This window comes from Tachypleus tridentatus, chromosome 6 (genome assembly GCF_004210375.1).
Source record: "Tachypleus tridentatus isolate NWPU-2018 chromosome 6, ASM421037v1, whole genome shotgun sequence".
Lineage (NCBI taxonomy): Eukaryota > Metazoa > Arthropoda > Merostomata > Xiphosura > Limulidae > Tachypleus > Tachypleus tridentatus.
In genome coordinates, this window is record NC_134830.1 from 89728854 (window position 1) to 89873032 (window position 144179).

At 32.9% G+C, this 144179-nt stretch overlaps 1 protein-coding gene across 1 annotated transcript; it reads right to left on the minus strand.

Annotated features, from left to right (window-relative positions):
• Positions 1 to 66719: 66719 nt before the first annotated feature.
• On the minus strand, positions 66720 to 119397 carry LOC143253009 (uncharacterized). The gene is made up of 3 exons (XM_076506045.1): positions 119207 to 119397; positions 87045 to 87513; positions 66720 to 67143 (listed from the first exon to the last, which is right to left on the minus strand). The coding sequence occupies exons 2-3, from the start codon at positions 87505 to 87507 to the stop codon at positions 67088 to 67090; spliced, it is 519 nt and encodes a 172-aa protein (XP_076362160.1). The 5' UTR covers positions 87508 to 87513; positions 119207 to 119397; the 3' UTR covers positions 66720 to 67087.
• Positions 119398 to 144179: the final 24782 nt, after the last annotated feature.

Genomic DNA, 144179 nt, shown 5'->3' on the forward strand with positions numbered 1-144179 from the left:
GTGTTTTATTAAAAACAGAAGGCTGTAACAAAGTAGCTACGCCCTAAAAGTGGAAGGTTAAAGGAACTTAATCTGTGATTACTTTGCTTGATTGATTGAATTCTGTTTTAGTTCAGTTTCTGATTATAGATTAAGACATACAACATTGGAACTTGTTTTAACACAAAGTCTGCGTTTTGTTTGCTGTGTTATTGACAGATATTGCATGACATTAAAGAAAATTATACATATTATTAATTGATAAAGAGAGAACTTAAGAAATGTACGGACAATTTCAGTGTTATAAAACTTATTCATAATTTTCTTCAATGAAAACTTAAAACTCATCTTCATCGTTAGTTTTAGCTTATGCCTCTATGAGTATCAGTTAGAATAAAGGTAGATAATATTTGTGTATAATCAAAACGGCTCATTTTTCCTTGACTGTATTTTCAATGAATTATTTTTACCATTATATGGCCCTTTATAGTCGAGTTGCAAGACTGGAAAAAGGTTCCTGTTCATTTGATACTTTGTCTTGATGTCCCCCACCTCCGTTGTAGTTTTATGGGTTCTTTTGATTTTTTATAACCTATAAAGTGGTAAGTGTGGAGGCGTTCGAAAAAAGTTTTAAATTGTTCAGTCACTTTAGTCAAGTTAGCTAGTGCCTATGGCTTTAACATAGATATTTTGGGAGTTTTAGTACTATTATTTTTCTTTTTTCTTTGCATAAACAAAAGTCTGAGTCATAAATATTTTTGAAGAAGGTGTAAACATAGTCTGGTCTACGATGAGTGATCCCGAATGAAATTAGTATTTGTTATAAAAGTATATAGATATTAAAAGTTCCAGGAAAAAAAAAACAATCTTTAGATAAGCGATAAAAACTGAAATTTTATGAAGGGTATAAGATTTATATGACATCCATTTCAACCAACCGAAAAAGATAAATAACCAGAATGTTGAAACTACATATGCTAAAGTATCGATTTAAAGATTACGCTATTTTTCTTTCTTTTTTTATGTGTTCATTCCTTAAAAGATTTTATTGTAACAAGAGGTAACCCTAAAATGATTTAGATTATACTGCTTTGGAATTCCGTCATTCATTTGTTGTTTTTAAAGTCATAAAACTTTTAGTGATCATTTGAGAATTTCATTTATGTTCAGAAGTGCTGCCTATAAAAACTCACTTTCAGGTTTCTTTACCCAAATATTTAATAAGAACAATAGAAATAAATACATTGAGAGTTACCGCAGACTTATAGGAGAATTAAAATTGTCGTATTTTCATTATTTTATTTTTTATTTTTTTATTTTTGCGACACAACTGTAGTTGAAGTAACTTCTATTAAGTGGTAAATGAGAACTATATTTTTCCGCCGTTTTCGACGTCCCTATATTCCCCCACCTTTCTCTAGTTTTAAGTATAGAACCAAAATCCATATTTATCTCATTTTATAAATTACTTTGACTTTAATAATTCATATACCTTCATTATTTGAATCCCAGATAGGACGCTAGGTAAATATATTGTAGTTGACGCATTATGATATTTTAACCATTATATTTGATTTCATTTCTCAGTTAAACAGCCTTTGGCAGAGGACGACAGCAATAACAAAGGAATAAAGAGTACTAAGAACCAGGAATGGTCTGGTGGCTACTGGTCCATAAATTCAATGTTTAATGGCTCATGCTCTATTGCCCCTAAACGCTCTCCTCATTTTGTGACAGAGGGTGAGCTGTAAAAGTGATGGTAAAAATCTCACTATTTCGTCAAACAAAAGTTGATTTTGAGTTCTGTTAACTAGCTGCTTTATCTCTAATCTATTAGCCCAAAATTATGAAGAGCTAAGCGCAAATAGCCCATATGTTGCATCTCACGAAGTTCTGGAACAAACACATATACACTTTTAGGAATTGTACTCATAAAACAGATTATCATTTTCGTTCAATATTTGATTCAAACTAAGATTAAACAACTCTTTTGTTTCAAAAGAAAAGTAACCCAGTCGGTCAGTGGTAAATTTATTAATTTACCACGCTAAAATCCGGAGTTTGATTCCCTGTGATTAACAGAACTTAGATAGTGTATTGCGTAGTTTTGCGCTGTAGCAAAAAATAGAGTAAAGGTTTGTTTGTTTTGAATTTCGCGCAAAACAACACGAGGACTATCTACGCTAGCCGTCCCTAATTTAGCAGTGTAAGAAGGCAGCTAGTCATTACCACCCACTGCCAGCTCTTGGGCTACTCTTTTACGAACAAATAGTGGGATTGAGCGTAACATTATAACGCCCCATGGATGAAAGGGCGAGCATGTTTGTTGCGACGGGGATTCGAACATGCGACCCTCAGATTACGAGTCAAATGCCTCAACCCACTTGGTTATTCCTAGCCGAGAAGTGTGTGTGTGTGTGTGTGTTTTTTTTTATAGAAAAGCCACATCAGATTATCTATTTAGTCCATACAGGGGAATCGTTTTAGCGTTGTAAATCCGTAGAGAAAAGGAGAAGCATAACAATATAAACTTAAATCATTCAAGATGAAAAACTATTAAGTCAAGTGTGTGATTGTGTCAATGTAAAGACAGGCACAGCCAGGTGGCTAAAGCACTCGACGCTTAATCTGAGGATCGCGGGTTCGAATCCCTGTCACACCGAACATGATCGCTCTTGGAGGCGTTATAATGTGACGGTCAATCCCACTATTCGTTGGTAAAAAAGTAACTCAAGAGTTGGGTGGTGATGAATAGTTGCCTTCCCTCTAGTCTTACAGTGCTAAATTAGGAACGGCTAACTCAGATAGCCCTCGAAATTCAAAAAAACAAAAACACTTTCAATGTAGCTCCATGCATCGAATTGCTTGTATAATAAATCGAAAAACGTAATTTACAAACACAAACAGCATTAATTTAGAAAACGAATTATTTATTCAACATTCATATAATATTGTTTGTTATGAAGGTTTGATTACTGTTTACAAAAGCATTTGAAAAACGTAACAAACCAACTATTTAATATATTTACATTATCTGCTTGGCTTATTTGGAATAAAGCTGTATCTCTGCCCACCACAAGTATCGAAACCCGGTTTCTAGAGCTGTGAGTTCGCAGACATACCGGTTTGTCACTACGGGCACTAGCTGTTTGGACATCATTTACTGCACATACAACGACGTTTTATTGGCTACATTCAAAATTTTATTAAGATACTTTCTGTTTATGCTATACCAATTACTGTAGCAAAAAATCGTAGTTAATAATTCATAATTTGAGAGTATATAAGCTCTAAGTTTCTAATTTTACAAAATAATGTTTTTAAATAAGTTGAATTTATCTTAGTGTGAAGAAAGTGACTCACTTTCTATAACCATCCCATATTCTATATTTTATTCGTCACCCCTCTAGTAAGTACGAAATTTAACGTCATTATTTGTTTTTATAGTTTGTTTTTGTTTGGTCACAAAGTCATCAAATGAAAAATCAGACCCCTTTTATCATATCCCCTTGTCACATTCTTCTTTACGTTTAGTTGTGTATTATATATAACGAACAGAAAATATCTGTTAAAAGACCTATTATACAGGGTGTTCGGAAAGTCACAGTGCAGTTTTGTAATCATATTTTATTCAGTCTATTTCAAACCAAGAACTGATAACGGTATTTAGAAACAAAATAAAAAGGATCCAGGCCTGTATTGTGCCAACGCGGGTCACTTTCAACATTGTTTATAATTGTCATTCATATTTACCTCCTGTATTCTATATTGAAACATGTCTGTTAATAAATATATAAGTGCACAGTGACTTTCCGAACACCCTGTATTACGTTGTGTTCTGATAATAGAATTGTCTGTTTTCTTTTCGTACAAGCTTCGTTCCCAAGGGAGAGATAATGATTAGCTTAGATAATTTGTATCGGCTCTTGTCGCACAGTTAGAAAGGCAAACAAATTGTGACAGGTAGAGAAAATTGTCTACATTTTGTGTGTTATAACTCAGTTTTGTTTGTTCGGCTATTTAATTAAATAAAAATAATTATTTACATTACTACGATTAGTATAACGAAGTCTCCCGCTAGTACAGCGGTATGTCTCCGGATTTACAACGCTAAAATCAGGAGTTCGATTCCCTTCGGTGGGCTGAGCAGATAGCCCTTTGTGGTTTTGCTATACGAAAAAACACACACACAGTATAATGAAGTAAGATAAAGTGTCATTAACTAAATATGTACTTAATTCCTTGTTTATTTTTTATTCATTATTATAAAAGTAACTAAAATGTAAACACGTGAATCTCTTTAGTTTACTTAAAGTTAGAGTAAAATAAACATTAATAATATAATAAAAATGTTTCACGAGACACTTACGTAAGAGCTTGTGGGTAACGTAATTCGATAGCGTAATGTGAGTTGCACGTTCTCCAATTGTTTTATAACTTAGAAAGGCAGGCACGAATAGTAGTTAAATGCGGTTCGAAGAGTAATCAAAGAGAAATAAAACAAATAATTATAAATAGATGTATACTGTTACGAACTTAAAGCTACTTAGGATAAACGAATGTAATCTTATGTTACAATTCGAAGACTTTCTAAAAAGAAAAAAGAGGTAATTTAAAGTTATTTCGATTTTCTTGTTTTTGGTGACTACGAGATCGGTCAGATTAACCAAAGTTGTTAAGGCACAGAAAATAACAGATAAAATATATAGTTTCACTCAAAACAAACGTTTGGAATGAGCATGTGAGCAGTGATATTAACGCAGCCTCAAAATATAGTTCACTGGTATCTCAAGAGTGGGACAGTAACATAAAATAAAACACAATACTTGTGTTTAACGGTTCTGAAACTTACTATCTCAAGATTGTATTTCTGCGGTCTCTGAAGCACTTTCGTTTCTTTTCATCTATTCTGGTTAAATTTAACAACATTATTATTTAGAATATTAATAAGAGTAATGGAAAAAAACTGAAACAACAAAGTCACATTCAATGATCTTTGAAAAATAATTAAAGAGTGTTCAGCAGTTTGAACAGTTTTGTTTTATTTTTTCTGTACTTTACTTTTTCTCTATAGTTCTAAAATAGAAACTTGGTTAAAACGTTGAAAACATCCGTGAATCTCAATCATTAAGCTAAAAGAAAGACTGTTTCCCAGAACGATTAATTTTTAATAAAAACTTTTATAACGAACTTTCTATAGAATAAATTGCAGATAAAAATTACAGTCTATTTCCAAATTATCTTATTTGAAAATAAACAACACGTAAAACGAAAATAGTTAAAGATTAAGAACCATAGGAAGCAGTAAGGTTTTTTTTTCTCTATTTAACTAATTGTAAATCTTTAGCAATAGTTTAATATCTAAAAGCTTGGAATCCTATACATAAAAACATTATTAAATGGTACTGGCAACCTAAACAGATAATAGACAACATTTTTATCTTTTATATTCATATATTAACAATTAATATTAAACACTTAAAATTTTAAAACTCGTAAATAAAAAATATTCTGGGATCTCAAAGTAACAAGTAACAAGTTTCTCAATATTCATTTATAAACTACGATTTCTTTTGTACGATCATCATACTGTGTTATAATAAGGGCAAAGACCAAATAATATAAATTTATCGGAAATAAATCATAAAATAACAATACTGTTATGTTGAAATACTTTAACGAATAGTTGAGGAAACATAGGTGAAAAGGGATTTGAATATGGGATCTTTATGTAACAAAATAGTGTTCTAACTACTGAGCCATCCTCTGTTTGTTTCATTAGGTGATGTATAGCGATAACTTATAAGATTTAATGTGAACTTCGTCTAGTTGACAACTACAATTTCTTTCATTGATTTTATCACGTTCATTCAACTTGAATGCGATATGAATCATTAAAGACAATAATTAAATGAGCTCGAAGTTCATGCAATTAAACATTTTCGTGATTATCAATAATATGGTTAATTGTCTTCCCATTACAAAAAATTCAGAAACTTAGGAATACTAAACGTTATCACTTGCTTTCAAAAAGTAAGTCTCTCTCTTTCCTACTTTGTTTTCCAATAAAATAACTGACCGTTTAAGTTTTCTTTAGCTTGGTAGAATCATTAAAGTAATTATTATAAAAATAATTTTGATATGGTGATTGTTTATATGCTATTAAGTACAAAGCCACACAATAAACTATTTATAAAGTACTCATCAAGGGTATCAAAACCCAGCTTTTAGCGTTATAAGTCTTCAGACGTACTGCTTAGCCAATAGGGGCCACTTCAATATTAGGTTTTGTTACTTGAAACCTAACAGTAATGCATAAGCACCACTACATAGTACGGTGTTGTGTGTAGCAAAACAAGTTTTGGTTTGGTTGTTATGTAAAAGCAGTCTATGAATAACATAACATAGAAAATTAAAACGTGTTTTCAATATTTTCCAAGATGCGTGGAAGCCATTTCGGGTTTCAAAATGGCTGTTAGTTTCCTGTGTAACTTCAGTTTAACAATGCTTATAAACGGCATTTAGGTGTTTATTCTTTCATTTTTGGTGTAAAGAAACTAAGGCACGACACGCTCGATGTACTGGAACACTTCGAAATAAATATATTTGTTATTATACTATATTTCACAGTTCATATAATATGTAACACTGAAAGAGTTTAGAAAATATTTTAACTTTGGGATGGAAGGATGGACAATATTGATATATTAATTTTTCATTTAAGTGCAACTTTGTAACCCTTGAAGCGTATTGAGAACTTTTGGAATTTTGAAGGTTTCGGTATAGAAATTCAAGTGAAATAACATTACCAGTTACATGAAACAACAGCGAAGACAATGTTAATCAATGTATAGAAAATGAAGAAAGGCACATTGTATCATGAAGGACATTCTTTCACTCATGAAAGCTCTGGCATGATAACATATATTCTAGTAAAGTTTCGGAAGAAGACTTGAGCGTGGTATACTTACTAGAAACGTTAGAGCAGAAGAAATTCAACATATGTTTAACTAAGTGTTGGTTCTTATGTCTTCAATATCTATATGTGACTCAAAGAATAAACCGAAGCCGAAGATGTTAACTTTCCAGACAACTAAACTAAGTTCATATTTGGCACCCACATTGCTTATTGATGAGTTCTTGTTGTTTGTTATTAAACACAAAGCTATATAAATGGATCTCTGTGCTCTGCTCACCACGGGTATTGAATCCTTGTTTCTAGTAGTATAAGTCAGTAGACATACCACTGTGCCACTTGGAGGCTTATATATATATATTGATTAGAAGAAAAATCACTGTTCATATTATTTCAAATATTATAAGCCAGAGACAAATGGTGAATATGAATTCACTGCGGTACCACGATAGCTTTTCACACAATATTGATTGTTTTACATTTTCATTGATAAGTTTGAGATAATGGATCGAGCTGAAGCGATTTCTGCTCCAGATGCGTCTAAATCAACAAAACCTAATTTCGTAAGTCATAAAGTAGCAATCATATAGGTCGCGGTTTTAGTCCGGAACACAAAGAAAAATGCCACTGTAAAGAATTGTGACATGGAGAGAAATAGAATCGTTTCCATTATTGAGGAAAATGTAGGAACTGTTAATGAAGGGTGAGTTTTGTTGGACTGCTATATTTAAACATGTATAAGAAGGTGAAAGGTCTTTTAAATTTTGTACACAACAATAGGCGGATTTCCAGAAAATCGACTTGAGAACACTTACACTCTCACATTGACACCAAACATCAACTGTTCATTTGATTTAAAGATAAACAAGGGAAACATCTAAATTAGGGGATAAAATGTTTTGGCGCCGGTAACGAAACCACACGAAATAAACCAAATTTGAAACATGATCACAAAGAAGCAGATACTCTCATAGCAAAGCAATGTTTAGATGCAAAAATAGCTATATCTCAACACACATTTATTTCAATTCATTTAACTTATACATAGTTACTTTAGTCGACATATTTAAAGAACGTGAAACTTCAAAGTTTATTATGCATGCTGGCAGAATAAAGTCTTAATACTGCAGAACGTTATCAAGTATTAGGTTTGACAAAGTTCAAAATTCTTCTATATTTGGTCAGGTGTTTGAGTAAAATAAGTTATCAGGGATTGGAAAAATGACATGGATTAAACTACTCTTGTTGCTATGTGGTAGGGATAAGGTAATGAAAGTCTATCGCACACTTGTAAAATCATCTTCGAGAGAAAGTTTAATGAACACTATCTCTGAAAGAGCATAGGTGGGAATTTTACTGTAAATAGAAACAGGGGAGAATTTACTCATACAAAATCAACTAATTTCTCATAAACTATGAGTGAATTATGTCTTCTCCATTTGAAGATCATGCAAGATACCAATGCAGAAATAACTAAATCATCTAGATTATGGTTGGAGGAAATATGATGGCAAATTAATGCCTATAAGATGCTTAAGGAAGCTATCTCCAGATGAGATATTAGTTCTTATAAACTATGAATACAAGAAAGGTTATTCCAAAACGAAAAATTATGTCAGCCTACGAAACAAACTGTAGTCCTAGATTGGGTTAGAGAACAGATATAGCTGTAACACTTCAGGCGACGGTGATGATATGGAAATCCAATTTAATAATTAAGTTCAAATGTTAATTGTGTATAATAATTCATAGACGGTATCTGTGGATATTAGCTAATGAAAAAATTGTTTTTTTTTTGGCGCTATATATGGATTAGAATACATTCTGATTGCCACCATATTGGAATCCAAGGCAGCGGAAGTAATGAAATTATCAAATTTGAAATTTTTTACACTAAAAAGTGTGGTATTGACTCTAGAATCATGTTTATAAATGTATTAAAACATGAGGTACGTAACATTATAAATTACAAATACTAGTCGTTTTGACATCCAAAATGACCGCCTTAAGGGCCAAAGAAAAAAGTAAAAAACAGTTTAATGGAATTTTCCTTGTTTTAAACTGTAACGGATTTAATACTATATGTTTATTTTAATATCTATGTTTCTTGTAGTTCTACGAGTATATATATTTAAAAATGCATGTGACGTATATTGTTTAATGTGTATTACGAAAGTCACGCCTTTTCTCTAAATTTGTAGAAGATTCTCGAGCTTAAGAATCAACAACTAATAATGTGCGTAAGATAAAATACCAGTATTGTTGTCTTAGCTAAAACTCTAGAAAATTTTCTCTCAAGATAACCAATGCATCATGCGAAAAAACAGTTTAATAATATTGTTAGTTTACTGCAGTCAGTATATTGTAAACTTCGAAAGCTAAAGTTGTGATAAACGCTTTTTAGTCAGAAAAGTACAAATATTTGACCAGGAATGTTTATACATTTCGAACATTATAAACCGTTTCATTTCGGAGAATTAGCTTCGGACGTTAGTATTTCTACGAGGACATTAGATATCTTCTCCAGTAAAAAAAAAAAAAGGGAACTGGCCCGGCATGGCCAAGCGTGTTAAGGCGTGCGATTCGTAATCTTGTTTTATTTAGTTTTACGTAACTTGGTTTATTGAAAAAATGTGATTTTTACTTCTATTTAATGCATTACAAGCTGTTTGTCGCTGAATTTTCAGAAACAACACGTGTAAGCCTTATAAAAGTTTTATTCTTATATTGTTAGTATTTTAATGAAATTCAAAAACAAACTTGTTTTTTTTATGAAGTGAGCATGTCTAATGTATTATTTCCAAACAACATGAATTGTGCGATGACTTAATTCAAAAAGAAACATCACTGATTTACCAAATACATTGATGTAACGACTTTTTTCGAAACTCTAACAACTTATTTTGGGATTCACCAAACAATATAGTGTGAAGAGCTTCTTTGGAAAACAAGCTATTGTTGTTTAAGCGCTAAACTACAGAATGGGTTTTCTGTCCACTGTGAGATTCAAACCTTGAATATAGCAAGGACTCAAAAAACTAGCAACATGATGTTTGCTAAAAAAATTGGCTAATGGCTCTTATAAATGTGTTAGATTATTTGTTTTAGAGCAAAGCCTTATTATGTTATGTGTTGTGGCTATCGCAGAGAATCGAACCCCTGATTTTAGCGTGTTTAATCCGTAAACTTACTGCTGTCTCATCTAGGAACAAAATAAGTCCCGAGGCCGTTTAGCACAGTTGGAGCATCTCAGGTAGATTTATCTAGTGGCACTCATCTTCTCTTCATATAGACTAGAGAAAAAAACAACAAATCAACACAGCCTACCGCTAACTTTTGAGCCATTTTATTACCAATGAATAGTGGGATTGGTTGTAACATTATAACGCTCCCACGGTTAAAAGGGCAGAATTTTTCGCGACAGGGTTTTAAATTCGCATCCTGGGAATCATACGCTCTAAGCACCAGGCCGTAATCTAACCGAATTATTTAGAAAAAAAAGACATAAAACATAATGAAACAAACAAATATATTTTCACATGTCTAACATTCGATAATTTTACACCAAAAATGATTATTTAAATAGAGCAAGGTGCCATTATTATTCAGTTTATGTTAAAGCTAACTTATTATTTGACTACCCATAATAATTATTTTGAACGTAAAGTATGTAGACCTTAAAATGTAAAACTGAAAACTTAAATTATAGAATTTACCGGATTAAGTTGGCATATTCTTGTTACACCTATCAGTAAAGAATTTATATACATACACACATATCACCACAAGAACAGCATCTTACCGACAGTTGACATCTTTGTGCTTAATAACAAACCCCAAGAGTTGGCGGTGGGTGGTGATGACTAGCTGCCTTCCCTCTAGTCTTACACTGCTAAATTAGGGACGGCTAGCACAGATAGCCCTCGAGTAGCTTTGTGCGAAATTCCCAAACAATTAATAACAAACAACAACTCATCTATGATTTATAATAAGTTGTCGTTATAAATCGCCTCAATTTTAACCTTGAGCTAAAAACAATTGAAACAAACAGGTCTGTCCAAAAATAAAGATAAAAACTAAGTCGCTCTAGTGATGATTCTAGTAATCAAAACTTCTAACGACATAACTTTATGGTCTTACTTACTTTCTTTCTTATTCTAAGCTAGTTAAAGACTTTAACTACCAGTGTGATATCCAATGCATTCTGACTCGATTATTTTATAATTTATAAGTTTTATTACATATTATAATTTATTTCGAATGAGTCTCTAATTTATTGTGTTACTTGTGTTACGTATTACGATTTCAAATAACAGGAAATTTTAATCTGAACTTAGAAGTTTACTAAATGTCGATACACCAGATTTATGATATTTGCCAACAAGGTTGATACACATAATTTTCTTTCTCACACAAAAATATTTTAATATACACACAACAATACAATTTATAATAACGGTTATTACAAATAATGATTTAAATACAACAGTTTTACAAACTTATGAACAATACTGAGTCTTACATCTGATGTGAAACTGGATCTTTTATCGATGGTTCACAGAAAGCGAAGTAATTCTACGTTGGTACACAGATACACTTTTTTAAAGGGAAAGCTAGTTAGCTCTATTCTTGGCTGGCCTCATGCGGCTTATAAGTTCCCTTTTTGTTTGTTTGTTTGTTTTTAAATTTCGCACAAAGCTACTCGAGGGCTATCTGTGATAGCCGTCCCTAATTTAGTAGTGTAAGACTAGAGGGAAGACAGCTAGTCATCACCACCCACCGCCCACTCTTGGGCTACTCTTTTACAAACGAATAATGGGATTGACCGTCACATAATAACGCTACCACGGCTGAAAGGGCAAGCATGTTTGGCATGACGGGGATGCAAACCCGCGACACTCAGATTACGAGTCGAACGCCTTAACACGCTTGGCCATGCTGGGCCGCATCAGGAAATGAGCCCTAGTAGATAATTAATTGTTTGTTTTGGAATTTCGCACAAAGCTACTCGAGGGCTATCTGTGCTAGCCGTCCCTAATTTAGCAGTGTAAGACTAGAGGGAAGGCAGCTAGTCATCACCACCCACCGCCAACGCTTGGGCTACTCTTTTACCAACGAATAGTGGGATTGACCGTCACATTATAACGCCCCCACGGCTGGGAGGGCGAGCATGTTTGGCGCGACTCGGGTGCGAACCCACGACCCTCAGATTACGAAGCGCACGCCTTAACGCGCTAGGCCATGCCAGGCCTAGTAGATAATTAAATTTAACATTATGATCAGTCATCTTGGCAGTAGATTATTTAAAATAAAATTGATAACAAAAATAAAACTTTATTTGAATACATATTGAGGATTGCTCCTCTCACACATATACACAGGCACAGCGGTAAGTCTATGGATGAATAACACTAGAACCCTGGTTTCGATACCTCTTAGCTACAAACAAGCAAAAATTGTCTCAAGGACTCATCTCTAGCCCTACTGATACATATATAATTTGACTCTATTTTGTTTCTTTTTGCTTATCGGTGGCACAGCTATAAGTCCTCGGACTTGCAATGATAAAATTAACAGTTCAATTCCACTCGCTAGACACAGCAAGTAGCCCAATGTGGCTTTGCTATAAGAAACACACACACCCTGTTCTGTGTGCTTTTGTACATTGTTTTAATTTGATTTGATGATTTGTGATTCCGCTTAACGAACAAATCTTTAAACAGCTGGAAAGTTTATGGATTGATTAAACATTATATTTTAGTGTGTTAAATCAGTTTCTTTTGTATGTTGTATTTTTTATACTTTTTAAACAATTATTGTCACATATAGGCCTAAAATTTATAACAACACTCACATAATCTTCGAACAACTTTTCACACTTTTATTTTATTTTTCCACTCCTGATTCAAAATCGGAAGTGCATAGATATATATTTGTATCCCACAATTCGCTGCTCAAAACGCCTTTTTGTTGAATACCAGAATTCGTCAGTTTTGCTAGATGATAAGAGAATAGATCTCTTGAAACAATATATATATGCGTATAATACTTTAACAGTTATCTTTAAGTCTCATGGAAACTCTAAACTTGCTTGACAGTAATGTCGCATGTGTCACATATTTATAATTCAATACGTACGCTGCCAAAAATAACCGTATTTGTAATTGTTGTTACTCGCAAATTGCTTGAAGACGGCTCGCTTTTTTTGAACTCCAACGTCACAGTTTTAGATAACTATAACGACACACGTGCTGTGAAAATTATCATGATATTAAATCTGAGTTATTTAATTTTTTGCACTAGAATTATAAACCATGTGAATTATTTGATTTCAACTCTCATCTTATCAGACTAATTGTAATATAGTTAATAAAAAAATCTTTGCATTAAAACAATATTTAAAATGTTAAAAATATTACAACGCTTCGAGCAAACAATTTTGGGCAGCTGTTTACTGTTTTAAAACGTACAATTTTTACGAATAGATTGAATAATTAAATAGCCTGCAATAACGGTCTCAATATCACACATACTGGCTCATAATTATGATACATATATAATTCCATTTTATTCTTTTCGTCTGTTGGTGGGACAGCGTTTAGTTTACGGACATACAACGCCAAAATCCAGGGCTCGATTCTCCGTATCAGGTAGCCCAATGTAGCTTTTCTCTGAAACAAAATAAGTATCATAATTATAAATGATATAATGTAAACAATTGATGTAGATAGTGTTTTAGCTAAGGTTTTACGTGTTGCATTTCCAGCAGGCCTAATCTACAATGGCATGAAATTTACAATCAGAAAATCTCTTATAAGTAAAGGGTTTGTTGGAAACGTTGTAAAAATTGTTATATTACATGGAGTATTTAACACAACGTTTTAAACTCCAAATTGTTATTATTATCTCCTGATTTCACCAAGTATTCTTTAATATGTTTTTCTTTGACTATTTGAAATATTTGCCTAAGCGATAATAAATAAATATGAAACACCTTGTTTCGAATGTTTTTGTTTTTTTTTGTCAAGTGAAAGGAGAATACGAAAATTAAATGTAAATTAAACGAGGCCTAAGATACTACATTTTAAACTACTAACCGTAGATTCTATAGATTAATTATGTGGTAAGACATTTAAAGTTATTATTGAAAATAAATCAATTTCAGTATTTCTCTAGACACTTTTACTTAGTCGTATTTTATAACTACTTAAAATGTAAATATCAAATTTTTCATGTATAGTTTGTGCAACTGTTCCTTTAGTAGAGCAACGTAGAAAAGTTGAAAATTGTATGTAACACAAATTTTCTTCCTTAATTGTATGTGTTATTTCATAATTGTTTATGCTATGAAAGTACAGAAAATGTCCATTACTCCCTTCAAAGTTTGCTTTTGTGACCTGGATAATAACATTTAGAAATTAACCTATTTTCTATGTAAAAACGGGCAAATTTGCACATTTTCATTTACGTAGCGTCTGAATTAAACAACATATGAATCAAGATTCACATTATCTATACTAAAGTTATACAAAAATGAGCAAAAATGTTTAGAAGTAAGTAGGTTTTTGAGATTTGCGACTGTAATGTAAATCACTTTCAAGTATCAGCCCCCAAATATAGTTTCCTAGGTCACAAAAGCAAAATTTGAAGAGACAAATAGGTCTTTTCCATTTACTTTAGGCATAATCAATTGGGAAATAACACTTGCTGCCCAGGAACAAGAAAAAGTAAAAATTTTGTTACATAGTGTTATATAAATGTATACGTAAACACATATTTGTACAAATATAAACTTATGTAAACAATTAGAAACGTATATTTTTATTTATAGGATGAAACCTTCGACTTATTTACTCATTGTTTTGTTTTAGTGATATCAACTAGGTGGACAAATAGACTAAAATCTAGTAATTAAAGAACTGAAAGATAAAGTCTTTTTTTTCTTATTTATATGATGAAATTAACGGAGAAGTTGTTTTATGTATAGAAAATCAAATGACCAAGCTAACAGTGGCGGTCATTTTCCTTCCTATGTGGCCATGTTGTTATAGCATGTGCGCAGTCTGAGGATCGTGGGTTCAAATACCCCTCACACCAAACATGCTCGCTCTTTGATCCATGGGGACGTTATAACGTGAAGGTCAATCCCACTATTTGTTGATAAAAGCGTAGCCCAAGAGCTGGTGGTGGGCGGTAATAACTAGTTACCTTCCCTGTAGTCTTACACTGCTAAATTATGGATGACCACTGCAGATGGCCCTCGTGTAGCTTTGCGCTAAATTCAAGACAAATCTTAATAACCACATACTTTTATTCTCAAAAATTATGCAGATGATTAAAATGTATAGGAAGATTTATAAAACCTGCTTAAGTAACAAAATACAGATATTAACTACATATTTCTAAGACAAATGATAATGAACTATAGTTATTCGCCTATAAACGTGATACTTGGCCACTGTGACACATAAGCTTGCAAATCGTTTTCTAGGAACTTCGGGAAAACAAATATGACGTACCAGCCCTGCAGTTCTACATCAACGGTAATTTCATTTGCTACCAAGTAAAAAGTCACAATTACTGTTAATATGAGACGTCATTTTACACGTATGAAAACTTTATCTTGTCAGAGAAAAAAAATGTATTCAATTATTCCCTCTTTGTTTCAATACTGCAACATACAACGTTAATTTAATATTTTATTCCATTTCAGCTTTATTAAAGTGTTACATAAAAAGTATGCTACGCAGTACGTATTAAGTACAAAAGCTTGTTATCTATTAAACTTTCTTAACCACTGTCTTCAAAATCTTCCAAATGTCGCTCACAAGAACATATATATGGCATGTTTGTGATTAAACTAAAGCTTTTAGTTCTAATAAAACTTTTAGTTTTTGTTGTAGTTTTTGACGATAACACTCACACTGAAGATCAACAAACGAGAATTTTTTTATAAATAATGTTTTGTACCATATTCTTAATATTATTAAAACTGTAATGATTTTCAAAAGTATTCACTCCCATGCAAAGTTTCTACACTTTGCTATCGTCTGAGTTCACCATAATACACTTTCGAATAGGACTTTAAAATCTATATAATCTACTCCAAGCTGAGAAAGCTAAAGAAAACGCTGATATTATATATGTACGTTAGATTTTCAAATATAATTAGAATATTCTCAATTGCATCAGCTGTCAATCTCTTTGCAATGGGGTTGCTATGCCAATTCAGATTACTTTGAAAGGTCACAAAATTAGTGCAATAGTCTTTATCTGTGTGTAATCAAGCTGGTTAAAATGCATCTGTTCAAGCCACAACTTACATGGTGACAGGATAAATCAACCACGAAGACCAAAAAGCTTTCCAAAGAAGCCAGGAATAAAGTGAAGATAGCAGGAGAAGGTTACAAAGCCCCCAGTTATCCCTTAGAGTACGGTGAAGTAAATCGTTAAGGAGTGGAATGTACTTCATTCCACCCAGTCACTAACCAGATCAGACATCCCATCCAAACTTTGCAGCCGGCCAAGAAGAAAACTAGTTAGGGATTCCAATGTGAAGACAAAAGTGACTTTAAAATATTTGCAACGTTCCGTGTCTGAGATGGTAGTCAGTGTTCATACAATATCCTGGTTCATAAACAAGTTGGTTGGTTGATTCAGTGTTTTATGGCACAAAGCAGCTAGGCTATCTTCGTCAAACATCCGGTAAAAAGTTAAAAGTAAATTTAACAAAATTGGCCTGTAGAGGCAAGTGTCAAGAAAGAAGCCCTTACTGAGAAAGAATCATTTTAAATCTCGTGTGATGTTTGCGACAAAGATTATAAATGATACTACAGACGTGTGGTAGAGGGTTTGATGGTTAGCAAAAAAAATTGAGCTTTTTGCTCTAACTTTAAAGTGTTACGCTGGCGCAAGCTCAACATAGGACATCACTCAGTTAACACTGTGGTGATAGCATCATGGCATGGGGACGCTTCTCGTTAGTAGAAACTGGAAAGCTTGTCAAGATTAAGAGAATGACAAATGGTATAAAGTACAGACGAATCCTAGAGGAAAACCTGCTTAAGTCAGTGAGAAATCTAAATCTTGGTCGAACATTCACAATTTAGAAGCACAAGACCCGAAGCATAACGCCCGAAGCAGAAAGTCTCACTGGAGTAGTTTGAAAAGAAGAAAGTGAATGTCATCCTGGAGTAGTCCAGTCAAAGTCCTGATTTGAATCCAATAGACAATTTATTGTGAGACTTGAAGACTGCTGATCATCAGCTATCACCAATAAACGTGCCAAAGTTAAAGCAATCTTCCTGGGAAGAATGGGCAAAAATTACAACATCACACTGTACAAAGCTGGTAGAGACCTATCCAGAAAGACTCGAAGCAGTAAGTGTTTTCAAAGGTACTTCCACCAAGTACTGAATGAGGGGGTTGAATACTTACGCAATCAGGAAATTTCAGTTTATATATAACTTTTGTTGGTTTTGCTGACCTTCAACCTCCTTCACACATAATAGTGTTAAGTTTGATCATTAGAGTTTTGAATAATGCCAAGTTCACTATAAAGTTGTTGACATTATTAGGATGAGGTGAATTCATTTGCAAGGTATTGTTTGTAGGCAATCATGATGGGTTTCTCATTTAAATTATTTTATTTTACTGTATTCTATACAACTGGAAAGTGGCTAGCATTAACTTGTTTGGTTTTACTGTTTTCTATAAAACTGGAAAGTAGCTAGTATTAACTTGTTTTGTTTTACTGTGTTCTTTACAACTGGAAAGTAGTTACTATTTTATTGTTTTGTTTTTTATGTTTTTACAATTAGCTAGTATTCACGTGTTTTGTTTTGTGTATTATTTACAACTAGAAATAGCCAAATTCACGTGTGTTGTTCATAAGTAAATAACATCCAGTATTTGCATGTTTTATTGTCGTGTATTGTTCTTAACTAGAAGGTAGCTAGTTTTCGCGTATTTTGTTTTCGTGTATAAATCTGATTAGCAGACATAACTGAAATGTGAATTATACTCCATTTCACAACATGCGTGTTTTTATAAGAATTTGTTCAACATATTTAATCTTCTTTAACGTGTCCAGTATATTTCATGTGATGCTTTGTGTATTTTGGAGTATTTATTCTCTCAAACACTCTTTTTCGATCCCAGTTATATACAAAAATAATTTTGAATAAATAATACGCTTGCTTTGTTTTTCATTGATATTCTAATAAATTATACGTTTATTTCTCAATTTCCTTAAGAAAAAAATTTCACAATGACAATCACAAAAAATCCGATTTAGATATTTGAGAAAAATTCAACTGAATAAAATATAGTTTAAGATTTATATTGCATACATTAAATACAGAAATACAAGATGCTTACCATACGAGTAAAAGAATGTTATTTCCAGAACAGACGTATTTCGCTGTGTGTCTGTGTACATATATTTAATTGCAGTGTTAATGGGTGAATATATGCTATGCGCGTAGAGAGGACATGAAGAGTCTACATTTATTAATTTAAAAAACATAAATGTACTAACCAAAAAACTATCTAATTATAAAATTCTATATGTTTTTGTTAATCTCTGACCCTCAGTTTCTTTACCATTGATGTAAAAAGCCTAGAGTAATGAAAAGTTTTTACGAAAGTACTCAAACTAAATGTACAAGTTTTAAACTATTAGTCCAGTACATATAAGGAAAATACGTTGAAAATTAAAGTGTTTTTTTAAATAGTTTTTAAACCTTTTTTTTCACAACATAGATTAAATGAATGTTTATACGACATTTTATTACAGGTGTTGAATACTAAGAAAATGATATCGAATCATGTCAGATTTTATTTTACAATTTACCAAATTATGCCAGGTTTAAAAGACATTCCGTCATATATTTGTTTTGCTAAAGTAATTTTACATACTTAAAACATGTTCATAAACCTAACAGATACATCCCTTCTAACTCATTTTTCTATCCTGCACGATTAAATCTGTTGACGCATAAAGTTAAAATTCAGGTTTCGATACCCATGGTGGGTACAGAACATTGTATAGCTTTGTGCTTAATTAAAAATAAACCATCGAGACAGAAACAAAACATCTTAACAACCAAACGAGAGGCCGTCATTTTAGAATGAATCAAATGTACCTTATCGGAGGTATACACTGACCCTTCTTTTGGTTTTTTCCAAGTCTCTATTTTGACTTGATGTGTTAGTGATTTTGACATAACAATGTAAAATTTTATAACTTTACAATGACTGAAACTTTGAACGAAGTTCTTCGAGTTAATTGGAATGTTTTTCGCATTTGTATTCTATTTCTGATAAACAAACAAAATGTTAAATTTTGCGCGAATATTTGTTGCAATCTTATGTTGTTCTTGGTAACCAATCCATAAAGTTTCAACTCTAGGTGAATAGCATTGTTTGTTAAAGGTAAATCTCAGTTTCTGCTGAGATGTAAACTTTCAAGGTAGAACGTAGGACGCGAAACATATTTTAAATGTCATCTTTTCCATTGCTCCAGGATTGAAGCATATTAAACTTCCCCCGGGAATATAACTTAACTAGTTCCTTTCATCCTTTAGCCTTGCCTATTATTTATTTAATATGAAAAGATATTTATATTTTCACTAGCAAGTTTTATGTCATTATTTGACTTTTATTATTATTTTTTTCAATACCCTGTTCATAATACGTTAAATACGATAGGACTTTTTTGTTTAAAATAAATGCTGATGTCTCTAAAGGATTGTCAACAAAAAGAAAATTAGCGAACAAGTTCACTTGAAAATAGAATAAATAAATATGTATGTGAAAAGAAACATGCTGTAGTGAAACACCGGTTGAAGAAAATATGAAATCATCTTACCAGATAATCGAGTTATTCGACCAGATAAGAGTAGCCCCAAGTTGGCGATAGTCAGTGTTGCTAACTAGCTGCCTTACTTAAAGTCTCTTGGCTAAAAAATAAATAAAGCAATTTATATTCAAAAACGGCTCGTTTACTCTCGCTCTTAATAAAGTAATTGAAGTAAGTGGAAGAAACAGAAGATGAGTGGAACATACGTTATTCATTTGGATAAAGTTCAAACGCTTTTACTGACGAGACTGATAATTCGCTTAAAAAATAATGTTTAAGTAATGTATGCACAGTAATAATTTTTTTAAGCTATAATTTACTCCGAAGCTAAAAAACAGAGAATTTATAACTGAAGGTAGGTGTCTGTGAACTGGTGGTTCAGTTCAGATGTCACATAGAGTGCTACATATGTTTAAAATTTCCAGGTACCTTACTATTTTGCAAACTATGTGATGACGAGAAACTCACTTGAAGTAAAAATGTACTCTCAAGACGGCTTGTATGGGTATTAGAACTTTAATTAAAATAAAGTACAGAACAACCTTGTTTAAGTCGAAAAGTATCACGATATTTGAAACCCATCAGGTATGGTGTCAACCTAGTTTAAGTTGGAAATTATCACAATGTTTGAAACCCATCAGGTATGGTGTCAACCTAGTTTGAGTCAGAACTTATCACAATGTTTGAAACCCATCAGGTATGGTCTCAACCTAGTTTAAGTCAGAACTTATCACGATGTTTCAAACCCATCAGGTATGGTGTCAACCTAGTTTAATTCGGAAGTTAACAATATTTCTAATTTTAAATTCTCTTGTTGTACGGCAGAATATTAGTAAAAGAATAATTTAAGATATAAAAAAGGTAGTAATATGTCAGAACTTGTTCAAGACAAGCGTTACGAACATAACCGGCAGTTTGTTAATCTTAAACAGGTTCCTACATCTACATATACACGCTCAATTAACAATTACATCACATGATGTAGCAATGCTAAATTTTAAGCTTGCGAACTTCAAATTTTGTATAACATTAATCACTTTAAGAAACGATTGCACAGGTGACTATCCACAACGTTGATCTTTGACCTGTTATTGTGTTCCCAAAGAGATTCTGACAAACATTGAGAGCCTAATCTTTAGCTACTTATACGTATATAAATATACAAACACACACACATATACCCAAATATAAATACGCACACACACACACACATACACAAATATAAACACAGAGACATATATATGCCTATTCAATTAGTTTGGTTTGTGCCCAGGTGGTTAGATCGCTCGACTTGTATATCTGAGGATCGCGAGTTCGAATTCCCGTCACACCAAACGTGCTCGTCATTTCAGCTGTGGAGACGTTATAATGTAATTGGTCAATCTCACTATTCGTTGGTAAAAAGAATACTTCAAGAATTGGCGGTGGGTGGTGATAACTAGCTACCTTCCTTCTAGTCTTATATAACAATATAAGTTAGAGCAGACAGCCCTCGTGTAGATTAGTATGAAATTAAAAAAAAAAAAACTATCTGGGTTGCTATATGTAGCATTCTTCGTCACAGAAAAATAATTATGTTATTGGTCTGACTTATGCACACATCTCATGTAAAAGTAAACAGATTTACAACGCTAAAATCAGGAGTTCAATTCCCCTCAGTAGACTCGGCAGATAGCCCGGTGTGGTTTTGCTATAAGAAAGACACATACACACTTATGCACACAACAAGCTAAAAGGTCAGGTCACATACCACTATAGTTTAAGCATAGCCGTCTCTAATTTTGGGGCAGAGGGAAGACAACTAGCTGCCAGCACTCATCGCCCAAACTGTAATCTTAACCGATTAGTGGATTTTACTCCCTTATAACGCAACCACAGCCGAAAGTGCACGACGTTCTGTACCCGAGATCTTCGGATCCTCTGTCTGATACATTGAAAACTAAACCAAACTTGTTTCTATTGAACTGAACCTTATTTTTGTTTTAAAACCCCGAGTTCCAACTTATAAGTTTAGCCAATTAAGTTTGAATCTTGAACATAACTAAAATGTTTGCTTATAAAAATTTACAAAGTCAGAATCCGGAGAAAATTGAAAAGGCGTTTGGAATTGATAAAAAAAAAGGAGGCACAAACGGATAAAAGTAAAAACAACAGAATTAACATAGAAACAACTTCATATTTTTACCTTTAAATTAACTGAAAGCGACAGTCACTGTAAAGATGTAAGATCTTATGCCAAGTCACTGGTACAAGAAATTTATGTGTCGTATCAGTGACAATGTTAACATATCCTGATAAGTATCACTGCTATTCCTTTAATGTCACTATTTTTGAAGTCAGTATTGGATCAAAATCAGAACAATTTTTTTCTTTTAATTTTACTTTTGATGACAAATGTAGCGTCTGTTTTGTTTGGTTTAAATTTCACGAGGACTACATTCGCTAGCCGTCTCTAATTTAGCATTAACAAATAGATGGAAAACCACTCATTGTCAACTCTTGTGCTATTCTTTTAATAACGAATAGTGGGATTGATCACAACTTTATAACGCCCTCACTGCTGAAAGGGTAAGCATGTGTGATAATCATAATTCCAGACTATACATTAGGGTGTCATGCGAATCTTTTAGATTGACACTTCCAAATTCCAACCTAAAAAAAGAAGCCAAATAGGTTTACCTACTTATATTTTTCATATAATAAACGCGTCCTCCATTAGGACAGCGGTAAGTTTACCGACCTAGGGATTTGATTCCCGCGATGGACACATCAAATAGTTCCATGTGGCTTTACTTTAAAACAAATAATCAAAATTATACGTTATTGAATTTTTGATAGAATTAAATCTTTTTTTAAGTGGTATTACGATAATAAAAGTTTAAAATTTTAATGTACATTTTTTATTCTTGGTTTTGGTTTTCTTCACGGGTTTGTGAGGGCGAAGAAAGAAAGGAAAATCCCGAGAGATTTTAAAGAAGATACGATTATTTTTTCTGTCGGCAGAAATTCCTTTAACATTGACTTTCTGACTGATAACGCTATACATTTCTTCTTTGTTAACCTTAATGGAAACGCTTGAGTTATTGACTCAAATCGTAAAATCAGATATCGCTTTCAATCCAAGTAATCAGCCAGAAAATCACCAATTTTTAGTTTGACTTCTACTGGATCAACCAGCGTGCTTAAAATAAACACTTCATTTAGCTACATGTGCAGGTTTCTTTTTTCACATCTTACGGATCAATACATATAAGATAATTTATCATTTACTCTCTCTGCGAGTTTTTTGTTTCATTGCTATCTTGAAGTACGCTTTCTATAAACTTAGAAAGTTAACGATGAAATATAACCATTTCTTCGTATGTGTATGCGTGTGAGCAATATAGAAAATCTCTAAAGAAAAATAGTGTTATTAACGTTTCTGTTTGTTTCTTTTTTCCTTAGGTTTCCCGTAAAAGACTTTAGAATTCAATCAACACCTAGTGAAACTTTTGTTTACAAAACATTTTGACAAGCAGGTTATTACATATCACTTAATAATTCAAGTTTCTTATCTCTATTATGCATATTCATCCAATTACGATCAAAATTTTCTTCCATTTATTATCATTTGGAAATAATATTAAAATTCAATATTATATATTCATATACACATAATATGCATGTATATCCTTATATGTAATATGCATGTGTATTTTGATTATCGAATCAAGCTTTAACGATCATAACATAAAAGCTGCATATATTTAAAAAGTCACCAGGATACAGGCTGTAATGTGAGATATAAGATATGTCCTAGGTGTTGGAGGGAACTGTGAACGTTGGACATCCATCAGGCTTACTTCTGTTTGCTTTTCTCACATCTTAATTAAAGAAATATAAACATAAATTAAGTAAGCACAATTTTAGCACCATTAACAATAGTCGAGAAGCCATAGTAAAGTTTGTATGTGTATAAACACACGAGTATTGTGTTGTTCTCAAAAATAAATGGAAGACAACTTGTGTTTTAGGACCATTAACATTTGCCTTTGTCAGACTCAACCTTTGATTTTCTGTCTATGTGGACTTGTTATGATATTCGAGTAATCACGAATAACACGTTTTGACAAGAATACAAAAGGAACCGATATTAAAAAAATACCCGTATCTATTTGCTTTTTCTTTTGTCTTGTATATTTGATAAAAGAATGAGTACAGAAAAATCTCCTTCACGAAGCTAGCTCACGTGTGGGGATTTGGTAATCAAGTAAAAAACGTATATTTACACCTTTGACATTTTAATTCTTATTCCGAATTTTAAGGGTGAGATGTAAGAGCTTAAGGTGTCTGAAAGAATTATTCGGTCTTATATATGTCGACTGAGATCGGTCTGATTCTAGTCTCAGTTACTAATTAATTAATTAATTCTCATAGCAATGTTTGGCTGTGATCTTTGATTCTCTGAACCCACTATTGGTGTTTTACTTGTTTGGTAAGCTAATTTTAAACATTTTTATAGTAAAATAAAATACTATTTACTTGAAAAGTATTGAATCTTTGTGAGTTGGAGTAGAAATTTGATATGTCAAAGTTTAGAAAATGGCAAATTCCTTGAAATGTAAGTGTAACATGTTGTTAATTTGAAAAATTCAATATTTAGTTAAACGTAAGTCAAACATGAATTGGCATGAAAATGTCAACATTTAATTGAACGTACATTTATTGCAACGTAACATTGAAATGTCATTTATTCACAAGTTTCAATATTTAGTTAAACATACATATATTTAAACGCAATCTAACATGTAATTGATTAAGAATGTAAATATTTAGTAAAACGAACAAATTTCTGTTGTCATGGGTTAAAAAATAACCTTTTCTAAAATTTCAAAACGATTATAAATATTTCTGTACTTTTCATACAGGTGTATACAGACGTGGTTATGCTTGTAATATTTCAAAACTAAATGTTTATGTAGGAATAATCCAATAAAATACATGTATAGAGATGTTTTAATCTACTTTATTGGCTGTCCCGTGGTTCGTTCAAGGTAACTTTACAGATTTAAAACTCTAAACTCTGGAACTCACTTTCCTTCAACTGACAGAGCACAGATTGCGTTCCAATGATTTTCAATAAATAATCCAAATGTATTGAGACACTTATTTACTTAATGTTAAACAGCACACTTTCAACATATAACCTTGATATTTATGTTCTAGTTGAGGAAGCTATAAATCAAAAGTTGTAAAATTAGGATATGATAGGCAAGCAGGATAATAAACACGGTTTCACTACTATTAATCGAAAATTCCTTATACTATTTTTTTAATGAATCACCCATTAATTTTACTTATCACTACACATAGAACTATTAATGTGGAAGGGTGAATGTACAGACCTCTTTTTGAACTGTCCATGATGAATGGGTTCGTGAGTTTCATAAGTTTAAGAGTTTATGGTCTAGAATAGTTATGGTTCTCTTGTTTCACTGTTTTCACACTGTAAGATATCAAATAAAGCTCAGTTCACTCACTATCAATGGGGCTGTTTCTCTACCTTATTATCGTTATCGTATTATCTGAGAGTCGTGGGTTCGAATCTCCGTCCCACCAAACATTCTTGCCCTTTCAGGTATAGGGATATTATAGAGTGAAGGTCAATTCCACTATTCGTTGGTAAAATAGTATCCCTAAGAGTTGATAGGGTGGTGGTGACTAACTGCTTTCCTTCTAACCTTTCACCGCTAAATTAGAGACGGCTAGCGCAGATGGCCCTTGTGTAGCTTTGTGCGAAATTAAAAAAAAACAAAAACTTTATATCTGTAAGGAAACATTGAATGATTTCTCTAGTACAATGGCGGTTGAATGAGGTCGGAGAATAAGTGGTTGAACTTTGAGATATCTTTAGTACAGGGGAAGAAATAAGCGTAATCTCTGCAGTAACTTTCAAACTCTAAAAAACATAAATCATACTTAGACATGTATATCAAGCTGTATTATGATGATTTCTTTAAAAATTCTTCTAATCTGTAAACTACACAAGTGGTAAACAGGTAAAATGTGCATAAGGCAGTATCAAGGTTTCTACCTTCAGATGTTCTACATTTTGAAAATGAGCAAAACTGTATATTTTACGCGTATCCGAGTGTTTCTAGCAAATGAAACTAGTGTGTTGAAGAGTAGCTAAATTCGGTAAACGTTTCTATTACCCACGGGTAACTGTAAGATAGCAAATCCTATTTTTATTATTATGGTTGTGTTTACCGTTCATTTATTATGCCTGTCTATTGTTTAGTTTAGCTATGAATTATTAATTCTATTAAAACGCTAACTCACCTTCTACATAAACATTTGTATTTTGAGTTAACTTATGTGTGTGTGTGTATATAATGAAACTGACACCAACTTCCCTAGCGGTGACATACAGATATTACTGATGTAGAATAAAAGTATGTAAATTTATGATCACCTGAATTTGTACTCTTGTGACCTACTTAGTGAATAAATATCCTCCCAGAAGCTTTATTAAGGCAGAGAGAGAATCATGAAATAGTTAGTGAGGGGTATAGTCAGAGGTGTAGATCCTGGGGGGATGGGTGGAATACATCCCCCCTTCATTTTAGGTGGGGGTACGGTGCATACTATCATCCCCTACAGTTTGGTCTGTTGAATTGTTTTATTGCATCACAGGCCTACAAATTATGTGTTTGTTCTTGTGATTCTCGTTTTCTTACCAACTGAATCACATAATTAGGCCTAGATGTAGACTTTTTCAATAGCCGAAATGTACATCTTTAATATAGGCGTGCTTCTAAGCTTTTCGATCTAAGCGATAGTTCGTAAGTGTCAGTCAGTAAACCTAAGTATACATGCAAGGCTTGCAAGCACTATCACAGAATCTACCTACGTCCTGTACGTAGTGTAAGATTAAGTAAAATTTTCATCACAACAGATTGAACAAAGCATGAAATTAGAAAATATTACTCCCATGTGTAAACTCCTGTGATCTAGATCTGGCAGGCCATTTGCAGCTTGTAGCTGCATCAATCTTATGTGTATATTGTGCGGTTTTCCTATGCCATTTGTTCTTATGCATGTCTAGCCGGTTTTATTGTCGAACGCCTTACTCTCCTTAGCTGCCGAAGCCGCTGACCATAGTGTATGTTTAGTGTACAGTTAACGACAGATTCGGGCCGCTCGGATCCAGACGCGTCCTACATCACCCCTCCGCTCCCTTTAGTCTGAGCCTCGATTTTACAACAGGGCTCATTAGACCTGTGTTTGTGGCTCTCATTAATCCATGAAATTTCAGATTATCACCGCCCTCTAATAAAGTGCTGGTGCTTCATGGTAAAAGAACAATATATTATCTTATCATAGATAGTAAAAATATTGTATTTTTTGTATAATTAGAACACAAAAGGAGCGATTTCAACGGCTTGAAGCCTCTACTCGAATTGTATTGCTAGTTTTTGTTTAGGTGTTTTTATTTAATAGACGTGCTTATAGACATTATATCACAACGTGTTTGCCTTTTGATAAGCTTTAACAGGAATATAATGTATTTTTGATTGTTTTAGTATTTTTTGAGAAACTTCCAATTACTTATGTTGTAACTAGCACACATTATTGTCCCAGCGATGCCCAGGCGGTCTGTCGGCTCGATAGTCACTGTGGTTCGCGCGTTCGACTTAAATACATTGTACAGTTCAGTCCCACTTCCATTTCGTTCTATCTTCGTTCGTTGTACGTTAGAGTTTTTTTTCAATAAAAACTGTATTTTACCCTGTTGAGTAATCTGGGAAACAGATTCCAATTATGACAAGCAAGCGTCTGAAACTCTCCGATATTAGACAGTTCTGCAAGCCAGTTACTAATTACTACAAGTGACAATGCAGATGCAGTTAATCCAACAACTTCAAGCAAAGGAATAGAAACTTGCCATACAGAGGAAATACCATGTTCATCAGAGGACGAGTCTGAAAATACTTCTGCAACTATTGCACATCATGAACCACCAGATAGTTGTGAAACAAGTTTGTGCAGTAATGAAAAATCTGACACTCCACACATACAGTGTGGAAAGCCATATCATCCAGACGCACAACTAATACAATGACAGAAATCAAAATCTCAAAATATCAACTTCCAGGGCAAGTGGTTTGATAAGTTCCCATGGCTGCACTTCGACAATCAGACTCAAAAAGTTATATGCTTTCATTGTACCAAAGCGGAAAATAGAGGCCTTTTTACAGGCAAATTGGAGAGACCAGTGGAGTATACCTTCATATCCACCGGTTTTTGCAACTGGAAAAGGCAAAACAGAAATTCAACGAACACCAATCCTCCTCTCAGCACAGATTCGCTATATCTCCAGAAGGTTCACTTGATGTAACTTCAGTGACTGTCCAGCTACATGATGGAAAAAAGAAGCAGCAGGAAGAATATAAAAGAAGTCAAGCCAAAATATTCAAAAGTTTACGTTTCTCACTGCGTCAAGGTTTAGCATTACGTGGACATACTGATACAGAAGGGAACTTCCTGCAGTTAATGAAACTCCTGGAAGAGGAAAATCTTGAGTTGACGGCCTACTTGTCAAATAAAACCACATTTACATCACCCCGGGTTCAGAATAAAATAATGGAGATGTTCAACCATCAAATACTTAGGAACATAGCACACGAAGTGCAGCAAAGTAAAATCTTTGCATTAATGGTTGATGGCACTCCAGATGTTACAAGTGCCGAACAGGAAGCAATATGTATACGATACGTAGTTGAGAACCTTGACGTCCACGATACATTTCTTGGTTTGTACAGTGTTTCTAATACAACTAGTGAAACAATATCCTCGACTATACTTGATGTACTGACTAGACTCAATTTACCACTGTCAGGATTAAAAGCACAAACTTATGATGGAGCCGCTAACATGAGTGGTGCGTACAGTGGATGCCAGGCAAAAATAAAAGAGAACCAACCGTCAGCTTTATTTTTTCACTGCAGAGCACACAAGGCTAATTTAATAATGCAACATGCAGTTGAAGTTGTGAATGTGTTCAAGATTCTATCCAGTGGGTACATGAACTTGGTGTCTTGCTTCAGAGATCAGGCAAATACAAGATAATCTTTGAAAATATTGTATCGTCAGACAGCCACAATGGTCCAGTTAAATACATCCGCCCACTGTGTTCAACACATTGGTTGTGCGGCCTATCTGTAATTACATGTGCTAATGATCACTACAGTGACATTGTTGATTCTTTGTCTAAATTAGCAAATGAAAAACCAAAAAATACAAGCTTGGCATGTCACAAATAATACGTATGTCTACCAAAAAGTAAGATGTAGAATAAACCCAGTTTATCATTTTTGAACGGATGTAATACAGGGGCTCAGCAGATAGGTCGATGTGATTTTGGCCTGGCATGGCCAAGCGTGTTAAGGCGTGCGATTCATAATCCGAGGGTGGCGGGTTGGGATTCCCGTCGCACCAAACATGCTCGCACCTTTTTTGGGCCCGGCATGGCCAAGCGTGTTAAGGCGTGCGATTCATAATCCGAGGGTCGCGGGTTGGCATTCCCGTCGCACCAAACATGCTCGCACCTTTTTTGGGCCCGGCATGGCCAAGCGTGTTAAGGCGTGCGATTCATAATCCGAGGGTCGCGGGTTGGCATTCCCGTCGCACCAAACATGCTCGCACCTTTTTTGGGCCCGGCATGGCCAAGCGTGTTAAGGCGTGCGACTCGTAATCTGAGGGTCGCGGGTTCGCATCCCCGTCGCGCCAAACATGCTCGCCCTTTCAGTCGTGGGGGCGTTATAATGTGACGGTCAATCCCACTATTCGTTGGTAAAAGAATAGCCCAAGAGTTGGCGGTGGGTGGTGATGACTAGGTGCCTTCCCTATAGTCTTACACTGCTAAATTAGGGACGGCTAGCACAGATAGCCCTCGAGTAGGTTTGTGCGAAATTCAAAAAAAAAAGTGATACAGAAGGTCCTTCACGCCTTATAAAAATGGCTTGTATATCCCAATGCTGCAATGTTTTGTCGTAGTTGCAAATTATGTTATCATGTACGACACATTTAATAACCACAAGTTTTGTTCGAGTCGAGTTCTTTATCATTTGGCAGTGCCTTCGATAGAGTCTTATGGATAGAGAATAAGGTTACAGCCTCTTCCGATGAAGAATGTTACTAAACAGAGAGATTGTAAACTATGTAGAAGAAAGAGTACAAATACTTGTAAAAGCGAACCATAAATGCTATTAATAGTAATAGAATAGACATCACAATAGAAATTTAGGGTTGCAACCAGCCTCCCATATCAACTAAGACTACAATTCTTTGCTGTACAATAAAAACTGCGAAACAAAGTATGACTTACTGACCCAAAATAAAACCATTGAAGCTGGGGCATCTTCTTGTACAACAAATAATATAATAAACAAATATTTGAAACTGACGGAAACTTACAATCCACAAGTTTTCTTTTTAAAAACCAGACCTAATAGCTGTTTTCATGAAAAATATGGCAAATGAAACTGGAATTATATAAATCCCATGCGATCTTAAATCTCCTGAACTTCCAGAGAACTCCAATGTAGTTTTAATTTTTTGGTTTGCTTGAACAAGGTGTTTGTGGTCGACGTACGTGGATGATTTGTGAAAAGTTTGACAAAATGCGCAGCATAAGGCCAACCCTGTGGTCTTATAGATCCTTCACAGTTTCTTTCTACAAAGTAGATTATTGTGTCGAGGTACAGTGCGTTACCAACGATGAAAGCGTAGTTTCTATATTAGCACGAGACTTGGAACATAATTATTGTTAACCCTCGCCACATCTATGAATATAACAAAGTTAAGTATTTGGTTCTCGGAAAGTAGGACTATATTTTATAAATTCTATAAACCTTATTTAATGCAGTATGAAAATGTATAAAATGTCTCTAATAAACCTCTTAACACTTTAAACACTAGCTTAAAAGTCTTATGATATCGTGTAATGAAAATAAAAAAAGACATCTCATTTTTATTGCTGTGAAAAAATCTGATAAAATTGTTGTAATAACACATTTACACCAAAAAAATTTCTACAGTAAATATTTTATGGGTTTAATTTTTATCAAAAAAGGCAAAGAAATATTTCTGAACATCGAAAAAGATTGAGGTGGTATTTTATGGGTTAATAGATAATTAAAATATCACATTGAAGATACACAGAATATCTTAACCTCTTAAAATTTCGAATCACACAGGTAACGGTTTTGTTTATTTTCAGTTTAGTATAAAGCTACTTGAGTGCTATCTGTGCTATCCGTCCCTAATTTAGCAGTATTGTTTACCACCCACGTTTGGGCTACTCTTTTATCAACGAATAGTGATATTGACTGTTACGTTATAATGCCCCACAGATGACGGGGAGAGAATGTATGGTGCAATGGTGATTCGAAACCATGGCCATTAGATTGTGAACCAATCGCCTTAACCACCTAGCCATAATCCTTGTTGTTATGAACACTTTTAGTAAACAATGTAAAATATTCTTATACCTTTATGATAATAATTCACAACGAGTAGAAGTTTAGGTCGTTATTGACATTTGTTACGTCCAAGGTTGAATACAAATATATTTTCCTTTTTATCACAGGCCCGGAATGGCCAGGTCGTTAAAGCACTCGACTCGTAATCTGAGGGTCGCGGGTTTGAATTCCCGTCACAACAAACATGCTTGCCCTTTCAGGCGTGGGAGCTTTATAATGTGACAGTTAATCCCTCTATTCATTGGTAAGAGAGTAGCCCAAGAGTTGGCAATGGCTGGTGATGACTAGCTGCCTTCCCTATAGTCTTGCACAGCAAAATTAGAGACGGCTAGCGCAGATAGTCCTTGTGTTGCTTTGCGCGAAATTCAGATCAAAACCAAACTTTTTATCACTTATTTTTTGTAGCTGTGGAACTAAAAAGATAGTAGTTACCAAATTATTTCAGAGCAGTAACGAGACCCAAATTTGCACTAACGAGAGGATATATTAAATACTTTACTAGGGTATTTTCATTTTATTTTGAAATAAACTGTATAACTTAATAGAAACGCTTAGGAAAATAAATTTTTCTATTATTATTGTTTTTAATGTTGAAACTTTTAAAGTAACGTATTTATTAAACATTAGAATTGTGTTATTTAAAGTAAACAAGTTACTTTAGACGTTAGAAAGAAGTGTATATCTTTTAACATAACATAAAATGTTCAGGGTAAACAAGGGACGTGGTCCTATTCTTTAACATAACATAATTCTTAGGAAGAACAAGAGATATTTGATCCACCTCCAGTGTCCCATCCCCTACGCCGTAAAGAAAATTAAAGCCAGCCCTCGTTGTTCATGTATCTATCAAGGTTTCTTTTAAACTCACTAAAATTGACTGCTTCCACAACCTCTGAAGGAAACCCATTCCATAAACCAACCACTCTATTTAAAAAACATATCTGTCTTAGCTGAAGACTGCTTCTATCTTTCCTAAATCTATATTTGTGTCCCCTGGTGATTGAGAAACAATAGATTCCTTCATTGTGACGCATTGATCTTCTCTGAAACCTAACGTAAATACTATCTAAAAGGAACTACTAGATAACATACTGAAGTTTATATTTTTAAAGTAATCAAGTAATCATCCTGAAATGACAGCTATAAATATTTGCAGAATATTAATTAACCGAGAATAAGTAACTTCAAATACCATGGGGGAGGATTTACCATATGACACATAAAGGCTTAGAGTCTATTAGAAAACATATATCCAGTGCTATAAATGTATGTTTTGAATAACTGATAATTTTGTATTGTTCTAACAAAGATATTTATGTTTTATTCTGCATTATATGTAAGTATATAAAGTATATAAAGGCACATAAAATTTCTTTACGAATACATTAGAATAATCGTTCTGTATTAAGATTTCAATAATAGTTTCTTTGCAGTGTCGAGTATTCACTTGATTATCTTAAAATGACTTACAATCTTCATAATAACTCTTGTTATTAATTGCTATTATGAAAAGGAAGAGAATAACTTGTGAAAATTGTTTTGTGATTTGTTTTAAAGTCTTTAGAAGAATAGCTACCGATGTGTGGATCGAAAGGCCCGTGGTTCGAGCCGCAATATTTGCTGTATTCGTTTTGCACGTACAACACTAGTCGCTTGGTCCATATATCGTATAAAGTGCCATTCAGGTTGAAGGTACCAAATATCAAATGTAATCAATCAAGAAGGTCATTTCAAAAGATATTTCATCAGTTAGTAATTTACAGGCGAAATAATTTGTGTGTGAATTTTGTTTTAATTTTTACCATATTTAATCCTTTTTAAAGATGGACAATAGCTAATATAAGAAGTTAGAAAATGTTACAAAAATAGAATTGAATTGACTTAAGTTTTATTAAAGTTTATATTTCAGTGTTAAACTACTCTTTGTGTTCAATAGATGAATCTCTGTATATATAGTGTATTCACGAAGTATGAAAGACTTAAATTGGGAAGTAATTAAAGCCAAGTAGACTGTACAATGTGATGAAGCCTCTCAAGTAACATATTTGGCAAACTAGACGAAGCCTTACAAATAATTAAAGCTATTTTTTTTGTGAAAGCAGTTGTTTCCAGACAGTGTCTAAAAATTATTAAAATCAAGCGAATAAAAGTCTGATTTTACTTGTATCACTTGCGAAAATTATTTTAACGTGAGTGGTGGGCTGTGCAATATAACTTTTTGAAAATACTGCATTTAATTAAGAGATAATCTTGAAAGAAATAGATACAGATACTATTGTAACGTCATATAGTAAGGATTGTAAGAATTACCATTTCTCTCTTTTCTTTTTTTGTCAAATCTGGAGCCTTACACTACATTATTGTAGCATGTATTGTTTAAAGGCACTTTTTCATTAGTTATCTATAGCTTTGATTTTGCAGCGTAGTAAGGATTTCATTTAATCTCTAATATTTTTACTCTTAACGGTTATGTGTTCCACACTTTACTTTTCACACTAAAAGAATTATGTATGTCTGCAGACTTATAACGCTAGAAACCGGGTTTTGATACACGTGTTAGGCAGAGCACGGGTAATCCATTGGGTTTCTTTGTGTTTAATGTAAAAACACATTCCATATGTAATAGTAAAAACACATTCCATATGTAATAGTAAAAACACATTCCATATGTAATAGTAAAAACACATTCCATATGTAATAGTAAAAACACATTTCATATGTAATAGTAAAAACACATTCCATATGTAATAGTAAAAACGTATTCCATATGTAATAGTAAAAACACATTCCATATGTAATAGTAAAAACACATTTTATATGTAATAGTAAAAACACATTCCATATGTAATAGTAAAAACACATTCCATATGTAATAGTAAAAACACATATGTAATATGTAATAGTAAAAACACATATGTAATATGTAATAGTAAAAACACATATGTAATATGTAATAGTAAAAACATATTCCTCAAACAAAACTATTCCATTCTTAAAACTACTTACTTGTCAGTCCAAGGTCAATAAAGTATTTTTAACATCAGATATGAGTTACGTAAAATTTCTATAATAAAGTATATGTTAGAAGGCAGTTAACAAACTGTACAGAATATTTATTTACCAAGAAAGAAATACATTCAAAGACCATGGAAAGCACTTTCATTCGTAATATACGAACATCACTTTAATAAACATAATTTTTCACATTGTAAAATAGTGATATACTTTCATATTTAATAATACAAATATATTGATAGTGGAGCCATTGAAATATTTCTCTAAACTGTTTGTATATTGCTAGATACAAAGCTAAACAATGGACTACATGCGTTGTGCCTATCGTGAGGTATTGATATTTGATTTTTAGTGTTATAATCCCACAAACTTAAGATTGATCCACTAAGGGGATTTTACCAAAAGAAATGGTGAATATCATTCATTAACCTCTCAATTTTTTAAAGTTATATAAAATATTTTTTTATTTAAAAAAATTAAAAAACATAATAGTATTTCACTTACGAATTACCATCTACTTGTTTATGGCGTACCACTATTTCAAGTTGTTACCTATTAAAATTTCAGAATGAAAGTTGAAAATGAGTTAAATGGTTATATAAATTTAGAAGTTAAATAATAGTCGATATGTATCCAGTTTATGACATTTGCCGACAAAACTGATACACGTAGTTTCTTCTTGTAATACAATTACACTTTAATATACAAACAACAATACAACTTACAACAATGGTTATTACAAATAATGAATTTTACGAGCAGTATTAAGTCGTATATCTGATCTAGAACTTCCTTCATAACTTATTGAGGGTTTACGATCAGGAAATTAATCTTGAGTTAATGTTGATACAGTGTACTTCTCCGCTGATCATATATCAAAATTTTCACCGTTGAAATTGTATAATGTCTTCGTAAAAATACTAATGTCCGATGTAAATCCGCTGAAGTTAAATGGTTTGTAATTTGAAATTTATAAACACTCCTGGCCAGATATCTGAAGTCTCCGATTACTACGTGTTAGTTACAGTTATAGCTTCTGAGGTTTATAGTATACTACCTATGGCAAACCAATAACATTGACTGCCTCTTGGTGCGTCGCGATAGTTATATTTATAAGTGTGACGAGAGTTTCTAGAAATTTCAGCCTGCGTAAAAATATAAAAAATGCATAGATATTTACGTTAGCTATATTGTCGATTCTTACATTTGAGAATCTTCTACAATTTTATTGAATAGGAAGGAATTTTGCGATATAAATTTAACAGAACAAGTTATGTACATTTTTAAATATAAATTTAACTTAAACATTGATATATGCTAGTATTTTGTTTGTTTTCAGTGTTTGTTTTGAATTTCGAGCAAAGCTACACGAGAGCTATCTGCGCTAGCCGTCCCTAATTTAGCAGTGTGAGACTAAAGGGAAGGCAGTTAGTCATCACTACCCACCGCCAACTCTTGGACTACTCTTTTACCAACGAATAGTGGGATTGCCTATCACATTATAACGCCCCCACGGCTGAAAAGGCGAGCTAGTTTGGTGTGATGGGGATGCGAACCCGCGACCCTCGGATTACGAGTGGCACGTCTTAACCTACCTGGCCATGACGGGCAGATTTTCAGTGAAGCACATAACTACATAAAGGCTGTCTGTGCTCTGCCCCCTGACGTGATCAAAACCTGGTTTATAGCGTTGGAAGTCCCCATACATACCGCTGTGCTACTGGGGGGACTATAATAGCAAATCTGTCAGAAAGTGTATTAATAATTTTTAGAAATAAAGTTAGTTCTTTCACTCAAAGCAAAAAATGTGATGAAGTTAAACAAATTTTGTTTGTTAATAAATCGAAAGTAAGTCATTTTTGTAAATTTTATTGCGAAACTATCTAGATACATTAGAAAGCGCTATAAATTCTAAAAATCATTGGTTTTGGTTTTGTCCAAGCCTCAATACTTTTTTTGCCCCTCCAGTGGCACAGCGGGATGCCTACGGACTCGCACTGCTAGAGACTGAATTTTGATACCTCTGGTGGTCAAAGTACATGCAGCCCGTTGTACAACTTTGTGTTTAATTTTAAATAAACGTTCTCTGTTGTGATACTTATCGGTTACATCTTTTATTAAACGTACAAAAAGTAGCAATACAATTCAAAATGAATAATAGTTTTGGTGATAAACTTTTGTTTAAAGAAAATATTTTTTGCTACATTGTTCTAAATATTTCTCTAAATCGCTTGTTTGTTGTTAAGTGCAATGATACACAATGTACTAGATGTGTGTGATATATTCAAGTTACGCATTTCAAACTTTTATCTTGAGGTGTTAGTTGATTTGATGCTTATTAGTGTCCAATAACGGATAGTAAAAGTCCGAAAAGTAATTGATACTAAAATCTCATTAAATAATCAAATGATTATGCCAGTTAGAAATGTTTTACTACAACTCCAAACAAGAAGTTCTTATTGACATATAGTTATTCAAGAAAGCTTGGATTTATAAATCCTATGCCTAGACAATTTGCTGTGGGTGGGGAGTACCCCAAGAAAACCCATCTTTATTTTCTAACTGAACAGTGTCCAGTGAAGCCAAAGAAATTAATCTTGCTGGTGGGTAAGATTGAAGGAAGAAAAGTAAGGCATAAATGAGTAAATCAGTTTTGTTTACTGAAACCATAGATTCTTCTTTAAAAGGGAATAATTCGATAATTGTTGGTGACTGAAGAACTGTCCGTCATTTGGAGCGCCGTCGTCTTCATCATCAGTGTGGGAAGGACTTCGGAAAAAGAAGAACAGTAACTTCGTGACTTAGAGTCGGATGATCACAGGAACTTCTTAGTGACCATGGTGGTTTAGATTGGTGTACTGTTCCAAGGTGAGTGTCAACCTGGTTTTTTTTTCTTTTATTGCTGTATGGGTCTGGATTTTCTGGTCTGCTATCGTTGGCTGGTCGTAGAGTGTTCGACTTCGAGGGTGACTGTATGCGTCATCTTGTCTCTTGTTTTTGTTTGTTGTATGAGTGTTTTGGTGTTTGCCTGTTTGGGTTACAACTGTAAGCAAGTGGGTCTCTGGCTTAGTGCCAGTGCTGTGTGAGGGTTACAAAGATACTGCGTAGGATGTTTGCTTGGGTGGTCGTTGGAAGCAGTGATTTGCCGAAAGGTTTTTCAACTCAGTAGTAAATAGAGTTTACGAAGCATCTGTGAGAAAGAATGTATTTCGGTATTTGTTTCGAGATGGTAACAATTTGTATTAAGTGTGATGGATTTCTTCACTGATAATGGATTGCCTTACATTTCTCAGGAAAACTATATGTAGATTGACACAACTTTTGGGAGATTAGCATTTCACGGGCGGATTACAGTTCCATGGTTGCCACATATATATTAAGTCCTCGTAAAATTTACGTTGTAAGATTCTTCCTTTTCGTAGTAGTCTAATGCACACTCAAGAATTGCGCGCAACTTCTGGGAGAAAAATCATTAGGTTTTTTGTCGTTTACAACTGGTTGCATAAATATCGTTTTAAGTTTCGGCAATGGTCTAATCTGAGAGTACAGCAGCGGCATCTACCACTTCACTTAACAACAAATAAATAGTTCTTGGACCATAGTACATGTGTTTTGCCATCTATTGAGAATTTGTCAAATTACTTCATGATAACGAGGAACCAACTCAAACTAAAAATGTATTCTCAAAATTGCTGGTATTGGTATTAGCACTTTAATTAAAACATTAAGAAACCAAATAAACACAGCACAAAACTATGCTCACACGATAAAATTAATATGAAATCAACAAAATAAAACAACACTTCATCAACATCATCAAATTTCCTCAAAAACGGTTGAAAAATTTATACGCACACACCTAGATGAACAACACAATCAACATCAAACAAACAATAATAAATCCCAAGATACAACAAACTACGAAGCTTTATACTGCTGCATACCATATATTCAAGACATCAACGAAAAAATAACCAATATTTGTAAAAACGTATAACAAAACACAACATTCCAGTAAACACCATTTTTTTCCAAAAATTAGGTACGAAACTAAAGTCCATACTATGTAAAAACAACTCTGACAAACACAACACCAACATTACTTATAAAATACAATGCAACAGCTGCCACGACTTTTATATTGGAGAAACAAGCAGAAAAATGGAAACTAGATTCAAAGAACACATACAAAAAAACACACCTTCACATGTTTTTGAACACTGCAAATCAAAAAACACGACATAACCATAGAAATCACCCAAATAATAAGTAGGGAAACAAATATAAACAAATGCAAAATCAAAGAAGCCCTACTTATAGAGTAAATAAAACCAAAATTAAACTAATATAAAGAAACACCTTTATACCTATACTAATTAATAATCTAACATCCAACTGCAACGCCCCCTACAATCCCGTATCCATTTACACTCTCGTTCCTAAGAAATATGGCCCACATGGATCAGTTGCAAACTCTCTCTTTGTTAATCTGAAAATTACCTATTAAGAAGGTCGAAACGTTGTTCTGTACTTTATTGTAATTAAAGTGCGAATACCCATACCAGCATATTCATTTGGGGATCAGTTTTAATTTATGATACCTCGTTATCTCCATTTCACATTTATTGTTGTTTAATTGGTAGTTTTCATGATTAATCTGATATTAAGATGCTTCTTCAAACAATTAAATCGTTTTAATACAAATAGTAAACCTTTTATTTTTTGTAAGTAACAGTAGGTGTTGCCGAGATCGTGTTTGACATTTTTATTTGAGTCTTTTATATGTAATACAACAATTTAATTTACTTGTATATCTATGATTGGTATGTTTGTTTTGTTACTATAATATCTATAGATTACTTCGTTCCTAGAAATTTTGAAATATGTGGGATAATGAAATTTCTGCTTTACAGTCATTATTTTGCTTCACATGGAATATACTTTATTTTATTTTACTATTAATTTGCAATAGATGTCAGCACTTGCAAGGATATCAGTTCGGAGTGAATGGTTGGTGGTCCCAATAACACAACTTGAAGTTTTAAACGGTTTTGTATATTTACACAACAGATATCAGGACCTGTAAGGAAACTGTTTAATATGACGGTGTCTCATATTTTGGTCCCAATAATAAATACAGATTGAAGTTTTAAACAGTTTTGTATATTTACCTTTTCACGAATTCAAAGTCTTTTTGCTTGTCTTTGGTACATTATTTATTTCAGGAAATACTATAATATGCTTATGCAAATTTTAATATTAGGTAACGCCTTAAATTGTTTTCTTATCAATGTTAAAAATAGTCAGTAGATATTTTTTTGTTCTGGTCGCTAACTTTTTTATTTCTTTTTAAAAAATAATGAAAAATAGCAAAACATAATTCCCAAGATATAGAATAATATAAATTAAATCTATCACCAGAGGTTAAAAGCAATATTTACTGATTGTAACAAATTAAGTTTTAGTAAATATTATGTACGTATCTGTTAAAGCAAATAAGTAATATTTTCTGAACGTTTGACCTCTACATCTGGGCATAGCATGGCCAGATGGTTAAGGCACTCGACTCGTAATCCTAGGGGCGCGGGTTCGAATCCCCGTCACATCTAACATGCTCGCTCTTTCAGCCGTTATAATGTGACGGTAAATCCCCCCTATGGTTTGGTAAAATAGTAGCCCAAGAGTTAGCGGTGGGTGGTGATGACTAACTGCCTTCACTCTATTCTTACATTACTAAATTAGGGACAGATAGTTCTCGTATAGCTTTTCGAGAAATTCAAAAACTACAAAAAAAAACTCTATATCTGAGCTTATTGAAGAGTTCTATTACGTTTTTCGCATATTTTCTATAATAAAAAAACATCTTTGCAAAATTCATTTATTCAAAAGTTATATCTCAGTTTATTCTTTTTAACTATAATACGACTTGTAGCATGAAAACCTGACCATATTCTGTTATTTTGGGTGCTATATTCACATATAATCGTACATTTGTTTAAAGCAGGTGAAATATAACAAAAGAAAAAATGAATATTTATCTGAGGTGATTAAAGTTCTGAACCACTCTGTAGTTATCTTCTATTACATAAAATAAGGTTGGAAATAATGGAGACGACATTGAAATAGAAACCTGAATGAAAATGTATCTCAACATGGCTAGTATGGGTATTAAAACTTTTATTAAAATAAAGTAGAGAACAACGTTTCGACCTTCTTAGGTCATCTTCAGGTTAAAAGGTCAAAACGATGTTCTCTACTTTATTTTAATAAAAGTTTTGATACCATTGTTTGTTTTGAATTTCGCACAAAGCTACTTACACTAGCATGCACTTCACTTCATTTGGAATGTAGTCTTACATTACACAAACAGTTCCATATACACTGCTGGCCAAAATCTTAAGGCCAATGAACATAAAGAAGAAATGTGCATCTTGCGTTGTTAGACTCAATCACTTATTTGAGTAGAGCTTCGAAAGATGACAATAAGAAAAGATAAAATAAAAATAAAACCTTTTTTAGCATTTAATAGGGAAAATGTGAACACTATGAAATTAGCCTAAATACTATTAGCCAATAAAATATATGGCAGTAATTTTATTTTCACATAAATACCCTCTTAAAATAAAATAAACACTATTTCTAGCCATTGGTTTGCCCTGTAGTAGGTGGCTGTACATTACATAACGAGTTTACTAGATTTAGTGGTGAGAGGTACTTAGGTCTGTGTTTATCAACATGCTTCAGTGTGCTTAAAGAATAATTTTTTCATAGATTTCTTAAAGTAATCTATTGATCTATTAGGGATGTAACTGTGTAGAAATGTTATGTTTCTGGTTCTGAGAACACTATTATTTAGTAATTATTTGGACTGTCTGTAGTTTATTTATGTGTGATTTAGCTACATTTAACCATGCAGAGCAGACATACCCTTCAAATAGATGTATATATATAGATTTTATATATATTCAGTTGTTGCGTCCCTTGTTGTTTCTATTGAGAAATAATTTTGGGTTGCGTACTTATTTTAATTGATTTTCTCAATAATATAGCTTGTACTTTTAGAACATTTATTTTGACTCTCCAAAGATTAAAAAATGTTTTGTATTTGATATAGTCGCGATTGTAGATTTGTTTCAACAATGGTAAAGTATATGAGCTTTACCACATAGCCCCTTCTTCAGCAAAATGGAAACAGAAGCAGAAACCTTGATCTAACAAAAACATCTTACATAAATGATGTATAGTATAGGGCTAACTACCTCTCCTTGCGATATGTACGTTTGAAAGTATGGACACCGTTTTAATTTTGTTGCCATTGGAATTCCGAGGGGTTCAGAAGCACAAAATCAGGGTTCAGCGACTTTGAACGCCGACTTCTAGGCTCCTGTGATGCCAGAGTAACTTTCTGAGCACATTATAGCCCCCTCCCTGTTTATAGGGCCACCCAGAGCCCGCCTGCTACATTTGTTCATTAAGTCCTCATATTGTGAGGAAACAAATAAATTACTAAATATACAAGGTGAATTATAATATTGGAGGTTTTGCTTGCATTGATTAATTATTTCAAGGTACCAATATTCATGAATAACACACCATGAATTTTCCATATATTTATTTACAAGTGGCCACATTAATTGCAGTAAGATACGTATGACTTTATCGCAACCCTAACAAATGAGCATCCGTCTCACTTCAAAAGCCTTTTTTTAACCTTTTAGATGCTATACTATGATATTGGTAATACTATCAGTTAACTTCTTCGTATTAGCGTATCTATTTACAATGTAATGTGTAATTTGTACTTCTAGATATTTTGGAGATGTGGACCACAACCAAGAACTCCTCAAAATCTGATCGCGATGACAGCTAGATAGTAACAAAGGGGAAAATGGAAATGACTGTCAAAATTCTCAAATGGGAAAATTATTAAAATAAGAGGGTTTTAGAACCTCACTGGAGCATACATAAGAACCTTTAAAAGTGTTGTGGTTGTCAAAAGAGGTGAAATTTGAAAGTTGTCGACACTGACAGTTTAGAGAGCTATGTGCGTTAGTTGTCTCTGTCCCTATTTTAATAGTGATAGACAGATAGTCTAGGAAAAAAACTAGTCATTACCACAGATCGCCACTCTTGGACTATTCTTGTGCCAACGAATAGCGTTATTGACCGAAGCATTATAATGTACCTAAGTTAAAAGGGCGAGCATGTTTGGTGAGATGAGGATTCGAATACACGAATTGCAAGTCAAGCGCCCTAACCAGTCGTAAGAGAAGGAAAGGGGATAATGTCACCAAAGATGATGATGCCATAGTTCCCTACGTTGTCACCAGAGAACGTGTCGAAAGTAACTCGTTGCTAGGTCTTCATGACAAGCGGTCATGTTGTTATAGTTCGACAAACTTTTGGAGGGCTGAAATTATATTTCGATATCAGACAGGCGATCATGATGAATGATTAAATCACAAAGTGTAGAACATGTTTTTCGGCTGTCACGACTCATACAATACATGTTTCAACAAGAATATAATTAACTGTCGAGTTAGTGATTAACTAGTGACTTTTCGGAAATATCACTTCGTCAACTTTGATGAAATCACTCCTCTCTTCCTTCCCTTTTCTGAGACAGCCAATAAGCGTGAGGCGGCATCTTTTGGGCGGTAAAGTGCCAACCTAACTACTAGTGTGATTGATCTCAAATAATCTTATCCAGATCGAGAAAAAGCATATCAATAAATTAACTAAAGAGGGGTGAAATTTATTAATTTATTTATTGATGTGCCAGTTCTCGATCTGGATAAGATTATCTAAGATAACCAAATCTGTCGATTTTTAACCTTAATATCAATTTTAAAAATTGGCAGATTTGGTTATCTTCTTCTTCAACCGTAAACAAACACAAGAAAATTGCTTATCTAAATATTCTAAGGTCAAATTTGCAAGTTATTTTTATTAAAAAATAACATATCCATGATATCTAGCAAACTTAAAATGCTTAAATTAATTATTCAACAACTGCTTTCAATAACAGAAATAATGTTTGTTTAAACCAAAGTGAAATCAAAATATTTTGTTATTAAACATTTCTCAGATCTGTTTTAAGAACAGAGAAGCTTTTCCAAAACATAGGGTATAATTAATAAACCTCTTCGTTTTTAAATTATTTATTAATATGTTTGTTTTCAATCTAAACGAGATTACGTGAAACCAACTAAGCGTCTTTTGAAACAGACTATAAAAGAAGATATGAAGTAACGTACTAACAAATCTTCAAGCAACTACAGAGATCTAGACTATGAATATGACGGGATACAAATGAGAACAATCTAAAAAATAATGTCATTCCAACAACGGACAAGATGTGAGAATAAGAAAATCCTTGCTCGCAAGAATTTAGAAGCAAATTTGAATAATAATTATTCAGCAAACACATTTAAAAGTTCCTAGTTGAAATTAAGATTTTACTTTTTCTTTAAAATTGAACTCATTTAAAGTTATAACGTCACTCTTAACGTCTATTCGATATTTATTACTACTTTAAAATTGTGTTAAGTAAGAATAAAGGAGACGTGAAAACTTCGAGAGAAAAGTAAGACCGACTTGATAATCTTAAACTCCGGTAATGAAATACCTAAACAGAGAAGTAAATATGCAAGATGACAAGTTGCAACACAAACGGAAATTTTGATGATTATAATAAAATGAAAAATCGTATTGCACTTCAATGTACATTGTATTGACTTAAAACAATTCACACAACTGAAACTTATATTTGTACAAACACCTTTATAATCGAAGTCGCCTCGTCTGGTCATGCTCTACCCCCTGACGACAGTGCGATTTTACCATACTCCTTTAGCGTAGGTTCATTTGCATAATCCTCCATCGTAAGGCTGTATAATATGACACGCATCCCTCCTCTCTGCTTTCTTTCTATAAACCATCTGGTTCCAAGAACGATACTTTTCTATGACCAGTTTCAACAGTAAGATTACATGAAAGTCAACTAGCGACTCGATTAGTATGTTTGTGCATAAAATACAATGAATGCCAGTTTCATTTTTTTGCTGTCTGACTGAGGGATGCAATAGTTGAAAGAATATATCGTGGAAGTGACACGTGACTAATTATGTTGCTAACTTTTAATAACTCACACGGGTAGCTTTTTAATTTTTCGCTGTACTTTGTGACTGTAAATTCTTATCAGTTAAAAAAAGCTTCAATTTACTTGCCACAGCTGAGATACAGCTTGTTGTAGGTCCCTACTGGTGCCCCTAATTTATTCATATTTCGTTTTTTAATCCAATTAACTACAGATGATGTCCTAGTCTTAGTAATTCCAAATCTCCGATCTGAACAAAACATCATTGTGAAAAGTATATGAGTATATTGAGTCATAAAGAGGTGTTGTAGACTATTTGAAAAGCGATTACATTTCGGAACAGTGCACTGCTTACAAAACGGTAAACAGTGTATTGCATTTCATTGCACTTTCATATCGATTTGGGTTTAGGGTGACTTGCAGACTTGTTCATTAAAAAAATCTTATAACTTTCTGTACAGTAACACTGCATCTTATAACGTAAATGTGTGCCGACACATTTCTTACACATATTTTACTTCAACATCTTTAAAATGTTTCACATTAAAATGCCGTATTTTAGGCTAGATGATACTATATGCGACATAGAGACAACTCCGAATTTCGATAAATTTATTTTCAAATGGAATTTTATAATATATAATTTTATAATATCCTACAAAATAAAACTGGCGAAGAATAAGAAAAGGAAATTAAAAATATTTTCTAACTGTTTATTCTCTGAAATAATTTATTTTTTGTCTCTGACTCTTTCCTCTTTCTCTTCAGCACTACAAACCAAGACTTTCTCTTCAGCATTACAAACCAAGATCTTGTTGCAGCTGTGAAGACTAAATATCTTATTCGTTTATGATGACGAGTATTTTTTAACGTTATTCTTTATTTACTGAGCTGGACGTCAGTGATTAGAGTTAAGAGGGACCGGATTGTGAAACCGAAGATTTATGATTTGCAACGTGTTGCCACAGAAACGTGCTTCGTGTTTCGAGACTGTAGGTGAACAATAATAGTGGTAGTCATATCCAACTATTAAAAACTCAAACATAACACAAAAGTTGGTGGTGGATGCTGTGTGTTAGCCATCTCCTTTATAGTCTATAAATTCAAAATTAGGAAAGGCCAGGCCAAATAACCCTTATTTTATAGATGGCCAATTAGCAGTTCCTCAAGTGGACCCGGTCCGCAAAGATATTTTTTAATCATAATATATTTTGGCAAAACGAAACTGTGACCAAGCAAGCCAGCCCTGTGACGGTTCTAAAACTTTCTTTTAATATTAACTCAACTATTTACTCAAAACCATATAACTAACTGAGGTGCTATATATATACTAACTAGTAGGAATTAAAATGTAATTTAAACAAATATTGTGGGCATATTTGATCTGGTCCTACAGTTTCGACCCCTGCTAGTAAACTGGTCAACGAGCATAAAAAGGTTGACCATCTCTGCCTTATTTACTTCTACGCAAAATTCTGAAACAAACACAAGTTGTTTAGCTGGTATAGTTTGCCTAGCATCATTACCTAAGAGAACATAGTCGTTGTCGTAATTTTTATAAACTTGTCGAGAAGTTTCTCCATATCCACTTTAATGGGAAAGATGACAACTGTTGTTTATTTTCATGCTATGTAGCTTATAACTTATTAATGTAATCGATGGAGACACTGAAATCCCAGTGGAGATATTTTTACTTATATACTTTTTTGAAGCACAAAATAATACACTGGTTATTTTAACACACACACACATGTATTTTAATAAGTGCTTTAATGGTTGATTTGAAATGTTTTTCTACTTTTTAAATATATAGATATAGCATTAATACAAATACTGTTAGAGTACTATACATTTCCTAGCATCTGTTCCCATCTAAGTTTAATTAATTAAATTTAAAGACAGGTAAATATATAAAGTCAGAGGTCGAAGAAAGAGGGATTTTTATAAAAGATACAAAACGGTGAGAGGTTAGAAAAAATTAATCCAAGAGGGAAGTTAAATGTCCAATAAAGTATGATATTTGTATGTAACAGGGCAATGTGAAAAATTAAAATAATGAAGAAGTGAAATGTTACGAGAATGTGCAAATGTGATGAGTGAGTAACCAAAAAGATGTGAAGAAAAGGGAAGTGTTCTGAATCGTGTAGAATGTCCTAGCGGACCTTTATGTGTCCGAGAAATCTCAAACTTAATTAAAAATGATCAAAACTTCTTAATTTAAAAAAACAGTAAAACTATATGATGGTTTTAATATTTAGGTTGAGAACTCTAATGAATACTTCTTTACTCAGCCACGGAATTACTTCACTTATTTCTAATCTAATCGGTTTCGTTGGGTTTCAGTCACATAGTATTTATTATACATAATGACGTTTACTTTGGTGTAACTTTGCGTTGAAGCTCAATCGGAACTCAACAGCTACTCTTCTCACAATACGCTTCACGCACATGTGCAACTTCTCCCCCATCATTTTACAATAAAAGTTCTTAATAATTGGGTTGTTTGTAGCTTGAAGTTAGGGGTTGTTATTTTCCATTTAAACCGCCTGTTTTCATACGTTTGGTTTAGTATCAAGCGAAGCTATAAGTTGGTGATTTTTTCTCTTCATATGAGCAGTTCCAAGCTTGATGTTGATCTATCTTGAGGTTTGTCATATCACACTAATCAAACAGCCTTGAACTCCTTTAACTGCAAAAATTATTCAAAAAATAGAAACTGATAATTAGAAACGTTTGTATTTACCATCCAAAGTATACTTTACAAATTCCAAAGCTATGAATATAAATGTTCGTTTGTTTTGAATTTCGTGCAAAGCTAGTCGAGGGCTATCTGCGCTAGCCGTCCCTAATTTAGCAGTGTAAGACTAGAGGGAAGGCGGCTAGTCATCACCACCCACCGCCAACTCTTGGGCTACTCTTTTACCAACGAATAGTGGAAGTGACCGACAAATTATAACGCCCCCACGGCTGAAAGGGCGAGCATGTTTGGTATGATCGGGATTTGAACCCGCGACCCTCGGATTACGCTTGGTCATGCCGGGCCAATATAAATGTAAACAGATCTTATAAATTCATGAAAGACAAGCATATTTTAAGTCATTATACATATATATGTTTTAACTACGAGAAATCTAATTAAAACGTTCTATCTGCCATTTAAGCATTAACACGTTTCTAAAGTATTTTTAGTTGTAGTTTGTTCTCCAATTTACTCTTATTAATATAGCTCCTTATTACCTAATTAAGTTAAATATTATGAAGGTAGGAAGCATAGTCAACATAACCGAAGTCATGTCAGTAATATACAAGTAGGAAATGACATTACAACATACGAGTATGCTTCAGTATGGAAAGACATGACTGTATGGGCAGATGGAGTGTGAAGAGATGGATGAAAGATGTGACTGTATGGCCTATAGGGTGTGAAGAGATGGACATTTAATGTTTAAATGTTCAGCCGCCAAAACGGGGCGATCTATTAAATTCACAGCAGAATGTGAGACATGCTAAGATGGACTCGTATGGTTGACCAGATATTTGGATATCATGAAAGTATAGATTCTTTAAACCACATTTCATGAATAGATACACGTTATGTCCGAAACCTCAGAGAAACCTAAAGGTAATTTGATATGGAACTATAATCCAGACTACATCATTCAGCCAGATCACCCAACAGATAAGGCACAGTTCCTGAGTGACCTGGTAAAATCCCCAAATGATGTCGCCAAGCATGTAGGCTGAAGCAATAAAAAAAATGGAATAGAAGCCACACTGACGAGCTGAAAAACTGGAAGGAAGAAGGGGGAGTATCAATATGGAGAAAGTGTGAGTTGAATATTATTGGAGGAGGAAGAGCACATGGCACAATCTTCGATCACGTGAATAGTAAATCAAAGAAACAACTATTAAATTAACAGAAAGTCTTCCCTTATACTTCCAGCGAATCATTTCATCAATCTCTTTAATGTAAACAAAATATAAAATTCAACCATTTTTATTTCTTTCTCAAATTAAATAACAAATAACAACGAGATGTTCACTCAAGTAAAATAACAAATAAAACGAGATTTTCACTCAAGTAAAATAACAAATAAAAACGAGATTTTCACTCAAGTAAAATAACAAATAAAAACGAGATTTTCACTCAAGTAAAATAACAAATAAAAACGAGATGTTCACTCAAGTTAAATAACAAATGAAAACAAGATGTTCACTCAAGTAAAATAACAAATAAAAAAGAGATGTTCACTCAAGTTAAATAACAAATAAAAACGAGATGTTCACTCAAGTAAAATAACAAATAAAACGAGGTGTTCACTCAAGTTAAATAACAAATAAAAACGGATGTTCACTCAAGTTAAATAACAAATAAAAACGAGATGTTCACTCAAGTTAAATAACAAATAAAACGAGATGTTCAGTTTATTTCGATTTTGATCCGACTTTTATTTCTAATAAATAGTAAAATTGATAGATATGTTAATTATGAACTTCTACCCGTACTTATTGTATTTGAAAGCTCTATTATTAATCGTATTTACTTTATTAATAACAAGTAATGTTTTTTAGATATTCATGAAAATAATAAAACAAAACATTCATTTTTAATTTCGTTGAAATCGTGAACATTTTAACTGTCAGAAATAAGTCATGAACTTTCCCATTCACCCATTCTACCTCGTTGAAAAAACTCTCGGCTACGTAATACACACTGCGCTATTAGGGAACATTAATGAATCACTGCATGTGTTGTAAGTTTGTATAATATTGCTTTAATTTGGTTAGTGATGAAAAACAAATATATATCTAGTGAACTAAAACTTTGAAAAATTAACTTAGAGAAAGGAAGAAATAACAAAATTTGAATATTTCATTCTTATTTTTCATTTCATTCGATAAAAGTAGAGCTCTAATGTAATATCTTGTGATGTATCCAACTATGTCATTCTCATGATAATCTCTTAGAGTGCTTGTAAGAATGAGACGTCATATAATGAGATATAATGTTGGAGTTATATGGCCATAACTTTGTGTAAATGTGGTGTATTTGTATTAGCCAACATGCCCTGGTGGTTAGAGCACTCAACTCGCAGACTAAAGGTCGTGGGTTCGAATCCATTACATCCTTTCTGCCGTTAGTAAGTTATAAAGATACGTTCAATCCCACTATTTGTTGGTAAAAGAGTAGAGTAAGAATTGGCAAAGGGTGGTGATAACTAGCTGCCTTCCCGCTAGTCTTACGCTGGTAAATTAAAGACGGCTAACGCAGATAGCTTTCCGTGTAGCTTTGTGTGAAATTCAAGGACAAACAAATAAGCTCTTTTATCTTGTTTTTGTGGTGTTATTATTGAGTTGGGAAACATTAAGTTAAAGAGGGACGACTGGAAGAAAGTCTACATTTACCGGTATTTAATTATTAGTTAATTCAATTGAACATTTCAAGAGGACCTTATATACGGCCTATATGTCAACCAGTATTTGGTCGATCGTTATATTCCTATAAACTTGTTTTTATTTTGGGATTTTGCAGACTAATAGTTTCCACCTGTATAATTTTCCCATTGTTCGTCACGAATAATTTTTCATAGAGAACATAACTTTTAGCTCTTACCGTGTTCGATCACACTGACCTGATTGTTGTGTGAACATACTGTATTTTAAATACACTCAGGCATACGAGTTGGAGAATTAATATCTTTCAAGCACTTATTGTCACAGCTTGAGAATAATTGCCAGCAACAACATGTAGTCATCTACTGAAATAGTTCATAAAACTACTTAAATAGGAACTGTTTTGTGATAATTAATAAAGAACTACGACATATTTATTTTAATGTCTGAGTCACAGGCTAGGATAAAAAAGTAAAGTTTGGTAAATATTGGACATATATCTCACTTCAGCGAGCGGACTATAACCTGCGAAATGAGACATTAAGAACCTGTAATTTTAGCACGCCTGCGAGAGGATGCTTTTCACTTGACCAGTATTCAGAGGTCACTCATCACACTCATTACAAATCATGACCTACACAACGAGAGAATTACTCTTTCCATTACTTTATCTAACCAAAGGTCACTTATCATATCTGCTGCATGACACTTGCTGGTATTGATTTTTGTCTTTTCTTATGTTACTTCTATTGATGTATAGATATTGATGTCTAACTTTGATTTGTCTCTACTTATGTTACTACTGTTGATGTATTGCCATTAGTGTCTAACTGATTCGTCTTTACTTATGTTACTTCTAATGACGTATATATATATATATATTAGTGTATAATTTGAATTATCTCTATGTATGTCACCAAAATAGAAGTAATGATTTGATTTCATAACTTGATCGTCCAGAAATTACAGTTGAACATTTCTATCATTTTAACATATTCCTATAAAATATGTACACAATCAAAGTGTTGCCTATTTCTATTAATGAACGTGAGCTTTTCGAGTTTAGTGACGTCACCATAACGTTGTAATTCAGAACTATATTAACGGTCTTTTCTACGTCACGTCTTATCAGCATATTGATTAACGAATAAACGTACTTGCCTGAAAAATGTTGAAAACAAAATATTTATTGGATAATTTATTGGTATAATAACGTTAAATTTTACGAGATAGCATTGTTAAATTAGATAAAAAATATTATGACTACTGTGAAAATAATAACAATAAAATAAGGCCTACATTTGTGGTTGTTATCAACAAAGCGGGTAAACCAAAAATCTTTTTTAAATAGTCATGATTAGATATTACCGGTGGAAAGTTCTTTGTTAAGACATTTTGGTTAATTACTGCACTTCTTTCTAGTGGCTCTAAATCTGATATAACAAAATAATGAATTAAAAAAAAAAACATCACATGATCGATTTCGTGTTAGTGTATAGCTGTGCAGTGAACCGTTTACAATGTGTTCATTGCAGGGTTTGGAAATCAAACTTTATCTATATCAACCCCTAAGTCTCCTTCGGGCCATCGGAATCTTTCAGGCATAATATTTCATATTTCATTAAAGTACTGCTGTTCTACCAATATCGAGGGATGTTTTATGTTTTTACATAGAAGACACAATGTTTGTGTTTTAATTATATGGTTCAGTGTGGAGCATGTTATTTGAGACAGGGCATACCAAACTGTTGAGTACTCAGTTGAAAACATATAAACATTGGGTGGAAGCCTTAGGCAGGGTGCGAAATGTCCTGGGGGCAGGGTGCGAAATGTTCTGGGGGTTGAGGGGTGGTGTGGTAGTTTTGTGCTCAAAGCTACAGAATTGGCTATCTGCGCTCTGTCCCCCGGGGGAATCAAACCTTAATTTTTAACATTAACCTGGAAGCTTACAGCTGATCCACTGTTGGATGGAGGGTGTGGGAAACTCATGACTTTAGATACAGTATTTCTTTGAAGTGTTTCTTAGCATGACTAGAATATCAAAATGAACGATAGGTTTCACTATGTAAGTCTGCAGAAAAGGTACTCACTATTATTAAAGTTCGATCTTGTGTGTTATGTTCGGATATGTCAAGAGTGATTAAACATTATCTAGCAACACTTAAAATTTTTACAGTAACAAAATATTGAACTTCACAGAAAAGAATACATTTACGCGTTACTTCGTGGTGTTAAAGTAAGATTTTGTTTTCCAGAAACAGAGAAAACATTCATTAAATGATTTAACAATAAGCAAGGATAACGTTTTCATCATTAATTAACAAAGATTTTATTAAATATTACAGGATAAACAGAAAACATGAATTTATTGTAACAAGGTGCTAACCCTTTTTTGTCCTACCATTAAATGGCCTGGCATGGCCGAGCGCGTAAGGCGTGCGACTCGTAATCCGAGGGTCGCGCTAAACATGCTCGCCCTCCCAGCCGTGGGGGTGTATAATGTGACGGTCAATCCCACTATTCGTTGGTAAAAGAGTAGCCCAACAGTTGGCGGTGGGTGGTGATGACTAGCTGCCTTCCCTCTAGTCTTACACTGCTAAATTAGGGACAGCTAGCACAGATAGCCCTCGAGTAGCTTTGTGCGAAATTCCAAAACAAACAAACAAACAAACAAACCTACCATTAAGACAGAGGTAATTTCACGGTCTTTTGATGCTAGAAGTCCTGAGTACAATTCTCCGAGGTAGACATGGTAAGTAGCCTAATGTGGCATTGCTCTAAAACGACTAAATCTACTCATTTTATTAATGAAATAATTGATAAAATAATGATCTCTGTAATAGAATAATTCTTGATCAATTTTCCATTTTTAAAGTATTTTCTACATTATAAACTAAAGTAATTATGAATGATTAATAATAATAGAAAGAAAACTTTAATTAAATTTCTTAAAACATCTGCGATTCACAACAAGAGATTACTTCTGTTTTTTAATTAGTCAGAGTACTGTAACTGTAACTACATAATACTTCAGTGGCTTTTAAATTAATCACTTTCAGAACACATGCGCTGTTGTTGTTATTATTATTTAGCTACTATCAGAAGATCTATAAATATAATTACTTCTGTTTTTTAATCAGCCATCTTCAGAACACTTCCAATTATGATTAGAACGTACTTCTCTTTTTAATTAATCGACCACAGAACATCTTCAAGCCTGTAACTAGAGTGCTCATCTAAATCACATTAAAATATCAAAACTATCGTCGTTGTATAATACATAATTATACTTTTTCTGTAAAGACTGATCAACATCTCTTAAAACACTTTAAATATTTCATCGTAGATTCATGTCACTCTCATTAGTGTGAATAATAAACACTGTGCAACTATATAAATAGTGCACCAATTTACGTATTTAAAAAATCACGCCATATACATACTTTCTGACTTCCTAAACCTTCCTTCTTATTAAAGATATTTTTACCGTGTTTCATTATTTCAGTGGTTTCGCAAAAATTCATATTCGCTCAACCGAATAATATGACGACTAGAAATATTCTAATTATAGATCAAGGGAAATAGAAACTCTGATTTTAGTGTTGTAAATCCGTAGACTTACCGCTGTACAAGCGGAGGACTAGAGAAAATGAACGTAATTGAAATGTTACAAACAAGAATAAAAACTCTATACAATAGAACATGTAAATTACACTTGACATGTTATTCAGTTTACAATGAGTCTAACTCAAAACATTTTCGACCTATAATTAGAGTGTTGTTCTGTTTATGTTACATTAAGATAACCCTGAAATTACAGTTCGAATCCCCTTCACATCAAACATGCTTGCCATTTCAGCCATGGGGGCGTTATAATGTAAGAGTCAATCCCACTTTTCATTGGTAAAAGAGTAGCCCAAGAATTGGCGGTGGGTGGTGATGACTAGCTACTTTCCCTTTAGTCTTACACTGCTAAATTAGAGACGGCTAACTCAGATAGACTTCGTGTAGTTTTGCGCGAAATCCAAAACAAACAGACAAACAAACAATTTATTTTATTTAGCCACATTCAAAACATTTACCTGTAACTTGAATTTACTTTTGTACATCAAAAAGATCGTGATTATAAAGAATAAACAGCATTACTTAATTTGGGGATGATAAACAAAATAAATAAATAAATGTAAAATTAACTTTAGAATTATTATGATTACCATGCAAACTTGTAACATGTATTTATTTTTACTTTTCTTTTGTACATTTAGCATTTGGCGACAGCTGTTTACCGAATAAACTATCACAGATCAGTACTGTATGACTGATTTTACAGACTACGAGAGCAAATCGTTCGGTAAAGAATTAATTCATATCAATTTACTATAATTATCGTCTTAAGCCTTTATAGCCATATTAAAAGGTAGTTATTGCAAACGTTTGCATTTTGTTTTATAAGCTCTTAAATATGTGTATCTTTATTAGGGTTCAGTTTTCCGCCGTCTTTTTCACAACTTCTATGGCCTCTGAAATTGTTCTAAGAGACAGATATATTTCTCACTGTAACATTTCAAGAGATTTACGATCTTTAAACTTTCGGCATTATGGCTAGTTTTAAGTGAATCAACAAACTGGAATACCATAACGCTTTGTTAGACACCAGATCTTAGGAGGTTATGGATTTAAATACTGAGGCTTTCTTCACTAGAGAAGTGTTCCTTGTGGACTCATTGGTGAGTAAATGGGCTGCTAAAAGATTGAAAGTATTCTTATCATTTTCTTTAGATTCTCAGCAGGAAACCCCGTCACTTAAAGGATTTCTTGGACGCAAAGGGGATTAAGTTTACATTAGGTTTCTAAAAGTCCAAAGAAACCCAGATCTGCGACACTTGCATTTTAGGATAAGAAAGGAGATTAAATGTTAGAAAGCTTTATTATTAATTTTCCATCCTTTGCTATAATTTATTATTTCAAACATCACTAATGCGCACGTAGTTATTAACGCTTATTGAAAACTATTATTTTCATATGTGTTAAAATTGAGTTCTTAATATTAGTTTCCATATTTCTAAACGACATTTAAGTTTACCACAGTTTAATAACAACAATATAAAACAGCTTATTCATAGAGAAAGGAGTAAAAAAATATTATTCTAAGATGTAAAAACAAACATTTATTCTGCAAACATTTGAAAATAAAATTAATAGAACGAGACATCAACATTGTTTACCTGCACAGTAATTTATTCATAAAGTTTTTAACTTATATTTCTTAAACCTTAATAATAAATTTTTGTGCAAGTAAAAAATGTTGATGTCTCGTTCTATTAATGGTATTTAAAATATAATTCTGTCACCTTACACTTGAATACACTTATGAATGCATTTTGTGTCGTAAAATTAAACGTATAAATTATGAAAATGTATATCTATACCTATCTTTCTTTATATACACACATATAATTATTGTTGGAAACTCATAAAAAACATGTATAAATAGTATTTCAGACATGTGTTAGGCTACCTAACCTACGCTTATAGCTTGAATTTTCAAGTTATCGTTTTTGCAGTTTAACATGGGTTATATAAAGCGGTTCACCAATTTTGGAATTTTTTAACTTCTTTTTTATCTAACATGTTTGTCTAAATTTTAGTAATGATTGAATACATTTTTTTCTTTCAAACACATGACACTTTAAGAAAAAAAAGAAATCTGCGTTTGAAAGAAAAAATGTATTTAATCTTTACTAAAAGTTAGACAAACATGTTACATAAAAAAGGAAGTTAAAATGTCTTTAGTGAAATGTATGTCAATCGACAAGACAGATTTTAAATGATTTAAAGCCGAAACTTGGTGTTTGATAATACGGTGTTTCCAACCTCACCACCACCTCACACAACCCACGGAATAGAGAGTAAGACTAGACAGAGATCCCTAAGGTACAGACATCACTTATTTAGACATGCTGATCAAAGGAAAGAAAACCAGTTGGCAGTATCCATCACCTACACGATCAATCTTAAATTAATAGTAGGGTGGACTATCACAATTATAACTCTCCTAGTGAAAAACGTGGAGCGTATTTTATGTTGTATCGCAACTAGAAACCTTGGATTTTTCTCTAGCCAAATGCCACGTCCAATCTTTAAGTTGAAACGTGAACCAGCATAATGATTCTAAATATATGTGGAATTACATACAATTTTAATTATATAAAATATACTTCAGTTATCACTTCGTTATTTTAAAAAAAACTCTAAGATAAATTCTACATTTAACCCAGCTCAGTGACTTAAGGCAGTTTCAAGAGTAAATTACGTTTATAAAACAGAACAATTTGGTTAAAACCCAAATCTACAGTTCGAGAGAGTTAAAAGTAACATCAATTATGATCAATTTAATTGAAAACTAGCTTTATAAAGGATAAAATTGCATTCATTCAGCAGAATTTTAAAAACTTTCGGAGGTTAAATCTTTAAATATTTATTTGTAATTGCTGAAAAGAGTTTAAGATATTTCTGATGATTAAAACCTTTAAAATTATTATATTAAATTAACCCAGTTTTAGATACTTTCGAGGAATAAATTCCTGAAGATTGAATAGTACTGAATAAGCAGAGATTTAGAAAGTTTTCAGAACTAAATTTCTAGAGATTGTGATGTAACCTAGTTTTAGATACTTTTAATATATAAATATTTTAAGATTGTATTGTATTTACTCACCATAGGTTTAGATACTTTTGATAGCTAAATCTTTAAAGATGGAATTATATTGATTCAACAGAGGTTTAGGTACATTTGAGAACTAAATTTCTATTCTTTGAATTATACTGAATTAGCTTGTTTGTTTTTGAATTTTAAGCAAAGCTACGAAGGCTATCTGCGCTAGCCGTCCCTAATTTAGCAGTGTAAGACTAGAGGGAAGGCAGCTAGTCATCACTACCCACCACCACACTCTTTTAACAACGAACAGGGGGATTGACTGTCACATTATAACGCCCCCATGGTTGAAAGGGCGAACATGTTTGGTGTGATGGGGATTCGAGCCCTCGACCCTTGGATTAGGAGTCGAGCGCCTTAACCACATGGCTATTCCGGTATAACGATTTCAAATTACCCCCGTTTTCAAGTTACCCCCTGGTAATAGAGTACCGGGGGAGTAACATGAAATCGATTTTAAATTACCCCCCTTGATTTCAAATTGCCCCCTCTTCTAACGCTAAAATGACAAACATAATGATTGCTTTTAATATTTGTAGTGCGTGTCGAGTACGTATCTAAGTACATGATAATAGGGAAAAGGCCTATTATTTCTTTTATTAAAATTGATAATTTATATAAGGTAGTTTAAGGGCTCGTCTTCGCCAGACCACAAGGTGTACATACTGTCTTCGTTCAATATATTGTAATTTATACATATTAATTTTTTTATATTTCTTTATGCGCACTGAAATAAAAGTGAGTGATTGATAGCATGAGATATAGAACATGATAAATATTCGAATTTTTACATTATTATTAATGTGTTAATTTCATTTACACTCACTGAGTGCGATAAAAACTTATAGTATCTTAACAAACCGTTAAAACGAATCCATCGGGAAGGGGGTAGTTTGAAATCAAGGGGGATAAGATGAAATCGATTTCAGACTACCCCCGGGGATAACCTGAAATCAATTTTGTCCTACTCCCCGGTACTCTGAAAACGATTTCATATTATCGGGGAGTAACTTGATAATGGGGGTAATTTGAAATTGTTACACCGGGCTACTAAGTTAGCAGTGGCTTAGATACGTTCAAAGACTAAATGTTTAGAGATTGGATTGTAATAAATTAGCTAAGGTTTACATGTTTTCAAGGACTAAATTTCTGAAGATTGGATTGTGTTAAATCAGCAGAATTGTAAATAATTTACTGTTTTCAGTACTTTTATTCCAAAAACTCAAGATATTTTTATTGATGTGAACTCAAAACTACAAAAAAAAAAAGATCGATTGACTTAATATATTTATTTATGGAGAAAACACTGGTCTTAGTTTAGTTATTTACTCGATATTTTTGTTGCTCTGTTATTAACGTGTGCTACAATAGAATTATATTGCGCTTAATTTTAAGTCTACAGAAATACCTCAAATCAACATAACGCGAGACTCGGTTAAAACGTTTCGTCCTGCTCTACTAATCCCCAAGATATGATCTGGATCGTTTCTCATTTTTGTTATGTATTAGTTACTAGAAAAACGTTCGGGTACGATAACATTGGAAAGAGCAGTTTATTAGTAAGCGACATACAACAGCGTAACTTAGATTATAAGACATCTGCTGATACATTCTCTGAGGCTCTAACTGGGATTAGAAGGCAAACACTTTTCATACTATACCGACAGATCAAAATAAAGCACTTGGAAAACTGACGTTAATCAGTCTTGAAGAGGAGCAAACATAGCAGAAAAAATCAAAGAATTCCTTTATTAAAACGAATATAACCATATTTAGTAATAAGAACAGATTTTTTATTCCAAAAAAAAGATAGGTAACACAAGAGACGCACACACACACACATATATATATAACTGCATATCTATACTTCGGTTGAGGGAAGAACTGACATACGGTTTTGTTGCATATAAAAACTGATAAGGCACTCCGGAATAGGTTGTTTTATTTATATTTTGTCGTTTTTTTTTGTTTTTTTTTAGAGCTTTATACACTTGAGGCTGATCTTCGTCAATTCCACCCAGTTGTGTACAGACAGTCTTCTTGTTTTGAGGAACCATCTAGTTTAATAATACATATTTTTTTAGAGATCAGTGGTGATAAATTAAAAGTTATTTGAAGAGGTTGTCTTTAAAAGTAAACACACTGATTTCATATCCATCTCAGAGATATTCACTAGATATAAATCTATCAAAAGTTAATGTTCTTTTTCAACTTTGTTTCACACGTTGTTTGTTCATTTTCTCAAGTGCCACTTGCTTGTTTGGATAACTGTGTCTGGCTTTCAGGAACAAGAGTTAAACAAAATTGTACAGATCTTAACTAAAACGGCCCCATTGTGTTATGTCTGCGGAACTATACCTCTAAAAACCGGGTTTCGATACCCGTGGTGAGCAGAGCTAGCCCTTTGTGTAATTTTGTGCTTAATTAACTTAACTAAAAGAAAGTAGAACAAACAATTAAGTCTAAGCTTTCTGGATTAAGCTATCAACCACTTAGATTAAATAATTAGGTTTTTTTTTTGCTATCTAACGAATAGTCATGCTATTTATTAACACTGATGCATAATTTTGGGTTATAGAGAAACTGCTGATAAACATAACTCATGACTTTTCGCTAATGCAGCACAAGATCCAAGTAAAAATTAATATTTAAGGTAAATAATTCGGTAGTAGGCACGAAGCGACATTGCTTAAACAAGCAATTACTTTTAATGCTACAACAACAGAAAACATAGTGTACCAACAGTAGAAAATATGAAATAATTAAATAAATCTAAATAAATAATACGCTTGTGTTGGTATTTTTGGAACTCCTCTGGCATGAAACGCTACAAATTTCATACCGCAAGAAAGGTCTTTGACCGAATACGCCAGAATGAATATTGGCTTTTCCATTCAGAATTACTTTACCTGTTTTTGTTTAGTCAAAAATTTCAAAACAGCTAGTATGGTACACCATGATACAGTGTTATTGTCATCACTTGATGGTTGGCTTCGATTAGCTATGATTTCAACTTTAGTTATTTAATTTGCAAAGTACTTCACTTCACACAAACAACACTTGACCCGCGAGTAATTTCGTAAAACAAATGAAAATTTCGCTAAATACAATTGCTATGGGCTTTTCCGACTTAGGTTTAAAACAAGCATGCGCAATTCGATCAAAATCACGTGAACACGCATTCAGACATTTCTGCACAATCAGCTACGTTTGTCTTCATTACGACTTTATATTTACTTTACTTTGCAATAATTTAGCTTCGGTTCGTTTCCTAGACTACTATAAACACCTTTAATTACATTTTTCTTTAGTATGAGTTTTAGTATTCGATTTTGTAAATGTCTTTGTGCCATACAGTAAACACTCATAACTCTTTCATACTCTTTAAACTACAAATGTACTATAAGTGCAATTACTTTACTTTATCGTTTATACCTGTATTTTTATTAAATACGTAAGTTTGTTTGTCTGACCACGTTTTTTTTTTTTTTTTAAATAGACCAGGATTTAGGGACCTAACATATAACACCTACAAGAAAGCTTAGTTTAAGTGGTGTGCAGAAAAATGATAGAATAAGCAACATTTAAGAGAAAAGCATGAAAATTAATACAAATGTTTTGCGGGTAGCGGTTAGTAATAAGTGAGTATTTAACTAGTTGTGCTAACTGAAGAATCAATATCATAGTTTAAAAGAATGCAGTATGAAACTTGAGACTTCAGGAACAATTTACGTTAACTGAAAGTTTCCTTAGCGTTCTTCAATTAATACTTGTTCCTGAATAATTCTGACCATATTATTATGTTAAAGGATCAGTATAAAATAAAAATAGGTGTTTTACATTATTATGTTAAAGGATCAGTATGAAATAAAAATAGGTGTTTTACATTATTATGATAAAGGCTCATAATAGTAGGTGTTCTACATTATTATGGTAAAAAATAAAAATCACTGTGAGAAATGGACAATGTATTCTACATTATTATGCTAAACATTCTATATTTAACATTTAGTTAAATCATTAGTACAAGAAAACATTTCCTTCGTATCTTGAACATGTACAACAGTAATTTACTATAGACTTTGTCATGCGAAGACTTTGCTTTCGTTTAATACTGATGTTAATTAGGTCAACTGGATAAAGCTATGACTAATGTTAGTTGGATTCTTGTCGGCGACACCTTTTGCTAAATGCTGGTGTTGATAAGGCAAACTCGGTAATGTTATATTAGCGCTGTTAGCCTGAACACTATTTAAAAGTGTGCAAAACGACTGATATGAACTCATTATACGATATTGTTAATGAAAACCTGTAGGAAGCCAGTAGTTTGACGAAAATCATGATATGTTTCACTGAGATATATTCTATCACACACTATAGGACTCGAAGTAAGAAAAGAACTACAATATGTCAAATTAACGAATAATTCTTGCTAAAAAACTGAGTTTGGCAATCAGTCAGTATTCACATGTGGCTACCAGTTAGTATTCACATGTGGCTATCAGTCAGTATTTACATGTGACAATCAGTTAGTGTTTACATTTAGCGGTCAGTCAGTATTAACATGTGGCAATCAGTTAGTATTTACACGTGGCTATCAGTCAGTATTTACATTTAGCTATTATTATTTACATTCGGCTATCAGTCAGTATTTACATTTAGCTATTATTATTTACATTCGGCTATTAGTCAGTATTTACATTTAGCTATCAGTATTTACATTTAGCTATTATTATTTACATTCGGCTATTAGTCAGTATTTACATTTAGCTATCAGTATTTACATTTAGCTATCAGTATTTACATTTTCAATGTTTTCTAAGATAATACGAATCTCGCAGTAAATGTTAATTTTATAAAGGTCTAATAGTTCTAATGCATTTAGATGTGTATTCAAATCCCATTTCTTGTCAATATATATTAATTTAATATTACGCACAACAACAATCCAAAAACATCCATTGAGTTATTTCTGCTAGTTGAAAACTTATAATGTTAAAAACCGCGTTTCGATACTCGTGGTAAAGACAGCACCGCCAGCCCATTCGTGACAACAAACAAATCAACTCCATTTATAACAAATTCGTTTCTTTACAATATCAGACTTTAATATTTTTATAGTGCAGTAAACGTTTTTTTTCTGCATTTGAGTTCACATTTTTTAACAAAAACTGAAAGATTAACACCATCTCGAATATTACCATCAATATAAGTATTCACACGTATACACAAATTGAACACATTACTAACATAAAAAAATTGTTCAAGAGTTTCCTTCTGATGGAAATAAAACTAATAATCTGAAAGCTGTAAGTAGAATACCCACACATTACAACCCGGCTGTCTTAAACAGCTGAACAATTTGATTTATGAGCATGAGTTTTATAAATTTTTAATGAATGGTTTATCGAAAATGATGAATACCAAGTCTTATTTAGTTACGTTAATTTAACCTTAATAGAATGTGAGCTTATAACAAATTTCAAGTTTATTTTTGTATAATTTTCACATGGAGAGTAAAATAACGGTCCGGCATGGCCAGGCTGTCAAGGCACTCGACTCGAAATTTGAGGGTCGCGAATTTGAATCCCCGTCATTCCAAACATGATCGCTCTTTTAGCCGTAGGGGCGTTATAATGCGACGATGAATCCCACTTTTCGTTGGTAAAAGAGTAGCCCAAGAGTTGGTGGTGATGACTAGCTGTCTTCCCTCTAGTTTTACACTGCTAAATTAGGGACGGCTGGTGCAGATAGCCCTCTGCAACCCTTTGCGCGAAATTCAAAAACATTAACAAAACCAACAAAAAAGTAAACTAATTTCCAATGTCATTAAACACACCAGATGGCAGTACGAGCATTTAGGATATATGCCATGTGTGACAGGTCAATTTAGAATAAAGACCCTAGTGCACACAAACTTACAGAGTGGTTGAGATATTATGTACAAAAAGAGAAAATATTTAACATGAATTTAATATCTGACGTATGACTGTATAGTTTTAACAGTTGACTCAAGAAATATAATTTTATCTTCGTCAGCCTGTTTTGGTCGTGACTACATTACTCATCACACTCAATTGAAATTCTGTGTAAAAAGTAAAAACATCTCTCAATAAGTTTGCAAAATGATGTTTGTGAGTAACATGTAAATGTAATTGTACTGTTGTTTCCATTTGTTTTCCTGTCAAATTATGTGGCTTTCTAAGTAGAAACGTGCACTGTTTTCATGTAACGTTTCTGTAAGTGCATTATGTTTTAATCACTATTAACGTAATTCAGGCTTGCATTGTCATCAATTTCCGAAATGTTCTTGTGAAGTACAGCACAAAGAAGAAATCCAAATTTAATATCAAAGAAAAAAGCAAATTCATGTATTTATATGTGGGGTCTGTTTTTCTTTATAAATTTCATAAAAACATCTGATTTTATCTTTTATTTGATTCTCGCCAGTATACATTGTTCCTCAGTCATCAGTTTATTTTTTAAATATAAACACATTTACTGCTTTTATGATGATTCTACACTCAATTTAAACAAATAAAATATGGTAAATAAATTATTCATGCTCAATAACTGTTTGATATAAATTAAATAAATGTGACAATTCCGCAAATATAACTATGGATATTAAAATTACTTCTCATTTTGATATTAAGAGCGAATTTTACTCAAAATAATAATAGAGAATAGAGATGTAAATATACTTTAGATAACAAGCTAAGCTTCATGTTTTTTGGAAACAATTTTATCTATTTTTAGATGTAGCTTTGCAGCATATTCTAAGTATTTCCTGAAACAGTTTTCGTTGGTAAAAGAGTAGCTTAAACATTGACGGTGGGAGGTGATGACTAGCTGCCTTCCCTCTAGTCTTACATTGCGAAACTAGAGACGGCTAACGTAGATAGCCCTTGTGTACCTTTACACGAAATAAAAAACAAAACAAAAATACTTATGAGAGACATTTTATACCATTGTGGGCATGTGTATCATCAAACTCCTAGGTAAAACAGCCACAGTCATAAGAAGTACACTATTGTGCAAATTAATTGAAACAAATAGTCATTTTACAATATTTTCAGCATGGCGGCCGGTGTAGGCTCGCTGGACCCGCTGATTTCCTTTAATATTCATTTTTTCACACAAATGGTGTCATTAGCTGTGTTTTGCAGTACGGTCCATCTATTTTTGGGATATATGACGAAATTTTGAGGAATATTACGTCATTCGAAATTGCGTTAGAAGGGCAAGGAGACCAGTCAAAAAACAACTTCTTACCAACTCAATGAAGAAACAACGGTATCAATGGGGTCTGAAATACAAGAACTGGACTCAAGAACAATGGAGGAAGGTGTTATTCAGTGACGAGACTCATTTCTTTGTACAGGGTCAAAGAAGTCTGCACGTTCGCAGATCTCTAGGTGAGAAACTTCGAGAATCTCACATCAGTCAGTTCGTAAAACATCCCTTGAAGAAGATGTTTTGGGGCTTTATCAGCTACGATGGCGTCGGAGGCTTGCATATCGTAGAAGGTATGATGCGAGGACCACAGTACATCGAAGTTTTGCAGAGAAGAGTCGTTTCAGAATTGAAAAAGATATTTCCAGATAGATTCGGCATTTTTCAGCAAGATCTGGCTCTGTGCCACACATCGAAACTTGTGAAGAATTTTATGACAACAACGCGAATAAAAGTGCTGGACTGGCCTGGAAACTCTCCGGACTTAAATCCTATTTAAAATATTTGGGCAATTTGTAAAGAAAGACTTCGGGGAAAAGACTGTACTACGAAAGTGAAGCTAATTGAGGCCATAATTGAGGTGTGGTACCGCGATCCAAAAATTAGTAAAAATTGCAGTCAACTCGTGGACTCGATGGCAAAGCGGATTAATGATCTTCTGAAAAATAAAGCCGGTCATATCATGTATTATTTTGTGAGTAATTTTTGGATTCTCAGAAATAAAACGCAAAAAATTTAAAAAATCGTAATTTTCCTTCTTGTTTCAATTAATTTGCACAAGGGTGTATGTTTCAATGTCTAAAAATAAATGGTTTATATTTAGTCTTTGTTTTAACTACAAAGTGCATTTGCCAAAAAATAGTGAGTGGAGAAAATGTGCTTGTTCATTTACTAAGACAACTATACCACATAAAATAGGTACCGCCAACTTAAGTGCAAAAAAACTCATTAAAAACATATCAAGTATCGGTCACAAAATCATCAGCACCAGAATCTTTAGGTTTGTGTAAAAATAAACACAAGAATTTTTATTCGTTCTTTTCAGGTGATGCTACCGTTATTAATTAAAATAATCATTTAAGTCTTTAAGTTCGGGCGAGTTTAAACTTCATACTAATGTAATGATAAAAATCAATTTTTAAAATGACGTACTTTACTTTTTCACCCATGACCAAACGCGTTACCTTGAAATTTCCTTAATACTGCAAAATGTTTATATTAAAAGTTTAACAAAAGCACGAGTGTATCTTGTGAATTGGCTCATATCACAAGAACCGCGACACTGCATTAGTAGATTTTTCTGACACGTGACATAATTTTTATTTTATTGCTAATAAAAATAGTCTTATAGCAGCGATACATAAAATTTTTTTATTAACAACAACAAAAAGTATTGTCGCCATTTTATAAGACGTGTTTTATTATATTTTAATCAATATGTAAATAGGTATTTATCGAAGTTGATAACTTTTTTTTTTTTAAATTCGTGCCTTTTTGAAAATAGTAACCGTATTTTCCGGCGGCGAAGACGCTATTTTTTCCCCAGAAAATGTCTCAAAAATTTACTCTGCGTCTTCCAGGCCGAAGGTTACGTTGCTTATAGGCCTAAACCTAAGCTTAGAGGAAGCGTTTTGATACTAGACAGTAATCCAAGCACCTCTAATATGACCTAGAATGAAATGTATATGTTACTTAGTGTTAAATAAATAAACAAACAAGAACAGGTCACCGTACATATGGTGCTGTAATACCGGCACTCTTTTTAACTCCTCGGGCTTAGAATAACGTTATTACTGGTAGTAATACAGATATTCCAGATATAATATAAGGTGTACACTTTTAAAGGTAGATATGGCAAACAATAGCTCACAAAAATCGAGAAGTGGGCAAGAGGATTCATATACTGTAAATCACTAAACAATCCACGAAACATTTTGGTAAGATTGGCGAAAGTGTTGCGACTTTATTCTTAGGTTTATCTTTTATTTATTTTTTCAAAATGTAGCTAATCAAAACAGAGGTGCGTCTTCGATGCCAGGAAATACGGTAATTTAGGATGAAAAATATCTCACTTTCACTTTTCATTCAAACGTTTTTCTTTTGCGATTGTCATTTTCTGTTGATATGTTGAGAGCTTTACATAATATGAAGGAAGCAACTTACCAAAGTGAACCGCGTTGTTTTAGTGTCATTACACTTCTGGTCACTCTTCGCTTGTATTTATAAAATGAGCATTCATTATTTTCTCGAAACAGCAAACTTTATCATTTTTATATATGCATGTTTATATAGATAATTGTTGTATTTATTACAAGTACATGTTATACGTTCAAGATGTGTATTGTTCATTGAAACTACTAATATTTTTTTATTCCACAACCATTTAACTGAATTTAATAATTCTATACTGTTAGTAATTCTATAGTTTCGTTTCATAGTTTTAAGAAGCTTATTACAGCCTTACCCTAACATTGAACAAACAACAGCCACAAAGTAGACTCAGACTGCAACTACCTGTTTAAAGAAAAGACGACATTTTGACTTCTCTACTGAGGCGTCACTATAAAAGCCGAAACGTCGTCTCTTCTTTAAACAGGACATATGGTCCTTTAAAGTTCTCAAACATACAGCAAGAGATGTTAACGTAAAAACAATATTCAATATTGATAATATTTAATATTTGTGTTTATTAAAAGTGAGGCAATCTGCAATTTAAGAGATCCATCCCAATGTTCCTATTTTTAACTGACGCGTTTAACCTTCTCATTGGAACGTGTATAGATAAACAACTCTCCGAAATTTATTTATAGATACACAACAACAGGAAACGAAAATAACACAAGTTTTAATGTTTCTTCATTTATCTGAAACTTGAAACTGATTAAAGTTTGGAAGTTTCAAGAAAGAATGCTCTAGACGAAACGTATGTGTCCATGGTAATGAAAGAGTCAATATCGTTATATGAAACGAAGACAAATAAATTCTTTCAATGTTTATTAATATACAATATTTCAGTTACATGGGAAAATGATTCACAACTTGGTGTTTTCAAATATTCTGAAAAAGGTTTAGTTTACATTTATCGTTATAATATAGAGAAAAAAATGGCGTGAATAGTAAGAACAATCAATTCTGAACAAAATGTTATTTCCTAAAATAATAACCTGTATTCAAAGTTTTCTAACTCAATTACAAATGTACTAAAACTCATGTTCAATGATTTATAGAACACGTATCTGAATCTGCAGTTACGTGAAATCCAATGCATTTTGTTGTTTTCTTCGTGGGATACGAGGGGGAGTAGTTAAGGGAGACTAAATAGCAAAGATACAGTTGACAGATCGACTTAGTCCTGAGAAAGAATGCTGGCCAGAGCCTGGTGGTTTTCAGGTGTCAATGTATCTGGAGAAAAAAGAAAGAAATAATATTATGGTTCCAGAAATTATGAAGAAGTATTTATATTTTCTAGAAATTATTATAAACTTTAACATACTAGTAATTAAGGTCAACATTTTTCCAACGATCACACTTTCTGTTTTTCCTATAAGTTGCCAATTTTATATTTCTATAAAACCAGAGTTTTCCAGGTCAAGTTAACGAACACTCTATTTTTCCGATTCTACACATTTCCGTAAAGCAGCGAACGTCTTACGTTATCGGCTTCCAAGTGCACATTTAAATATACCAAAGATATAAACAAATGTCCATTGTAGCTGCAGTTTAAACTATACAGATAAATAATTGAACGGTTTTGCTGTATTTTAAGTTTCTTCGGACATGTTTTTAAGAAAGACAGCTGCTAATTTCAAAATGTGGTTGGAGTATTCTGATATAGGTAAAACATGTTCATTTATTTCAATGTTCGGTTATTTGTGTGAAGTTACATTACAATAAGGCTATAATAACTGTCTGGTAGATAATGTTTAAGTTCAAGATATATAACTTGTTGATCAGTTATTTGTTTGAAATTACGTCACGATAACACTATAATAATCTTATCAAATCTTTCATCACTGATTATTAATTTTATGATGTGCGTTATAACATCATAAAAACTATTGATCAATACTGGTATATCTTGTATCTTTCTAAGCTTGTAATGAGCAACTTAAGAAAAATTATTCTTTGTTACGTCTTAATATACAAAGGTGTTTTTGTTTTTATTACTGGTTTGCAAAACAGAAAGATATTTGAATAGACAATATAAATAACCCTCTTACAGTTCATTTCAAGATAAGAAAGATGAAAATATCTTCAGCTAAAATAATACAGTTGTTTTAGATAGTAAGACAAGGCACGTTTCAAAAAGTGATGTAATTGTAGATCCTTTGTTTCTTCAACATAAATGATAAAATAGAGAATCATTATTAAGAATAGAACGCGTAGAAAGTCCTCGTACAGCTTTGAGCGAAATTCAAAACAAACAAAGATTAGAACATTTCGTAATGGTAGTTTCACATCACTTAAGTAAGTTTCGTTTCATGGTTACAACTGTACAAAAGATTAGTTGTCTTAAAAGTCAACTTAATGTAACTGATTAGGAAGATCTTATGTCGATCACTGGATGTACTGAGGTCAAGAAACTGCTTATCTCAGTGGTTTAGTAAGTCACAGGCACCAGTAAAGCCGAGTCGCTACTAATAAGGCTCATAATGAGCGACGTAAGTCACTGTGCTTCGGCTAATAGTGCTGAAGTCCAGAATGTTTATTTCAAACAAAATTAGAAAAGAAGTACATAGATTAACTAAGTAAATTATATATTTAATCTGTTTTGTTCACAGTTAAGTTTTGTTCATTATGGACCGAAAAAAATGTTCGTGCAGTAGGATTAGGATAAAAAATTCGTTTCACTTTTACTGTAATATCTCGACAAAAAGGATATGAACTGGATATTTTTTTAAATATGTCCACTCTTTATCAACTGTTCTTTTGGACTTAATGCAGATGATTGGGCTTTGTACCTCAGTGCGCTGGTAATTACTAAATGAAAGTTATCAGCCGAAAAAATTCCGTCTAGAGTATTAAATTCCACATTTTAGCCTCAACTCTGTTGGGAAAAAAGTAGTGTATGTAAATATACGCTACATTACATCCTAACGAAGTAACTCTTTAGCCCAACCTATCCTACATCGAATACAAATACTTTGCCGGCATTTAACCCATATAATGTTCATGTAAAGAAGGAAGATTGTTCATCGAAATTGTAAACAGTTTATTTCTTTTGTACATTTAAATGTACATTTAAAGTCACAACCATCTTTATATTTTAGTTCGGTTAGAATGTGGAATACAATAGGAATTTTACTATTTCAAGACCGTAAGTTTTCCACGGTTTGAAAAAAAAAACATCTTTTCAAGCTCGCCTGATAAAAAATTATATTTGTTTTCTTCGGTCAGTAATGATCAACAGCATAGGTCTGTAGATACGAAACACAAATCAATCAAACTGTGGTGCTGTTGAGGAGGGTAAACGCTTTTATCTGCACCTACTTCACTTGAAGTCAATCAAAATATCGTTTGGACACTGAAATTAGAGAGGTGTACTTATAGTTACATAGTAGAAAAATGTAACACGTATTGTTGTGTTTTCTCTCTTTTTCGATGCCACAAACTGATGTCAGGCTTATTTATAGGTAGATACTAGAAACGTGTAACACTTATTGTTGACTGTATTTTTTCTTACTGATACCATTAACTGATGATAGGTTTGTTTGTTTGTTTGTTTCTTTGTTTTTGAATTTGGAATACTCTTCTACCAACGAATAGTGTGATTGACCGTCACTATGTAATGCCTCCATGGCTGGGAGGGCGAACATGTTTGGTGTGACAGGATTCGAACCCGTGATCCTCAGATTACGAGTCAAGTGCCTTAACAACCTGGACTTGTTGGGCACAGATGTTAGGTTTACTTACTTATAGTTAGATACAAGTAAAGTATAACACTTATTGTTAACTATATTTTCTCTCTTACTACATACCGATACCGTAAACCGATGTTAGACTTATTTATAATTACATACTAGTAACGTGTAATACTTATTGTTGACTATGTTTTCTTCCTTATCGATACCGTAAACTGATGTTAGACTTACTTACTTATAGTTAGATACAATTAAAGTATAACAGTTATTGTCGACTATGTTCTATCTCTTACCGATAACGTTTGTTTGCTTTGGAATTTCGCACAAAGCTACTCGAGGGCTATCTGTTTTAGCCGTCCATAATTTAGCAGAGTAAGGCTAGAGGGAAGGCAGCTAGTCATCACCACCCACCGCCAACTCTTGGGCTACTCTTTTACCAACGAATAGTGGGATTGACCGTCACATTATAACGCCCCCACGGCTGAAAGGACAAGCATGTTTGTTGTGACGAGAATTCGAACCCGCGACATTCAGATTACAAGTCGAGAGCCCTAACCACTTGGCCATGCCGGGCCTATTATTTTAACAACAGATGATTGTAAATAGATATGACTAAACATTTATGTGTGAGTCAATCACAGTTGTTTGTAATAGGTTGGGGAGGAGCTTACATCATTTTACGGTATCAGTAAGGAAGAAAATATAGTCAACACTTACTTGTATCTAACTATAAGTAAGTCTAATATCAGTTTACGTTATCGGTAGCCCGGCATGGCCAAGCACGTTAAGGCGTGCGACTCGTAATCTGAGGGTCGCGGGTTCGCATCCGCGTCGCGCCAAACATGCTCGCCCTTTCAGCCGTGGGGGGCGTTATAATGTGACGGTCAATCCCACTATTCGTTGGTAAAAGAGTAGCCCAAGAGTTGGCGGTGGGTGGTGATGACTAGCTGCCTTCGCTCTAGTCTTAAACTTCTAAATTAAGGACGAATAGTGCGGGTAGCCTTCATGTAGCTTTGCGCGAAATTCAAAACCAAACCAAAACTATTGAAAGGAAATGTAAATTATATTACACGTAAATTAGACAGCGTAATAAAATAACCCAATACTTGTCTTAAATATAAAGTTGATACGATCAGAAATGGAAATATGGATAAATCATTATAGGTGACAATTTTTGAAAAGTAAAGTAAATCATCAGCGACATCATTTCAATTATTGTTGTTAAAGATTAAATTTGATTTCCCAACAAATAAATATTTTAAAATTCCCAGCCTGGGATGAAACAGTATACGTGGGTTTGTTACTGCTACATGTACAGTTAAAGCGTTTATTTGAAGTGAAGCAACGCAATAGACTAGCCATGCTATGTCCACCACAGATATCGAAACTCGGATTCTAGAATTGTATGTCATACAGACATACCGCTGTGCCACTGGGAGGCGGCTAAAATGGGGGATAAAAATGATTCTGTACTTGATAGGAAAATTTCTCTAATATAAAAGAAAAATAGCTCTAGTTCTGTATAGTCTTGTTCGTAATTTATGGTTAAGGGAGTGAGAATGTTTATTGAGGGGGGAAAAAAGAATGCTTTAGAATAGTGTGAAACGTAAGTACATTGGTCGTGACAGATATATTTAAATAGTTTAATTCAAACTAGCATTACAATTATTTTTAAAACTTTGGTTTTCTAAAACATTCCACCACATTTCTAAAATACTGTTATGGCCAACATTTTGTTACGGCATTTTACTTGTACATGTATTAGTTAGTATTTCTAAAACTTTAATCTTTTTTATATACCCCCCCCCCTGAAATACACACCCGGTTGTTAAGCGATAACTCTAAAAGTTTATAATGTTAAAAATTTTGTTTCGATACTGTGCAGTGGGCAGAGTTTAGACAGCCCATTATGTTATGGTGCTTTTTACCTAATAGCAAATAAGAAAAGCGTAGGATTAATTTATGCTGTTGCCCAGAAATACACATAAAGTTAAACCATACTTTTGTCAAAGTCTGTACTAAAAATGCAAGCTGTAGATATGTATCTCTTACCTTCTTACTGTTACTTACAATTACACTATATCCGATTATTGTTCTCGGTAGCTCAGAGGAAAGCTTGAGAGCTCATAACGCTAAAGGTCTTATTCATACAGCGAACAGTAAACACATAGCACGTAGCCCATTGTACGTCTTTGCACTTAGCAAAATAAAGGAACTGAAGCTACTCGTTAATTATGATGATAATAAACACTAATTAAGCCTATTATATTTTAACCATTACCTTTTTTATCTATTTCCTTAAAGAGTTAAATTATTTGTTTGTTTGTTTTTTTTAATTGCGCTTAAAGCAACGCGAAGGCTCATCTCCGCTAGCCATCCATAATTTAGCAGTGTAAGACTAGAGGGAAGGCAGCTAATCATCACCACCCACCGCCAACTCTGGGGCTACTCTTTTACCATCGAATAGTGGGATTGACCGTAAATTATAACGCCCCCACGACTGAAAGGGCGAGTATGTTTGGTGTGACGTGGATTCGAACCCGTGACCCTCGGATTGTGACTTGAATTAGAAAAATATATAATAATAATATTCCGACCACGCTATGATCATCATACCCATTACTGACGACGCGTTTCGTTCAATTCAAAGTTTATCAGGACTGTTGATACACAACAAACGCAGTGGTGCTCGGAAATTACATTTAATTTATATAAGCCATTTTTTTAACAACAACTGTTATGGGGTGAAAGTCTTTTCTAAGATGGCAAAACATAATTATAATTAATTACGACTATCATAAGACATTAGTGTTAAACTTATTCTCTACCTACTTCATTAGAGTAGAAGAACGCTGTGCCCCAGTCGATCTCATTAGATTTGGGTTCAAGGAAATGTGTTGTCAGCAATGGATGTGGAGAGCATAGTGCAGTTGGAATACTGTTATTAAATATCCTTTTGGTTCTTGAAAATCCCTAAAGGATTATATAAAAGATTGAGTATTTGTGCCATTAAAGTTCGAGGCTTGATCCCTGCAGTGAACACCACTGCAGATAATCCATTGTTAAGTCTTCCATTTAAATCATACAAACTGGTCCTGAAATCTCCGATTTATCATTTCTATTACAATACACAGAAGTAATTTTGAATAGAAAAGTTGCAAGGAATAAAATGTATTGTGTATGAAAGATTTATTTTATCTAAATTACCAAAAACTCGCCTTTCTTTACAAACATTTTAATTTTGAGGGCCGTCATTCAGTTTTGCTTATATTAGTTGTTTCTTTTTAATTTTGATGTTATTAGAACGTTGGTTTATGTTTGTAAGTAAGTTAAAAGTGAGTCTGAGAAAAAAAATTCCTCTTACCAAATAAAAAGAAAACAATATTGATACCATATGTTCCCTAAAGAAATTTCGAACTTAGAAATAATTCAACGTCACCTACACTAGTTGACGAATTATTAAACCCATTTTCAACTTTGCTAAATATTAGGTTTTTGAAAATGTACCAGTAAGAAGTGTATTTGACAATGAGAGCTCCAATGAATCAAAAATATTTCTGTAAATCGAAAAGAGGACTGTCATTGAAAAGAGGACTGTCATTGCTGCTTTTTAGTTAAAGTCTAAATAATTACGAAGATTGTATTCTTTGTGTGGTGAGCCTTGGATCTCTTAGAAAGGGTTGAAGACTTCAAGGTGGTGTTGAGGTCTATTTGATAGTTATAAACTTAAAACTACTGTTCATTTGCTTACACTGGCAATACTGTTGTTGTTTTACAATGTCGTTCTTTATAATTCCAATTAACATTAAACCATCTAGGATCCATGGTTCGCAGTTTGTTGCCAAGAAAACGCGTAATCGTTATTCATTTTTGGCTGTAATATTCTTTCCCAATCTTTAGTTGTTATAAATGTTGCAGAAGAAAAAAGAAATACGGGAGAGTATTATTCACAATTTCGCTGAGTTCGTATGACGTTCAAACACATATGAAATTCACGCAGCTTTTAAGTTGAGAACATTCCCATATTCGTCTGAAGAAAACAAAACAAAACAAAAAAACAACAAAGTGAAGGCACCTCAGGACAGCTCTTCATATTGCGTGTTAACACGAACGTAATTTCCGGTTAGAATGGTGTTATGTGAGTGGAAGCTAGGTTGAGAATAACACAGTTGTAGATCTGAAACTTTACAATCAAAATTGATTTGTGATTAATAGCTTTTTGTAGCAAACTTTTGAATTGAAAAAATCATTTTTAAAGTTTTTTTTTGTTATATCTGAATATACATGCATATATATGTGTATGTGTACGTTGAATATACTCTAGATAACTTTGAAACATTTTACTAAAGTTATTTACAACAAATGTTTATATTGATTTTGGTATTCGGTATAGAAAAGAGAAAAAAAAATAAAATTTTGTCATTAATTCACCGTGAAGAGAAAAAGTTATTTTGCAGTTAGGCACAAAGCTACACTAAGAGATATCTATGCTCTGCCCATTACGGGTATTGAAACAAAAAATAACACTTTACATTTCACATTGACAGCACAATAAAATCCTTGCATTCTTTCATAACGTATAAGTCATTCTGAAAAACTCAATAAAATGTGTTAAAAGGCTGTCCAATAACATTTATCAATTTAAAATTGTAAAGACTAAGATTTAAAACTTAGATAAAAATAAGTTTATAAAAATGTATTAATGTAATAATTAGAATTAGAAACATATGAATGCATAGCAAAATGTTTAACATACCATGTCCATACGTGTAAGGAATCCATTACGTTCAAAACTTACAAACAGATTTGAAAGATGACATAGAAAACTTTATGAACATAAAGTTAGTTGTTTCAAAAAAAGTTTTCCGACTGCTATCCTAAACGTCATACTCAAGCCAACATAAGTGAATAAAAATAACTATACAGTTTCAGATAACATTCTGATTTAATATATTGAAATTGAATGAAGTAGTCTTATGGCTAGCGGAATGGAAGGTCTAAGGTTCGACCCGGCGGTATACTGCTAAACATTTTCGGTACTTTCAGTAGTGAGTATAAAGGAGGTAGCCAAACTTGCTATTCGTTAAAGAAATACATCAATAAAGCCCATGATTAAAGTAGCAATTTTGTATGCCTTCTAAAAACTACAAAAAACTGAATCCACTGAGAATAGCAATACAAAATATACAGTCATGTTAAAAAATTAGGACACCCTATGAAAGCCTGTGTATTTTTGTAACATTTTTGGATATATAGATATTTAATCTCAATTTTAACAATACTGAGAGATTATAGAAATATAACTAAACAATTAAAACTGAAGAAAAGACTTTTCAAGATCTTCTGTAAATGTAATTCTACAAAAATGCATATTCTAACTGAGGAAAAAAGTTAGGACACCCCCACATTTATTCCCACTTAAAATGGCTCGCTCAACTCACACACAGGTGTATCACACCAGGTACACATGATTAGAAGATTGTTACTCAGCATTTTGAATGAGGCTTGCCCTATAGAAACCTCAGACATTTAGTTTGGTGTGCTCCTGACTGTTGAAGTGAGAGTGAGCACCATGGTGAGAGCAAAAAAGCTGTCTCAGGCCTTGAGAAAGAAAACTGTAGCAGCTTATGAGTCTAGTAAGGGATTTAAAAAGATCCCAAAATATTTTGAAATCAGCCATTCCACTGTCCGGAAAATAGTCAGCAAGTGGAGGGCTTTTAAAACAACTGCCAATATGCCCAGGTCTGGTCGTCAAAGCAAGTTCACCCCGAGAGCAAACCGCAAGATGCTAAAAGATGTCTCCAAACACCCTAACATGTCATAATGGGACCTACAGCAGGCTCTGGCCACTGTTGATGTGAAAGTGCATGCTTCTACAATCAGAAAGAGACTGCACAAGTTTAACTTGCATGGGAGGTGTGCATGGAGGAAACCTTTGCTCTCTAAGAGAAACATCTAGGCCAGACTGAAGTTTGCCAGAGAGAATGTAGACAAAGACCAGGACTTCTGGAATAATGTTCTTTGGACAAATGAGTCCAAAATTGAATTATTTGGACACCAGAACAGAGAACATGTTTGGCGTAAACCAAATACAGCATTCCAGGAAAAGAACCTCATACCAACTGTAAAGCATGGAGGTGGAAGTGTCATGGTTTGGGGCTGCAGCAGCGGACCTGGTCAGCTCACAATCATAGAATCCACCATGAATTCTACTGTGTATCAGAGGGTGCTTGAGGATCATGTGAAACCATCTGTAAGAAAATTAAAGCTGAAGCGGAGCTGGACCCTGCGACACGACAATGACCCAAGACATACCAGTAAATCCACCAAGGATTGGCTGAAAACTAAGAAATAGAGAGTCCTGGAATGGCCAAGTCAAAGCCCAGATCTTAATCTCATTGAGATGCTGTGGGGTGACTTGAAACGGGCTGTACATGCAAGAAACCCCTCAAACATCTCACAGCTAAAAGAATTCTGCATTGAGGAATGGGGCAAACATTCTTCAGACCGATGTCAGAGACTGGTAGATGGCTACAAGAAGCGTCTCATTACAGTTATTTCAGCCAAAGGGGGTAACACTAGCTATTATTTTTCCTCAGTTAGAATATGAGTTTTGTAGAATTACATTTACAGAAGATCTTGAAAAGTCTTTTCTTCAGTTGTAATTGTTTAGTTGTATTCCTATAATCTCTCAGTATTGTTGAAATTCAGATTAAATATCTATATATCCAAAAATGTTACAAAAATACACAGGCTTTCATAGGATGTTCTAACTTTTTCACATGACTGTATATATATATATATATATAAATTAAAGACACATTGGTTTTTTTCAATTACGAAATAATGAGTTTTGCCTATTACTTTTATGTAGTTTGTACTTACTCTGTAATGTTAGCTTTCAGTATGTAAGTAACAACTTCAAATGAATGGAGTTCTGCTTGTTAGGTATGCGCTAAGTTAGAGTTTCGCTTCGTTTTCACATAAAATCTCATGCGCTTATGAGACATTTGCATCTTCGCACCACAGAATATATTTCAAATATATTTTTTAACAGCAAGCATCCATAACCAGAAAACACAATTTAGCAACATCGTATAAAATATATTATCATGCTCTTACTACAGGATAATGAATACCCGAAACATTACATATCTCTGTTTGTCGCAGTATCGCTAGTATTATGCAAATAGCTAATTATAGTGAAACCGTTGTGTATATTAGTACTGGTAAAATCGATTGGAAGATTTAATATATTCTGTAAACGAATGAAAGTATAATCCTTGAACTGTGCGAAATTCAACAATATAAACCATCTTATTGTTAGTTTGATATCGTTACAGTTGGTGTTTCTTAAGTTACTTTTCAAATTAATTGTGTAAGTAGTTAAGTGGGACTGTCATTCATATGTGAATAATGTAACATATTCACGAAGTTCGCGGGAACAACCTGAATACGGCTGTGATTAATGGATCCTGACGTAATGTGAGAGTAATATTACTCCCGCTGCTGACAGTATCAGCGCAACGTAATCTACCTGTCTCGAGATTTAAGAGAGAAAGAGAGACATGTAACTTAAGCCAAACAAAGTATTATCACATTTTATTTATTCGATTTTTTAGTATGGTTTAAGACCTATTTGCTCCCTTCGTGCTGGTAATGCAAACCTTCTCTAAAAAGAGTTTGTTTGTTTTTTCAAATTGAATGACAGCTATTTTACAACAACCGAACTTCATTATGAGGATTAATTCCTTGGTTTTTAATTCATGGCCTGAAATACTACCCTATCATATGTCACCGCTTTTTTCTTTGTTTCAATAGTTGTTTTACTACACCTCATCAACATGTATTTTAGTGTTCTCTTATTTAAATCGTATCCGTTGAGAACGTCTTCAATTTTGTGTTTTTTCTCCTAAAACTGCACGAGCGAGTTCTATATTAATGTAAATTTGCGATAATTCCACAGTGCTCTTTTAAAAATGGCAAGAGCCATTATACTTATAAACAGTTACGATTTCGAGAAAAAATTCTAAAAAGAAAAAGAAGAGACACTAGTTAACCAGAATACTAATGTTATATAACAAATACGACTACATAATAGTCGGTGTGCATTTTCTCGTTCTAAATACAAAACAATAAAGTACAAGACACTTATTATCAAACAATGGCTTTGTACTGATGGTTAGGTTAAAATAACAAACAATATCCCGGTTTGAAAGCCTTCAGCGTTTAAGAAGTAGATCAGTTATATTATCGAAACATTAACGTTCTTACCATAAGTATGATTAAGCTATTGTATTTACTTTAGTCTTACGTTGACATTTAACCTCAGTCTTCCAACACAACATCTGTTTGTCCGATGTTTTCCCTCATACACAACAACAACAATCTATGGAAGAGTGGCCAAGTCTGGCACTGTAATTAGTGTGCCAGTACACGGAAACCTACGGGTCCATCGTTCATATACTGTGCATAAAAATGTGCAATACACTTTGGAGCCGTGGATGCGCTATTCGATTACATAAACTTTTCCAAAGAACTGGCAGTGGGTGAAGTGGACAAGCTACATATACATCTAGATTATCAGTCAGAAACTAGAGACGGATAGCGCAGATAGCTACAGAGTAGCTCCACGCATGTATATATACATACATAAATATAATAAACAACATGATAGAGATATGTAACACTGACTGTCCTTTCAGCTCTTTGTTTACGTAGATAAACAATAAAAGCGCGCGTGAAAACAGTGAAAACGAAATTGACAATGATTACCTAATTATTAACACCCAGTCGCTTAAAATTACAACTGTAAACCTTATAAAAGTAGAATTACTTACTAACACGAACTGATAGACCAAACCGAACACGGGAGAGGTACCTATATTGTAACTGTAACAGTTTATTGTACTTGGTAAATTTAGTCAAACGAATTACGGTCACATTAAAACATACCTTACAATATATAAAATTATTTTATCATTTCGTGTAGCTATTTGCAGGACTCATTATTTTGCACAAGTGCGCATTCGTAGTATCATTGTGATTTAACATTGGGATAAAACATTGTATCATGTATATATTGTATAAAATGACTTATGATTATATTAGACATCTCATCAATTGTAAATCTAAAAACTATGCGTAAAATTAACTGCAAAAGTTTTTGCTGAACATTTTTTGTATGGAAAACTCTGTTCCTAGTTTTATTTAACTCTCTTTCAATTCCATTTTTTATTAGATGTTCCTTAAAATGGTTTACACTCAGTGCATACTTCATCCTTAATGTGGTTTAACTTTAATACATATCTGATCTTTAACACAGTTTACCCTTAACGCGTGATTAATCATTATTATGGTTTATTCTTAGGATATACCCGATTCTTAAGATGGTTTACCTTCATTACTAACTTAGTTATTAACATGATTAACCCTTAACACGTACTTAATCATTATTATGATTTACCCTCAACATATATCTGATGCTTAACATAGTTTACCAAGAAGCACGTTTCTTCTAAGCACGTGACCTTATTTATGACTTTTTGAAAGTTGCATTCTATTATATATTATATAGTTATATTCATCACAGAACTTGGTTATAAACGACGCATAATAGCTGACATGACTAACTATAAAAATAGTTTTATTATATATATACGTGTGTGTGTGGTGTGCGTGTGTACAGTTACAGGAAAGAATTCTCACAAGACATTTATACAAAATTTTAGTTGCTATAGTAATAGTTACAAATATGTGTTGTTTCTTGGAAATATAGGGCGTAACAAATTGTTATGACGTAAATAAAAAATCAATTAATCATCGTGAAAAGTCAAGAAAAATATTTGTTATTCACAGCTTTATATACGAAACATGTAGTCCTGGAAACGAAAATTTGAATTGTAATGACGACTTCCGCAATTAGTTTAATATTTAGAGAACAAAGAATGTTTTAGTGCTTCTAGCTTTATGGACAGATAAAATGATAGATTTTCTATAGTGGTGAATGGATCACAGTTTATTTTAACGTCACAAGAAATATCCGATATCGCAGCAGTTTGTTATAACAATTCGTCAATTTTAGCATCGTATCAGTTAGAGTTGAAATACTAAATGTAGGTCATATTATAGTCTATGCACTTTATACATTACAATACAGGCCTTTCTTTTCAGCCCTGCTATTCATTTGCTATTCTAACGAGACCGATTATAATTAGAGGTAGTTCACTTTGAGATAAGGACTATTCTTCTAACATCACTAGTTTGTATCTAGGAGCGCTGCAAAAGGCTTCAGAAAATGAGAGAGATTAATTAGGCAAACTTCTCGTTCAACAATCCGTGAAAATATAATTATAATATCGTGATTAAATTTCCGTGTTCATCCTGAAAATTGTGAAAGTTTGACAATACCAATTGTGGTTACGTGAGAATTTTCTTTTGTTCTTCAGTTAAAGTGGTTCTAATTGTTCAAGTAGCGTTGGTCCATTAGTAACACTAAGTTTAAGCAAAGCAGAAATATTCTGTTGATTTCAAAATGTAATTTAATTCGTTAAACTAAGTTTAGATTAAAATTCTCACAAACAGCTGAGTCTCAGTGGTCACCAAACGATGGAAGAAAATAACTGAATTAAATTCATATTAAATCTTTCACAACCACCTGGGTTTTCAAAGTTTTGTCAGACTGGTATACTTATAAACACCTTTATAAACGTTCCCTTATAATAAATCGTGGTTTTAAAATAACTCAAGCAGTTTTTTCTGTAAAATACAAAAATAATTACACATAATTATTTATGAAACTAAAAATATACAGCAAATTATTTATAGTACAATTATTATTGGTCAAATAAACACAATAGTTTTGGCTTATATATTTTTATTTACAAATTTACATGTGTCAATGTGTATCTTTGTGTTTAGTTAAAGCTGATAGAAAGTTAGATAATAGTTTTAAGTTAACGTAACTTATTGTTAACATTAACTTTGTAAATCTTATTTCTCTTTCGAATTGTTTCCCAATGGTGAAAAGTTATTTTTCCCGCCTTTCTTATATTCAGTGAGACAAAAATGTAAATTACATTTCAAACGTTTAATAAATGGAGTTATTTTGGATAAAGATCAAATATATAATAAACCTGAAAATACAAGAAAAACTATAAATAATATCAAGTCTATCTAGAACAAACAATTGTCAGAACGCCTGAAATTAATTTTTACTAACTAAATTTAAATTCAAGTATCTCACCATAAACAAATGTTTCTCTTAATATTTTCTGTTTAAGCAGATTTGTAGCCTTTTTACTAGAGTATATCAACTAATGTAGTGATTTAAAACGTACAAACAAAGCGTTTCATATAACAGCACGAATGACATAACAGATAAGCACTCACGATCAATTATCATTATTAAACTTTACTGTCCTTTAGTAATTATAACAGATGCACACTCATGTTCAACTGTCGCCCTTAAACTTTCATCTACTAATTAAAACAGTTACATATTCGAGTTCATCTGTCACTGTTAACCTTCACACTCTTCTACTAATTGTGACAGATACACACTCACGTTTAACTGTCACTGTATAACTTTACACTCTTCTACTAATTGTGACAGATATACACGTTCGAATTTCACCGTTAAACTTTACACTCTTCTATTAATTATAAGAGATACACATTCACGTTCAACTGTCAATATTAAACTTTTCACTTTTCTACCAGTTCTAACAGATATACATTCACGTTCAATTATCACTGTTAAACATTACAATCCTCTAGTAATTGTAACAGATACACACTTACGTTCAACTATTAATATTAAACTTTACCCTCTTCAACGAACTATTACAGGTACATACTCGCGTTTATCTGTCACTGTGAAACTTTACACTCTTCTACTAATTATAACAGATACACACTTGCGTTCAACTGTTTCTACTAAAGTTTACACTTTTCTACTGATTATAACAGATACATAATGACGTTCAACTGTCAGTATTAAAGTTTAAACTCCTCTACTAATTATAACAGGTACACACTCACGTTCAACGGTCACTGTTAAACTTTACACTGTTGTATAAATATTAGGTTGAGGAATAATTCGTGAGCGTTTTTAAATAATTTCATTCAAGCATTACATGCAAGACTATACAATACTTCAATGCATGAACACACTACACCCAAAACATTTATTATGATACTTTATTTCATGTAATACCTAGGTATATAGTATGCATTGTTTTAAACGAAATTGCAAGAAATTAAATGCGAAAAGCAGATGGTGTCGAAAATGTTCGATTTTGTCCACTTGACATTCCATTTAATGAGCTGAAAATGAAAGCAAAAATTAAAGACATATGAAAATCAAACACACCACCTATTAGAGCAAAAAATTATCTACCAAATGACATGAAATATTTTGCGAAAGCGTTTCATTTGTGAATATATTTTTTTAACTTGAAAAAACGCTCACGAATTTTCCTCAACCCAATATAACTGGGGCCCGGCATGGACAAGCGTGTTAAGGCATGCGACTCGTAATCTGAGGGTCGTGGGTTCGCATCCCCGTCGCGCCAAACATGCTCGCCCTTTCAGCCGTGGGGGCGTTATAATGTGACGGTCAATCCCACTATTCGTTGGTAAAAGAGTAGCCCAAGAGTTGGCGGTGGGTGGTGATGACTAGCTGCCTTCCCTCTAGTCTTACACTGCTAAATTAGGGACGGCTAGCACAGATAGCCCTCGAGTAGCTTTGCGCGAAATTCCAAAAACCAAACCAATAAATATAACAGATACACACTCGCGTTCAACTGTTACTATTAAACTTTTCATTCTTCAACTAATTATAACAGATACTCACTCATGTGCAACTCTCACTGTTAAACTCTACGCTCCCACAATAATTTTAATTTTTTTACAACTTGTTTTGAGTAATTGTAGAGCCAGAGAGGTTTTAGATTTTCGTGAAAGCGAATCTGACCCGAAAAACCATATAAATTTCATTACGAAACAATTATTAACACTTTTGGTATCAGTAATTAAAATATTGATAAGTTACAAAAATTATAGGTTTCCTGGCTAAGGTAACAAAATGACACTAGAGAAATTTAGTGTTTTATAGTTTTTTAATTAACACAAAGCAAAATCTGAAACGTCAACTTCAGCTCCTCCAAACTATTATGTGTGAAAAGAGCTCCCCTTCTAAGTGAACACGAACTTTCACATCACCTTGAACACTGAATATACATTCAATAGGTTTTAATTATTCTGTAATAAACAACAGACTTGTCATTAATCGGCGAAATTGTCCATGTATCTATGTAAAGTACTTCTTGATTAATGGTTATGTAAGTCGGTGAATATTTTCCAATAACCAATAGCATTCTCGTAAGTATACTAGAAGGACACAATGTTGTTTTCTTAATATCAGCCCTCTAGCCTTTTTAAGCACACGAATTTATTGTTCGAAAAGCCCTTGAGTTCTATTTCTTTATTGAAAAAACTTTAAGAATATTCATCTAGTTCTATTTATGTCGGCATTCAACACAATGCAGCCTTTATACACCTGTTCAATGTTAAAAAGTTTTGATTATTTCAAAGAGTGAGGGCGTCAAGAGTGCTGGACCTAGCCGGCTTTATTTTTCCAAACAAAGGAAACATTACGAAGAAAAAGAAAATATTGCATTGTTTTGTTTTTTATTACAAATATATACGTACATGATGGGAAAGTTAGCAGAAAATATATCCTAGAGATTCACCAAGCCTTAGACAATGTTTTTATATCGATAAAACCAAATATTCAAATATTTTCTATTAGTTGTTTGGGAATCTTAAAGAGATATTTACATATAAACGAAAGAAAGAAAAAGTACAATAAACAGATATGAACGTTATACGTAATATTCCAGCTGGGTCTCGAGATAGTGAAAAACATATTGGATTTTGGATCTAGAATCTGGCCTGGTATTTCGTTTATAAGTTTCCTTTATCTCTTTGTCTGTATGAAAAAGTCAAGTTATGTGAATGACTCACTTTTCTATCCGTAAGAATGAGTATTGTCAGTGATACGTTGTGAAGACAAAACATTACGTTTACGTTGAGACTTTGCTATGATTGATAGAAGTCGAATACAAGATGAGAACTCGTGTAGCATTCATACGTACATATATCACACGTTTCTCTTTTTCTTGTTACACGCGTTTCTCCTAGAAATAAGAAATTATACATGACTAAACATAGAACATTTTGCATTTTTATAGATTGCTGGAAGTTATAACAACCAGTATGTGAAAAAATAGGCTAAGAGTGACACTGCAAGAACATTTTCCAAGTTTACACCAGTGTTTAATTGTAGATTTAAAACTTAAATTTTTGATTGAAGCTCACTAAACTGTTCATAATTAAATTAAAATTAATATAAAAAGTACATATACTATCTTAGCGTGATAACTATTTCCTATAAAAATTCTTTCTGAATCACTAATGTACTACAATAAAACGTTAACATTAAATTATCAGTAAGCTTCGTAAATACGGTCAGTTTTGTTAGTCTTTGACATAAGTCAAAGGGATAAATTCGTTGTAGGAGAAATTATGTACACTGGATTCGAAATGAATGTTTTTTATCGCTTCATTCTCGATGATAATAAAAACAAACGTACACAATGCTGTTTTCTGTTGTTTGAGGATGATCATACTTGAACTGCGAGCCATATTACTTGATTAGTTTTGAAAAAAAAAGAAATAAATTCTTGTAAGTTGGAATTCATTTAGAAGTTGTCTGTCTATATATTTATGGGTAGGAAAAAAGATGAAACCGTTATTAAAGAAATTAAATAGTTTCAAATTACGTTTGAAGGACACTTTGACACTATTGGAATTGTTTTCAGACTGTAGTTGTTTGTACAAAGAAATAACTAATCGAGTCGATCAGAAATAGAATGTTTGTTACGAATTCGCTCAGTTTCCCACAAGTTATGAGGGTTTGTCTAATAGCGTCTCTACTTTAAAAAGAAGTCTCAAAGTTCTGACTAGGTAGGCGTTTTTTTATTTCTGTGATGAATAGAAAATTGGCTGTTTGATTGGTTTATATTTACACGATACTTTCAAGAGTAATTTTAACGTTATTGCTGAAACGTTAAAATTTTGTTGTTCATTAGAAAAAACTGTATCCTCAGAATTTATAACAACAATGTTCATGGCAAAACATTGTGAAGATTATTTCGGTTGGGTTGCTGGAAGAAATATGGTTCTGTAAGTGTGAAGTGTTTAAAGAGTCAATGATGCTACATCGAGATCAGTACGTTTGTTCAAATCACGATGTGTGACACTAAAGAGATAGATGAGGAATTCGTTATGGCGAGTCAAATTATAAGAAAGTAGAGCTTCTAAATCGTGGAAAGAGTCATGGGCATACTTTGAAATAAGTCTGTGATCATTAACCCTAACGTGAAGGATGAGGTATTTTAAAGACTGTGTTTTTGTGATCCTTTACACTATTTTTTTTATTACCACAGAATGAAGTGTAATTTTCTTGTAACTAATATTTAAGACTAGTAGAGACTTGATCGCACATTAGAAAAATGTTTACCATACTAATGTAGTATTACTCTGTCGAAAATGTGCCGTGGTGTCCAGAGTACTTTGTTTAGTAGCTACATTTTTGATTCACAACAAATTCCTAACCGTGGTGGTGCAAAGGGTACTTTGTTTAATAGCTACATTTTTGGTTAAATACGAATTCCCAACCATTGGAGAGTGTAATGCCACCAAACATAGGCTTATAGCTAGAGAACATCTAAGAAAGGATATTCGTCCGTGTAAAGCCAAAGGACAGAAGGACCCGAAGAAGAATGTTCTCCCTGGAAGAAGATAAACTCATACAGTAGAGACATCAATATTCTCAAAAATCACCAGTTAGGAATATTTCCTTTACTCCTAAATTCAAGGTTATGGTTATGAACAAGGACCCACCTACTTCTCCCCTTATTCTAAAGCAAAAGAACTACAGTGAAGTAGGTATATCTTCTTTATATCATCTGTAAGATAACATACATGTTTTAACTTAAAGTTAACAAAAACTCACGAGCTAAAAGCCTCAACTTCCATCCACAACTCTAACTCAACTACTGTTTTCATTAGAATATATGACTGAAGAAACCAAAATTAAAAATTTGCGTTTTGACCACACATCACAGATTCTTCAATGTAACTCCAATAGACTTTTGTGCACAAAAAGTAGAAATGAAATCAGAGCAAGATACGTTTGCTTTACGAAGATAATTGTGCCTCTATATACATCAGATATGACTTCGTACGCATTATCTTCTGATGCGTACCATTATTCAAATTTGTTTGTTCTCTTTTAAAAATGGGCAGTTTGGTAATAGTTAAAATAGGGAATTTTCAAAAAGCTGCGGGGTAATATGTCTTCTACATAGATCATAATTAGTTTACAAATTCATTCCTTATTTAGAATTATTGTTGCTCCGAAATTTTGCTTCTTTCTGTTATTTGCGCAAGGTTATACAAGGCCTATCTGTTCTAGACATCTTTAATTTGAAGTTATAATCTATGGGAAAAGTTATCAGAAACTTTGACTATCACTCTTATAACACACCTATGGCTCTAAGGTGCAAAGCATGATTTTACAACAACTGGATGTGGACTATGGGTCCTCACATTCACAGTTTAACAAGCTAACTACTAGGTCAAATCCAGCTTCGCTACAAAGGAGTTTTATATTTATTTGAATACTTATCTATTAAGATAACCTTGGTGGTTAATTAGTATCTCGGAGATAGTATAGTACGTACTATCCTTTCCACACAATAAGGCCAACAGAATTAAATCTGTAATAACATCCTTAATCCATCCTCCCTTTGTTGTGGCGGACGTTTATTTTTGTACATTAAACTCCAAATCTAACTTCATATGTAATAATATGCTTGATGCATACTATTTCTGTTATAGTTTATATTAGCATTAACAGATGAAACCTAGAGAATAAATATATATCAGTTACAGTTTCGTGACGCGAATTGGATTTGAAAAGCTTATTTATATACATTGTTATGATGCGATGAAGAAGTATATAAGTACTTTAAGAATATAATATCGAATACCTTGGGTCACTTTTGTTAAAGCAGACACATTAAGAAACTCAAACTATTTGAAAGGAAATGTATGCACGTTTTCCTTTCAGATTACTGTTTGATTAGTTCAACTGACGTAGTGTTTATAAGTATTGTGGCGATATTCAGTTATCAGGCTTCTAACCCTAAATTTCATGAACCTGTAATGAGTAAGTAAAATTATAGTTGATTTGTAATTTTTGTATGAAAAAATCCAGTTTATATCATAATACACAAAGAGTTGTGATGTTATAAATGTATTAAAGTATTTAAATTTAAGAATGATTAAGTTTAAAACCTAAGATTTTTTTACCTGTTTCCATAAAGCCCCACGCTGTTCTTTCTTCATCAAGAGGAGAGTCACCTCGTTTGCCCCAGACTCCTTTCAAATTGTTCCAGTTGTTGCTCCTTTTCCCCCACATTCCGGATAAGTTGTTCCATCCTCGCTTGCCCCATATTCCGGACATGTCATCCCAGTTAGAGCCTCGTTTGCCCCACATTCCAGACAAGTCATTCCAGCTAGATCCCCGCTTGCCCCACATTCCGGATAAGTTGTTCCAGCCTCGCTTGCCCCACATTCCGGATAAGTTGTTCCAGCCTCGCTTGCCCCACATTCCAGAAAGATTATTCCAACCCCTCTTTTCATCAGCTTCATTTTCTACGTTTGCAAGTGCTGCTTCTAATGCTGGATCCGTATCAGTCGACTTGGATTTGACTTGTGTAACGACGTAAAGTACAAATAAAAGATAAGCAACTCTGATCTTGCGATACTGCATTCTCGCCTAGAGAAAAAGAAACTTAACAATGAATTTTTAAATTAAAGTCTAAGTGAAGTTATAATGCTGTTACAAGACTGAATTTTGTGAATGACTAATTACTAAACAAGATGGAGAAAACAATAATAAAAATATACATGTCAGTTTACAGAAATTTTATATTTTATTTGATCAAATCTTATTCAATATAAAAGTATTATCTTCAAATCGATAAATAATGGAAACAGATGTCTAAACAAAATTATTGAATAAAAATTGCTTTAAAGTATTATCGAAAGTTTGCTTTTTTAGATCTGAATATTTGTTTACACAATTAAACAAAATACCTTTACATAAAGGAATTAACAAATGTATTATAAATTTAAAACGAGTAAGAAGTGAATATCTGAAAACTTGGAGAAGGAAATGAATATCTGAGAACTTGAAGAAGTGAATATCTGAAAACTTGGAGAAGGAAGTGAATATCTGAGAACAAGTAAGAAGTGAATATCTGAGAACAAGTAAGAAGTAAATATCTGAGAACTTGAAATTGTTTCGACCTTCCTAGGTCATTTTTGTTAATATGAAGATGACCTAGGAAGGCCGAAATGTAATTCTCTGCTTTATAAGTAAAAGTGTCAATACCCATACAAGCCATTCTGAGACACATTTTTGTTTTGCAGTAAATATGATTTAGCACTTGAAATAATAATTAGATTGCTAAAGGAAAACCTTTAGCTACATAAATGTTCATACATAAAAAAAACAAGAAAACTGCATGGAAATAAAGACAAAAGAGTACAAGACTCATGCCAGAGGTCAAGGGTCTTGTATATGTTCAATTAGTGTTTTACATGAGCCAGACCTATTTATTATATCAATGATATTTTGCATAACTGATTAGATACGCAGTTTTATCAAATATAATTTATTCCATCAATCTATATATATTAGGCAAATTAATAAAATAATATTTATATTTATTCATCTTTTTGAAAATTGCAACGTCAGTACAATCTAACTAAACATTTTATTCAACGCTACAACGCACTTGAGCCCGGCATGGTCAGGTTGTTAAGGCAATCGACTCGTAATCCGAGTGTCACGGGATCGAATCCCCGTCACACCAAACATGCTCGCCCTTTTAACCGTGGGAGCGTTATAATGATCGGTCACTCCCATTATTCGTTGGTAAAAGAGTAGCCCAAGAGTTGGCGATGGGTGGTGATGACTAGCTCCTTCCCTCTAGTCTTACACTGCTAAATTAGGAACGGCTAGCGCGGATGGCCCTCATGTAGCTTTGCGCGAAATTCAAAACAAACTAAACCAAAGAACGCACTTGACGGTATGCAAACATAGAGACAATATCTGTAAGACTTTTGCACAAAGCACTAAATTATTTCAATAAAAATTGGCATAAAAATGATTTATTGTGTGATCTCGACAGATACTACGTACATGATGAACATAGTACTAAGTACCTCTCTCCTATGAATATATATTTAAAAAATATAAATCAAGCTGTGTACCATGCACTAGACCATTAAAACTAGTATTATTTCTTTCTTTCTTTTTTAATTATTTTTTATTTTATTTTATCATCAATATTATTATTCAGTGATGACGAGAAACCCACTTGTTGAGAAATTTATATGCAAAAACGGCTCGTTTGGGCTGAGAAAACACTTTACATAGAAAAGCGAACAACGTTTCGACCTTCTTCGGTCATCGTCAGGTTCACAAAGAAAGAGGTAACATCTAATACCGCCCTCTACATTTCGACACACAGTTACACAACCCCTTTCAAACATGTGGTCAGCTTCCGGTCAGTTACCTCTTTCTTTGTGAACCTGACGATGACCAGAAGGTCGAAACGTTGTTCGCTCTTCTATGTAAAGTGTTTTCTCAGCCCAAACGAGCCGTTTTTGCATATAAATATTATTATTATTTTATTTTTCCGATACATATATATATGGAAAAGGGGGAATAAATATATATATAAGAATAAAAGTGGAAAAAATAAAAAGTAAAAATAGAATAAAAGATGGAAAAAAAAGAATAAATAGATACAGGAACAAATAGGGCAAATCAAGACAATACATGGACATTGCTCTAAAATGGGTCGAAGTACTGTGGGATACTCTATCCCAAAAGCATTACAACAACAACATAATAGTAGCCGACATTAAAGCTAGGGATAAAGGAAGAGGTCTTGTGCACCTGACCCTCCTGGGTATTTTTTTAAAAAATTCAACATACCCAAATACCCACAAAGAAGCGAAGTGAAGCACTTGACGGCGCTTATTTGACTACCACGTGATATTTTATAATATAGAATTTGAAATGGACTGGTGCAGTCCATGAAACATTTAGAAATTTCAATAAATTAAAGAGTCTAAAATTATAAGCCTACAAACTTGTACCTGAGCCACCGAAAGCTTTAATATTAATAACAATTTTTATTAGACGAATTTTATTAAATGACACTATCGACTGTTTATTTCAGTGTTTAACTAGCCTCTCCTGTCGAGGTTGTGAAAATACTGGCTAGTAACTAAAGTAACAGTATTCACATATGTCTCACAATCATTTCTTATAATTTTATATGTTATACATATATAAAACAACCACAAGAAAAGTCTTGTATCTTTCCTTTCTCATAAAATTCTTAATGACCATACAATAATGTTTCCTTTACATAAGTATATCCTTTGTTTTACGAACCGTTTCTTCACAAGACTGAAGTTACGTGTACGTGAAGCTATTAGCTTTCTACAAAATCTGAAAAGGATATTATCAAGTACTCTGAGTAAACATTGTGTCTGTCAGAACACACAATACTTTTCAGACCTTAATCGAATTTTAGCGAGATCTTTCACGTCAAATTGACATCTTTTACAAATTCTGTTCTTCAGTGAGGAAAATAGAAAAAAAAAGAATTCTTCTTCACTGCAGGCGTTGTTCAAATGTAATTTCGAGAGTTAGTTAACAGACTAAAATTTGTTAAAAACAAAATTAGATATATGATAACTTAAAACCAAATGCTTTTAAACCAGTTGTATAGACATACAATTGTAATATTTTGAGCATTCTGGATATATTGTTGTAGTTGTTTTTGAATTAAACACAAATCTACACAAAGGCTATTTGTGCTCTGCCCATCACGGGTATCAAAATCCGGTTTTTAGCGTTGTAAGTCCGCAAACATACCGCTGAGCCACTGGGAGAACATTCTGGATAAAAGCTTAAAATTTAGGTAAGAAACAGGTTTTAGATAAGAGCAAGCTCTTAAATGTAAAACAATTGACTGTAAAATATGACATAGTGCCTGACTCGTTTTTCAATACTTACTTTTTATTTTTGAATAAGAGCATTCTTCGTTATACAAAGAACGTATTCAACGTTAAATTATGAAAACAGACATCTGAACATAACCATTACCTTAAAATCTCTTGTCCTTTGGTCCTACAATTTTCACAGTCGGACATTTGCTTAGACAATAAAAGACTTTGCATAACAATGATGGTTCAAATGTTTAACAAATTAAACACTGTATCTGATAACTCGCCATTTGTATTTGTTTGGCATTCGTACACTTCACTCTCAGCCTTGCAGGTATTTTGCAAAACGTTTTGTTGAGTACGCGAATGATAAACTCATTACTAAAATATATTCTGTTAAAAGAGACGTTTAAGTTGCAAAAATGTTCATATATGAAAAACATATATATGCATGGAGGTCAGTCAACACAAAAGACTGCAAACCTAAACTTAAATACAAAAGTTGCTAAGAATAAAATAATGATTTTAACCTTACTTGTCAAAATAAACTTGATATTGATACAATTGTCTTCCTCGATAGACTAAATAAAAACATTCCATGTCACTATAAAGATTAACTTCCTAACTGAGATGTAAAAGGAATATTGTGAGAATGTGCGTTTAGGTAAATTATCCAGAACTTTAAAAGCTCGACAAGACAAACAAAAAAAATTGGTCAGTGTTTATACACTTTACATTTCTGAAACATTCATACTTTACACTTTCCCATATATACTCATAGACCTACCCTTACGTGTTATTGGTCAGTGTTTATACACTTTACATTTCTGAAACATTCATACTTTACACTTTCCCATATATACTCATAGACCTACCCTTACGTGTTATTGGTCAGTGTTTATACACTTTACATTTCTGAAACATTCATACTTTACACTTTCCCATATATACTCATAGACCTACCCTTACGTGTTATTGGTCAGTGTTTATACACTTTACATTTCTGAAACATTCATACTTTACACTTTCCCATATATACTCATAGACCTACCCTTACGTGTTATTGGTCAGTATTTATACACTTTACCTTTCTGAAACATTCATACTTTACACTTCTCATGTATACCCACAAACCTTTCTTCACGTATTTGTACATCTCATACTGCTGAAAGCCAGACACGTATCGAATCAATTTTGGTCTAGAAAATTGATTAAATATGCTTTTGTTTCTATAATTAATTGTATACCTACTCGTGGGTCGAACATGACGTTATCGCCAAAATAAAATCGTACATAATACTTTGGCAGCGTTATAATTATAAAGGTTACATCCAATTATTCAGTTAAGGAAGACCAGGCCAAGAGTTAGCGGATGATACTGTGGACTATCAGTCTCTCTCTAGTCTACCAGTTAAAAATTAGGAACAACTAGCACAGATGATTCATGTAGAGTATTGAACGAATATTCGAAATCAAAGAATATCCATTCTGTCTATGCTTATCTCTTTAAAAATGCATAATTTAACAACTTATTTTAAAGTGTGTATGTATATTTATATGAAGAGTGATGCAGACACTCAGTCAAATACGCGTACATACTACCTTTGATGTAGATGTCCATTGGAAGGTAACTAATTCAGTGTCAGAGAGGTATAGAAAAACATTATTAAAACTTATGTTCTGAAAAAAAAATCGAACAACGCTGTGAATTAAAACAATTTCGATGCACAAGTGCGACAATTGGCATTTTCAACCTAAGTGTCACTTTTAATGACATTTGGGCTAACCGATCAGAACAAAAACCCCAAGATTCAGACATAGCCATGCCCAAGTTAGAGCACTTGGGCTAAAGAGAGCAACATTCAGAAACACAGTCAATTACAAATTAACTGTCACTTTTATTACGCATCTATGGCACAAATTAGGAACGTGCTCAGCAGCACATCACATGCTTAGACCTGGGATCTTTCAGTCCATAGTCCAACACCGTAACCATTAGAAAAGAATGGCCCCCTGACATAGGCATACTTAAGTCGAGCTTCCTTTCGTCGTTAATAATCTGGTGACTAACTTTACCATACTTTGTATTTGAGGATTTTTGTTTTATGATCAGCTGCTGTGAAAACACGTTCCCCACCCTGAGATCGTGGAGATTCTATACGGGTAAGAACAGAAACTCCCTTTTTGATCAATAGATGAGAATAGTCAATATAATCACGACTATAGAAAAATAATCACCATTGTATATTCACGGAGATGTTTGCAATTTTGACCTTAAAACTATAAATAGATAATCTAATATAGATAAAAATTTCGAGTCAAGAACCAAAACTAAACCATATCGATTTTTTTATTGTTCTTCAAGCACGATTTTTTTAAAATTTTCTTTCAGAGAAAGTCATGATTACTTTGATTTCCTGTCAACAACTGAATTATTTAAACTTATTTAAGCTGTTAAACTCGTTCTGGCGACTTTTTAATCACCGTTCCCAACATCTATTTAAATTATTCATAGATACCATTTTTACAGTTTCACGTTCTATCAAGTTGTTTCATATGATACGGCCACGCTAATGCTTTAACTATGCCTGCATGGATATTTATTATGTCTCTCAAACTGTATAAATACGTCTATTTTCATAATGCCAAATATTAAATTTTGCTTTCGAAAATTCTAAAGAGTTTTCATTTATCTAAGGACGCGCATGAATGATTAACTAGAACCATACTGTTTATATGTCTAAGTTCTAGGGCAACCACAGATAAGAAAAGGCTTAAACAAAAGTGCACGTTTATGTACATACATTTTTGCCAGTTTGTCTCCAGGGGAAGTGCTCACGATAGGAATGTTAAGCTTGAAAACTTAACGTTAAAATTCTGGATTCGATTTTGTGAGGGACACAGCGCAGATACCATTTGGTTCAGTTCTGTGCTTAAACAAAACCAATAAAATTCTCACGGTCAGGCAGGAGCTTAAATAAAACAAAATATTCTCAACGACAGGCAGGTGCTAGAAGTTGTTTTTTTTTTTTTAGTGTTTATAATTAAGAAAAAAGTTACAGAACGAGCTATCTGTTCACCAAGAGTATTGAAACTTGTTTTCTATAAGCTCTGTCCCCAAGTGGCACAGCAGCATGTCTTCAGACTTACAACGCTAGAAACCGCGTTTTCATTGTTTAGCTTTGTGGTTAATTATAAAATAAACAAACAGTATTCTCAGGTTCAGGTAGGAGCTAAAGAAAACAAACAATATTCTCAGGGTCAACAGGAAAATGACGGCAAGGAATGAACTATATACTTTTTACAACAATGTTTATAAAAAAAGTTATCTTTTCGATAATATTCTTATTGGTTTATTTTGTGGTCTTTTCTTCAGTGTTAATGAGCCTTATAAAAGTTTTCACCCCCCCTGTACTGGTAATACCTTTTAGATATTTTCTTGCGAAATATTTTTTGTGTTTTATATCACTAAAGTGAGTAACAATACACCTTTTGTTCTTTGTAATCATTAGAAATCGGTCTGAGATTAATAACATTTGTATTATGTTGTTCATAAGAAAATAGCTAAAACTGATTACATGGGGGGAGGGGTAAAGACTTTTGTAAGGCACTGTAAATATATAAACGTGACTGTCCTATATACTGAGATTATATTTAGATAGTATGTTATCAAAGTTTTGCTGGAAATCTTTGTGCTGATAGATACGACACATTCTGGATTTCGTAGGTAAAGCTATTGAATTGATATAAAAGAGAGGAGAGACATGAATGTTCTTGTAACTCAGCTATTAACTTGATAATAAAACCTTCTTGAACATCACTTTATGTTTGTAATTCATCATCACCGTTCTGTCCTGCTACCCTTTTACCAACACAGACATCAGAGCTTGGAAAGGAAATTCGCTATAAACCAGCAAACAAATGTATGATATATATATATATATCATTTTATATATATATTTTATTTATATATATATATAAAAACACAGAATCAAGTGATAGTATTGCATATAGAAATATACATTAGAAAAAATAGACATTTTTATAAGATTGCATATAAGCACAGATAAAAATTATCAAATACATTAATAGAATTTATGAATATTTATTATCCCATAAAGTTTGCAGATTGGGATGCTTCTTCAACAAAAACAACTTCATTCCCAAATTTCTTTAAACTATCTAAAAATGACAAGCATAAAGTCCAAGCTTCACAACGGACGAATGCTGAGAATTATGAATAGGACATTCATAACTTGGAGAATTCTTTGAAAACTACATGCAAGACATTCAGAAATTACAGAAAACTATCTGAAAATGACGAACTCACAGATAATATTTTCAATATGACAAGTAAGACATTCAAAACTCACAATGAATGGTATCAAATGACAAGTAAGATGTGATAATTCATAGAACACCGTCGAAAGATGACAAGTAAGATTCAAAACTCACAAAGAATAGTATCAAATGACAAGTAAGATGGCTTGTAAGACTTTCAGAGTTTATGAAATATGGTTTTCAGATGCCAAGACATTCAGAACCCGTAGTACGCCCTATGAATCGAAAGGTAAGACATTAGAACTTACAGAGAATGGTTTGAAGATGATATCAAGACATTCAGAACAAAAAGAATGGTATTATCTGAAGATGACAGTCAGTACTTGCAGAGAAGTATGTGAAGATGAAAACTTAGAGATTCGGAACTCTCTAGAAAGTACGTGAAGAGTACACATACGATTTTCAGGACTCACGAAGGCCATTTGCTGATTGTCAAAGGAGTTACCGCTAACTGTGAATAAATTACAAAACCAGGACTCGCAGACAACAACCTGAAATTGATCAATAAGAAATTAAGGTTTTACAGAAAGATATTTGTCAACAAATTACACAGGAAATTAGTTGAAGATTACACATATAAAGTTCAAACAAGTTTTAGAAGGAAGAATGTTTGAATAAGGCACATAAAACCCGCGACTAACACAGAATTATCAAATCATCTTCGTCTATAAGAATTGATTTTTTTATCCTTTTAAAAGATTCAGAACTAGCTGGGAATTCTTTAGGTATCAGAAATCTGAACTTAAGTTTATTTACCCTTTAAGGTATTTTATCGCTTTCATAAGTACTGTGTATATAGAAACTGGTAGATAAGGTTTGAACAGAAGACCTTATCTTTGTGTTGAGGTAAGCTATCTTTCTTACTAACTAAACTGTTCTTACTGACATCCACCACTTTATAAGCTACTTTCTTGAAGAAAAAGTATAAAAATGCATATTTGTGTATTTTAATGGCAGAAAGTGTGTGGAAGTAAATGCAACATTACAACATTTTCCAAATTGAAAGATTTAAAAACGTTTTATATACGTCTTAAAACTATATCTGAGAATTCTGGGAATCTGGAAGAAGTACCTGTACGAAAAAAAGCAATTAAACATTCGCCCGAAGAAACATGTGAAGAATTATATAATCATTCCTGTATTACACGCTAGAATTCTTTCCATTATCGTTTTTTGCTGTTAAATGTAACGAAAACGATCCGAAACGAACAATAGAGTAAATGTTATGGAACGTTGATATAGATCTTAAATATAAAAACTAATATTTCAATTATTTCATATTCTTGGAATTATATATTGAAATAAATGTACACATTATTTTCTGAAGAATTCCAGTTATCACACACATTCTGATGGTGTATTTACCATGATGTAGTGGTAATATAGTTATAGCTTTATAACATTCTTATGTTTCACTTTAAAAAAAAGAATTACGCGAACATAAAGTTTTATATGAAAATACGTTGCAGCAGTACAGCGATATACCGAATACACACATACATATATTAGTTGAATTATTAGATTGTTTACATTTATTTGTTTGTTGTTATTGTGTTTTTGCAAAATAAGTTCGGAGCTTATAATTTTGATTACACTTTGTTAGGGTGAATACTTTATACAGAATTAATTCCCATAATTTTTAGTTTCAGTTTCACTTCACTAATAAGTAAAGAGAAATCGGCTCCTCTGGGTTTATTCGTTCTCCGACTTATTCCATCAAATATAATTAATGAATACTTCATTGTTTGATATACGAAAATTAGTTTTATTTGAAATGTGAACATTAGCTGCTTGAAGAAAACGTCAACATTGAACTAATAGTAAAATATTATTAGTAATAAATTGCTATTATTATAATTAAATTGTTATTTTGACTGCTTCGTATTTCTTCTGGGAACAGTAGAAGTTACCATGACAAGTTTGGTGGGGATTGGGCAAGAAGAATGTGAGAAGTTAGCAGACAGACAAACATACAGTTTAGTTTATACATATATATATATATATATTATATGTGGTCCATATGGACTATGACCGTCCTCATTGCAGCCTCTATCACTGTATCAAGTTACGTTGATTTAACAGTTCCCATCATGTGATCTTGTATTACTTTGTCAAGTATGATGCTGATTGAGTACGAAATGTGGAAACCTATAAGGAACAAACATACACGCATGTTGACGATTATTTATATAGATTACATTGAGCCCTAACCCCCCTCGTGACCTTTTTTACGTTATCATGTATCACTGTGTTAAGTTGTGCTGATTTGATCGTTTTCTAAATCAGAATGGAAACTTAACCCCCATTGGAAATTTTGACATCTCCTTGCTATTTCTGTGGACCGTAGAGGTCACCATGCCAAGTTTGATGGTGATTGGTCAAATGGTGTGTGAGGAGTTAGTGGACAAATATACACCAGGTTTCGCCTTTACACACATAGATAAGTGTACGTTGAAATAGACTACATCTTTTCCCAATTTTTATATGAACATTTAAAATTTCGTAGAATTTCCAATATTAAGGCCGCATGTTTTTCTATTTTTAGAGATATATCTAATTCAATTCTTTAAAGCATTTTTGAAAAATTTGAAAAAAAAAACTTAGTACTTTACGTGTATAAGAGGGAATAAAATTTTATGTATGATATATAAGAAACACCTAGCGGAGTAAATTTCAGTTTTGTTTTTCCCAGGTCCTGTCTACACGATGATCATAGAACTCACAAACGTTTATGCGATATTAAAGTTCAGAAAAAGCTGTAAATTATGACACAGTGCGAAGCATTACCCTCTAACGTTGTAATATACGTTATTTAAAAGCAAGCTTCTTTGACTTTTAGTATCGTTGTTGTTGTATACTGCATTTTAACAGCATCCACTAATGGAAAATTTAACACCGTGTATTTTAAACTATATTCCTTCTTGCACGATTTAACTAATCGCAAAATCGCTAAAAACGTATTCGTGCAAAAGCGTTTGAACTGCTTACATGTGGAAAGGAATGAAATGTAATATATCTTTACATGTCATGTTTTAACCGTCTTTGAACTTAATTCTTTAATTTGTCTTTACAGTCATTGTTAGAGAGTATTAAACGTATTATCTTAAATGTCTAACCCTTTTGGCAACGGATAACTCCTTTGAAAGACTGGTTCTTTCACAAGTAGAAACAATAATGGAGAGAAGGCGTTGATGTTAATCATTTATTGGCTCGATATGAAAAAAATAAAGTCGTTCTGCTAAAAATAAAACTTATACACATTAAATGTATATACATATTTGAGAATTAATTGAGTATAAATAAATAGTTTATTAAATATTTTATTGTTAATACAGAATATCAGTATGAAATAAATCAACATGCTTTATTATCGTGTATATTTCAATAAAGCAAAACAACATTTGCATAGTAAGTTTTCGATTTGGATTTCTTGGACATATCTGACTTTACTGTAAAACAGATTAGATCACACATCGTGTTCACGGTAGCCAGTCATATTTCAAATAGTTCCCCACTGGAACAGCGTTCGATTCCCCTCAGTGGTCAGCATATAGCCCGATGTAGCTTTATCATAAGTAAAACACACACGCGCGCGCTTGAAAGTTTCATTGACATGTTATACACTGCTGGCCAAAATCTTCAGGCCAATGAACATAAAGAAAAAATATGCATTTTGCGTTGATTGATCAACCACTTATTTGAGTAGAGCTTCGAAAGATGAAAATAAGAAAAAGGAAAATAAAAATAAAAAAAATTTTAGCGTTTAATAGGAAAAATGTGAACACTATGAAATTAGCCTAAATACTAGCTGGTCAAAAGTTTAAGACCACATTGAAACAAAGTGTTAATCGGTAAACACGTAACGAAATTTAGTCATTTGTGTTCAGGCATTAGTGTTGTCAACATCTCCAACTGACATCTCCTGTGTTACATTGGGTAAAACCATGGCAAAGGATAAAAAGGTGACAGAGTTTGAACGTGACAGAATTGTCGAGCTGCAAAAGCAAGGCCTCTCTCAACGTGCCATCGCTGGCGAGATTGGACATAGTAAAACTGCTGTTGCAAATTTCTGAAAAGACCCTGAGGGATACGGAACGAGAATTTCAAGTGGTCGGCCCAAGAAAATTTCGCCGGCGTTGAGCAGGAGGATTAGACGGGTTGTCCTGCAAGACACCAGCCGATCGTCAAACCAGATTAAGGCCCTTACGGACGCAGAATGCAGCTCAAGAACAATAAAACAGCATCTACGAGAGAAAGGCTTTAAAAACCGTAAACGTCTTCAAAGGCCACGCCTCGTTGTACACCACGAAACAGCTCGGTTAAACTTTGCTGAGAAGCACCAAACATGGGACGGATTAAAATGGAAAAAGATATTATTCTCTGATGAGAAAAAAAATAAACTGGATGGTCCAGATGGCTTCCAACGCTACTGGCATGATAAAGATAACTCACCGGAGACACTTTCTACATAGTGGAGGAGGTTCCATCATGATCTGGGTTGTTTTCTCCTTCCATGGAATAATGGAGCTTCAGGTTATACAGGGCTGTCAAACAGCAGCTGGCTACATTGGCATTTTGGAGAAAACATCCTTATTGACTGAAGGCCCTCGCTTGTGTGGAAATAATTGAATCTTTGAGCAGGACAACGCTGCAATCCACAATGCCCGCAGAACAAATTACTTTTTCATGGCGAATAACGTGATTCTTTTGGACCATCCAGCGTGTTCGCCCGAATTGAGCCTCATTGAAACTGTATGGGGGGTGGATGACAAGGGAAGTCTATAGAAGTGGACGTCAATTCTAAACAGTGCACGATCTTCGTGAAGCCGTCTTCACTACTTGGAATAACATTCCAGCCAGCCTTCTGCAAACGCTTATATCGACCATGCCAAGGCGAATGTTTGAAGTTATTCGCAGTGACGGCCATGCAACTCACTACTAAGACCTCTTGTTGGACATTTCCTACCCTGTTTAGGACGTTTTTGGGTATGGTCTTAAACTTTTGACCAGCTAGTATTTAGGCTAATTTCATAGTGTTCACATGTTTTCTATTAAATGCTAAAAAGGTTTTTATTTTTATTTTCATTTTTCGAAGCTTTACTCAAATAAGTAGTTGAGTCTAACAACGCAAAATGCATATTTTTTCTTTATGATCATTGGTCTTAACATTTTGGCCAGCAGTGTATATACGAGTATGTTTGTGTTAAATACTCGTTCCCTTCGAAATGTTCACTTCCTAATGCTTAATTCATTTCATTTCGTGGTTTTTCAATATTAACATTGATTTTCAAACACGTTATTTCTTAATCGGTAAATACATGCGCTTGGACAACGTTTTATGACTTATTTTGTTAAAAATATGTGAATCCAACACTTCAGAACAAAAAATATAGCTTATAGATAAATTAAACAACTTCTGAGAAAGACACACTTAAAGTCACAAATATATTTATATACAAGGAATTATAATGATTATAATGTACTGAATCATCGCTTTTATACCCTATAGCCATAATTCCTGTAAAAGTCCCTAAGTTTGAAGCGTAGGAGAGTTAGGTTTGTCTTAATTCTGCATATCACACTAACAATGCGAAATAATATAAATAAATAAATAGCACGTTTGTCATTAATAATCATAATGCGCAAAACTATTTTAAGCATTACAGCCAAAAAATATATTTCAATAAAGACTCGATTTGTTACCTCAATAACTCTCTTCTCAATATTGTTCAACCACGAAGATGCAGAACACAGGGGATTGACTTGACTGTGTTCCTCTCGTAAAAACATAACTATGACAGGTTAAATTAGCATCTTACAGGCCCGGCATGGCCAACGAGTTATAACGCTCGACTCGTCTTCTGAGGGTCGCGGGTTCGAATCCCCGTCGCACTAAACAGGTTCGCCATTTCAGCCAACGGTCAGTCCCATTATTCCTCGGTAAAAGAGTAGCCCAAGATTTGGCGGTTGTTGATAATAACTAGCTGCCTTCTTTCTAGTGTTGCACTGCTAAATTAGGGACAACTAGCGCAGATAGCCCTTATCTGGCTTTGCGCGGAAATTCAAAACAAGCAAGTGTCTTACAAGAGCTTACTTGGGCCTCCCTCGGCTATCTTTGTTGAGAGAGATTTTGAAAACAAGGTCAAAGTGGCTTCATAGAGCTAAGAACAAGATAGTGTATTTCACAACACCGTGTTTGGTGTAGAGGATTTGTTGGCAATATTGATCTTAATTCCTCATAGTCTAGAAAATATTGGTCGATAATACAGACTTCATACATTGCTAGAAGCTCAAATATGTATTAAAAATTGAAAGAAAAATTACATGAAAGCTCTTTTAGAAAAGCAACCCAACAAACATGCCCTTCTTGCTCATATATCGGATGTTAAACACTAAATGGAGTATATAATTATTTACAAAATTCATACAAATTGTTATTCTCTCTTATGCTCTTTTCAGCTTAATGCTACATGAAATACGTTGCTTTAAACAATTGTGTGTTTTCAGTATTGAGTATTTAAAGTAAAATAATCATAGGTTCAAGAAGGAAGCTCCATATAATAAAAACAAACACTATACTAATTTAATGGAAACTATTTTTCGTCCAATATGAGTGTTTATTTTACCTATTGGAATCAGAAATAACGATACGTTTACCCAACACTTTGCATCTAAGTTGAATAATGAAAATAAGACACTTACTAATATAAATACATTTTTGTTTTTTCTTTTAAAACTTGTTTTAAAAGTTATAAAATTTCCCAATAAAACCAAAAATGAAAAGTTGTTTAGATTTTTGATCTTACTATTGCATGGGATGTTTGTGAGCGTTTCAACTGTAGTGGAAGAAATGCATTCTTTATGACATCAAATAATACTGTCTGGTTTTATAGCTAAAAAGACTAATACGCCTGTGAACGTCTGGTTTACTCTACCTGTTTTCTACCTGCTGATTTTAAAATGAAGATATTTCACAAGCTTTACTAAAGACCAGATATTGGTGTTTGAAAATTCCGCATTATCTACTTGCTAAGTTGATTCGTGTACAAATTCTTCTTTTCCCAGACTGCAAAACATATCAGTAAACTTCATTCAGTAATAAAAAGAAGGCAATGTGTCCACTGAGAGCTCATATTTCACATTTTCCGGTTATAGACATTTTCGATAGTGAAAAACTGTTTCAAGCGACCAAAAGTAGTTAAGTTGAACTGTGGCTCGTGAAGCGTAAGTTTCTCCTGCCTGGCTCTTCACAGATACGCTGCTTGTGTATTTGAATCGCGATTTTTTATTGAATAAGAGAAGAAATGTTGTTCCTCTGTTTGTAGGCTTCTTTCCATACAACACTAGATCCATACATCCGCTGGGAGGTTTGAGTTTCTCTTAAAATGTTTTCTTTCATTCGCTTAGCACAATAACAAAAATATTTACAAAGCAGACTATCCCTCATTGGTGCAAAGCTAGAAACCGGCTTTCGATACCCGTGGTGGGCAGAGCCTAGATGGTCTATTGTGTAACTTTTCATAAAAAACAAAGCAAACCGTGTTTATTAATTGCACAAGCCCATACAGTGAAAATAAATAACACGTCAAAACTGAAGAGAAAGGCGTTATAGTTCATAACTGTTTAGAGATCATATATCTTTAGACATAGAACATATCGAATTTAATTGTGTGATTAACTTTTAAAAATATCACTATAACCAATCACTTGAAATGGAACAATCTCCACTTATAGACTTTGAAAACAAATGTAACTTAACTGACATTTCACATGATCGACAACAATGTGTACCGCACATTTAAATTGCTCTTACAAAAACTTGATAGTTGGCTAAAAGTATGTATTGCTGATATTTTCAGAGAGAAATAATCATACAGTAAAATTGTTAAGAAGTACAGAGTCAAAAGAACAAACACAAAATTTTAAAAAGTAATCTTTTTTGTTCTCCGTGAAAGCGAAAAACCAAACTGAAGAACACGTAGGACAGCAAAGGACATCTCACTCTTGTTAAGCTTGGTGGTAGTGCAATCGACTCACAATTTTAGAGTCGCAGGTTCGAATCCCCGTCGCAGTGAATATATTCGCTATTTCAACTATGGGGGCGTTATTATGTGACCATCAATATAACTATTCATTGATAAAGTAGCCCAAGAGTTAGCGGTGTTTGGTGTTGACTAGTTGCCTTTCCTATAGTTTGTCACCGATAACTTAGAGATGGCTAGTGCACATTGCCTTTCTGTAGCGTTGCACAAAATTCAAAAGAAACCAATCTATTTCTAACCCTAAACATCGCTCTCATTCTTATACCCTTTGTTCAACTACAAAGAAACACATTGCGATAAAGCTGAACATACCTTCTAAAACTTTAAACAAGATTATAAACCTACCAAAATTTCAGTCACATCTTGAAATTTACAGCTACTTTACTGGGGAAAAATGTTTTCTCACAAAATTGCCAGAATAAACATCATTTTAATATATGTAAAATGGATGGTAGATGTACTAAAAAATCAAAAGATACATTGTGAAGTCTGGAAACTTACAACCAGGCTGAATCAGCATCAACATTGACCTACATCACAGACGACTTATCTCGCCATTTCTTTAACTCGCCTTGACAATAGAACAAGATGTCGGGTCTTAAACTTAAATAACGATAATCTCGTGTACAAAAGATGGTTTAGCAAAGCTGAAATATATAGCAAAATACACTTATTTTTTACCAAGATAATAAAATGGTACATTTGCATAACAATGGTAATAAATTTGCCAAAATTACAGCTATATTTTGCACACTCAACAACGAAACCGCTGGTGAAGACAAACCATCACTATCCTTTGCAAGCACTGCTATCTCCCTGAACGAAATACTAAAGTACTTATGGCTAATTGTTGGCAGACAACTCAACTCCACCATCAATTTTAACGCCATTAATACAAAAGCTATCAAATATATCGATTAATTAAAAGTTCCAGAAGGAAACAGAGCTGAAGAACATCATCTAATCAACGTTTTTTTCACTCCATCTTGAATTATACACAATAGATAATCAATATGAGTTGCTAGATAACACTAAGATGAGGAGGATGGCGATAGTTCACTTTGAAGCCTCTTCATTCACAACTATTCAAGCTTTGTTATACCTCACAAGCCTCAGCAGCATCACAAATTTCTAACAATGTTTATAAGAAACATTCTTCACTATGACTATAAAATGCAAATATGCATTCATTAATTAACCCAGTACAATTTTAAGTTACGACATTCTAGATCCAAGACGACTTTATATACAGAAACTAAATATACACAAACTAAATAAGAAATTGACTAAAACTCTCTTCATGAGAACGCGATGGAAGGACAGGTGTTATACAGCCACAAATCAGGTAATTTATCACAACCTGATCTCAGACTTTTCCGTATGGATTAAACATTTAGTACACTGGTATTTTTAGAAATCAGAATAGTCAGAAAAGTTTACAAGATGGTAGAGTATGAAGCAGTAAAATTCTGATAGCACTTATTTAAAGACTATGTTGAGCATTCATCTGTCATCATATCCATATTTGGTTCCTACACCAAAATTAGTGAGAGATCTGGTTGAGTATACATAATATCACAGAGTAATAACGTTGTATTGTACATAAGGTTGATGGAGCATTCAGGCTTTCCACAAATAACATAAGGATTAGAGATAGAATCCATAAACCAAGTTCTCCTTTAGACTTTTGAAAGCAATGAACCCACAAAATGGCAGTGTTATTAACATTTGTGACTGACTCACAATCAGTATTACTTAAACTTCAGAATGGTTTGTCTTTATAGAGATGGCAGGAAGCAAAGGAAGTGCACGCTAAAGCCATTACCTGGATATCTGTATCAGGCCACGCAAGGATAAAAGAAAACGAGGAAAATGACAAACTCGTAAAAGAAAGCCCTTTATCAAATCCAACACAATTCTACTGGCTGTATATCGATGTCTTCTGCATCTGTAAAGTAAAAACAACAACTATGAAGAGTTTTAATTAACATTCAGAGAGGAGGCTGCTGAAAAATGATGTATAAATAGTGTAGCTTGGAACAGCAAAGGATGGAGAGAGAACAGTGTGTAGCAGAAATTGACTGGTAACTACAGTGAAGTAACTAGTTGTCAATCACATGAGAGGTTAATATTATGTAACTATGAGAAGCATCGTTTTGGGGAGGGAATCAGTAAGACAACATACAGCCAAAAGATTATTGCGAAGATCAATAAAAAGAACAACTTCTGTCTTTCTCTTCCTGCTAGGTAATCGATTATCAGCCCAATACTAAACTTAACTCTATTTTATAAAAACAATTATAAGTACATTTTGTGAATGAAAAGCAATTAAGTATGATTTTTTCTATATATTCAAAAGTACTGCTATCATATGATTGCTGAAATGTTAAACATATATATTACACAATATACATGGACATAAAAATAACCATGCGAATTTATGCATGTTTAGAATTCAGACTTGGGATCTTTCTTACTAGAATTTCCTGTTATGTTTTAAAATCGGGGTTTCTATTGCACTATTTCTTCTTTATGACTGATACTGGGATCAGCTGAAATGTTGTTACTCTAGCGTAAAGCTATTTAATGGGATACTTATGTCCAATCTACTGCAAGGAATCAGGAAAGCTAAATCTGAATTTTTAACATCGTAAGTTTGTAAGCTATATTTTAGTTAATTTAAATAATTATTTTAAGAATGTCATTAGGGAGCGAGTGATGTTTGTTAGTTTTTTGCTTTTTTGTTAAAATCCTCCAGGGCCAGATGAGTTAAGGCGTTCGACTTGTAATCTGAGGATTGCGGGTTCGAATCTCCGTCGCCCCAAACATGCTCGCCCTTTAAGCCGTGGGGGTATTATAATGTGACGGTCAAACCCACTATTCGTTGGTAAAAGAGTACCCCAAAAGTTGAAGGTGAGTGATGACAACTAGCTACCTTCCCTCTAGTCTTACACTGCTAAATTAGGGATGGCTGGCGCAGATAGCCCTTGTGTAGCTTTGCGCGAAATTAAAAGACAAACAAATAAAATCCTGCATCAAATAGTGATATTTTCACGTATTTCTTTCTGAAACAAAGTTTCTGGGATTGATCTGTTGAGGTACTTGTACTTAAAATTTAGTCTTAGGAGTTAAATCAGTGAGATTTGATGTTGTTTTATTTATAAAAATATGTTTTACCTAAAATCAAGGTGTTATCATCACTTTTTTGCGATATTTTAATGCAATTTTGCTCGATACTGATTTTTAATATATTCACTTACTGTTGGGTATATTTCTTCGTAGAATCTAGTTAAATTAGTTGATTTGCTTTGATATTTCTAATTTAATTGATGTTTAAAACTTTAGCTTAAGATTTTAGTTCATTTATTTAAATTTTAGAAGTCCATTAACTCTGTTTTTTATCGATCTGTATTTTGGCATTATTGTCCCAGTTTGGTGAGAACTTTTGTATTCAATGTATTTTTATTTTTATATTTGCAATTGCTTTTCAATAGGTCTACACTTACATGTTATAAATTCAGATGCTTTGTAGAATGACGTTTTATCAAAAAGTAGTGTAAATGTTAAAGTGGCATATATACATGTGAAAAGCAAACTAGACGAAAAAATGAGCACTTGTCAAATGTAGGTTTACTTAGAAATCTAATTATAGTGAAAATCTTATTTACTACAGAACAGGTTTTCTTGTAGCTCTGTGTTAAAAAACAACCTTTCAAACACGCAAACTTTCAAACACGCAAACTTTCATTTGGACTGATTACAATGCACAACCTCCCACTCAGCAAACCCTTATAATTACACACTCTTCCCTGTACGCCCATTAATATAAATCAATGTGTAGTGTGCATTAAAGACAGGCTGATTACAACCCCAGTTATTTCTTATTTGTTAAAACTTTTATTTTGACTAAGTATGTAGAGTGATAGAAAGAAGATAGGAGGGTAAGAAAGTTAGAAAATCGAATTCTTTTTGTAATCAAAACTACAGTAGTCAGGCTCAGTTAGAGCTTGTCTTCATCGAAAAATATATTAACTCATCAAAAATTTGTACCTCCAACGTTAACCTTCCCCCCGTGTCACAGCCATAAGATCCAAAGTTTATAAACACTAAAATCCAACTTTCGATGCCCATAGTTGGTACAGCATAGCTAAGCCATTATGTAGTTATGTGAATTCCTATAAACAAACAAAAAACCTGAAAGTAGACCTCTTTTGTTCAAATGACTTTCACGTTATAAACACTCTTCAGATAGAGTTCGCATTGATCATGTCAGTCTGCAGCATAACATAAGCATAAACAGAAATGTCAGTATCTGTTAGTTTCGCATTTTCCAAGTATAAAAGGAAGCTCGTCCATTAGACGTATATGTATATTACGAGCGTGGAAGCATTGTGATTAATTTGGACAACACAAATGGTTTCAGAGGTGATCCCATTAATCAGGAAGGGCACTTTGTATCTTAACTCAACTCGTTACAAGGTTTTGTATTTTTTATCGGTACTAGCAGATAAGCCTATAAAATTTCTATTCTTAGATGCAGCTTATCTCCTACAAAAATTATTTATTTGAATGATTTTAGGTCTGTTTTTTGTTTGTTTGAAATTAAGCACAAAACTACATAATGGGCTGTTTGTGCTCTGCCCACCACGGGTATCGAAACCCGCTTTATAGCAGTGAGAGTCCGCAGACATACTGCTATTCTACTTTAGTTCTGAACCTGATAAATCCGACAACACTCATCAACCAACTCTTTGCTGGTTTCAGCTTCATTTGCCCATCCCTTACGGTGCTTAATTTGCAATAAAAGAAATATTACACATACTTCAACATCGATTTATGCGTTTCGTTCGTGATACCTGATGACTATCCTCAGCACGGCCAGGTAGTCAGGACACTCGACTCGAATCCCCATCTCGCCAATTATGCTCGCCCTTTCAACCGTAAGGAGCGTTATTATTGTCGATCAATCCCACTCTTACTTGGTAAAAATGTATCTGTAGAATTGGCGATGGATGATCATATCTTTCACTGCTAAATTAGAGATGGCCAAGTAAACAAACCTCTTAGCCCTCCAACCTCCGGTATGTGTGGGGACTTACAGTGTTAGAAATCGAATTTCGATACTCATGGTGAGCAAATCATGGATAGGCCATTGTGTAGCTTTGTACTTAATTATAAACAAACAAACACTTCCTTTGTTTCTGACGTCAGAAGGCAATTCACTCTGTGACAGGTTTATTCATTCGTAAGTAGAAACTTTAATACGATATTACAACTTTTCTTTAAACATATATGTGTAAATAGACACTTTCTGAGATCGGAATGAATTCATAACAGCGACACATCTTAGTGAGCCATTACTTTATTCAACTAAGCTACCGTAACTGGAAATCTGTAAATCTCAGTTTTCACTATACTGTGTGATTATTAGGAATAAAACTGATAGAACTCTTGAACCATTTTAGCAGGATTATAAAACTCATATTCTATTATTTTTTTCTAGTCGGTGTGAGGATTATTAAGTAATTTTATTCAAAAATTTTTACAAATGAAGTCTCTTAAAATTATAACTTGTAACAAGAAAAGGAAAAAATGGTTTGAGTTTCTATGTCTATTGATATAAAATAACTCAAAAAATCATTGCTCTCTTAACCATAACATCAATTAAAACAAAAACTACACACCCGAGACAAATCGTATTATACTTTTACAATAGGTATCACGCGAGTAAAACTGAAACCCAATTTCCATTTTTTACTTTTTCAGAAGAAAAATCATATTCGTTATTAAAGATGTGTTTAAACACATATTTTCTTTACAAATTATACTTAGCCCTACTAAGTTTTGAAAAAAAAACACACCAAAAAACAAGCAACGTTTGAAAGCATAAATATCCAAGCTATGTCAAAATGCACTTTTATTGCAATAAACATCATATATTATGAATTCCTTTTTCTGAGTTAAGGCTCTTATGATAAACTTTGAAAAATCACCTTAAGCCTAATTATACTTTTCGTTGATTAGGGTTAGATGAACTTGACGTGTTATTTAATGTAATCATCTTTAAAGCAATAGCCCCTAGAGTATATTTTTTTGAGTATAATTAGTTCGATCTAACTGTATATTGATTTGTTTCTAAAGTTTTTATGATTGCCCATTTTATTAATATTCTTTTCTATTTTCAAAATATATGTTCCTAGTAAATACTGCATAAATGCTAAAGTTAAAACATTTTTATTCAGACGAACTATTATATACATTTTGACATTTACGAAAAAAAGCTATATGACCTTTCTAAAATAATTTGATTGTTACTATTAATATTTTATTTTATTTTATACTATTTTATTTTGTATCAACGATGGACATTTAACACATAAAATGAAATTTTAAGTTCAAAATCTCCTGCCTTTTCGACAGCGACATCTATCTTAAGATAAAAATTCATATTCACATACTATAAAAAAGTGCTCGCCGACTAAAACATTTATGCATAATTTTAGCTACAATGTGCTCAGTTATTTCTCTGGAATGTGTCAAGCACGCACAAACGCAGAATGCAACATGTACTGAAGAGGAAGTCCCTCCAACAACGTTTATATGGACGAAACAAAGTCTGACAAGTTTCCTGGAAGAAATTCCTTTTGTCTAGTTTATCTTCTGTCAAAATAACATCTTCTGTGAAACCAGTGACTTTTATATATTTCGAGTATTCATTATCCTCTGAACCTTTTATATTATTATTTTAATTTTTCTCCGTTCTTGATCTTGAAGACATTAAAAAAAAAGAAGCACAATCTACGATTTTGAAATTCCACACGGTAATTCTCTCTTACCACAATACCTTACAATTTGGCCTTTTTCGTAGATAATTTCTAGGTATGTGTGTTGGAGATGTGTAATTAAAATCGAACTCTATTACGTTTATTAATTTTCACCTACAGACTTTTCTGTTATAACCTGCTAACTTTTGACTTTTTTTTTTTTTGCAACTTGCTTAGTTATTCTGATATTTTCGAAGTAAAACAATTCATTTTAGCAGAGTGTCTTTAAATAAGATTGAACAAAATAAATTTCTGTCGTATGTAGACAAATATAAGTGAAAGAGATATAATTGCCTTCAATTATATTACTTGATATACAAACATTTCTTAACATGTGTAATAATCATGAAAATAGACATACTTAACGTCGTTACTGTAGGAGCGTTATACACTTTAGTATGACTCTTCTGCATGCAATGAATATTTATGTAAATGGAACCTATTTTTTCGTTTCCCTTTACGTTCGTGACATGGGTAAAATAAGAAACGTTTAGAAATTAGGATTATGGTTAGGTATAAATAGTACTGATCGAAATTTTATCTTATAACTTATTGCTGTGATATTAAACATACGCTGTCAGTGTGGGTAAGCTATTTGAAGCAAACATTTGCTGAAAATCACGTGTGCTGTTAACGAGTTTTGATGCAAACGAAAGCCTTCCTGAGCTTTAAGTGTTTTGAAGTGTCATTGCTTAAACTTTCTAATTTGAAATTCATAATGGACTAACTTGGAGAATAAAACAGATCTACTGTGAATAATAAGTTTTATCATATTTTCTTAAGCCTATTTTACTTTTAAATTAGTTAGCAGATGAATAGTTTGTCAGCAGATGTAACCCAAGCCAGATTTTGTGAATCCAATAATAACGATAAATGCGTATGTTCAGCAACAGTATTAAAACTGGTATTACACGTTTAACGGAAGTAACATTATCAGGCTGGGTTATATATTCTGAGCTAAGCTAATACGTCTAAGGTTTTTGAAACAATTTTTTTGTTTGATTGTTTCTATAATGAAGATTTTGGAGAAATTCAGAGTTGGTTTGTGAAAGCTCTTAATGTAGGTATATGTAATAGATTCTAGAAAGTTGTGAAATCGGCCATTTATTGACAAACGACTCTCTTTTATAACACACTGTATCATTTTCATGTTTGTTGCCACATTTTGTTATGTATAAAACTTTACTGCATTTCCTTAGTTTTTCATTTTTGTAGAAGTATCATGTTTCCATATCCTAGCACGCGGCATGGCCAGGTAGTTAAGACGCTCGACTGGTAATCTGAGGGTCGCGGTTTCGAATACCCGTAGCATCTAACGTACTCGCTCTTTCAGCTGTGGGGTGCTATTCGTTGGTAGAAGAGTATCCCAAGAGTTGGCGATGGGTGGTGATGACTAGCTGTCCAATCTTACACTCCTAAATTAGGGACGGCTAGCGCAGATATCTCTCGTGTAGCTTTGCGCGAAAATTCAAAACAAACCATATTCTAGACAAAGTTCCAATAAAAAAATAATAATCACTTATTATATGAATTTTATTCATATAGTTACGTAATCACTCAGATTAATCATATTTTATGAAAAATATGTACCAGTTCTCATAATGCTACCATCATTGGTCATGTTATTTTTGATGGTCATGACTCAAACTGCGTTCGGCATTGCTGCTTCCAAAGTAAAGACTTCTACAAAGGAAGACGAGATAAAGTTTTGATCACATATCATAACAAACTTTCCATACACTTTCTATTATATACAAGAATCACCTCCCAATACCATGTTTAAGCAGAACAAAGGTAGAAAAGTATTGAATCTGCGAAAATGGATTTGAAACGTATGTAATCAAATAAGGGTTCTGTGATTACAGTTTATTTAGCAATTTATTTCAGGAACAAAAAGCCGTTGACTTCAGAGGATCTCTAGAAATGTGTGGACGTTTACCTTTAAAATTTTCGTCAGCTTTTGAACATTGTTTGTTATCTTCAACGACTCCAGAATATGAGCTCATGATTTTATGATATGGCCTTTAAGCAAGAAAACTCATCTTCGTAGCTAGAGACCTGGAACTGAATGGGCTAAGGTCTGCTATCAGAACTCGTTGCTGTCCAAAACTCAATTTACACGCTTTCCTGGGGTATCTGAAAACATCTTACTTTAAAATGATGTCTGCTCTTTATTTCTGCATCGTTAAACAACCTCGCTGTGCACGAATATTTATCTTATAAAAATATTTTTGTCAGCCTTAAACCACAAAACTACCTGTGGAGATGCTGAATTTGTCAAAAGGTTGGTAATGCACTATGAACCAAATGTGCTAAACATGTCGCTCGTCACTCGAAGTTATAAATCTACATCGACTTTTCACTAAATTACCAAATAAAAAACGTTCAAATAATGTTTCATTAACTTTCATAATTTGCTATCTCTGACTTGTTCTGCTTGTATTTACCTTACCTAAATAAAGACCATAAATTTAAATAAAGGTGATAACAGATGGCTTCAGAATATTTGGTATTCAGTTAAGTATAATTATTTCGCTCAAATCACTTTATTTACCATCTCATAATGAGACAAAAGTAATTCTCCCAGTGAATCAGCGGTGTGTTGAAGGGTGGGCACAGTGTAGATAATCCATTGTTAAGCGTTGCACTTTGTAGCAAAGTAACAAGTGATTAAAGTTTAAAAGGATATTTTGTTCGCCAATATAACTAAAATGCAACGAAATTGATTGATTTTCACGTTAAAACAATTTTAGTTGACAAACTACCGACATTACCTTGAGGTTATAATGTCAGGGTTGAAAGTTTGTCAAATAAAACATTTTGAACGCGAAGATTAACGCGTTTCGTTTTATATTAGTTACCATTTACGTTCACGCTTTAAAAATGACATTCCGAGTATACATTGTAATATATTCCATTGTTCTATTCGTAGAATTGTTTTTGTTAGGAAAATAGCACTTGGCCACGCTTTCCTCTAACGTTATTATGTTATGGACATTAACAATGGCTGGGTACACTTTTTCGTGAAGTTCGTTTTAATTTAATCAAATGCCCAGGGTGGTTTGCTGCATTCAAACGCGGTTCTGAAAATATAAACTCAAACGTATGAGCGTAATGAGCCTTCTCCTTTGTAATATTTAAGTGCTGCGGGATATATCATGAACTTAAAGAATGTTACAAACTGCAGAAATGGTACATAACTTACAAAGTTTTAAATAAGTACGGTGTATATAACAAATAAAATCGCAAAAACAATATGAACAATGTGACATAGTGAGAAAGACGGTAGTTACGTATAGTAAATATTAGCAAGCAGTAGTTTTGTTTTCTTTGGAATTTTGCGCAAAGCTACACGAGAGCTAATTTGGCAGTGAGAGACTTGAGGAAAGACAGCTAGTCTTTATCACCCACTGTCACCTCTTTGGCTACTCTTTTACCAACGATTAGTGGGATCGACCGTTACTTTATAATACTCCCGCGACTGAAAGGCGAGTTTGTTTGGCGAGACGGGGATTTGAACCGATAATCCTCATATTGCGAGTCGAGCGCCCTAACCACCCGGCACATTTCTCATTTCTACTTCCTGTAGAAAATATTTTTTTTCTGGATTTGGTGAACTAAATGACTCAAGTGCAACGTGGATTATCTATTAAAAGGAAATAAGAAATGACAATCCGAATTAAAATGGAAATATATCTTCAATTGACATAACAGTTACTAATCATGAAGCGAAACTAATGCATTCTCTATGTCAGTTACACTTAGCATTAAAAGTTTATGTGTGTGTGTGTTTTTTCTTGAAAGATACTGAGTTTTGAAAGGTTGTAATTTTAAACGTAAATGATAATTATCATTAATAAGCTAAATTGAAAGCTCATTGGGTATTAGTTATAATATCGGTTAAACTTATAAACCATTAGATTCTATACGGTATTAATATTATTGTTTAATCTTTGTTTACTAAACGTAATTATCGTTTATTGAGTATTATAAATAAATATATATATATACCTTTATTCCGGCAGACTTCAAATAGCTTCCATTTCGGCATTTCGTTCCAATTACCAATTCTATACTTAGAGTTTGAACACTATTTTAGGTTTAATCGTTCAAGAAAGCACGTATAATGATTAAGTATCATGTATCGTTTGAGAAAATTATCATACAAAAAACACAGAGTTTTAACATAGATGGCGCTAAAGATCAAAATGAATTCTCTTCTGTATGGGATTTTATTTCTAAACTTGACATTAGACATCATATTTCATATACTGAAATTATGCCTCAACTCCATAAATGATGTAAAACTATCCATTTGTTACATCAAGACGATATGCGAGCTCATAAATATTATAAAGACTAAACTGTTCCATTGCTGCCGAATAATAATTTAATTTTCAAAACAAACTCGCACCAAAAATGGTTTATTAAGCTGTAATAGAGTCCTTTATACATATAAAGTACATTAATTTTTGACTTTTCTCAGTCAGATGTTTCTTATAGCATTAAAGCTTGCCCATCCTTGTATTGGTAAAGTGGCAGCCTCAACTAGTAGTAGCATAAACAAACGACGAAACGTACGAAAGTAAAAGAGGGTTAAGATCTAGTTTAATAATAGGAGTTTTTACTAATTTATGTATATACTTTCCCTGACTATACGTAGGATGTGCGAGCTTTAATGAACGAAGAAAAGTAATTAACAGTTGAAGCCAGAACAGATTCTTACGGCTCGTGACATTTCTGAGTACCAACTGGCTGACAAAAGTGAGGACAGAAGTTCTATACAGTGCAATTATTGTGTACTGACGCGAGGACATATTTTGGTGAAATATAAATCAGTACTTCTAAGGAAGTCAAGCGAAAACAAAAAGCCGTCAGAGTTGTGTTTTAGTTTCAATAAATCTATCAAGACTGAGTTAATGAAACTGCCATCATCACAGTAATAGCAGTATGTATAATTAATATCGAGTCTTCAATATACTGGTCGATTCAAGTGTATATATAAACATATTACTATTATCTCTGAATGTAATCACATATTGCTTACAATGCTCATCTTTCCAGTACTATCAGGTACAGAACGAAAGCTTTTCCTACTTCGCAAGTTAGATATTATTTTGTATAAGGAACTACAATGACGTTTTTGAGAGGTAAAGTTTTTGCCTTTTTTTTTATAATTTTTCACTATACCTTTCACCCCTTTCTGTCAATCCGGCTGCTCCAATGACTTTATAATGTTAAAACAACATTTTAAGTCCCTTTGCGTTGTTAAGTCTTCCTTTCATGAACCCAGAAGTATTACATTTGAAGAATACTTCAACCTTGCTAAGGTTTTACTGTAGTAAGATTAATTCAGCTTTTACTAGGTTTCCAGTAATATGGAAACGAATTAGCTTCCTATTGATAAGACAATTTTTTAAAATGTTTTTCGGTCTAACGATATCTCTCTGTAATAACTCATTTGTAACTTTTGTGAAATAGCTGGCTTTTTATTTCGCAACAACCTTTTGCTTGAGATAGTTTAACTATTAATACCATACTAACAGAGAAGTTTCAGTCTTAAAATCACAATAAAGATGACATTAAAATTTTAACTTTAGATGTTTGTAACATTTACTTTTAGTAAGGTGAGGAAATTGTAATAGTAATACATTGTTAACAGCCCCTGTTATAACAAACAGAAATATAGAGGATGAAACTAATTGATCACTTCAGTATTTGTTTACATATATTACTAATAATTAATGATACAACTTAATCTCAGTACGAAAAAATAATGAAATGTCTTTTTTTCCTATCGAACTCCTTAATTTAGACAAGATAAAGTTTCATATTCTTCCTTGAAGCCTTGTATGCATATGTTTTTTTTAATTTTTTCTTCTACTGAATATCTTGAGTGAGTGTTTTAAAACTGTCACAGAAGAATCAGAAACTTGCAAGTGAAAAACTGCCGAATCGTGTAATGACTGCTATTGCTCTGATTCATATCTAATACACCAGTGGGCGCGTACAGTTCCTCTCTCTATGTAGTTAATCCTAAACAGGGAGTTAACATTCAAGTAGACATATTCTCGTTCACATCGCATTACTTATTTTGGTTTCGGACTGGGCGTGGTTGAGTTGTTAGTGTATCCAGATTGTGAATCCCACTGTTATTTGAAATGAATATTACAAAGAATGGTGAGGGGTGCTGTTCATCATTTGTCTTCTCTCTAGTCTATGAGTTAGGACACAAATGTTTAATATCGGTGGTACGTTAAAATGTTCATTTCGACAGAAGGATTAACAACTCGTAAATAATATATTGCAGAATCGCGTAGGGTCTGCTGTCTTTCTTGTTCATACCTAATCACCTGTGCGTGCATACAAGTATTCGCCTACATATAACTGATCTTAGATCATGCCTTACCATTTAACACACACGTTGTCAGTGAAATAGAATTATGTCTTTTGCTGAAAGCAAAACTACTTGTTTAAATTTATATTATTATAACGCTTATAAAACTAGGCACCAGTAATGTCCTAGACGAAATGTTTCGTGAAACTTATGTGTTACTAGTGGCCTGGATGAAACGTCATCTGATGTTTTTCGAGGGCCATCTGCATTATTCAACCTTAGTTTTGAAATGCTAGACTAAATGGAAGGTAATTAGTTAACCAATACTCGTCGCCAACTCTTGGGCTACTGTTTTAATAAACGAAAACTAGGCTTAATTAGCTCATCATAATACCCCCATGAATGACGTGTTTTAGTTGAGCGCTCTAACTACCAGACAATGTTAGGTCGCGTTACTTGAAAACTATCTCTAGTAAATATTTAAAAGAAATGTTTCTTGAAAAATGAAATGTCACTAGTAACCTGAACAAAACATTACCTAGGTATTATTAAGAATCACAAACGAGCTTGGCGAAACGTTACTTAAACTTGAAAGTTTTAATGATCGGAATGAAACGCAATATTGAAATTGAGCGCCACTTCTGGGCTAAAATAAAAATAACTTGCAAAACTTGAATGTTACTGATGGCCTAAATTAAAACTTTACGTGATATTTAAACACTACCACTGAAATTTAAAATAATAAAAAGCTAGACTTGAGAAACTAGCTTCACTCTTGGCCCGAACAAAATGTTACGTGGAAATTTAACTCTTTTTACCAATGAGAAAGCCATAATATTCTTAAAACTTTACTATTAACATAAGCAACACGTTAAAAAAAAACACTGTTCAAAACACAAAAAGTACTCTTCTAATATGAAATAGCACTTAGCTTTTTCGTATTTTTATATTTTCTTTATGCAAGATATTACCTACTTTAGCCTAAAATTCGTTTATGTACATTCTATAACACAAACAAATCATAATAATCATGCATGTAAACTTATAACTGTATATTACACATAGCAGGGAAAGAAGCTGAAATCATGTTCATTAGTTTCTGTTCATTTTAATGTTTTGTTGTTTAGAATTAAACACAACGCTACACAATTTACTCTGCTCACGACGGGTATCAAAATCCAGTTTATCTCAGTGCAAGTCCGTAAACATGCCGCTGGGGGGGGTCTGTTTATTTTAAAACCTGTGTGTTACAAAAACTGTTATGTTCTACTAATAGTAACATATCAGGAGTTATTTCAAACGTAAGAGTAATAAGTAGAGATTACTAAGTGATTACATTTATAGTCCTTTACTAGTTTGTTGCAGCAGAAATAGTGAATCCCAGAATATATTAGACCTTAACATCAATGGATCACCGGTATGTCTGCGGACTTAAATGCTAAAAACCCTGGTTTTGATACCCGTGGTGGACAAAGCACAGATAGCTTATCGTGTAGATTTGTGCTCAAGTAAAAACAAGCAAATTTTTATTGAAATCCACCCTTTGATGAAGAAAAAAATTGACGTTTCGATTATTTCAACGTGCATTGTTTTCTAGAAACATAATAGAAAGGCATGTGTTAGGTTGAGCTATTTTCTTACGAAACAAGCACGTCATCTTTGTAACGTATATCAATCAGTACGATAAGCATAACTTACCATATTATGAACATCTGAACAAACACTTCATCTTTGTAACGTATATCAATCAGTACGATAAGCATAACTTACCATATTATGAACATCTGAACAAACACTTCATCTTTGTAACGTATATCAATCAGTACGATAAGCATAACTTACCATATTATGAACATCTGAACAAGCACGTCATCTTTGTAACGTATATCAATCAGTACGATAAGCATAACTTACCATATTATGAACATCTGAACAAACACTTCATCTTTGTAACGTATATCAATCAGTACGATAAGCATAACTTACCATATTATGAACATCTGAACAAACACTTCATCTTTGTAACGTATATCAATCAGTACGATAAGCATAACTTACCATATTATGAACATCTGAACAAACACTTCATCTTTGTAACGTATATCAATCAGTACGATAAGCATAACTTACCATATTATGAACATCTGAACAAACACTTCATCTTTGTAACGTATATCAATCAGTACGATAAGCATAACCTACCATATTATGAACATCTGAACAAACACTTCATCTTTGTAACGTATATCAATCAGTACGATAAGCATAACTTACCATATTATGAACATCTGAACAAACACTTCATCTTTGTAATGATCACTGATGCGAAAACTTTAACCTACCATATTGCTAAAATCTAAGTATAATGACCAAAAGATAATCCCTAAAAACTAATTTTGTGTTGTAATCAGATATCAGTATTTATTATTTCACTCAAATCACTTCGTGACAGATCTACTGTTTTTCTTTAAAGATGATAACACGTAACTTTTGCTCATTGTTTCACTTTTTTTTTGTAAAATTATTATTATTGTTATTCACACTGTATAGAAAACGTTTCAGAAATATATATACGTATATAAACTATGTATCAGTTAGAGAAACGACGTGTCTGCTTAATTAGTATAAACAGTTTTAAATTTTGTTGTTTCTCTTCAATAAAGCTATGTTTTTATTTTATAAAAATGATTTCCCATATTTTTTCCATTTCCTTCTGTTTGATAAAATTGTTGAATAACAGAAATGTGAAGTCTTTATTTGACAGTTAGGACAACTTTCTCTGTGTACTATACAAACAACTAGGGTGTTTTTTATTTTTCTTCTTGAGAATATTGTATCCACTTAATTAAAGGATATTTTAGAAACATGGAAATATAAATACTTTTAACCACCTACCTTCCTGTCAGTGCAGTTGGACAATGTCTTTAAAGCAGATGAACCGTTGTGTGAATCAGCAGAGGCAGCTCACAAGATGAAGACCTCTTCCACCGGCTTTGTTTTGAAGAAAACAACACTTGCACCCTGCTTATATTTCATACGAACATATGCTGATAAAAAACTTTCCTTGCGTCAAATATCAGCCTCAACTTTTTCGTCTTCACTGATTGGCTAACATGGTCAAATGTAGGTAGGGGCGGGAGTTGCAGCAAACACTGAGAAAGTGCGCATGCCTTTCTAGCCATATCAATGATGCACTTTATGTGTATTTAGAAATGAGAAACGTAAGATGAAGTATTGATCCACCACCACGAGAGGGCGAACATGCTGACATCGCTTCTAGTTTCAGTAGGTTTTTGGTAAGCACATTTAGATTTCTACCTGTTGCTTTAGTAGGTTATGTTATTAATCTGTTCAGAAACTTTGATTTTTTCAATATAATATTTACATAAAACTGTTTTTGCGTGATTCAGTGCACAGCGTCTTCGCTTGTTTGCATCCCTTATATATAAGTTACTGAATTCAGTTCATAGATAAAGCACTGAAATAGAAACAATGAAAACGATCTGAAAACTTCACAGTAGCAAATGTTTTGTATAAAGATGTGTTTACAAATAGTTTAATATCAATATCGCCAAAAGTTATATACTTTAAAATTCTGAAACAGACAGATCTGTATCTGTCAGTTTAATATTTTATAATTTGTAGAACTGAGGAAAAACAAGGCAGTTAAAAAAATTAAAGACATCATCAAAACCATGGTCGTTAATAAATGACGTATTTGTGAAAGGTGCAACTCTCTTGTTTTTTCCTCAATTCTGTAATTATGGAGTTTCACCAAAACGGTTTCAAGCATCAGTTATCCTTTTCAATTCTGTTCTGTGACTTTGTTTTCAGTATATATCTACAAAATATGTTCTTGTTATCTTGGAGCATTAACTAGTCCGCTTGAATATATTTTGCACGATGTTCTAACCAGGTTTTGTAAGTTCACTGTGGACGGGTTACATTATGTGGTAACTCTTCAGTAATAGTTAGTTAAAAAACGGCAGCTGTTATGATCTCATACAAATACCTGCGCTTTGAATGTTTATGTAAAAAAATTATTTTTAGTAGGCTTTACGTTTCGCAGCTATAATTAAATTTACAGATTCCCTTCCACTATGTTTTTGTACAAAATAATGTTTATGTGTCATTTCGGTCCATAAATATATATATATTGATTAGAAAGTTGTTAATAAATCTCCTTAGTTGGTAAGTTACTCAGTATGACAGCAATAAGTGTATGGTTCGATTCCTTACGGTGAGGCCCAGCATGGCCAAGCGTGTTAAGGCGTGCGACTCGTAATCTGAGGGTCACGGGTTCGCATCCCTGTCGCGCTAAACATGCTCGCCCTTTCAGCCGTGGGGGCGTTATAATGGTACGGTCAATCTCACTATTCGTTGGTAAAAGAGTAGCCCAAGAGTTGGCGGTGGGCGGTGATGACTAGCTGTCTCCCCTCTAGTCTTACACTGCTAAATTAGGGACGGCTAGCACAGATAGCCTTCGAGTAGCTTTGTGCGAAATTCAAAAAACAACAAACAAACCTTACGGTGGACACGCCAATCTGTCCAAATGGCTTTGTTCTTAAAGAAATAAAGTTATAGTCATTGGTACTTATAGCTAACATCACCTTTGAAGTACAATAGTCTTTAGAACACTGTCTATAAATCACTCTAGTCACTGTACAAACGGGGTTCAGTTACACTTTGTTCATTTAAACACCGTCAGACCTATCCAGTTAAACTATTAGGTTTAGTAAGTTTTTTTTCTGTTATTTGAGATTTTCTGTATCTCTAAAGCATAATGGTAAAAGAAGAAACGAGAAATATATAACTTCTGAAGACTGGCTCTATTCTAACTTCCTACTAATGACATACTATTAAGAGGACCGAGTATCGATGTTGGTTTCATCCATCTAATATCTTTTCAAACTCGTTACTCTGTTTACCTGCAGATTTTAAAGATGTATAAAGAAAAACCGAGTCAGAGATTAAGAGATAAAGTCAGACGATACTCGTCAACATAATTACATATTCATCTCTCTCATCCCACACAAAATAATTCAGGACTTTACATAATTTTTTACCAAACTCGATGCATCTTTATTTTTATACTCTAAAATAAAGTGACTAACCTTTCGTGTTTATTTCATAAAGTGAGAATAATGGGATATAAAAATTGCAATCCTTTTCATACGCTTTAAAAATGTATTAGCCTTCCACCTACCCTCAATTTCTTAAAACTCCGAGCTGCAGTTTATGCATATTAAAGTAGATATAAGAATCCTAAATCAGGCCTAACAGATATTTCCTGGGTACTATTCAGAAGGTAATCATATATCCAATTCTGTCAGATTAGAAGATTAGAAATAAGATGGGACGATACTGTATTTGATTCTAGGACATAAAAGATAGCCGTAACCTGTTCAACGTATATTAATAATGTTTGGTTAGGCGACAGGGAATGCCAATAAGTTGTTAACTTTTGATTACTCAAGTAAACATCCTATAAAAGTGTTTTCCTAGTGTCCTGTAACTTTGATTGCCCATGCTTTTCTGAGTACCTTAATGTCAATAAAACTTTAGGATCTTAGACCAAAATATAGAATCGAACGAAATAATGTTGTTGATTTGGCCAAAAGATCTCGTGAAAAAAAATATTTGTGTCATTATCTATAGGAAAAGTAAACAGTACCGTGATCAACTAAGTTTCAATTCCATAAATTAATATATTTTACGATTCTTCGGCTTTTTCACCATATCATATCCTACAGTGTTATTTTCTATGCATCTACTGGAAAGTTAAAGCTCGGGAAACTATGAATCTCCACATCCACCTTTAGCTGTTTAACAATGTAAAAATATGAATGGTATTGTTAATTACGTCAGTCACACTCAATAATTATGGTATTAAATTATTAAAAAACAGTTTTAAACTCAGTATTGTTTTTTTTTAATTATGTATATATTTATGGACTGGACGTGGATTAGTGTCTGGATGCGGATCAAAGGTTCAAACCTTTACCACACTGAATACGCTTTGCATTTTCAACTGTGGAAAGTTATAAAGTGAAAAATCAACCCCACTATTCGACTAAAAGTGTCTTCGTCGACGACAGGACCTCTGACCGACCTCTTCCTTATTTTCAGTAGTTCAATATTAAAACACTTATACTTGACCGTTAGTGTCCCTAACCTGTTAATGATTTAAAAAAGCCGCTTGGACTGAAAGTTCACATACTGTTTGTATATTGCACATATTATACTGTGAAATACCTGCTTCTAATTTTCTCTCTTTTTTCCTTTTTACTAGTATGTTAAAGGTTTAGTTCTGAATGAATTACTTAGTATAACGTTATACGAAATGAGGATTTCAATTAGTAAATAACGTGCGACAATGTATAATTATAATGTACATAACTTATGAATCTTAATGACGTCAATGATGGAAATAAATATTTAAATAATGAAAGTATTAATAAGAACTGATAATGTCATTTGTTATTCGTTGTGTAGCCTCATTTTCTAATATTTAGTGAAGACACATCCTAGTCCATTTAAGCGTAGACACTGCTAGGAGGAGGGCCTGCTCTTCATAAACTCAAATTACCAATTTGTTTTTGTACCATTTACTACCAGTAGGGTTCATATATTGCGTCCTATTAATTTTATGTTCTTGCCTGTTATAACATACAGTGTTAAGAGGGATCAAACCTTTTCAGCAAAATCATGCTCATATTCTACGTAAGATCTTTAGTAGTAGTAACTGGTGGAATTAATTACAATTTTGATGCCATTTTTGCCCAGTTTTCTTCTTTGCGGTTAATATGTTATTAGAGACGCTATAACCAAAACATTCAATAAATAACCCACCAACAATCTGACTATATATTAGTTAGGAAAAAAAATTAAAATGTACATGAGACCCCTCAGTGATTCTAGAGATAAATAAGTTATCGGTATGGCGGGTTTGTCACTTTGGTTTCTTTAAAGCTGTAAACACCTTTACGTTATAACGAATTTTTAGACTTAAATCAAACCAGCCTTAACATGGAAATTAAATCAAGTAAAGTCCATTATAGGACTGACTTGTTACTAACAATGTTGAATTTAATATAGAACAAATAGTATAGATGTAACGAAAAGAAACAAATATTTAAAGAAATGTGGCAGTTGTATATACAATGTTCTAACATTTGAAACAGTGTGGATGATCAGCTGACGATGTAAAGCAGGATGGTTGTTGAGTATTTTTTGTAGTTTGTCTATCACTAATAGTTATGACAAATCATTAACAGTAATGTTTATTGGAAAAGTTTGACATTTATTTTCTGGTAACTGTATGACATAATTACATATATACATATATCGATACTTTTTGTTTTTAATTGTATGTTTAAGTTTGTATCTTTCATTACATGTAACTGAAGAAAATGCTTTATTTGTTATTACAACCAAACTCTTGTTGCATCGTACCTATGTATGAAGTTTTTGTTATTGTCGTTATCACTAATAATGTTGAGTATTATAATATAAGAAAATATTAAAGCGCTTTCCAGAATATATGAAATAACATTTGTTTCAGCGGATATTTTACGAGTTTTCAAGAGAGTTCTGTCACAGCTCGTGAAACAGTATCATGCTGATGAATTACTTTCATGCTCTCTGAGCTTCCAAGTGTTTAGTTTTGCTATGTTTCTCCTATGTAACGTTTTCCGCACTATTACATGTTTTTTTTTACTACATTTGTCTCGTGTCATACTTAATTACTGTTGAGCAGATAAACAGTTTTTCTTGTTCTTGCTGGCTGTATCCCCAAATGAAACGAGATATAAAACAAAACAATATATTAATGTTGTTTTTCTCGACGTTTAGAATATTTATGGGAAAGTCTACTAATTAACTTTTTATGAGTTAATGTGCTGGTGAAAAGTACTGGATTTTTGTGTGTAACATATTTCTTTTGTGACTGCGTAAGAATGACAATGTCAGCTGTTTTTATTGACATATATGTCTTTGACCTTACGTTTTGGGATCCCAAAGTTTGAGCTATGATGCCGCTAAACATTCCCTTCGCATTTAGATGTGGTCACATTGTAACAGGTACAATCGGTCTGTTATCCGGTTCAAATTCGGACAACGCCCTTGTGATTTTAGATGCTACTGTCCAGCCGCTCTCATTCCGGTAATTAGTTCAAAATTAAGGATGGTCATACCCGAACTCCAAAGATTGATATCCTGGCTGTTTAGCCAATGAAATCGCGGGGTGCCGCTTAGCTTGAAAACATCAGTTAGTCGTGTATACTATAAAGAATTCTGCGCATGTCGTGTAGTCTTTGCTGCGACAAACGTAACGTCAAATCGCCCTAAATAAGCTAAGCTAAATTTCGTTTAATACTGTAAAGATAATATAAACTAAAATTGAAGACGATCACACTCATTTAATACTTGAAGCGAACAGAAGCTAACACTGCTTGTTCTTGTAGTTTTAGTAATCATGTCCGAACACACACACAAATTTATTTTTATTTTGTTGGAGTGCTATGACGTAATATAGATGTCAGTTATTTAAGAAAAAAGTGTAAATAGTAAAATAGGTTTCTTCAATCATCTGGAATCTCTAGTGCTATGCCTTTGTGAAGTTGGGTGGCTACTAGGTGGTGGATATACTTTAAAATTAGCTTAGAGTAATTTAAAATTAGGTTCAGGTTCGATGGTTATTTTCATTCGTCTGTCCATTAATAAAACGGGCCCGGCATGGCCAGGCGGGTTAAGGTGTTCGATTCGTAATCTGAGGGTCGCGGGTTCGAATCCCTGTCGCACCAAACATTTCGCCTTTTCAGCCGTGACGGTCAATCTCTCTATTCGTTGATAAAAGAGTAGCTAAATTAGGGACGGCTAGCACAAATTGCCCTCGAGTAGCTTTGTACGAAGTTCAAACAAAAACAATTAATGAAAATAATGAAATACTAAAGAAAACTTCATTATTTTTCATTTATAAATTATTATCGTTTAGGGCATGTTAGGAAAATTAAACTGACAAAATGCTTTTTACTTTTCTGCTTTTAAGATGAAAATTTTCATAATATTTATGACTTGTTTATGAAAGAAATAATGATGTAATACGGATTATAAGGCTTTAGAAAATTTAAAATGCACATAATTACTTATACTGTAAGAAATAATATAGAGTTGATAAATCCAAACATAATAATACCTGCCACTTACTTCTATCAAAATCTAATGGTACTTGTCATTTACTTTTATCAAAAAGCTAATTTTACGCCATTTACTTCTACCAAAACAATTATACATGTCATTTACTTTTATCAAAAGCTAATTTTACGCCATTTACTTCTACCAAAACAATTATACATGTCATTTACTTCTATCAAAACACAACAGTACTTGTCATTTACTTCTATCAAAACCTAATTGTACATGTCATTTACTTGTATCTAAAGATAGCGACATCTGTTACATATACTTGTATCAAAAGTTAAAGGTACTTGTCACTTACCTATATCAAAACGTAGTAGTATCTATTATTTACTTGCATCTAAAGGTAGCGGTACTTGTCACTTGTATCAAAGCGTAATTGTATCTAAAGTATGTGTTATATACGTGTATCAAAAAGGTAACGGTATCAAAAGGTAACGGTACTTCTCACCTACTTGTATCAAAACATAGTAGTATCTGTTATTTACTTGTATCTAAAGGTAGTGGTACTTGTCACTTACTTGTATCAAAGAGTAGTAATATCTGTTATTTATTTGTATCAAATGGTAGCGGTAGTCACTTACTTGTATCAAAAGTAGTAGTATCTGTTATTTACTTGTATCTAAAGGTAGAGGTACTTGTCACTTACTTGTATCAAAACGTAGTAGTATCTATTATTTACTTGTATCTAAAGGTAGCGGTACTTGTCACTTGTATCAAAGCGTAATAGTATGTGTTATATACGTGTATCAAAAGGTAACGGTACTTCTCACCTACTTGTATCAAAACATAGTAGTATCTGTTATTTACTTGTATCTAAAGGTAGTGGTACTTGTAACTTACTTGTATCAAAGAGTAGTAGTATCTGTTATTTATTTGTATCAAATGGTAGTACTCACTACTTGTAAAAAGGTAGTATCGGTTATTTACTTGTAACTAAAGGTGTACTTTCACTTACTTGTATCAAAGTAGCGTAATATTTACTTGTATCTAAAGTAGCGGTACTTGTCATATAAAGCGTAATAGTATGTGTTATATACATCAAAGGTAGCGGTACTTCTCACCTACTTGTATCAAAACATAGTAGTATCTGTTATTTACTTGTATCTAAAGGTAGCGGTACTTGTCACTTACTTGTATCAAAAAGTAGTAGTATCTGTTATTTACTTGTATCTAAAGGTAGCGGTACCTACCATTTACTTGTATCTAAAGGTAATAGTATCTGCTACTACTTCGTCTGAAACTGGACATCTGATAAAATAAACCTTGTTAATTAAACATTTTTTTCCCTCTCTCAACAACACAAAATATTAGTACGACTTAAAACTGCCACAATTTGACTTTATAACCTATTTTTGTCTCTCTTACTCTAAAAATATTGGTTCTCATTTCTTGTATAATGGGCCATGTTTGAAGACATTTACCATCAAATTTTTGTTATAATGAGGAAACACTCCAGCCATACGTTAGCACACTGAATATAAAGAACATTCATCGAGCATATCAAACGTTCCCCGCTAGTACAGTGGTAAGTCTAGGGATTTACAACGCTAAAATCAAAGGTTCGATACACACACAATTTTTAATACAGTGAACCAAGCATATTAAAGAATTTCTTCTCTTTTTCAACAACAAACCGTCTTCTTACGAATGAAAATGGTTCTAATGTGTGTGTTTTCTTATAGCAAAGCAACATCGAGCTATCTGCTGAGCCCACCGAGGGGAATCGACCACTTGATTTTAGCGTTGTAAGTCCGTAGACTTACCGCTGTACTAGCGAGGGGGTACGGTTCCGATTCGAGTTTGTTCTCATTTATATTTAGCTCTATGAATTCGTTATTATAATAATATTTGTCTCCTCTCTGCAGATTTCAGGTGAGGTGGTTAAGGCACTCGACTCGTAGTTTGAGGTCGCGGTTTCGAATCTCAGTCATACCAATCATTATCGCCCTTTCAGCCGTGGGGCGTTATAAATTACAGTTAATCCCACTATTCGTTAGTAAAGAGTATCCCAAGAATTGGCGGTGGGTAGGGATGACTAGCTGCCTTCCCTCCAGCCTTATCGTGTAGTTTTGCGTGAAATTAAAAAACAAACAAACATTCTACAGAATACTTATTATTCTGAAACATTTAATAAATATGTTTCGCACCTTTATGTTCTTATTTCGTCTTAATACGAATAATCATTCCGAAAATATTTATTTTCCAAGTGTCGAAAATGCAATCTTTTTAATTTGTTCCAAAATTGTAGTTTGTTAATTACCAATAATTCTTATCATACGACGAATTTCTTTGTCTTTAGAAAATAATTTGTTTATTCGAACAATATGATGTATACGCCCTAATTCATTGGTTTAATTAAATAGGAACTACTAACTTCAGAAAACAATAACTACTCAAAGGTTCATTTTTAATGTTCCTCAGAAATGAACACTTCTGTTTTACCTTATAAACTCACTAAGTTTAATTCTTAAATTTAAGCGTGAAAAAATTATTATTTAAAAAAAATTACATGTTCTGGAACATGAATTAGAAACATCTCTTGGAAACATGTATATATAATTCTTTGTTCAAAATATGTTTTAATAACGTGCATATACTTCTTCATGTTGAAAATATTTATTAATAAGATGTATATATTACCTCGTAGTGTAAAAATTCTTAATAAATTTATATATTTCCTTGTATTTGTAATTTAGTACTTCCCCTGCAAAGAGGAAAACCACGCGAGCACATTTTGAAAGGACTTAAGGAGATATCAGAGTTAGATAAACGAATATTGCTGTCATTTGTGTTATAACTTCGTGAATGTGATGTTTTTCTTAGATTAATTCAGAAAAATACGGTAAATCGACACCTTCTACGGACTAGGAGAAAAGTACACAGGAGTCTCGATTGACAGCATGCACGCATTGATTACATCTTGGTTCTAAGCACTGTCTCTCTTAACGCCTTAAGCTTGCTGGAATAGAAACAATCTGTCTGCAGAACAAGACACTGTTTTTTTTTAACACAAGAATGTTTTTTCTCTCACTCTGATAGCTATGTGCCTCTAGCTAGACGATCAAGCTGTTTTGGTCCATTCCTCAGCTGATTGAATATAGTCTTCATTTTTAGACTGTCATACTGTGAATTAGTTCCATGTCGAAATAACTAGTCTAACTGTTCCCATGTGTAGTGACACAAACATAACTTACACATTATGGTAACACGTTTTGGAGAAGGAAAACCGTTTCTATACAAACATCGTTTACCCATGACAGCCCGCCTCAGCGGTGAGTTTGATACCCCACAGTGCACATAATGCAGATAGCACATTATGTAAGCTTGCGCTAACTATGTGTTTTTATTAAACTGCATTAAATTACTGAATTTAAATAACACTTTGTATAAAATATCACTGATCAGTGGTATGTTTTTAGTCAATATAGCCTTGAGTAGTATATTATCATTTGACGCTAAATTTGTTTGCCTGTAACATAAACAATGTGAATAAGAGAATCCATTTTAAGGCAATATTGGAGATGTATTATGAGCGTAATCTGAACTAATTATTATTATGTTTCCATAGAGAGACATACGTTTTTCTATTGTTGTTTCTTCTAAACGTTGTTCAAGCGATCACCGTTTCTTCAACTCTCTGCGAATTGCCTTCAATCTTGGTACAACTATATCCAGGTCAGGACTTGGTATTAAATTATTCGAACCAGCGCTTTTTTAAGGATGTTGTGGAGTCAAAGGTAAAACAATCCAAAAATATATAACTTGAGCACATGTGCGATCATATTTACAACAAACAATATGTACAACGTACATTTTTATAAGCCCAACACATTGACATACAAAAAAGTTTAATTTTCGCAATCTAAGTATTTTTTAGAAGTTAGAACTCACAAAAACACAACTTATTTTTAGTTTTTTCGAGCAATTACTCCTCCTTATTTTTGTGAATTTAGAGAGATTTGGTACAAAGATACAATATATACAGATCCTATTTAAATTCATACAAAAATCATGGATGTTATTATTTGTGATCATTTTAGGGGATGGGTCTAAAGTTTAAATAAACAACTACTTTGGAGGTTTTGGTCAATTACCTAGCCTTGCTTCTATCAATATAAATGGAATTTAATATAAAGATCCTTTTCTACAAGCAAGAAACATTGAAAAACAAAAATATTGGACTTGCCTATTAGCAATAATTATTAGAGTCAAGATGCCACAAAAAGCTTAAATGTGAGATTTTAGGACAATTTTAGGAAAATTTACGTGGGATTTGGGGCATAGATATTTTTAACAGGGATATTGAAAATTTTAGAATTTCTAACTTTTTCTCAATGTTTCTTTAAGAAAAGCAAGATTTGGAGTATTCGTGAACTATTCAATTATATGTTAACCAGTTCACATGAAGTTGCTCCAACGACATCTTCTTGCAGGTCCCAGATAGAGATGAAAACAGTTTTCGATTTTTCTGATTTCAAAATTGGACATGTTGGAATAGCGGACGTATGTTGTATTTACCCGCGAAGAAGCTATAACAAAACATATTGCACTGGACTTGTAGGTTCTATGAATTTCCACTCCTACCTCCAAAGACAATACAATGTATGAGAACTCAGAATCTCTTATAGCTTAAACTCTCCAACCTAAAATAAAAACATCCTATTCTAAAATGAAAATAACATGTTTATTTTGCAGTAACATCTTTCTACCAATTGTTACCTACAATCACCTTTTACTTTCTATCACCTGTTACTCTATACCAACTGTTACCTTCTATCACGTGTTGCTTTCCACCAACTGTTGCTTCTACCACCTGTTACTTTTTTACCAACTGTTGCTTTCTATCGTTTGATGTTTTCTGCCACCTGCTGCTTTCTATCACCTGTTATCTCTACCAGCTATTGCTTTCTATCACCTTTTACTTTCTGCCACCTGTTACTTTCTCCCACTTGTTGCCTTTTATCGTCTGTTACTTTCTGCCAGCTGTTGCTTTCTGTTGCCTGTTGCTTTCTGCCAGCTGTTCTGACTACATTATTTTTTATTTTGTCTGCCATCTATTGCCACTTATGATTTTTTTATTTGACTCTTTACTTTCTGCTTTTCTTTTTTTACTATCACACCTTATTCTATATTTTACTGCCTTTTATCACTTCGTAACTTACTTACTATCACTTTCATTTGTTTCTACCTGTCGTTGTTCACCCACTTCCATTTTCTCCACACCTTTATTTTTTTTGTTTTTCACTCTCGTTTGTTGCTTCTACTCTACCTTTTTATTGTTGATCTTGTTTCTTACTAATTTGTGACTTTCGCTACTATTATTTTCACCCTGTTTGCTTTTTGCTTGTATCGTTAACCTCTGCCTTTACCATGCTTTTTATCATCTTCTGCAGAAATCTTTCTTACTACCTTTATTTGTTATTTTTACCTTTACTATAATGATTTACTTTACTTTGACACCTGTTTTCTCCTGCTGTTTGCTACTTGTTACTTCGTTACTATTACTTTGTTGTTGCATTATTATCACCTATGGCATTTTATTACGTCTTTATTTGTAATGAACTGATCCTTATATCACGTTTTGACCGCTATCGATTTGTTAATCTACCACTGTTTCACTAATTTACGCCATTTCAACCTTCTTTACTCTGCCTTTATCGCCGACCTCTAATTCTTACTTTATTTTAATTAATCCGCTCTTGCTTTCATCTCTTCATTTTTATTTGCACCTGATTTGCCATTTTAACTAACAATTTCTGTGCTGCTGCTTTGTTTCTGTTACTTTTTTTCTCTTTCATTCTTTGCTTTACCTCTTGCTTTTCTGCATTTTCTACCATCTTGCTTTATGTTTGGTTGCTGTATCCCTGTTGGCTCTGCTGCGCCGCATTCTTGTTCATAATTTTGCTTGTTTCTACGCCATTATTTTACATTATTTTCTAACCATTTATTTCTTTTTGTTATTTTTTCCAATTTATATTTTACCTTATTGCTATTACCGAATTATCATTTTACTTTCATTATTTTGCTACATCATCTTTTTTCTCTACCCGCTTTCTACTAGCCAACTTTCTGTGCAATATTACCTTATTTTTTACTCATGCTTTACCCTGTCTTTCTACTTTTTTATCATGTTTATAAATCATCTTTATTTTGCTGCTTTCCATTTTATTTCATCCTCACCTTTGGTTACTCTTATCTCTCCTTTCTACCTATCTGTTCTTTACTTTTACTTGCATTTTATATCTCTTTACTACCACCCTTTTCTTCTCTTTTCAATTTGTTGCTTTATTCTTTTTCTATTTTTACACTGAGCTTTTTACCTTTTCTTTACCTTCCACCTATTTAACTTTTCCACGCATCTTTGCTTTCTACTTTTACTTTCTTTCTTTTTCTTTCTTTCCCTTGTTATCTTTTTTCTGTTCATTTTTTTCTGCCTCTTAACTATCATTTCTTTCTGCAATTGGCACTTTACTTTGTCACCTTTTTGACTTTTACCTTTTTATTTCCATTCACCAGCTGCTATACCAACTGTCACTTCTACCACCTGTTACTTTCTCTCATCTGTTACTCTTTTCCACCTGTTACTTTCTCTCATTTGTTACCTACTATCACCTGTTACTTTCTCTCACTTGTTACCTTCTATCACCTGTTAGTTTCTACCAGCTGTTACTGTCTACTACCTGTGACTTTCTCTCATTGTTACCAATTGCAGGTCACTTGTTCTTCTGTATTTTTCTTATTATTTTTCTATAGTATTAAAAGTTCTTAAATGCCTAGTTATGATCCACATAAAAGACGAAAATAGATTACTTGTCAAATTAAATTTAAAAATCTATAACTATAAATTCTTATCTATAATACAATAACTGTGAAATAGAACATCAAAGTAGCAACAACAAGATGCTTAATTGCATGTGCAATGAAATAAATCAAACCAGTTTCATAAAACTCACACGCAAATACGTTTACAGTAGCCTACAAAATATACTTATGTATGAAAACATTGTGAAAGAAAAATAGCGCATGTTAATCGAAAAGACGAAGTTTCTTACCGCAGCATAATGGAAAAGATGTTATACAAATACATAGCTTCTAAATGAAGAAGCCACATACTGTGTTTTTGTAACACAATAAATAATTCTAACTTAAAAAATCTGACACCTTCAATAACAGCTTCAATTATATAAAAAAGCCTCTGTTGGATAGTATACTTGAAGTTCTGTCCCTTAATATTTTGTTTAGATACATGTTTGCATAAAAAATATACCAAAACAGAATTTTAAACATTTTATGTGGTTATTATACAATCATCTGAATACTAATATGTATTAATAATTTTTCCATGTCAAACTGAACCAGATTGTCGTTATATTATACGTCAGCCTTTTTGCACGCATGTCACATCGAATTTCTAGGTTATGTGGCTATATCTTTTTCACCTTTTTTATATAGTTAAATTGCACACTGTCAGAAAACTCGAGACCACCGCATGAGAAATCCTTGAATGAAATGTCCGAAGTCGAGATGCGCGAAGTGTCGTGAAGGTAGAAAAGCTTATATCTGAGCAACAACAAACATTTTTATGTTATAAATTCTAGAGGAAGTACGGATGAGGCTGACTGTACTTTTATATAGTTCAGAAAGAACCAATTTCTGACATCACGTAGTATCCCACGAGAGTTGATTTTCTTCATGAGAAATATAACAGATTTTGGAAAAAGTTTAAAATCCATATATTATATAGTAAAGCGTAGAAAACCCATGCAAAATGAAAATTATATAAAAGCTGAAGAGATTGAAAAATCACGGCTCACTGCATTACTACGGCGTCATGTACTTTTCAAACTTTTTAGTACTATAATAAACTTCATCGTAAAAATGAAGCGAGATAATTGACAAGTGAGCTCTGCACAGAGAGAGAGGAAGCTCTGTGAAATCGTACGTTTTGTGTCTTGACGTTTTAGAAACTCAAATTTAGAGTTAGGCAGTAACCATTGTGAGGAAATACTAAGAAAGCGAATGACCAATAAAGGATAGTTATTCTTCTAGCGTCTTCTCTAAGTCGTCTTCTACCTTTAAACATAGATATTGAAGATTACTGTTATATTTTTTCACATATATACAACACGTGATTCTATGCGTAGATTTGGATGTAGGCAAAATCACAAATACTTCTATTCCAAAGGTTCTCACTGCATGAATAGTAACTAACTATTGATCAGCGTGTCTTTAAAATCCACTTAATTAAAAGCCAAACTAAGCTGCAATACAGGTTAACATAAGACAAGTTTGCAAATAATCGATTACTTTTTTAAACTGGCAATTTGAAGTTCATTTACTTAATTTCTTCGAGAATTACATTTGACATGGCATGGTGATTTTAGCGCTTCAATCACAAGTTGCGGGTCACGAGATCGAAACTTGCACTCGCAAACGCTCGCTCGTTCAGTCGTTAGAAACGTCATAATTAATAACCAATCCCACTATCTATTGGTAACGAACAGCCTGAGAGTTAGCGTATGTCGATATTTATTATCTGCTTCTTTTCTCATCTTTCTCTTTAAAATTTATAGGTTAATCGAAATTAAGCACAAAATTAAACAATGGCCTATCTGTGCTCTGTCCACCACGGGTATCGAAACCCGGTTTCTAGAGGTGTGATTCTACTGACAGTCCGCTTTGCCATTGGGGAAGGCACTTCAAAATTGTCCTCCAGTGGTACGGCGGTATGTCTGCGGACTTACATCGTTAGAAACCGCATTTTCATTGTTTAGCTTTGTGGTTAATTAAAAAATTACGGTTGTCTAGCGAAAATAGACCTCAAATAATTTTGCATAAAATTCAACAAACAAGAAAATTAAGTAAATTTCTTTACAAATTACTTTTTAAAAATAAATGTTTAATTACTATCAGCTTATATGGATTAAGAATTTACATAGGAATGGTGTAGCAGAGTGGATACAAAAATAAGTTTTTAGACTTGCAAGGAAATTCGTAGGATCGCATCTTAAAAAATGATAAAACCTCGTCGTGCCAAGGAGAGCTAAACGCCATTGGTTACACACATATGTCATGATCGTGGAACATGGAATGTATATTTAATAAAAAAAATGTCCCTAGGTAGCTAAAGAAAAAGATATAATCTTGGGTGATCCACTACGTTGTAACTACCCTTTTTTATTACGTCGCCTAGTTTTTGTTGAATTTTTTTGTCCTTGTAACCAAGGTATTAAGAATCTCTCTCACTTGTTATAATCACTATCTTAATTTTTTCTAAATTAACGCATATTATCTTATCACGAATTAGATATCTTCTGTTGTGTTGATATTATGTCTAATTATAACATAAAATTCGTCTAAAATATTTTAGCATAGAAAAACGTCGTTCTTTATACAGATAACAAAGAGCAATAACGAATAGCAAAGATTTTGAGAAGACATTTTCAAAATTTTATACTTTAGCATTAAAGAATATTTACGACATCTGACATTTTAACAACTTTTAAAATAACAACGTTTTTACTTCAAGATTAAGGAATAGTTTCAACATTTAACGTTTTAACGTGTGGCATATCGGCGTTTATACTTCAAGATTAAGGAATAGCTACAATATGGAACATTTTAAATTGTGATGAAATAGCATTTATACTTCAAAATCTAGGAATAGCTACAATGTTTACATTTTAGGTTGTGACATAAAAACGTATACTTCATGATTAAAGAACAGTTACATTATTTAATAATTTAATTTGTGTCATAAGAACGTTTACACTTCCAGATTGAGGAGCAACTGTAATTTTTAATATTTTATTTTGTGATATAATAACGTTTATAGTTACAGACTAAGGAATAACTACAATTTTAAACTCTTTAACTAGTGACAAAAAACGTTTATACTTCAACATTAAGGAATAGTTACACCATTTAACATTTTAACTTGTGATATAACAACGTTTACACTTCAACATTAAGGAATAGTTACACCATTTAACATTTTAACTTGTGATATAACAACGTTTACACTTCAACATTAAGGAATAGTTACACCATTTAACATTTTAACTTGTGATATAACAACGTTTACACTTCAACATTAAGGAATAGTTACACCATTTAACATTTTAACTTGTGATATAACAACGTTTACACTTCAACATTAAGGAATAGTTACACCATTTAACATTTTAACTTGTGATATAACAACGTTTACACTTCAACATTAAGGAATAGTTACACCATTTAACATTTTAACTTGTGATATAACAACGTTTACACTTCAACATTAAGGAATAGTTACACCATTTAACATTTTAACTTGTGATATAACAACGTTTACACTTCAAAATTAAAAATAGTTACACCATTTAACATTGTAACTTGTGATATAACAACGTTTACACTTCAACATTAAGGAATAGTTACAACATTTAATGTTTTACAAAATTAAAAAATAGTTACACCATTTAACATTTTATCTTGTGATATAACAATGTTTATACTTCTCTCCTTTCCACAAGAGCTGACAGGGAGCTGTTGATTAGAGATTTTCAGAATGTGCTTGTGTGTCTATTAAAACTGGACTGTTTCAGTGAGAGTAGACAGTTTGTACAAATTAATTATTATTGCCAGAACACAAAATAGCAAATTACACTAGGTGCCATACCTATTATCACATAATAATTCCGGATATCTTCACAACCATTACGACAGTTGTAGCTGTAATTACTATATACTTATTAAAATTCAAAACCACTGATTAATTTTGTTAAAACTCAATGACGTATAATATTTGTATCTATCTATTTTAATCGTTTGTTTCTAAGTTCAAGCCTCTTATCCTGTACATCGTAAGTCATGCTAAAATCATTCTTTGGTTTTGATTGTTTGAACAACAAACCCTAAACAGAACGTGCCCTACTGCTTTACTACCTCACTGGAGTTAGCAGCTGTCGCAGACACAAAATACTGAAAACCGTCTCATAACTAGACTTTGTGCCACGGCAGCCTGGTGTTAAACTGAGCACATATTTTGCTAGCTCCTCTCTATGGTTAATATCTGTTCTTTGGTGGTGTTACTCCTCGTTCCAAGTAGTCGTTAAACAAGAGGTAATATTGCTTCAATTTGTTCTTTAGTTATTTTCTATCGTAATAAATTACTAAGCTTCTGTAACTATGTCTTACGTATGTTCTGTAAACGATACGGAAAACGTGATTAAATTAATTTTGATCTTTCTTTCACACTGAAAACAACTGAACGTGTTTTCCAAGAATTTTGTGCGTTTTTATAAGTTTCGGTTTCCACGTAAGATCCTTCTTTATGTTTGCTGAACAATTCCAAATTAGTGTCTATTTAAAAAAAAATAGATATCGACTATTTTATCAAAGTTTCATAAACATATCAATGCAGTACAGAAAGTATATTTTTGCTTCAGAATGTTTTAACATCACAGGTTACTATTTGCTACAAGTAAATTACTATACAAAAGATAAGGTTTTTATAGCTACATATAACAACGTTGTAGATTCACACATTTTCTGTTTGGTTCACCCAGTTTTCACGATTACCTGAAAGAGTGTGGCGTAAAAACCTTATATTTGAGTATTAGTTTTCAGAACTTGCTAAGGTATTTGGGAAAAGCTCTCACGGATGGTCTGTGTAACAAGTAGAAGAATGTCAAAACGGAAGGAAAAGTTTTTCACAAATTTATATTATATTTTTTTAGTTTTATGAACTAAAAATTGCTTATTACATTGCTAGAGATTATTTTTTATGATGAAGCAGCTACGAAAGTTGACATCAATTTAGCTCGCTTGAATTAACGTTTTTCCAAATGAGAAGACGTTTCTTTAGACAGTGTGCAGTTTTTGCAACAGCTCTGTGTACTTTCGTACCCCGTGCCTTCATGTTTTTGAGTCGATGTTTTAGGAACTAGGTATGGTATAATGGTTACTGTATTGGGTTGCGATCTAAAGATTTATAGTACACAAACCATACCATAACTTCGCTAAGCACGTTTTGTATTTTCAAATGAGGGTGCGTTATAAGAGTAACAGTAAATCTAGTTATTCGGTTTAAAAAAATCTGATTCAACCCTTAGTGTGAGGGATGTCTTATGAGCTTTTTATGTGGCCATTCAGCTCACATATGCATAAGGTAAAATTCATACTATAATTTCTAATTCCAGTTCTTTTTAACATGACAACATCATATTTTTGAAACTAGGATATCTAATACAGCTGTATCCTTGATTTACTGACATTCATATAACCTCTTAGTTATTTGACATTATTCAAATATTTGGTAGACTTACATAAGGTAAACACGAAAATATTCATTTTAAGATTCTGGTTTGATTATTAACAATTCGTTAAAATTTCTGAGTGAAATGAACCATAAATACTGCACGTTTCATTAGCATTCCATAGATTTATTCCCCGTATTTTGGTGGCTGAGCTGTTCAATAATGACAACATTCAATTTTAAATGGCCGATCTATATATTTAAAACATTTCATTTAAATGACTGAATGAGCTATTTGCTACGTACTAGTTGTATTTCACAAAGATATTAATTCGTAGTTCTCTAGAAGATACTCGAGTGTTTAATTGAGTTGGATAACATTTCATACATTCTAAATTTGAGTTCAAGCATTCTATGCTTTAGTTCGTAACTATTCTCATATCGTAATAAATTCCAATGAAATTATAGTGAGGAGAGGTACAGAAATATTTGATAATTTCACCTATTGATAAATGTGTAGATAAGTTACTTGCCAATATATATATATATATACATATGTAATAGTCCACTTAATTACTCAATATTGTATTAAGCACTGTAAAGCTTATAAACCCAATTTATCTCAGACATTCGTGTGTTTAATTATCTATTACTAAATTACTGATTTATTTACAATTTGCTGCCGTTTCGTCCCACTTAGATTTGAAGAATCATTTCTCCTGTTATCTTACGTTAACATATTACACAATTCTCTCAGAAGTGCACTTCTCTCGTGCTAGAACCAGAGTAACGCGATAACTAATAAAAGCTATTTCCACAGTTTAACTTAGCCCGTTGTCTTGGCCATTTTTGGAAGCGCATATGTCTGACAGCTGGAAATTAGCTACTCTTCAGAAATCTGAGGGAAAAAAAAAGCTTGATGATGTTTGTCTCATGTTATTATTATATCTGTGTGTTTGTGCAAATACAATCAATACTCATCAACATTTGTTCGTAATGTTGAAATACACTTTATCTTCAGGTCTTCTATATTTCCAGATACAACATACAATCTAAAACGTACCGGATCATGCCACAACTTTATAAACAATTTAAATATATGTTCACAAAACTGTGTGTATTACTACCACAGAGTTATTTCGAATATTGTTATATATATATATATATTTATGGATTTTTCTTGTCTACTATAAGCACCCACTTTTTAACTTATCGCAAACATTAATACAGCTGCGTCGTCGCCAGTTCTCACCATATTATGACTAAAATTTGTGGTTAGAACAATTCATACTCAATAACCTGTTCCTGTCCTTGTTCTACATAGCTTCTACTATAATTGGTTATAAACCTGAGAGATTATGATGAGATCAATTTCAAGGATCATTATTTTCTGTATTTGGATTGAAGAGTCGCAGTTTATTGTGGCGCCTCTGAGATTTATTGCTGTATTAACCAATAAAACGTACTTATCTTCAGAGCTTTACAAAAAAGGCGAACATTAACACCATTACTTAAAAGTAACAAATTTCGCTGCTATCTTGACATTTAATAATTTAAAAAAAAAATTTCTTCTATCAGACTTCAAATATTCTTACTGATTGAAACTCAATCTCTATAGGTGATTATTAAGTAATTATTATGAGTTCTCGTGATACGCTTCTGAAATTAGTAATTTGATACCATTAAGGTTTTCAAATCACGAGTCCGATTACTAATGGTATTATAAGCTTTATTAGCAGTCTGGATTTAACGTGCTTAATTACTGATATAGTAGCTATATACATTTTACTACTGGATAAGTAATCTGGGATAGGCTTTTCCCAAGCACAAATATGTTTCATAAATGAAGCATTTGTTTTGAACTTTCTCGCCGGGAACTGCACTCCATTAGTTTCAGTATTTGTTTTTAGCAGGATGAAGTAATAATCTTCTATTTTAATATTTTTCATTTTCCATTGTAATTTTCTTTAAACAGGTACATAAATATTAGTTTATTTATGGGGAAGAAGGATCTTCGTGAGAAGAACTATGAAGATAGCGGCACCAATCAGCCACCGTATTTATTATATATTTTGGCAAAACTTTTTTTCATAATAGCCATTATTATTTTAATAATTCTTTAATAAATTTTTAAATATGGTCACTGCTTTATATATTTGCATACGTGATAACTTCTTTTTACGAATTTCTTTCATTTCCTCAGCATTAAATATACAAAGACTTGTATACTCACACACGCTCAAATATTTACGACTTGTTCTTTACGTGAAAAAACGTTTAAAAGAGTAAGTTTTCATTTATGAAAGCATAATGTTAATTGAAAATTATTAGAATGGTAATATAACAAAAAAATGCAAAAAACTGAACGTGGGATCGCTTCAAAATATTGACAAAAGGTGGTATAAACATACTATGTTTATACAGATAATTTTATTGTATGTAATTAAATGTGTCATTAAATTACCAAACTGAAAACCACATGCAAAAGTCTATGACATACTTAAATTAAAAATTATCCAAGGTTTTCGAAGAAATGGTTGTTACTTGTTTTCAAATATATTAATTTATAAATGATTTAATATACAAGTGTTTCTTTTTCCAAAATATCAGTCTCTCTGAAAAAAAATGGATTTTTAATAGCCTTATCTGAAAATTATGTGATAAATTGAGGAAATATTTAAAAGTTAATATAAGTTTTAGATCATTGGATAAAAGTTGTAAATGTTGAATAGCTAATAAAAGTCTGAAAATCTGGGACAAAAAACGTAAATGTTGTGAAACTAAAGGACAGAAGTAGTGAGAACTGAATAAGTACATTTCCCAGAAGTAGTGGATATTGAATAACTGTGTATGTTTCAGATGATGGGACAAAAGTACTGAATATGAAATAGTTCTGTAATTTGGAGAAACTAAGCGTTTGTTATCATTTCATTAAGTTATATTTCATTTTTCATGTCTTGATTATTAAAATTTGTCTTCATTACTGAAAGCCTAGATTCAGCTCTATTCTCTATTTTAGGCTATTGGAAAAGTATATTGTGAACAGAATCGAACCCATATTCATCTTTTTAAAAAATTGATTTTTAACTAAATGATTCACGTTGCTCTGATATTGCTGCTCTAAAGTTTCCTCGCAGTAATTTATTTAATTATTAGTGTAGAAATATTTTAATTTCTACAGTTCTTGTTTTTAAAGGTGTCTTCTTTTGTAGTAGAAACACTTTCGATAGAGATAATGAGGTTGATAACAGCAAGTAATGAGGAAAGTTGAAGATATTAGAACCCATTTTATTTCGCTGTGGCCACACCAATAGCACCTATTGCATTTCACACAAACTTTAAACAGTTTGCATAAAATATTTTATAATTTTTTAAGAATATATATGGAACAGAGAAGAACAAAATATCACTATTTACTTTAAAATCATTACCGCGTTAATTGCTAGTTCTGATCTAATTAGATAGTTTCCTTTATGTTTGTTGTCCTTTTTTGTTTGTTTTATGGAGGGAGCAAGCCATATTGGGCTATCTTCTAAAAATTCAACCCCATATTTTATTGTTATAAATCTAAAACGCAACGCTGTACCACCGAAGCACAGTTGGCTTTGATCAGAAGTCAATGGTAATATATTTTTTTTTATGATAAAGACTTGTAGCTTTTAGAAAACTTTACAATTTATTTAGACACTGTTAATGGTTTAAGCTAAAACTAGTTTCTAGACAGCGCTCATGATTTTCGTCACTTGCTATAGCATTTTGAACGCCGCCGAAGAAATGTGTTATAAGACAAAAAGCATTTAGTTAAAAGTAAAAACTAGAACTCACATATTTATATGTTATGCTATTAGATTACTTTACCTAAATTGTACTCGCACCCCTATTTAAATAAACTTATAACAAGTAAAATAATAACAGAAAATATATTTCAAAGATTAAATTAATAGTAGACATTTCCCCTCGATGCACTATCGTCACAGATTATAGAGATTTAACGTAAAGTAGGCGTGAGCGATCAGTTATTGTGTTAAACCTTAAAAGAAAATAGTCATTAATAAATTAAATTACTGTTCCAGCATTCCAATTTAAAATATATTAACAAAAGAAATTTTCAATTTGCTTAATTTGGTTTGCTAAATGTTTATAGATTTTCAATAGCAGAACAGTATAATAACGTTTCAGTACTATTACCACCACTGTAGAAATATTAAATATTCAGCAATGATTTTCATTCCATCTCTTTTTAACTCACTCAAGGCTTTTAATGTTTAAATAGGCCTATTGTTATTTATACTGTTAAAATCTGCTTATTCGGCTGAAGTAAAGATTTTCCGATAGAGAACTAAAAAATCACAGTAAGTTCACTCAAGTTTCACAATTACTGGGCCCGGCAAGGCCAGGGGGGGGGTTAAGGCATTTTACTCGTAATCTGAGGGTTGCGGGTTCGAATCCCCATCGCACCAAACATGCTTGCCCTTTTAGTCGTGTAGGCGTTATAAAGTAACGGTCAATCCCACTACTCGTTGGTAAAAGAGTAGCCCAAGAGTTGGCGGTGGGTGGTGATGACTAGCTGCATTCCCTCTAGTCTTACACTGGTAAAATAGGGACGGCTAGCACAGATAATCCTTGTGTTGCTTTGCGCGAAATTCAAAAACAAACAACACAAACACAACTACTGTAACTTTAATTCAAACAAGTCACACAACAAGAAACAAAGACTATAGAAGAATGAACAATAAAAACCAACTTATGTCGGTAAATCATTTAAAATATTTATATAAAATATGAGTCAAAACATTGTTCATGTTACAGCTTCTCATATAACCAAGAAAGGAAGGAAAATTATTGAACGCCACGTTTTCTCTCACGTATTATACTAAATAAATGCAAATTAGCATTTTGCCACAGATATATAAAAATAAATGTCCCGAATAATAATATTCAGAGCATTAATAAATATCAGATTTGACAAGTTTTTACTTTGCACGAAGATGACATGACAAGCAAATTGTAGCATTTGAAGAAGCCAAAAATAATAATGCTTTTTTTAAGTATTTAGTCAGACCCAAAGACATATTTCGTTTTTTCTCTCCTATTCATGCGGGGTGTAACTTATTGGTAAGTCTTATCGAACTGCAAATCAGATGTTTATGGTTTGCCACAAAAACACTTTTTGCATTTTGGGGTGAGGGTGAGCCGTAAAAGTAAGAGCCATATTATCGGACCAGAGTATTTCAAGATTTGGTGTTAGGTGCCTTTGTCCTTTACTCTGGTCCGTTCACTCAAAATTAGGTTATGAATCTGGTGTTTCTTTGTTTTTGAATTTCGTGCAAAGCTACACAAGGACTATCCGAGCTAGCCGTCCCCAATTTAACAGTGTAAGACTAGAGGAAAGGCAGACAGTCATCACTACCCACCTCCAACTCTTGAGCTACTCTTTACCAACGAATAGTGGGGTTGACTGTCACTTTATAACATCCTCACGGCTGAAAAGGTAAGCATGTTTGGTGTGATGGAGATTCGAAACCTCGACCCTCAGATTACGAAACGGGCGCCTTAACCATCTGACCATGTATAGATCTGATGCGTTCATGTGTGGTTGGTATAACTGAGTTTGCATCTATAGTCGTGAGAGTATCAACACGATCACATTTTACTGACACTTTTGTCTGCATTCAGAACATACTTGCACTCTTGCCTCATATCACCTTCTTTGATCCTTCTATTTGGTAGTTTTAAATCAATGAATTCTACTGTTTGAACTAACGATATTTCTATATTACCATATTTTATACAGTTTAGCGTGTTAGCAAATGTTTGCATAACATTTGTGATTCCTTGTGTACATGAATAATGGTGCACGGGTAAACCAATCCCCCATTACTAAATGTTTGAATGTTAAAATCATCATCTAAAACAAATGAAGAGTTACACGTACAAAGCTGTAGACAAACATGAGAGTTGCTTCCATGAAAGCCCGCTTCTCTAACGTGAGAAGGGTCAGTATCACTACAGCTAGAAGTACATAAACGATCCAGTTATAGTGATATTAATAATTACATTGTATATGGTGGTAAATAGAGATAAACAAGATTTAAACTGTAATAAAATAAATCTATATTAACTGAAATATAATGAACATAGAAAACCTAACAGAACTCTATGAGTGTGAACTTGACATTATTAATCTGGGAGACGTGCTATATATTAGGCCACGCACAGCCCAAGTCTTGAGAAAAAAAAAAGAAATTTCCAATTTTATGGATCAGACCTTCTCAGTCCAGCTTCAGCGAGTGAATCTCGGAAACCGTCACCTAAGAAATGTTAATCTCCTGAAACTCAGACAGTTATAATCAGCAGAGACCTCTAGAAATGAAAACACCTGACACACAGCTGCAACAATTTCGTACCAATATAACACTGACCAAC

Bases quoted from the DNA above. Each gene is read 5' to 3' on its own strand.
- LOC143253009 (XM_076506045.1), bottom strand. From the start codon at position 87,507: ATGCAGTATCGCAAGATCAGAGTTGCTTATCTTTTATTTGTACTTTAC. The intron at 67,144-87,044 runs GTAAAAAAATCT...TTTTTTCTCCAG, and splicing joins GTGGGGCTTTATGGAAACAG to ATACATTGACACCTGAAAAC.